Source organism: Salvelinus namaycush, chromosome 35 (genome assembly GCF_016432855.1).
Source record: "Salvelinus namaycush isolate Seneca chromosome 35, SaNama_1.0, whole genome shotgun sequence".
Lineage (NCBI taxonomy): Eukaryota > Metazoa > Chordata > Actinopteri > Salmoniformes > Salmonidae > Salvelinus > Salvelinus namaycush.
The window spans coordinates 10,625,276-10,769,454 of record NC_052341.1 but is presented as its reverse complement, the minus strand read 5'-3'; the positions used below and the strand labels follow the sequence as shown (position 1 = coordinate 10,769,454).

At 42.9% G+C, this 144,179-nt stretch overlaps 2 protein-coding genes across 6 annotated transcripts; one reads left to right on the top strand and one right to left on the bottom strand.

The window, feature by feature from the left end:
* The first annotated feature begins 28,216 nt into the window (after positions 1-28,216).
* agpat4 (1-acylglycerol-3-phosphate O-acyltransferase 4 (lysophosphatidic acid acyltransferase, delta)) lies at positions 28,217-49,153 on the top strand. The gene is made up of 9 exons (XM_038974867.1): positions 28,217-29,993; positions 35,753-35,930; positions 42,727-42,896; positions 43,112-43,273; positions 43,621-43,774; positions 45,639-45,741; positions 45,965-46,040; positions 47,364-47,562; positions 48,069-49,153. Exons 2-9 carry the CDS (start codon positions 35,753-35,755, stop codon positions 48,149-48,151), a joined length of 1,125 nt encoding a protein of 374 aa, XP_038830795.1. The 5' UTR covers positions 28,217-29,993; the 3' UTR covers positions 48,152-49,153.
* Positions 48,509-143,312, bottom strand: map3k4 (mitogen-activated protein kinase kinase kinase 4). Of its 5 annotated transcripts, none has more exons than XM_038974864.1 (28): positions 143,075-143,310; positions 101,044-101,252; positions 91,098-91,696; positions 90,310-90,969; positions 86,478-86,999; positions 82,933-83,196; positions 82,489-82,641; positions 78,878-79,035; positions 78,609-78,725; positions 76,928-77,027; positions 76,538-76,621; positions 76,019-76,303; positions 75,563-75,712; positions 74,728-74,889; positions 73,735-73,947; positions 73,561-73,639; positions 73,199-73,292; positions 68,215-68,358; positions 66,276-66,376; positions 65,881-65,964; positions 65,410-65,601; positions 65,097-65,167; positions 64,737-64,853; positions 60,066-60,225; positions 58,273-58,392; positions 56,757-56,863; positions 50,211-50,390; positions 48,509-49,989 (listed from the first exon to the last, which is right to left on the bottom strand). In XM_038974864.1, the coding sequence occupies exons 1-28, from the start codon at positions 143,104-143,106 to the stop codon at positions 49,969-49,971; spliced, it is 5,178 nt and encodes a 1,725-aa protein (XP_038830792.1). In that variant the 5' UTR covers positions 143,107-143,310; the 3' UTR covers positions 48,509-49,968. The 5 variants fall into 5 exon arrangements, 4 of the variants coding, with proteins under 4 accessions (XP_038830792.1, XP_038830791.1, XP_038830793.1 ...); XM_038974863.1 differs by having other exon boundaries at positions 48,510-49,989; positions 91,098-91,699; XM_038974866.1 differs by lacking the exon at positions 143,075-143,310 and adding an exon at positions 126,769-126,983 and having other exon boundaries at positions 48,511-49,989; positions 91,098-91,699.
* Between the last annotated feature and the right edge of the window lie 867 nt (positions 143,313-144,179).

The window sequence follows — 144,179 nt, the reverse complement described above, 5'->3', positions numbered from 1 at the left end:
CCTATCATGATCCAAACACACCAACACAGTTGTGAAGAGGGCAAAACAACACCTCTTCCCTCTCAGGAGGCTGAAAAGATTTGGCATGTACTCTCAGATACTCAAATAGTTATACAGCTGCACAGTTGAGAGTATCTTGGCTGCATCACTGGCTGCATCACCACTTGGTATGGCAACTGCTTGGCATCCAACCGCAAGGCGCTACAGAGGGTAGTGCATACAGCCCAGTACATCACTGGTGCCAAGCTCCCTGCCATCCAGGACCTCTCTACCAGGTGGCCCTAAAAATTGTCAAAGACCCTAGCCACCCAGGTCATAGACTGTTCTATCTGCTACCGCACGGCAAGCAGTACCAGAGCACTTAGTCTGGGACCAGAAGGCTCCTGAACAGCTTCTACCCCCAAGCCAAAAGACTGCTGAACAGTTAATAAAATGGCTACCCGGAATATTTACATTGACACCCTTTTTTATGCACTTACTCTCATTAATCAAATGGCCAACCTGACTATTTGTATTGACCCCCTTTTTAATTTGCAATGATTCTCTTGCATCAGCTCTATGCACAATCACTGGACTCTAAACACACACTCACACATACTACACTGACACTCCAACACAGACATACACACACACTCACTCACACACACTCACACACACACACACACACACACACACACACACACACACACACACACACACACACACACACACACACACACACACACACACACACACACACACACACACACACACACACACACACACACACACACACACACACACACACACTACATATGCTCACACACACACACAAAACACACACACATTTGCATATTGATGCCACACTCACACTTTCACACTCTTCACATACACTGCTGCTATTCTTTTTTATTAACTATCCTGATTGCCTAGTCACTTTTACCCATACCTACAGTACATGTGCACTACCGGTCAAAAGTTTTAGAACACCTACTCATTCAAGGGTTTTTCTTTACTTTTACTATTTTCTACATCGTAGAATAATAGCCAAGACATCAAAACTATGAAATAACACATATGGAATCATGTAGTAACCAAAAATGTGTTAAACAAATCAAAATATATTTCATATTTGAGATTCTTCAAATAGCCACCCTTTGCCTTGATGACAGCTTTGCACACTCTTAGCATTCTCTCAACCAGCTTCATGAGGTAGTCAACTGGAATGCATTTCAATGAACAAGTGTGCCTTCTTAAAAGTTAATTTGTGGAATTTATTTCCTTCTTAATGCGTTTGACCCAATCAGTTGTGTTGTGACAAGGAAGGGGGGGTATACAGAAGATAGCCCTATTTGGTAAAAGACCAAGTCCATATTATGGCAAAAACAGCTCAAATAAGCAAAGACAAACAACATTAAGACATGAAGGTCAGTCAATCCAGAAAATGTCAAGATCTTTGAAAGTTTCTTCAGGTGCAGTCGCAGAAACATTCAAGCGCTATGATGAAACTGGCTCTCTCGAGGACTACCACAGGAATGGAAGACTCAGAGTTACCTCTGCTGCAGAGGATACGTTCATTCGAGTTACCAGCCTAAGAAATTGCAGCCCAAATAAATGCTTCACAGAGTTCAAGTAACAGACACATCTCAACACCCACTGTTCAGAGGAGACAGTGTTAATCAAGCCTTCATGGTCTAATTGCTGCAAAGAAACCACTACTAAAGGACACCAATAAGAAGAAGAGACTTGCTAGGGCCAAGAAACACGAGTAAGGGAATACCCCCCTGAAATGGACAAAAATGAATGGGAACTTATTGGCACCGTACGAAACATATACACGATGAACAACACCACTCAAATGGACGCCATTTAATTCAAAACTTATTGCAAATGTCATATGGCAAATGCCAAGTGTCACACACCAAAAATCCAATAGATGGCAAGCGTGCTCCACAGTAAATTTTCATATTGCAAATGCACATCAAGTCAAGACCCAAGAGTCAAATTTTGAAAATTTGAAAAATAAATGAAAAACTTATCACCCCCTTAAAAAAGTGCTTTCTGGACCGTTTTTCGAAATTCTTTTGATTTATTTGTCAATTATACATGTATAAGAACTGTATGAACATACTTTTGTCATATTTTATTATCATATTTCTTTTACTTGTCCATAAGGCATATGTTTTGTCCATTTGCAATATGATTTCATAGGAAGTCAAAAGTCAGTGAACCATTGCCAAATGCCATAAGAAATGTCCAAATGCAATATGAAAGTATTGAAAGTGCCAAATCAGGATGTTTTGTCCATTTGCAATATGATTTCATAGGAAGTCAAAAGTCAAAGTCAAAAGTCAGTGAACCATTGCCAAATGCCATAAGAAATGTCAAAATGCAATATGAAAGTATTGAAAGTGCCAAATCAGGATGTTATGTCCATTTGCCATGTACGATCATAGGTCGTCGGTTTCCAAACCTAAAAGTCAGTGAACCATGTCCAAATGGCATTTATACTGCCCAAAGGGTATTTGGCACTATGTTAAGCCATGAATCAACCTAGATGGTCTATTTGTCATGTATGATGAGGGAGAAGTGGGTCTCTGTTGTTTTTTAATGATTTTTTGAAAAACATCCAAAATGACCCCCTATTGGATGGGCACGGGTGGGGGGGTGCTCCCTACCCAACCGTAGACCCCTTGCAACCCCCTAAAAGCATTAAAAAACATTTTAAAAATGTGCTCCTGGTAACCTATTCCAATCACCAGGCGCACGGCTGTCCATTTGCAATATGTTTCAATGGGCATTTACCATCACGAATTTGACATGCTCAAAAATACTGCAGAAATGCATAATTTACTGGCCCGATGAACTCGGGATGGCCGGGTAGTGATAGTGGTTCCTCTCCATTGCTCGATGGTGACATGAGAGAAGTGGGAGAAGTTTTTTTTTTTTTTTTTGAAAAACGTCCAAAATGACCAGGGGCACCCCCTATTGGATGGGTACGGGTGGGGGGTGCTCCCTACCCAACCGTGGACCCCTTGCACCCCCCTAAAGGCATTCAAAAACATTTTAAAAATGTGCTCCTGGTAACCCGTTCCAATCACCAGTCGCCCGGCTGTCCATTTGCAATATGTTTCAATGGGCATTTACCATCATGAATTTGACATGCTCAAAATTGACTGGCCCTATGAACTTGGGATGGCCGGGCAGTGATTCTAGTTCCTCTCCGTCGCTCGTTGGTGTTGATTTCAGAATGTCAATTTGGTGATGGTCTATCACTGTTTAAACATATCGCAAATGGACAAAAGTCAGCCAGCAAGTCACCGTCCATCAGTCAATTAGATATCATTCTGACACCAAACTGATACCATCTGACACCACACCCACTTTTTCCAACTCGTTTAGAAGCCAACTATCACATATTTCAGAGCAGGCCCAAAATTCACAGCGCCTTCTGTTTAAACCTTAATAAAAACATAAAACACGTAGTTACGTTCTAGCTGCGGGTACATTACATTTACATTTTAGTCATTTAGCAGACGCTCTTATCCAGAGCGACTTACAGTAGAGTGCATACATTTTATTACATTTTACATACTGAGACAAGGATATCCCTACCGGCCAAACCCTCCCTAACCCGGACGACGCTATGCCAATTGTGCGTCGCCCCACGGACCTCCCGGTTGCGGCCGGCTGCGACAGAGCCTGGGCGCGAACCCAGAGACTCTGGTGGCGCAGCTAGCACTGCGATGCAGTGCCCTAGACCACTGCGCCACCCGGGAGGTCGCCACCTGGGAGGGTACAGTTCTGACATTATGTGTAGGCTTAGCTGAGGCGACCCCGAATCCTGAGTTTCGGCTCGATAGGTGCCCGAGCAATAACCTTAATTGGTGCTGAAAATCAACTTTTTCTGGGTGTTGCTACGGGGTCCTTGAATGAGCGTATCGGACATAAATGTTGGGGTCCGTCTCTATGGGCCGAGGCGGTTTCAATGCACCTAATCTTGCGACTCTGGCACTTTTTTAAATGTCGTCCTTTTCGTGATGGTCAAAATTAATTGAAGTTATTGCAAATGTACGAGGCTGTTTCTCGGTCTGAGAACCTTCTAGAGCCACATAACTCACCACGCACTATCGGCATGAGCTCTAGAACATGTTTCTAACATTTCAGAGCTCTAGGTCTGACGGTTCTTTGATAGTTTGAACGAAGGTAACTATTGCAGGCTCTGTGTGTCTGTATGCCCCACACTGTGTCACTTCGTCCTTGCTGTGTGTGTGTGTGTGTGTTTTTCTTGGAAATCTGATGGGAGACATGACTGATTTACAGTTCATGAGGGTTGCCTAATCACACATATGAAGTTTTGGAAAGATGTGACTTTTTTAACCCTTCAAAACAGCCCCTATGACCCCAATTTAAGGCACTTCCGGGTTGGCACAGGAAGCTAAAAGTAAACACATATCCTCATTTGGGTAGGCTTTTACAGAATCCTGAGTTTAACCTGTCTAGCACCCGGGTTCCGGAACCCCCCCCCCACATTCCACTGAAAAGGCAGCGCGCGAAATTCAAAAAATCTTTTTTAGAAATATTTAACTTTCACACATTAACAAGTCCAATACAGCAAATGAAAGATAAACATCTTGTGAATCCAGCCAACATGTCCGATTTTTTAAATGTTTTACAGCGAAAACACCACGTATATTTATGTTAGCTCACCACCAAATACAAAAAAGCACAGACATTTCTTTCACAGCACAGGTAGCTTGCACAAAACCCCCAAATAGAGATAGAATTAGTCACTAACCAAGAAACAACTTCATCAGATGACAGTCTTATAACATGTTATACAATAAATCTATGTTTTGTTCGAAAAATTTGCATATTTCAGGTATAAATCATAGTTTTACATTGCAGCTACAATCACAAATATCACCAAAGCAGCTAGAACAATTACAGAGACCAACGTGAAATACCTAAATACTCATCATAAAACATTTATGAAAAATACATGGTGTACAGCAAATGAAAGACAAACATCTTGTGAATCCAGCCAATATTTCAGATTTTTTAAGTGTTTTACAGCGAAAACACAATATAGAATTATATTAGCTTACCACAATAGCCAAACACACAAAGGCATTTATTCACCGCAAAGGTAGCTTTCGCAAAAACCAGCAATAGATATAAAATTAATCACTAACCTTCATAAACTTCATCAGATGACAGTCTTATAACATCATGTTATACAATACATTTATGTTTTGTTCGAAAATGTGCATATTTAGAGCTGCAAATCGTGGTTATACATTGTGAATACGTAGCAACATTTCCCCAGAATGTCCGGAGATATTTTGGACACTCACCTAATCTGACCAAAGAACTCATCATAAACTTTACATAAAAATACTTGTTGTATGGCAAATGAAAGATACACTGGTTCTTAATGCAACCGCTGTGTTAGATTTTTTTAAATAACTTTACCACAACATACAGCTTGGGTTATTGTGAGACAGCGCTCACCAACACGGCGGAGAATAGGTATCAACATATTACACAGAAATACGAAATAACATCATAAATGTTTTCTTACTTTTGCTGAGCTTCCATCAGAATGTTGTACAAGGAGTCCTATTTCCAGAATAAATCGTTGTTTGGTTTTAGAATGTCCATTTCTTCTGTCGAATTAGCAACCTTGGCTAGCATTGTGGTGCGAACATTCCCATCCTCTCTTGGCGCAAAGAACGGAAGATTCCAAAAGTCCCATTAAAACCGGTTGAGGATAGAGGGCGCTATTTTCACTTTGGGGAAAAATCGTGCCCAATTTAAACGGCCTCGTACTCTATTCTTGCTCGTACAATATGCATATTATTATTACAATTGGATAGAAAACACTCAAGTTTCTAAAACCGTTTGAATTATATCTGTGAGTAAAACAGAACTCATTTTGCAGCAAACTTCCTGTCAGAAAGTGAAAAATCTGAAATCGAGGCTCTGTTCCAGGGCCTCCCTATCAATTTGCTTGAAATTTATGACTATACATGCACTTCATACGCCTTCCACTAGATGTCAATAGGCAGTGAGAGGTGAAATGGGGAGTCTAGCTATATCTATGGTCAAAAGAGAGGTCTTGGAATGACATGACCCCAATTTCCTTTGTTCAGGAAGACGCGGGAAGGACATCAGCTTTGGCTTCTGAAAAGCTTTCCTTATAGACTGCTAATATCTCCGGCTTTGATTTTATTTGATAAATGTGATAATATCATTGTAAAGTATGTTTTTTCAATATAGTTTTATCAGATTATTGAATTTTTTTTGGGAGTTTTGGCGTGTTCCGTTCTCTGCGTTTGGTGACGATGGACAGCTTCGCGCCACTTGGCAAGTTTTGGTTGCTAAATCAACAGACGAAGAGGACATTCTAAATCCAAACAACGATTATTCTGGACAAAGGACCCCTTGTACAAGATTCTGATGGAAGCTCACCAAAAGTAGGACCCATTTATGATGTTATTTCGTATTTCTGTCGAAAATGTTTACTATTAGTTTCCGCCCAGATTTTGGGCGCTCTCTCGCTATAACGTAAGCTGTATGTCGTACTAAAGTTATTTTTAGAATTCTAACATGGCGATTGCATTAAGAACTAGTGTATCTATCATTTCCTGTACAACATGTATTTTTTAGTAAAGTTTATGATTAGTTATTTGGTCAGAATAGGTGAGTGTCAGAAATATATCCGGAGATTCTGGAAAATAGTTGCTACGTTTTCACAATGTATAACCACGGATTTCAGCTCTAAATATGCACATTTTCGAACAAACCATATATGTATTGTGTAATATGATGTTATAGGACTGTCATCTAAAGAAGTTTATGAAGGTTAGTGAAATAATTAATATCTTTTGCTGGTTTTGTCGCTATCGCACTGTTGCCTTGAATCAATGCTGTTGTGTGGTTGGCTATTGTAGTAAGCTAATATAATGCTATATTGTGTTTTCGCTGTAAAACACTTAAAAAATCTGAAATATTGGCTGGATTCACAAGATGTTTGTCTTTCATTTGCTGTACACCATGTATTTTTCATAAATGTTTTATGATGAGTATTTAGGTATTTCACGTTGGTCTCTATAATTACTCTGGCTGCTTCGGTGCTATTTGTGATGGTAGCTGTGATGGTAGCTGCAATGTAAAAATATGATTTATACCTCAAATATGCAAATTTTTCGAACAAAACATAGATTTATTGTATAACATGTTATAAGACTGTCATCTGATGAAGTTGTTTCTTGGTTAGTTTGGTTGGTTCTTGGTTAGTTTGGTTGGTTTTGTGCAAGCTACCTGTGCTGTGAAAGAAAGGTCTGTGCTTTTTTGTATTTGGTGGTGAGCTAACATAAATATACGTGGTGTTTTTGCTGTAAAACATTTTAAAAATCGGACATGTTGACTGGATTCACAAGATGTTTATCTTTCATTTGCTGTATTGGACTTGTTAATGTGTGAAAGTTAAATATTTCTCAAAAATATGTTTTGAATTTCGCGCTCTGCCTTTTCAGTGGAATGTGGGAGGAGTTCCGCTAGCGGAACCCCGGGGCTAGACAGGTTAAACGTTGAATAAACTGATAAAACTTGGTTGAAAAAACCTACTTTATGATGTTTTTCTCATATGTATCAAATAAAATCAGAGCCGGAGATATTCGCCGTGTATACCGAACGCTTTTCAGAAGACAATGTCGAGCTCCCCCGCGCGCCGTCGAAGACAAAGAAAATACCGGACCTGTCACTCCAAAAGCTCTTATTCGGCCTCAGATCAAGCTAGACACCCCATTCAACCTTCCACTGCCTGTTGACATCTAGTGTAAGGCGTATGAAGTGCATACTTATCGATAAATAAAAGCCAGTTGAATAGGCAGGCCCTGAAACAGAGCCTCGTTTTCAGATTTTTCACTTCCTGTATGGAAGTTTGCTGCCAAATGAGTTCTGTTTTACTCACAGATATAATTCAAACAGTTTTAGAAACTTCAGAGTGTTTTCTATCCAATAGTAATAATAATGTGCATATTGTATGATCTAGAACAGAGGACGAGGCCGTTTAATTTGGGCACGATTTTTTCCAAAGTGAAAACAGCGCCCCCCTATTGACAAGAAGTTAATCCACCTATCGTGTCAGATTTTGAAAATATACTTTACAGAGAAAGAAATCCAAGCTTTTGTGAGTGTAGCTTTCAATGCTACAACAGTTAGCCTTATATTAGCTTGGTTAGCTTGGTCACGAAAGTCAGAAAAGTAATTAATCGCTTACCTTTGATAATCTTCGGATGTTTCCACTCACGAGACTCCCAATTACACAACAAATGTTATTTTTGTTCGATAAATATTACTTTTATCACAAACAAACGCCATTTGGGTTGCGCATTATGTTCAGAAAATCAAAGCCGTGTTCCGTTCGACAAATTCCAAAAAGTATCCGTAATGGTCGTAGAAACATGGCAAATGTTTTTTATAATCAATCCTCAGGTTGTTTTTAACAAACATAATCGATAATATTTCACCCGGACCATAACCTATTCATTAAGAGACAAAAGGAAAATGGGGTGCCCCTCTCTCGTGCGCAGGAAATATTCAGAGGACACCTGACTACTTTTGAAAAAACTCGCTCATTTTTCAAAATAAAAGCCTGAAACTATGTCTAAAGCCTGGTCACAGCCTGGGGAAGCCATTGGAAAAGGAATCTGGTTGATACCCCTTTAAATGGAGGTTAGACGGGCCAGGGAACACAGATTTTCTTTTTTTTTTAAATATCACTTCCGGGTTACATTTTCTCAGGTTTTCGCTTGCAGAATAAGTATTGTTATACTCACAGACAATATTTTGACAGTTTTGGAAACTTTGGAGTGTTTTCTATCCTAATCTGTAAATTATATGCATATTCTACGATCTGGGCCAGAGAAAATGTCCGTTTACGTTGGGCACACTATTTTTTTTTTTTATAAAAAGTTAATGCAACCGCTGTGTCAGATTTCAAAAAAACTTTACGTAAAAAGCACACCATGCAATAATCTGAGACGGCGCTCAAACATAACAACATTTCTCCGCCATGTTGGAGTCAACAGAAATACGAAATTTCATCATAAATATTCCCTTACCTTTGATCATCTTCATCCGAATGCACTCCCAGGAATCCTAGTTCCGCAATAAATCGTTGTTTTGTTCGATAATGTCCATTACTTATGTCTAAGTAGCTACTTTTGCTAGCATGTTTAGTGCACATGTCCAAACGCTCGCGCAAATGCAGGCGAACTCGGACGAAAACTTCAAAAGGTTATATAACAGGTCGAATAAACTGGTCAAACTAAGTAGAGAATCAATCTTCAGGATGTTGTTATCATATATATCCAATAACGTTCCAACCGGAGCATTCCTTCATGTCTGTAGAAGTTATGGAACGTAAGGCGATATCATGAGGAAAGCGCATGACCAGGAACTGGCAATCTGCCAGACCACTGACTCATTCCCCTCCCATCCGGCCCCACAACACAGCATAAGCTTCATTCCATGTTCTACAGACTGTTGGCATCTAGTGGAAGGCGTAGGAAGTGCAAACAGATCCATATCTTACAGGGAATTGAATCGGCGATGAGTTGAACATTGACCAGTCTCAGAATTCTCACTTCCTGTTTGGATTTTTTCTCAGGTTTTTGCATACCATATGAGTTCTGTTATACTGAAGTTTTAGAAACTTCAGAGTGTTTTATATACAATAGTAATAATATGCATATATTAGCATCTGGGACAGAGTAGGAGGCAGTTCACTATGGGCACGCAATTCATCCAAAAGTGAAAATGCTGCCCCCTATCATAAAGAAGTTAAGAATTGACTGATTTACACAGGGTTGAATGCAGTGATTTTCACAAACTGCAGGTTTGGTACATTAAAACACATTTAAGGGGATTTTAACCACTTCCGGTTGCTCCAGGAAGCTTAGAATCAACACAGGTAGACCTCATAGTGGCCTGATGAATTGTCATCGAAGACAAGTTCATAAGGCATTCATAACCCACATAGGCTTCAGGTTGAATTTAGGGGAGCAGGCAATGTATTCCTATGGGGAGAGAAGTCATTGCAAACTGTTTGATGTAAACACCTTCTTTTCACTGTTAAGGGTTAATGCCACATGGTCAAGGTTAGGCTTGCACAGATCGGGAGGACCTCAGTTAGGGTTAGAATTGTGATTCTAACCCTAACGGTTCTCCCGCTGTTACCCAAAATCACCTGAAAGTTAGGGCCAGGCTTCATTATAGGCCTACTTTTTTCACGTTTGCAGGTGAATCCAGGTGAAAGCTATGATCCCTTAATGATGTCCATTCTTAAATCCACTTCAATCCGTGTATATGAAGGGGGGAGAAAGGTTAAATAAGGATTTCCAAGCCTTGAGAAAATTAAGACGTGGATTGTGTATATGATCCATTCATAGGGTGACTGGTGCCAGGCACACTGGTTTGTGTTAAGAATTGCAACTCTGCTGGGTTTTTCACGCTCAACAGTTTCCCATTTGTATCAAGACTGGTCCACCACCTAAAGGACATCCAGCCAACTTGACACAACTGTGGGAAGCATTTGAGTCAACATGGGCCAATACTTATTTTCCACCATAATTTGCAAATAAATTCATTAAAAATCCTACAATGTGATTTTCTGGATTTTTTTTTCTCATTTTGTCTGTCATAGTTGAAGTGTACCTATGATGAAAATTACAGGCCTCTCTCATCTTTTTAAGTGGGAGAACTTGCACAATTGGTGGCTGACTAAATACTTTTTTGCCCCACTGTAATTATAAATTCATTATGTTCTAAAATGCTGAACTGATCCTAGATCAGCATTCCTACTTTGAGACTCTTTGCCTGCGTTTACACAGTGGCCCTGTTCTAATATCATGTGCATCATTGCTTTCTCCCTTCATTGAAGTAATCATGATTGGACAGGTGAAGGAAAGAATAAACATCACTGGGGCCAAATTCCCTGCCATCCAGGACCTCTGTACCAGGCGGTGTCAGAGGAAGGCCTTAAAAATTGACAAAGATTCCAGCCACCAAAGTCATAGGCTGTTATCTCTGCTACCTCACGAGAAGCGGTACCGGAGTTCCAAGTCTGGGACCAAAAGGCTCCTGAACAGCTTCTACCCCCAAGCCATAAGACTGCTGAACAGTTAATCAAATGGCTACCCGGACTATTTACATTGACACCCTTTTTTTATGCACGGACTCTCTTGCACCGGCTCTATGCACACTCACTGGACTCTACCCACACACTCACACATACTACACTGACACTCCAAAACACACACACATACACATGCTCACACACACATGCTCACACACACACACATGCATATTGACGCCACCTACACACACAATCACACATAGAGACACTTTCACACTCTTCACACGCTGCTGCTACTCTGTTTATTATCTATCCAGATTGCATAGTCACTTTCACCCCTACCTACTGTACATGTACATATGACCTCAATTACCTCAACACCTCGTACCCCAGCACATTGACTTGGTACCGGGCTGAGGATACCTACAGGAACCTCTGTGTAATGCATCTCTGGTTCCATCTACTGTCTCTCGCAAAATGTTGCAGCCGGCCGTGACCGGGAGGCCCATGAGGCGTCTCACAATTGGCCCAGCGTCGTTAGGGGAGGGTTTGGCCGACTGGGATGTCCTTGTCGCATCGCTCCCTAGCGACTCCTTGTGGCAGCCGGCGCATGCACGCTGGCTTTGGTTGCCAACTGTACAGTGTTTCCTCTGACACATTGGTGCGGCTGGCTTCCGGGTTAAGCAAGCAGTGTGTCAAGAAGCAGTGTGGCTTGGCGGGGTCATGTTTTGGAGGACATATGGCTCTCAACCTTCGTCTCTCCCGAGTCCTCACAGGAGTTGCAGCAATGAGACAAGACTGTAACTACCAATTGGATATAACAAAATTGGGGAGAAAAAGGGTAAAAAGTACCAACAAAATTAAGTGAACAGTAAATATTACACTCACAAAAGTTCCAAAAGACTAAAGACATATCAAATGTCATATTATGTCTACAGTTGAAGTAGGAAGTTTACATACATTTAGGTTGGAGTCATTAAAACTCATTTTCAACCACTCCACAAATTTCTTGTTAACAAACTATAGTTTTGGCAAGGCGGTTAGGACATCTACTTTGTGCATGACACAAGTAATTTCTCCAACAATTTTTTACAGAGATTATTTCACTTATAATTCACTGTATCACAATTCCAGTTGGTCAGAAGTTTACATACACTAAGTTGAATGTGCCTTTAAACAGCTTGGAAAATTCCAGAAAATGACGTCATGGCTTTAGAAGCTTCTGATAGGCTAATTGACATCATTTGAGTCAATTGGAGGTGTACCTGTGGATGTATTTCAAGGTCTACATTTAAACTCAGTGCCTCTTTGCTTGATATCATGGGAAAAATCAAAAGAAATCAGCCAAGACCTCAGAAAATAAATTGTAGACCTCCAGAAGTCTGGTTCATCCTTGGGAGCAATTCCCAAGCGCCTGAAGGTACCACGTTCATCTGTACAACCAATAGTACGCAAGTATAAACACCATGGGATGCGTTCTGTCTCCTAGAGATTAATGCACTTTGGTGCGAAAAGTGCATATCAATCCCAGAACAACAGCAAAGGACCTTGTGAAGATGCTGGAGGAAACAGGTACAAAAGTATCTATATCCACAGTAAAACGAGTCCTATATTGACATAACCTGAAAGGCTGCTCAGCAAGGAAGACGCCACTGCTCCTAAACCGCCATAAAAAAGCCAGACTACGGTTTGCAACTGCACATGGGGACAAAGATTGTACTTTTTGGAGAAATGTCCTCTGGTCTGATGAAACAAAAACAGAACTGTTTGGCCATAATGTCCAACCATCGTTATGTTTGGAGGAAAAAGGGGGAGGCTTGCAAGCCGAAGAACACCATCCCAACCGTGAAGCACAGCGGTGGCAGCATCATGTTGTGGGGGTGCTTTGCTGCAGGAGGGAGTGGTGCAATTCACAAAATAGACGGCATCATGAGGATGGAAAATTATGTGGATATATTGAAGCAACATCTCAAGACATCAGTCAGGAAGTTAAAGCTTGGTCGCAAATGGGTCTTCCAAATGAACAATGACATACTTCCAAGCATACTTCCAAAGTTGTGGGAAAATGGCTTAAGGACAACAAAGTCAAGGTATTCGAGTGGCCATCACAAGCCCTGACCTCAATCCTACAGAAAATGTGTGGGCAGAACTGAAAAAGCGTGTGCGAGCAAGGAAGCCTACAAACCTGACTCAGTTACACCAGCTCTGTCAGGAGGAATGGGCCACAATTCACCCAACTTATTGTCGGAAGCTTGTGGAAGGCTACCCGAAACGTTTGACCCAAGTTAAACAATTTAAAGGCAATGGTACCAAATACTAATTGAGTGTATGTAAACTTCTGACCCACTGGGAATGTGATGAAAGAAATGAAAACTGAAATAAATCATTCTCTGAACTATTATTCTGACATTTCACATTCTTAAAATAAAGTGGTGATCCTAACTGACCTAAGACAGGGAACTTTTACTAGGATTAAATGTCATGAATTGTGAAGCACTGAGTTTAAATGTATTTGGCTAAGGTGTATGTAAACTTCCGACTTGAACTGTATATACAGTGCTGTAACGATGTGCAAATAGTTAAAGTAAAAAAAAAGGATTATAAATTAACATAAATATGGGTTGTATTTACAATGGTGTTTGTTCTTCACTGGTTGCCCTTTTCTTGTGGCAACGGGTCACAAATATTGCTGCTGTGATGGCACACTGTGGTATTTCACCCAATAGATATAGCCTGTCTTCTCTTGAGAGCCAGGTCTGCCTATGGTGACCTTTCTGAATAGCAAGGCTATGCTCACTGAGTCTGTACATAGTCAAAGCGTTCCTTAATTTTGGGTCAGTCACAGTGGTAAGTTATTCTGCCACTGTGTACTCTCTGTTTAGGGCCAAATAGCATTCTAGTTTGTTCCGTTTTTTTGTTAATTCTTTCCAATATGTCAAGTAATTATTTTTGTTTTCTCGTGATTTGGTTGGGTCTAATTGTGTTGCTGTCTTGAGGTTCTGTGGGGTCTGTTTGTGTTTGTGAACAGAGCCCCAGGACCAGCTTGCTTAGGGGACTCTTCTCCAGGTTCATCTCTCTGTAGGTGATGGCTTTGTTATGGAAGGTTTGGGAATCGCTTTCTTTTAGGTTTTGATCATTAGCGGGTATCGGCCTAATTCTGCTCACATGCATTATTTGGTATTTTACATAGTACGCTGAGGATATTTTTGCAGAATTCTGCATGCAAAGTTTCAATTTGGTGTTTGTCCCATTTTGTGAATTCTGGTTGTTGAGCGGACCCCAGACCTCACAACCACAAAGGGCAATGGGTTCTATAACCGATTCAAATATTTTTAGCCAGATCCTAATTGGTATGTCAAATTTTATGTTCCTTTTGATGGCATAGAAAGCCCTTTTTGCCTTGTCTGTCAGATCGTTCACAGCTTTGTGAAAGTTACATGTGGCGCTGATGTTTAGGGCAAGGTATGTATAGTTTTTTGTGTGCTCTAGGGCAACGGTGTCTAGATGGAATTTGTATTTGTGGCCTGGCAACTGGTCCTTTTTTGGAACACCATTATTTTTTGTCTTACTGAGATTTACTGTCAGGGCCCAGGTCTGACAGAATCTGTGCAGATGATCTAGGTGCTGCTGTAGGCTCTCCTTGGTTGGGGACAGAAGCACCAGATCATCAGCAAACAGTAGACATTTGACTTCAGATTCTAGTAGGGTGAGGCCAGGTGCTGCAGAGTGTTCTAGTGCCCTCGCCAATTCGTTGATATATATGTTGAAGAGGGTGGGGCTTAAGCTGCATCCATGTCTCACCCCATGGCCCTGTGGAAAGAAATGTGTGTTTTTTTGCCAATTTTATGCACACACTTGTTGTTTATGTACATGGATTTTAGAATGTCTTTGTTTTTCCTCCAACACCGCTTTCCATCAATTTGTATCAATCATGCCAAATCGAGTCAAAAGCTTTTTTGAAGTCAACAAAGCATGAGAAGAGTTTGCCTTTGTTTTGGTTTGTTTGTTTGTCAATTAGGGTGTGCAAGGTAAATATGTGATCTGTCATACGGTAACTTGGTAAAAAGTAAATTTGACATTTGCTCAGTACATTGTTTTCACTGAGGAAATATACAAGTATGCTGTTAATGATAATGCAGAGGATTTTCCCAAGGTTGCTGTTGACGCATATCCCACGGTAGTTATTGGGGTCAAATTTGTCTCCACTTTTGTGGATTGGGGTTATCAGTACTTGGTTCCAAATACTGTGGAAGATGCCAGAGCTGAGGTTGATTTTAAAGAGTTTAAGTATAGCCAATTGGAATTTGTGGTCTATATGTTTTATCATTTCATGTAGGATTCCATCAACACCACAGAGCTTTTTGGGTAGGAGGGTTTGTATTTTGTCCTGTAAGTTCATTCAATGTAATTGGAGAATCCAGTGCATTCTGGTAGTCTTTAAAAACTTCTTATGGCTGCAATCCCATTAACGGGATCGATATGACAACAGCCAGTGAAAGGGCGCCAAATTAAAACAACAGAAATCTCATAATTAAAATTCCTCAAGCATACAAGTATTTAACACCATTTTAAAGATACACTTCTTGTTAATCCCACCACAGTGTCCGATTTCAAAAAGGCTTTACAGCGAAAGCACCACATACGATTTTGTTAGGTCATCGCAAAATCACAGAAAAACACAGCCATTTTTCCAGCCAAAGACAGGAGTCACAAAAAGCAGAAATAGAGATAAAATGAATCACTAACCTTTGATGATCTTCATCAGATGACACTCATAGGACTTCATGTTACACAATCCATATATGTTTTGTTCGATAAAGTTCATATTTATATCCAAAAACCTCAGTTTACATTGGTGCCATGTTCAGAAATGCCTCCAAAATATCCGGAGAAATTGCAGAGAGCCACGTCAAATAACATAAATACTCATCATAAACTTTGATGAAAGATACATGTTTTACATAGAATTAAAGATACACTTGTTCTTAATGCAACCGCTGTGTCAGATTTCAAAAAGCTTTACGGCAAAAGCACAATATTCAATAATCTGAGAACAGCGTTCAGCCACAAAAGGAAGCCATACAGTTACCCACCAAATTGTGCAGTCAACAAAACTCATAAATAGCATTATAAATCTTCACTTACCTTTGCTGATCTTCGTCGGAATGCACTCCCAGGACTCCCACTTCCACAAGAAATGTTTGTTTTGTTCGGTAATGTCCATCATTTATGTCCAAATAGCTATTTTTGTTAGCGTGTTTGGTAAACAAATCCGAAGTCAGGAAGCGCGTTCACTAAAACCAGACGAAATGTCCAAAAGTTCCGTAACAGTCAGTAGAAACATGTTAAATGATGTATTGAATCAATCTTTAGGATGTTTTTAACATAAATCTTCAATAACGTTCCAACCGGAGAATTCCATTGACTTCAGATGTGCGATGGAACAGAGCTCCCTCTCATGTGAACGCGCATGGTCAGAGCATGGTCAGCTCATGGCAGACCTGACTCATTCCTGTCTCATTCGGCCCCACTTCACAGTAGAGGCATCAGACAAGGTTGTACAGACTGTTGACATCTAGTGGAAGCCGTAGGAAGTGCAAACTGATCCATATCCCACTGTGTATTCGATAAGCGATGAGTTGAAAATCGACCAACCTCAGATTTCCCACTTCCTGTTTGGATTTCTTCTCAGGTTCTTGCCTGCCATATGAGTTATGTTATACTCACAGACATCATTCAAACAGTTTTAGAAACTTCAGAGTGTTTTCTATCCAATACTAATAATAATATGCATATATTAGCAACTGGGACTGAGGAGCAGGCAGTTTACTCTGGGCACCTCTGGGCACCTTTCATCCAAGCTACTCAATACTGCCCCTGCAGCCATAAGAAGTTAATTGCTGATTCTAAGATTTGTAATTGATCATGTATATGTTTTTGCTGTTTGTTCTTTGTTATAGAGACAAAAAAGATTGGAGAAGTGGTTTTGGATAGATAACTCCTCATGTTGTTGTTGTTTATTTAGTGTGTTCCAATTTTCCCAGAAGTGATTAGACTCCATGGATTCTTCAATTACATTGAGATGATTTCTGATGTGCTATTCCTTCTTTTTCCGTAGTGTACTTTTGTATTGTTTTACTGATTCACCATAGTGTAGGCGTAGATTCAGGTTTTCTGGGTCTCTCTGTTTTTTTTGGATAGGTTTCTCAATTTCTTTCTTAGGTTTTTGCATTCTTCATCAAACCATTTGTCATTGTTGTTAATTTTCTTTGGTTGTCTGCTTGAATTTTTTTGATTTGATAGGGAAGCTGAAAGGTCAAATATACTGTTTAGGCTTTCTACTGCCAAGTTTACACCTTCACTATTACAGTGAAATGTTTTGTCCAGGAAGTTGTCTAAAAGGGATTGAATTTGTTGTTGCCTAATTGTTTTTTGGTAGGTTTCTACACTACTTTCCTTCCACCTATAGCATTTCTTAATATTGTGCAATTCCTTTGGCTTTGATGCCTCAGGATTGAGTATCGCTCTGTTCAGGTAGACAGTGATTTTGCTGTGATCTGATATGGGTGTTAGTGGGCTGACTGTGAACGCTCTGAGAGACTCTGGGTTGAGGTCAGTGATGAAGTAATCTACAGTAATACTGCCAAGGGATGAGCTGTAGGTGTACCTACCATAGGAGTCTACTCGAAGCCTACCATTGACTATGTACAGACACAGCGTGCGACAGAGCTGCAGGAGTTAACTTGTGACCCATTTTTGTTGGTTGTTTTGTCATAGTTGTGTCTAGGGGGGCATATTTGGGAGGGAATACTGTCACCTCCAGGTAGGTGTTTGTCCCCCTGTGTGCTGACAGTGTCAGGTTCTTGTCCAGTTCTGGGATTTAGGTTGCCACAGACTAGTACATGTCCCTGGGCCTGGAAATGGTTGATCTCCCCCTCTAGGATGGAGAAGATGTCATCAATAAAGTATGGGGATTCTATTGTGGAGATATAGGTAGACACATGAGGACATTTTCTCTGTTGAGATCATTTCCTTATTAATTTCCAGCCAGATGTAAAATGTTTGTGGTTTGACTTATTTAGTAGAGTAGTTTGGGGGGGTGCATTAGTAGGGGTTGGGCCTGTTGCTCTGCTCACTGCCTGGTCATATGTGCGGCTGTCATGTTGAGGTCCTTGCTGCAGGGGCATGGGGGCATGGGGGGGGGGGGCAGAAGAGGCATAGGTCTTATCTAGGGGGGCCTATATAGGGTGTGGCCAAGGTTTGTTTTGAGTGGTCTCAGCTGGTTGGGGTGTGTCTGGTGAAGCTGTGGTCTGGGTGTAGGTCCTCTTGGTGTGGGTTCTCTCGGTGCAGGTCCTTCAGGAGGGGTCTTGCAGGTCTGGGAGGGTGTCTCGTGGGTCTGGGCGGGGTGTCTGTTGCTCTGTTGGTCCTGTGTGAGGTGCTGGAGCTTCAGGGAGAGTGACGTCCTTCAGGGTCCTGCAAATGTTGGGATTGCTGCCTTGCAGAGGTGGACCTGGTCATAAAGGCTGTTCAAGTCCAGGGTAGAGTGGTGGGCCAGGTAGACATTAGGTTTTGAGGCACAGTCCCGGGAAATGCTTGCATTCACCTGCTGTATGGTGACAGGTGTTGATGTTTCATTTATATGAGAATGAGACCAAGTCAAGACGCTGGACCAGGGTGGACTTAGATATAGTAAAGGCAGTTTATTCAGAGTTAAAGATATCTTGCAAAGCGTGCACGGGCTCGTTCATTTGGGTCAGAGGGAACCAGCAGAAGAGAGCCCATAAACATAGTGTGCATTATATTTTATACATTAAATGACGTAGGTTGATTCTGGTAGTTCTGTTCTCCTGACTGGTCCTGAAGAGTTGGAGGCGGGTCTGCTCTGGCCTTAGCAGTAGCCCCATTGGTGCACAGCATGAGTCCTCTGCTCTTGGCACCCGACCAGTAGAGAGGGGAGATAATGTGTGTGTGTTTGAGTTCATGCGATGTAACTCTTTGTGTGTCCATGAGTCATGAGATGGGCTAGGGGGTTTCCTGAGTTATATGGATGTGAGCAATTACTTAAGTCAGGCGGTTTAGTTTGGCGCTTCATAACTGTTTTGTGCGGTCAGCAGTTTTGTGACAATGGGGTATCCTGTTCGGTGCCTCAGCAATCTTGTGTTTTAGTCATGGGGTGTGTGGTACAAGCTTTTAATCCTATGGTCACACACAGTCTCTAACGCAGCCAGATGACACTAAAACAGGAGTTATCTAAAGGTTAACTAGTCTGACCATTGAGTTAGCTAACCCAATGGTACTGTATGCACAAGCTATATGTATGTTCATATATATGTAGATATGGTTATGTATGTATGCATAAGCTAGATGTATATTTATTATATATAACACAGGTGAATATATTTTTGTGGTAGCAGGGTGGAGATAACCACTTGTGCGTTGGGGAAAGTGGAAGAAGCTTTTTCAATCACTCCCTTTCCTGCTGGGCCCTCAGGTAGTTTGTGCCCGTGTGAATTATAATGTGGCTGGGGGACCCTAGTCTGTCTTCTGACAACAGCTCCAGAGCATGCCTAGTGTTTGGGCACCAGAGTTAAGCCACTTTGTGTTTTGGAAAAAGTTTATTCTCTTCAATGTATTTGCCATTTGAGTCAATGAGGAGCACAATTTCTGGCTTTGTGTGTCCTCAGTGGATGGATGGGGTTGTCAGGAGGGCTACTGGGGGAGCTGACAAGGGGGCTGTTAGGGGGGGGGGGGGGTCTGTTGTGTTGGTGGGTCCTGTGTTGTCTGTCCCATTGTGGTGCTGAGGTTGTGGTCCAGGTTTGAGGTGGGCTGTTCTGCTGGCTTCTCTCAGGGAGTGTCCTGCTTTCTGTAACACCTCATCTTTCTCACCTCCTTCTTCAGTGCTGTTAGCTGTGCCATGTGTTTCTCTCCCTCCTCCTTCAACGTATTTAGCTGTGCCATGTGTTCCTCTCTCTTCTCCTTAAGTTCTCTCACCTCAGTCCAAAGTGCAGCCAGCTCTCTTAGACAGCTGTCCATCTCCACCCTCAGCCCTCTGGGTCTTGTTGGGGGGGGGGGGGGGGGGGTGAATTTATCACTCTCAATGCTAGAGGAGCAGTGCAGTTTGGGACCTGGGTGTGTTCAGTGCTGGGGGGGGGGGGGGTGACTATCCTCATCTGCAGGACAGTTTGAAGAGTTGTGATCAGACTCACTCAGGATGGGGGAGTCGTCACAGAGAGAGAGCTTTTCCTGCTATGCTCTCTCTTTGATCCTGTAAAAGTCCTGCTGGAACTGCTTGATGTCTAGTAGTCTGAGTTTCCACCATGGGCCAATACCCTCTCTCTTGACATAGGGGTAGTGTGCTCTTATAGCACTGTGCCATGCCAGGGGATGGTATGTGTGGAAAATTAAGTTGCTTACGTTCCCCTCTTTGTAGCAGTCAGCAAATAGTGTCTCTAGATTGTCCTTGAGGAGCTTATTTTTGTACTTATTCCATGCAGTGTTATTTTTAATATCCAAGGGGTACTGTACTGTGATGACATCTGCACAGGGGGCTTCAAAAGCTTGCATGGTGCCGCAGAATTCTATGGCACTTTATTTAAGTGTTAACCACTGCTCCCATTAATGCTAGTTAGTGCTAGTTTGACCACCAGAGGGCATCTTTGAGAAGCATTTGATAGCCTTCAATAGTGGCTGTACTAGAGAATTTAAAACCTTTTTTTGTAAGAACATATTATATGGGACTGATTTTAAGATATTTTCCTTAATTAATTTGCTTAACATTATCATTATCTATTACACAGTATGTCTACACATTGATAGGCTATATCATTTTTTAAAAAGAAAATGCACTGAAACCAAAATACCTTTAGTTTTAGTGATCCTCTCAGCTACCCTGGAATGGGTAGCACCATAGAAAGAAGCTGGCTTGATGAAAACATATAAATTTCGTCTGTTCTCATTGGTCGCAATGTCATTTCATTTAGATAAACAGCTCGTTTTTGAATGGTATCTGAAGGGTGGAGTTTGGGGCGGGGTGGGGAGTACTGGAAAGGTGAGACTTTCACACCTACAGTAGCTGGGCTATAAAGAGTCTATTGTTCTGCTAATCAGGCTACAAGTGTTTGAAAACCTGTTTTCAAAATGCCACCAGCTGTCCATCACTACTGGAAATAAAAGCACAGCATCTTGTTTACATTTTTTATTGTAACCACAATGTCACAAATAATTTGTATCTACCTTTCCAATTACTTTTAGAGTTTGGGATTTACAAATGTGTGCATTTCATGTTATTTTTCATTAAATCCAATTTGGATTTAAGTATAACTTTTGACTGACGTCTTTAGTGAGAGGTCTAATGCTTTAATATTTAATAATATCTGCCCTCAGAATTCATATCTAAAGGGGCATTTTTCACGCCATTATTAGTTACATTGTTTTAGTTTGAACGTGCAGACTGGCACTAAGAACAGCGGGAACGTTTCCCTAGTCAGCTCCATTATTAGTGCAATGCCCCTTAAAGTGTTGCTCTGTGCTACCCAGTGGGGCGGGGAGGGGGTCCACCCCCCTCCTCCTCCCTTCCCCATGAGCTAGGTCTGTCTTCTGTGCGCGGCTCTGTGGACCATTCCGTGCCACCTGCCCTCGTGCCTTGAACCTCGCGCGCCCACCGCTATTTCAGTGGATACAGCTGGAGAACTGCAAGGCAATCCCATTGTGCGCCACTCGGGAGCCAAATCAAATCAAATCTAATTTTATTTGTCACATACACATGGTTAGCAGATGTTAATGCGAGTCTAGCGAAATGCTTGTGCTTCTAGTTCCGAGTAATCTAACCTAACAATTCCACAACTACTACCTTATACACACAAGTGTAAAGGGATAAAGAATATGTACATAAAGATATATGAATGAGTGATGGTACAGAACGGCATAGGCAAGATGCAGTAGATGGTATAGAGTACAGTATATACATATGAGATGAGTCATGTAGGGTATATAAACATAAAGTGGCATAGTTTAAAGTGGCTAGTGATACATGTATTACATAAAGATGGCAAGATGCAGTAGATGATATAGAGTACAGTATATACATATACATATGAGATGAGTAATGTAGGGTATGTAAACATTATATTAAGTGGCATTGTTTAAAGTGGCTAGTGATACATGTTTACATAAATTCCCATTATTAAAGTGGCTGGAGTTGAGTCAGTATGTTGGCAGCAGCCACTCAATGTTAGTGGTGGCTGTTTAACAGTCTGATGGCCTTGAGATAGAAGCTGTTTTTCAGTCTCTCGTTCCCTGCTTTGATGCACCTGTACTGACCTCGCCTTCTGGATGATAGCGGGGTGAACAGGCAGTGGCTCGGGTGGTTGTTGTCCTTGATGATCTTTATGGCCTTCCTGTGACATCGGGTGGTGTAGGTGTCCTGGAGGGCAGGTAGTTTGCCCCCGGTGATGCGTTGTGCAGACCTCACTACCCTCTGGAGAGCCTTACGGTTGTGGGCGGAGCAGTTGCCGTACCAGGCGGTGATACAGCCCGACAGGATGCTCTCGATTCTGCATCTGTAGAAGTTTGTGAGTGCTTTTGGTGACAAGCCGAATTTCTTCAGCCTCCTGAGGTTGAAGAGGCGCTGCTGCGCCTTCTTCAAAACGCTGTCTGTGTGGGTGGACCAATTCAGTTTGTCCGTGATGTGTACGCCGAGGAACTTAAAACTTACTACCCTCTCCACTACTGTCCCGTCGATGTGGATACGGGGGTGCTCCCTCTGCTGTTTCCTGAAGTCCACAATCATCTCCTTTGTTTTGTTGACGTTGAGTGTGAGGTTATTTTCCTGACACCACACTCCAAGGGCCCTCACCTCCTCCCTGTAGGCCGTCTCGTCGTTGTTGGTAATCAAGCCTAGTGTCGTCCGCAAACTTCGATGATTGAGTTGGAGGCGTGCATGGCCACGCAGTCGTGGGTGAACAGGGAGTACAGGAGAGGGCTCAGAACGCACCCTTGTGGGGCCCCAGTGTTGAGGATCAGCGGGGTGGAGATGGTGTTACCTACCCTCACCACCTGGGGGCGGCCCGTCAGGAAGTCCAGTACCCAGTTGCACAGGGCGGGGTCGAGACCCAGGGTCTCGAGCTTGATGACGAGTTTGGAGGGTACTATGGTGTTAAATGCGGAGCTGTAGTCGATGAACAGCATTCTCACATAGGTATTCCTCTTGTCCAGATGGGTTAGGGCAGTGTGCAGTGTGGTTGCGATTGCGTCGTCTGTGGACCTATTGGGTCGGTAAGCAAATTGGAGTGGGTCTAGGGTGTCAGGTAGGGTGGAGGTGATATGGTCCTTGACTAGTCTCTCAAAGCACTTCATGATGACGGAAGTGAGTGCTACGGGGTGGTAGTCGTTTAGCTCAGTTACCTTAGCTTTCTTGGGAACAGGAACAATGGTGGCCCTCTTGAAGCATGTGGGAACAGCATACTGGGATAAGGATTGATTGAATATGTCCGTAAACACACCAGCCAGCTGGTCTGCGCATGCTCTGAGGACGCGGCTGGGAATGCCGTCTGGGCCTGCAGCCTTGCGAGGGTTAACACGTTTAAATGTTTTACTCACCTCGGCTGCAGTGAAGGAGAGCCCGCAGGTTTTGGTAGCGGGCCGTGTCAGTGGCACTGTATTGTCCTCAAAGCGAGCAAAGAAGTTATTTAGTCTGTCTGGGAGCAAGACATCCTGGTCCGCAACGGGGCTTGTTTTCTTTTAATAATCCGTGATTGACTGTAGACCCTGCCACATACCTTTTGTGTCTGAGCTGTTGAATTGCGACTCTACTTTGTCTCTATACTGGCACTTAGCTTGTTTGATTGCCTTGCGGAGGGAATAGCTACACTGTTTGTATTCGGTCATGTTTCCGGTCACCTTGCCCTGGTTAAAAGCAGTGGTTTGCGCTTTCAGTTTCGCGCGAATGCTGCCATCAATCCACGGTTTCTGGTTTGGGAATGTTTTAATCGTTGCTGTGGGTATAACGTTGTCGATGCACTTTCTAATGAACTCGCTCACCGAATCAGCGTATTCGTCAATGTTGTTGTTGGACGCAATGCAGAACATATCCCAATCCACGTGATCGAAGCAGTCTTGAAGCGTGGAATCAGATTGGTCGGACCAGCGTTGAACAGACCTGAGCGCCTGAGCTTCTTGTTTTAGTTTCTGTTTGTAGGCTGGAAGCAATAAAATGTAGTCGTGGTCAGCTTTTCCGAAAGGAGGGCGGGGGAGGGCCTTATATGCGTCGCGGAAGTTAGAATAACAATGATCCAGGGTTTTACCAGCCCTGGTAGCACAATCGATATGCTGATAGAATTTAGGGAGTTTTGTTTTCAGATTAGCCTTGTTAAAATCCCCTGCTACAATGAATGCAGCCTCAGGATGTGTGGTTTCCAGTTTACATAGAGTCAGACAAAGTTCGTTCATGGCCATCGATGTGTCTGCTTGGGGGGGAATATATACGGCTGTGATAATAATTGAAGAGAATTCCCTTGGTAGATAATGCTGTCGACATTTGATTGTGAGGAATTATAAGTCAGGTGAACAGAATGACTTGAGTTCCTGTATGTTGTTATGATCACACCACGTCTCGTTAATCATAAGGCATACCCCCCCCCCCCCCCCCCCCCGCACCTCTTCTTACCAGAAAGATGCTTGTTTCTGTCGGCGCGATGCGTGAAGAAACCAGCTGGCTGCACCAACTCCGTTAGCGTCTCTCGAGTGAGCCATGTTTCCGTGAAGCAAAGAACGTTACAGTCTCTGATGTCTCTCTGGAATGTTACCCTTGCTCAGATTTCATCAACCTTGTTGTCAAGAGACTGGACATTGGCGAGTAGTATGCTAGGGAGTGGAGCGCGATGTGCCCGTCTCCGGAGCCTGACCAGAAGACAGCTTCGTTTGCCCCTTTTACGGCGTTGTTGTTTAGGGTCGCCGGCTGGGATCCGATCCATTGTACTGGGTGGAAGGCAAAACACAGGATCCGCTTCGGGAGAGTCATATTCCTGGTCGTAATGATGGTGAGTTGACGTTGCTCTTATATTCAGTAGTTCCTCCCGACTGTATGTAATGAAACCTAAGATTACCTGGGGTACCAATGTAAGAAATAACACGTAAAAAAACAAAATACTGCATAGTTTCCTAGGAACGCGAAGCGAGGCGGCCATCTCTGTCAGAGCCATGACCAATGTGACCAATATATATTGTCCTGCTAATAACAGGGTTAATAATTTATCTGTGAGAATATCCAAGGGGGTTTCATATAATTCTAAGTTAATAATAATAATAATCGCTTTTAAAAAATTAAACAAATATTTTGTTGGTGAATTAGTTTTCAAATAATGTCAAATGAACAAGAAAATGGCCATTATTGAACATGGGGTAAGACGTTGTTAGTAATTTGTAAATAAAGCCAGTTTGTTATTTAGAATGATTTATTTCTGGTTTTAGAGGGAGAGAAACCAAAAACCTACAGTCTTCTCATGGATCTCCTAGTCGAGGCCGGCGCTGTACAGTGTAACCAGTCGGGAGTAGTGTACACTACTACAGAGACACAGTAGCGCCTTGGGACCCAAAAGCATAATCAGTGCTCTAACTCCCCCTTCCGCTGGTCTGGAGCAATGAAGTAGTGACGCAGGGTACCGTACTAAAACACAAAAAAATAACTTTTAGTGGAGCAACCACTGTAGCTTAGTATCCTTATTTACTAAGCTTTATATAACTAAATTACCTAGAGATGATTGTCTTTTACTTTTTGGCTTCAGAAGTAGGTTCAGACTGAACATTGCTCACCCTGTTTTATGTTGGATGGTATTTTCAGGTTTCTGCTGTTTCTTCTGCAGGTTTTGGTTTGTTAGAAGTTTTTTCTTGATAGTAAGTATCCATTTAGGTAATTTTGTCCAACATCAAGGTTTAAGTTATAGAATTCTGATTTGGTTTGAAGATTTTGATGTAGTATCCGGTATAAGTCCTTGCAAAAAAATATCCAAGTTTATCTACTTTCAATTTTTTGCAGAAAAACTCATTAGCCCATGAGCTCATGAGCTCTCCTTGTCTCTCTCTCTCTATCTCTATATATCTCTCTCATCACTCGGTGTCTCTCTCTCTCTTGGTCTCTCTCTTCCTCTCTGCTCATGCAGATGCAACTTTTAGCTGACATGTAAGAGACTGTGGTTTCTTGGTACATGGATGATCTAAACCAGAAGAAGGAAAAAAATATGAACCGGCAATAAATGTACTTTTGGAACAATGAGATATAAATAACCTAACTAATTTAGTTCTAAGAAATATCTAAGGAGGTGAGGCTATATTATCGCTCTGCTGTCAGCCCATGTTCTAGAAGGTTTTCTAAATGAGTTCAAAAGTAATATAACATGTGAATGTTACATAGAGAAGCACTGGGTAACATCCTATTACTAAATATCATAGGCAGATATACTGTCTATTAGAAGCCCGAGTGCACAAACAGCTCTGTAGGAAACTCTTCGTTAGTGCGATGCAGTTAAGCCACCAGCAGAAGGGGGTACAGGCCAAATAATGAAATAGAAAGTTGAGCGGTGGCGAGACATTGTTTTCCCACGTGGGAGTTTCTACACGTGACTTCCCACACAACCGCAACAAGAACATGCATATTTGTGCAAGATGGGGAAATGTTATCACATCAGCAGTGTGAAAGCCTTACCACCAGTAGGCGACCCACACGACTGACTTCATATCTGGGTCAAAGTGGCATTTTAATGAGTTCGTTTAGGCAGGGAAATCAGGCAATTTCTCAAACGCGTTTGTTCCGTTCCTCAATCTGAACAAACCTACACACCGTTTGGAGATTGATTTTCTGCTGTGGTGAGATAACTCGATTCGTTAGAATACGCTTATTTCAAAGAGCCCTCCATAAACCACGCCCCAGTGGGCAGATCTAGGCATGTTGCACGTTTTAATACGCATTTACAATGAGCCCGCCGTGGTTCTGTGTAACCTAGTTATTCTAATATATTTGAGACCAGTGTATTGCATTTCATTTCGTCATTGACTTAATGAGTAAGATATATGTGAGTAGTAAACAGGGAAACAACAACGAAGGGAAAGACGATACCTAGTCAGTTGCATAACTGAATGCATTCAACAGAAATGTGTCCTCCACATTTAACCCAACCCCCCTGGATCCTGGATCGCAGACAGTTCGCAATAGAACATTCCAGAGCGTGGAATCGTTTACAAGGCTACCTACATAAATGGGATCATTTGGTTACCATGCGTATTTGGAATACATTGAGTTTGTTGACAAAACGGGACGCATTTTCACACGGAGATGTATTTGTCAAAGGTCCGCGGCGGGTCTGTGTAAATTGTGCGATTATAGTGGATACAGCTTTATAGCAGTGAATGTCATCTATTAATTTACTGTCAAAGTATTTCTAAGTAGAAGCCATATCAGCCAGGGAAACGAATTGCTCTCACTTTATAATAGAACACTCAGATTGTTTCTGCCTGACTGTGGCTCTTTACCTGTAGTGTTCTTGTAATCACAACAAAACTACTTATTTTGCTCAAATAGAGATATAATTCAATTGTGTTTTCTTTGAAAAGATGGGCCTGGCTGACATGAAAAATAGATTAAGATGAAAGGATCCACAGACACAGAGGCTGATTATGTTTCTGCACATCTCTTTATTTACAAGGCTGGTTACCATGGTAACAAAAATGCAGGACATTGAATGCTACCTGAATTGACTCAGAAAAGTAACATAAGTAGGTCTACAATATCACAGTGAGGTTAAACAGGTGTTGTTCCAACACCTAGTGGAAAGCCATCCCAGAAGAGTGGAGGCTGTTATAGCAGCAAATGGGGGACCAACTCCCTATTAACGCCCATGATTTTGTAATGAGATGTTCGACGAGCAGGTGTCCATGTAACGGATGTGAAATGGCTAGCTAGTTAGCAGGTACGCGCTAATAGCGTTTCAATCGGTTACGTCACTTGCTCTGAGACTTGAAGTAGGGTTTCCCCTTGCTCTGCAAGGGCCGCGGCTTTTGTGGAGCGATGGGTAACGATGCTTCGTGGGTGACTGTTGTTGATGTGTGCAGAGGGTCCCTGGTTCGCGCCGGGGCGAGGCGAGGGGACGCCATAAAGTTATACTGTTACATCCACATACATTTGTCCATGTAGTGTAAGTAGTCCCACAGCATCACAGCGGGTCAAACAGGTGTGTGTGTGTGTGTGTTAGTCAGATTATCCAGTGTCCAAAGTGCATGTGGTGTACTATGGTCTTAGTCATGCTCTCACAAACCTTTCCTTCCCGGAGGGCCTGAGGCTCTTGGAACGTGACTGAGGACACCCTGGCATGACACCTGGACTTGCCCTGCCCAATCTCACCTGGCTCCCATCTACCTGCCCATTACTTTAAAGTCCATAATTAACCTATGCGGCTCTGTATCCATTGTCTTACTTACTACCGCAACAACTTGTGTCAATTATTTGCCCATAAGGCTCTGGTCAAATGTAGTGCATTAGTTGTGGGGAATAAGGTGCCCTTTGAAAGGTATTCTGCCTGTTGAGCCACACCCTGCCTTTTGGAAATCATTTCTCCATCTCATTCCAGTTAATCAAATGAAGATGAGATGCTGTGACTATAATTGATGTAGTAAATTACTTTTCTTGTCAATGACTTTATAAATGTCCTTTATTGTGTACGTGTGTCCCTTTTGAAGGTTTAATAAAACCTTCATTCAGCCAAGAAATCAATATTTTCATTGATGTAATATTCAACAGACTGAAGAGTCATGTACCAATGAGATGAATTTGTTGTATTGCAGTTGTGTGTGGTGTTGTTGCCATTCAGCATCATCTGGCCTTGGTATCATCTAGCCTTGATAACGTATAACTGACAAAATACTTCAGCCATAGCAAATCATTGACGAGAGAAGTCACAGTTCCTGTTTGCGCTAATCTTTATTTGACTTGCTGTAATACGGAGACACAGCCTGTATAAAAGCATACATTCAAGAAGCTATGGTCAGATGGAGAAGTAGAGAAAGAGCCAGTGGGGGCAGCAACAGGCAGGTAGAGGGGAGCCAGGTGGGCCAGGCCCATCCAGGTGTCAGACCAGAGTGTCCTCAGTTGCAGTCTAAGTGCTTCAGACCCTCCAGAAGGGTTAGTTAGAGCATGGCTAAGATCATAGGGGTAGAGGATAATCAATAGTGTTGCTGTGGACACTGGATAATCTAACACACACCTGTTTAACCTCGCTGTGATACTGTAGACCTACTTATGTTACTTTTCTGAGTCAATTCAGGTAGAATTCAATGTCCTGTGTTTGTGTTAACCATGGCAGCCAGCATTTCAAAGAAACAATTTATTTCAGTCTCTAGTTGAGAAAATTAAGGAGTCTATTGATTCAGTCCTTGTTTCGTTTTCACTTATTGTTACCTGGTAAATAACCAAGAACCATGGAAACCAGCTGAACCCAATAATTGAGGTAGCCTAGTAAATGATACGCCCCTCTGGTATGTTCTATTGGGAACTGTCTGGGAGTCGTTTCCCTGTTTACTACTCAAATATATTTGACTTAATATGTCTAAAACGAAATGAACTGCAATACACTGGTATGAAATATATTTAGCATAACTAGGCTACACAGAACAAAAGCGGACCCATTGTAAATTGAGAGTCTTTTTTAGTATTAAAACGTATCCCAGTGCAACATGCCCAGCTCTAACCACTGGGGCGTGGCTTACGGAGCACTCTTTGAAATGAGCGCTCGTAACGCCGTGTTCCAACTGATCGAGTTATCTCACCACACCGGCAGTGTCTGGGCGGCGTTATCGCCACAAAAGAACCAAAGCCTGGGGCAAGGTAGGTAACACACTTTTATTCATGTAATCTAAACGTATGTTTTTTTCACACTGTCTTATTATTAGGTTACTCCTGTATTTTCTTATTTTTTGTATACTACAACTAGTATACATATAGTTCCTTGGTAAGAATATTGATTATAAATTAAAACCTAGTTTGTTAGATTTCAATCAATGAAAAAAGCTTTGATTTTGAACTATATTAACTTGGTGTTATCATAACCAAAAATAACTTGTTGGGGAGACTCAAATTATGTTGGCTATAGTTTGAAATCATATTTTTTCTAAATCATTTTGCTCTTATGTAATGCCTTTCATTGAGCACTTCAGATAGAAACCAAGTGCTATTTGGAATAAGAAGATGTCATGTGATGCATTTGCTTAGAATGAGAATGAAAAACGATTTTCCTCTCCCGTCCTGATACTTCCTCAAAAGCATAGGTGAGGTTTGACACCAGCATTCCCCTGAGGTAAATTCCTCCATACTAGATTGTATTGTATTGTGGTGCAGTCAGGTAGGGCCAGCCAGGCCAGTCAGCTCTTGGTACACTGTAGTAGTTCCCATGGTGTAACCTAGCAGGGTGTGTCATCAGCATGGTATAATTATCAGATAGCCAGTCAGACAATGTGTACCTGCCAGCACAGTTGTCTGCCTAGAGTTGTGCCCAGTCCTGTTGGGAAGTTGGCTGATGGAAGACAGTTAGATAAGATTAGAGTTGTTCCACCTCAAACAGCACAAGAAATAGGATTTCAACACCCACTATCTCAGATAGTAACTACAGAAACGACGTCAGAACTAACAGATACGATTAGCATTTCTGAAACATTGTTTTGTTGAAATATAATTTGATCTCTGAGAGATGAATCTATTTGATTGCACCCAAATTGGTTATTTTAATTTATAGGATTCAGATAATATTCAATAAATATAGTACTCAACATCCCATTTGAACCAAACTTCTTCCTACCAATGAGTAAGACATGAGGAATAAATAAAGAATGGTCAAAACCCACCCACGGACCACCCACATCCCATGCCAATCCCACCCCAACAACCAGTATACAGTATCAGTTCTCTATGTTTAACAAGTAGTATGAAGCTATAGCTTTGAGTGTTGCTTCTCCATACTATGTAATGTATTCGATGTGTATCGGCTGGTGTTTCTTTCTCTCCCCTCTTCAGAGGAATTACTAATTGAAGTCGCTTGCATTATTTACCATAGAGTTGTGTGAAAATACCAGGTTTTGACCACTAGAACAAATCAAATCAAATTCTATTTGATACATATAGGCCTGTGACCTCACAATGGCCGATGCGCATTTTGCGCACGCAAAGCTCCATATCTCCAAGCTCCATATCTCCAAGCTCCATATCTCCAAGCTCCATATCTCCAAGCTCCATATCTCCAAGCATATCTCCAAGCTCCATATCAAATATCTTGGTTGTAAAATAGTTGCTATTGAGCTGAATATTGAGAGTTGAGAAATACAAATTCTATCTAATAGAAAGCTGAGACCCTCCTGTCTAAGACCTGTTTTTAAAAAACTAACAAACCATACAGGATATATACAAAAACAATAAACAACTTAACATAGCATGCTAGCAGATACCCATAGACTTCCAGTCATTGTGCTAATGCTAGTTATAATTGGCTCAAGAAACTACCTCTAACTTGCTTCTTTTTTTTATTTTTTTTACAACAAACAAAAAAGATACATGGACAAAAAACATGAACAACTTAACATGACATACATTTCCACAAACATTAATGACATCACACTTGCTCAGACCCACATGTTCCCACTGTATCCACACCCAATGTTTCTAATACTTGTAAGACTCTTCCCCATATGATTTCAAAATGTGTTATGTTGTTTTTGTCTGAAGAAAGATTATTATTAGATTCAATATTTAAATAATAGAGAATATGATTATTCTATTCTCTTAAGTTTGGAGTATCATTTGGCTTCCACTATTTAAGTAATAGCTTCTTCAATATAAGTGTTGAAAAGAATATTGTCCAACCCTTTGTGTATCTCACTGCACCCCCATTAGCCATGTCTTGAAATATGCAGATAGACGGATTAAAAGTACATTTACATTGTAAAAAGACAGTTTTCTAACTCTGCCCATAACTTTTGGACTTTATAGCACTCCCAGAAGGCATGAATTATTGAGTCATTGTTAGTTTTACACTTAAGATATGACTCTGCCGTTTTGCTGTAGACTTTGGGATTGTTGTCTCTTGTATATTACATTCTATACATTCGTTTATACTGCATTAAGAGTACATTTTTGTTAACTCTAATTTTGTGCCAATATCAGTTCCAAAGCTGTGTTTTTCGCGCATTTGCATTTTGAAATGTTATAGCCTACAACCAGAACACATTTTTCTCTTGAGTGCATGGAGGGAGAGGAGAGTGGCTCACTTATTCCAGCAGCAGGCTCCAGTAAGGGCACAGGGGCAGGACAGACACTTTGATTACAGGAATCAGGAGGACAACGCACTTTACTGTTTGACCAAATCATGGTTTTAGGATCAATAGGAAGATTTAAGTGAGGTAACAATTTTAAAATATGCTCTTTCTACATTTATAGGCACCATTTCCATTTTTTAATATACATGATCTTAGCTGTCTAACTGATGACAGACATGGAGAAGGTCTCTTTGCTGATGTCGCGTTTGACTTTGAATGTGAGTTTGCATGATCTCAGCTCATCAGAAAACCAGGCCGGCCCATCTTGATAGGGGGCGGGTCGTTGCCCACTGATCAGCCAAAGGCTGTAACAGAGAAATTTGTATAACAGAGAAATTGCACAATCATTTTTTTTTAATGGGCTTCCGGCCATGTCACCTTTTTTCATTCTTTTACTTTTAGATAAAATCATATTTTTGTGTGTCAATTTCAAGCAGCCCACCCAACAAAAAAATGGTCCAGCCCATCAGGCATTTGCCAGAATTGCCAGATGGCAAATCTGCCACTGGACCTTTATGGATTGTGGTGACAGGCCTACATGTCTCCTTTTAGATCAGTACAGTCTTTCTTTAGTAGACCTCAATGACTTCTATTCAGCCAAGATGGAGGAAGGGAGAGAGATCAAGAAGTGGAATAAAAGGAGCTTTATTTTTTAACAGCCAGCTCTTTGGAGGGCAGTGAGCGCTTCACTGTGTCAGTCAGGGTCAGGATAACACAACTCTGCCAACTATTGTGGAGCGAGGATGGGGTGACCTTTGCCCCATTAACCATCCAGTGACTAGCTTTTGTAATTCACTTTCTGAAATATTGAACTTCAACTATTTGAAGTGGCCAGTGAGACTAAATACTGTGAATAAAATAACATTTGAACTTACTCAACCGGTTGTCTGGGTGGTTGGTTCTCCTACCTCTGGGAATTTGAGACAACATATCCACAGGTAGGCCTAAGTATTATTAAACAGACTTTTCAAAACTCTGGTAGTGCATTCAGATTTCTGTCACCTGAAGCATGCGCACAGGATGTAAATACATGCAAGCTATGCATGCATAGTAGTTGAGCAAGGGTGATCTATACTGATGACTGGAAGTTACACTATCTCATTGATGTGTATCCTTGAGACTTGTTTGTCCAACCTGGTCTCAGAGCATTTAGTATTATTCTGTACGTAAATCCGAAACACTCCATTTAGTATGATATGTTACATTTTGTGGGGTATGTATTTAGTTGTGGATGTCCATCACCAATTTTGTTTGCTAGGCTAGGGGTTAGGGTTAAGTTTAGGAGTTAGGTTAAATGGTAACGTCAGCTTGACAAAGGAGCTGATCGTGGACTACAGGAAACAGAGGGCTGAGCATGCCCCCATTCACATTGAGGTAGTAGAGACGGTTGAGAGATTGAAGTTCCAGGGTGTCTACATCACCTATTTTATTTATTTTTATTTAACCTTTATTTAACTAGGCAAGTCAGTTAAGAACAAATTCTTATTTACAATGACGGCCTACCCAGGCCAAGCCCTAATCCGGACAACGCTGGGCCAATTGTACGCCGCCCAATCACGGCTGGTTGTGATACAGCCTGGAATCGAACCAGGTCTGTAGTGACGCCTCTAGCACTGAGATGCAGTGCCTTAGACCGTTGCACCACTCGGGAGGCCACTAAATATCCCAATGCCCCAGGGCAGTGATTGGGGACACTACCTTGTGTAGGGTGCCGTCTTTTGGATGGGACGTTAAACGGGTGTCCTGACTCTCTGAGGTCATTAAAGATCCCGTGGCACTTATCGTAAGAGTAGGGGTGTTAACCCCGGTGTCCTGGCTAAATTCCCAATCTGGCCCTCAAACCATCATGGTCACCTAATATTCCCCAGTTTACGATTGGCTCATTCATCCCCCTCCTCTCCCCTGTAACTATTCCCCAGGTCGTTGCTGTAAATGAGAACGTGTTCTCAGTCAACTTACCTGGTAAAATAACACATAAATTAAATTAAAATAAAAGACCTATCATGGTCCAAACACACCAACAGTCGTGAAGAGGGCATAACAATGCCTCTTCTCCCTCAGGAGGCTGAAACAAAAATATTTGGCATGGGCCCTCAGATCCTCAAAATGTTCTACAGCTGCACCATTGAGAGCATCTTGACTGTCTGCACCATCGCTTGGTATGGCAACTGCTCGGCATCCGGCCGCAAGGTACTACAGAGGGGAGTAGTGCGTATGGCCCACTACATCACTGGGGCTGAGCTCCCAGTGATGGGAGCACGCATCAGCAACCACAGCTAATGAAGTCACTGAAACCCTTTACAAAGAGTTGCAGTCTGTTTTGGAATGGGTGGCCAGTAATAAACTGGTCCTGAACATCTCTAAAACTAAGAGCATTGTATTTGGTACAAATCATTCCCAAAGTTCAAGACCTCATTTGAATCTGGTAATGAATGGTGTGGCTATTGAACAAGTTGAGGAGACTAAATTACTTGGCGTTACCTTAGATTGTAAACTGTCATGGTCAAAACGTATAGATTCAATGGTTGTAAAGATGAGGAGAGGTCTATCTGTAATAAAGAGATGCTCTGCTTTTTTGAAAAAGCAAGTCCTGCAGGTTCTAGTTTAGTCTTATCTTGATTATTGTCCAATCGTGTGGTCGAGTGCTGCAAGGAAAGACCTAGTTAAGCTGCAGCTGGCCCAGAACAGAGAGACTGACTGCATCACTTCTTCTTTTTATAAGAAACATTAATGTGTGGAAAATGTCAAATTGTTTTCATAGTCAAAATTACACACAGCTCTGACACACACACTTACCCCACCAGACATGCCACCAGGTGTCTGTTCACAGTCCCCAAATCCAGAACAAATTCAAGAAAGCGTACAGTATTATATAGAGCCATTATTGCATGGAACTCAGTTCCATCTCATATTGCTCAAGTGAACTGCAAACCTGGTTTCAAAAAACAGATAAAGCAACACCTCGCGGCACCATGCCTCTCCCCTATTTGATCTAGGTAGTTTGTGTGTATGTATTGATATGTAGGCTACGTGTGCCTTGTAAAATAATGCTGTAGTTCTTTCCTTTAGCTGTTCTTGTCTATTAATGTTCTATATTATGTCATGTTTTGTGTGGAACCCAGGAAGAGTAGCTGCTGCTTTTGCAACAGTTAATGGGGATCCTAATAAAATACCAAATACCTCCCCTCTCCTCTTCCCTCCGCTCCCCTCCCCTGAATGCATTCAGGTGTACAACTGACTAGGTATCCCCCTTTCCTCTTCCTTTCCCTTCCTCTCCTCTAGATGGGTCTGATACAGTGGTTGAAGGGCCAGTTCTTGTGTCATCTGGTCATCTGCTATGGGTTCTTTGTCAGCGGTCTCCTGATCAACCTATTACAGATCTGCACTCTGCCCCTCTGGCCAATCAACAAGCAGCTGGCCAGGAGGATCAACTGTAAACTGGGATACTCCCTCACCAGCCGTGAGTAGGATCTATTCTACTGTTCTTTACTTCTACTGCAGGCCTTCTCTTGGCCTGAAATACAAACCGAATATCGCTCTCTTTCCCTATTGTTTCACTTCACTGATTTAAAGGGGCAATCTCAGGCTCAGACACGAGGTATGTGGCAGGAACCCCAGACAATCACAGATTATAAAGGGAAAGCCAGCCACGTTACAGACACTGACGTCTAACTCCCGGACAAACTAAACACCTTTGCCCTCTTCGAGGAAAAAACTGAGCTGCAGAGTGGGCCACCACCGCTAACGAGGACAGTGAGCTCTCGTTCTCCGTGGCCGACGTGAGTAAGACATTTAAGCGTGTTAAACATTGCAAGGCTGCCGGCCCAGACGGCATCCCAAGCCGCGTCCTCAGAGCATGTGCAGACCAGCTGTCTGGATTGTTTACGGACATATTCAATATCTTCCTATCCCAGTCTGTCGTCCCCACTTGCTTCAATATGTCCACCATTGTTCCTATACTCAAGAGAGCGAAAGTAACTGAACTAAATGACTATCGCTCAGTAGCACTCACTTCTGTCATCATGAAGTGTTTTGACAGGCTAGTCACCTCCACCTTATCCGGCACCCTAGACCACACTACAATTTACAATTTGCATACCGCCCCAACAGATCCACGGATGTACACTGCCCTATCCCATCTGGACAAGAGGAATACCTACGTCAGAATGCTGTTCATCGACTTCAGCTCAGCCTTCAACACCATAGTGCCCTCCAAGCTCATCATTAAGCTCGAGGCCCTGGATCTGAACCCCACCTTGTGCAACTGGGTCCTGGACTTCCTGACCGACCTACCCCAGGTGATGAATTTAGGCAAAAACACACTGTTCCTCAACACGTGGGCCCCACAAGAGTACGTGCTCAGCCCCCTTCTGTACACCCTGTTAATCCATGACTGCATGGCCATGCACATCTCCAACTCCATCAAGTTTGCTGACGAAACAACAGTGGTAGGTCTGATTACCAACAACAACAAGACCGCCTACATGGAGGAGGTGAGGGCCCTGGCGGAGTGGTGCCAGGAAAATAACCTCTCCCTCAACGCCAACAAAATGAAGGAGCTGATCGTTGACTTCAGGAGGCAGCAGAGGGAGCACGCCCCCATCCACATTGACGGGGAGAGGGTGAAATGCTTCAAGTTCCTCTGTGTGCACATCACTGACAACCTGAAATGGTCCATCCACACAGACAGTGTGGTGAGAAGGCGCAATAGCGCCTCTTCAACCTCAGCAGGGTGAAGAAATTTGGAGTCTGAAAAGTCAGCTTCTATCTCCAGGCCATCAGACTGTAAAATAGTCACCTCTAGCCGACCTCCGCCCAGTACCTTGCCCTCAACTTAGTCACTGTTCCTAGCTGGCTACCACCCAATACAATACCCTGCACCTTAGAGACTGCTGCCCTATGTAGTCATTGAACACTGATCACTTTAATAACTGGGTGGTATGAGCCATGAATTCTGATACCACAGGTTTGACAAAACGTTTAGTTTTGCTGCTCTAATTACGTTGGTAACCAGTTTCTGTTTTGATGTCTTCACTATTATTGCAGACTGATGAGAGAAAAATAAATTACCTGGACTGATGCATTACACACAGACTTATACACAAAGCCCACAGACCGCAATACCTTGCTATGTGCGGATAGTATGCATCCTCTTCCCCTCAAGAATGGTCTACCATACAGCCAGTTATGCAGGGTTAAATTAATCTGTGGCCACCAGACAGATTTTGACAGCAATGCTAAAGAAATGACAGATAAATTCAAAATGAGAGACTATAAGGACAAAACTCTTGATGCTGCAATGATGAAAATATCTCAAAAACCAAGAGAGGAATTACTAAAAACTCAACCAAAGAAGAAAAACAACGCAACCGTCTTTTGCACTAAGAACACCAAGGGGTTCGGAGAAAATGAACGCAATCCTGAAAAAGCACTCGCATATTCTGCAATCAGACAAAAAAATGGCACTCCTCTTCAAGGATCCCCACTGGTGGTCTATAGGTGTGGTTGCTATATTGGAGATAGCTTGGTGAGATCTGACCTGCCCCCTGAGCTCACTCAGACACTCAAATCAAATCAAACTTTATTTGTTACATGCGCCGAATACAACAAGTGTAGACCTTACTGTGAAATGCTTACTTACAAGTCCTTAACAAACAGTGCAGTTCAAGAAGAGTTAAGAAAATATTTACCAAATAAACTAAAGTAAAAAATAATAAAAAGTAACACAATAACATAACAATAACGAGGCTATATACCGAGTTAGTGTGCGGGGATACAGGTTAGAGATAATTTGTACATGTAGGTAGGGGTGAAGTGACTATGCATAGATAATAAACAGCAAGTAGCAGGGGTCAATGTAATAGTCCGGTGGCCATTTTATTATTTGCAGAATTATGGCTTGGGGGTAGAAGCTGTTATGGAGCCTTTTAGTCTTAGACTTGGCGCTCCGGTACCGCTTGCCGTGCGGTAGCAGAGAAAACAGTCTATGACTTGGGTGACTGGAGTCGCTGACAATTTTATGGGCTTTCCTCTGACACCACCTATTATATAGGTCCTGGATTGCAGGAAGCTTGGCCCCAGTGATATACTGGGCCATATGCACTACCCTCTATAGCACCTTACGGTCAGATGCTGAGCAGTTGCCATACCAGGTGGTGATGCAACCGGTCAGGATGCTCTGGATGCTATAGAACATAGAATAGCTCTGGAAGCTATATAACTTTTGGAGGATCTGGGGACCCATGCCAAATCTTTTCAGTCTCCTGAGGGGGGAAAAGGTTTTGTTGTGCCCTCTTCGCGACTGTCTTGGTGTGTTTGGACCATGATAGATCGTTGGTGACATGGACACCACGGAACTTTAAACTTTCCACCTGCTCCACTACAGCCTCGTTGATGTTTCCTGTAGTCCCCAGTCAGCTCCTTTGTCTTACTCACGTTGAGGGAGAGGTTGTTATCCTGGCACCAAACTGTCAGTTCTCTGACCTCCTCCTTATAGGCTGTCTCATCGTTGTCGGTGATTAGGCCTACCACTGTTAAGCAAACATCATTAAGCAAACTTAATGATGGTGTTGGAGTCGTGTTTGGCCACGCAGTCGTGGGTGAACAGGGAGTACAGGAGGGGATTACGTACACACCCCTGTGGGGCCCCAGTGTTAAGGATCAGCGTGGTAGACGTGTTGTTGCCTACCCTCACCACCTGGGGGCGGCCCATCAGGAAGTTCAGGATCCAGTTGCAGAGGGAAGTGTTCAGTCCCATGGTCCTTAGCTTAGTGATGAGCTTTGTGGGCACTATGGTATTGAACGCTGAGCTGTAGTCAATGAACAGCATTCTCACATAGGTGTTCCTTTTGTCCAGGTGGGAAAGGGTAGTGTGGAGTGCGATTGCATCATCTGTGGATCTGTTGGGGCGGTATGCGAAGTGGGTCTAGGGTATCCGGGAGGATGCTGTTGATGTGAGCCATGACCTGCCTTTCAAAGTACTTCATGGCTACCGATGTCAGTGCCAGGGGGCGGTAATCATTGAGGCAGGTTACCTTCGCTTCCTTGGGCACAGGGATTATAGTGGTCTGCTTGAAACATGTAGGTATTACAGACTCAGTCAGGGAGAGGTTGAAAATGTCAATGAAGACACTTGCCAGTTGGTCTACGCATAATTTGAGTACACATCCTGTAATCCATTTGGCCCCACGGCTTTGTGAATGTTGACCTGTTTAAAGTCTTGCTCACATTGGCTACCAAGAGCATTATCACACAGTCATCCAGAACAGCTGGTGCTCTCGTGCATGCTTCAGTGTTGCTTGGCTCAAGCGAGCATAAAAGGCATTTAGCTAGTCTGGTAGGCTCGCGTCACTGGGCAGCTCGCAACTGGCTTTCCCTTTGTAGTCCGTAATAGTTTTCAAGCCCTGCCACATCCGACGAGCGTCTGAGCCGGTGTAGTAGGATTCAATCTTAATCCTGTATTGATGCTTTGCTTGTTTGATGGTTCATCTGAGGGCATAGCAGGATTTCTTATAGGCGTCCGGATTAATGTCCCGCTCCTTGAAAGCGGCAGCTCTAGCCTTTAGCTCGATGCGGATGTTGCCTATAATCCATGGCTTCTGGTTGGGATATCTACAGTACGTACGGTCACAGTGGGGATGATGTCGTCGATGCACTTATTGATGAGGCCGATGACTGAGGTGATATACTCCTCAATGCCATCGAATGAATCCCGGAACATATTCCAGTCTGTGCTAGCAAAACAGTCCTGTAGCGTAGCATTCGCGTCATCTGACCACTTCAGTATTGAGCGAGTCACTGGTACTTCCTGCTTTAGTTTTTGCTTGTAAGCAGGAATCAGGAGGATAGAATTATGGTCAGATTTGCCAAATGGAGGGCAGGGGAGAGCTTTGTATGCATCTCTGTGTGTGGAGTAAAGGTGTTTTTTCTCTGGTTGCATGTGACATGCTGGTAACATTTTTGTAAAACTTATTTAAGTTTGCCTGCATTAAAGTACCCGGCCACTAGGAGCGCCGCTTCTGGGTGAGCATTTTCTTGTTTGCTTATGGCCTTACAGAGTTGGTTGAGTGCGGTCTTATTGCAAGCATCGGTCTGTGGTGGTAAATAGACGGCTACAAATAATATAGATGAGAACTCTCTTGGTAGATAGTGTGGTCTACAGCTACAGTACTCTACCTCAGGCGAGCAATACATTGAGACTTCTTTAATATTAGACATTGCGCACCAGCTGTTATTGACAAAAAGACACACACCCCCACCCCTCGTCTTACCAGATGTAGCTTCTCTGTTCTGCAGGTGCATTGAAAATCCCTCCAGCTCTATATTATCCGTGTCGTCGTTTAGCCACGACTCGGTGAAACATAAGATATTATAGTTCTTAATGTCCCGTTGGTAGGATAATCGTAATCGTGGTCATCCATTTTATTTTCCAACGATTGCATGTTAGCAAGTAGAATTTATGGCAGTGGGAGTTTACTCGCTCGCCTACGGATTCTCAAAAGGCAGCCTGATCTGTGTCCTCTTTTCCTTCATCTTTTCTTCACGCAAATGACGGGGATCAGGGCCTGTTCCCGGGATAGCAGTATATCTTTCTCGTCGGACTCGTTAAAGGAAAAAGCTTCTTCCAGTTCGTGGTGAGTAATCCCAGTTCTGATGTCCAGAAGTTATTTTTGGTCATAAGAGACGGTAGCAGCAACATTATGTACAAAATAAGTAAAAAAATACGTTACAAACAACGCAAAATTTTTTATAAAATAGCACTTGGTTATGGGCATGTAAAACGTCAGCCATCCTCTTCGGCACCATCTTACTCTTGACACCCATTCCAAATGGGAACTACAAATGTGGCTCATGCGCACAGTGCAATAGCACTATAAAAACATCCTTCTTCAGACACTCACATACAGGTCGAAAAATCCCTGTAAGGGGTATCATCACATGCAAGACTAAGGGAAAATCTATCTCATCACCTGTTCATGTGAGAAAGCCTATGTAGGACAAACAAAAATACAATTAAAACAGAGCATAGTTGAACACCGCAGCTCAATCAGGTGTGAGAACATTGACTATCCAGTAGCAGCTCACTTTGTTGAAGCTAACCATCCTATCTCCTCCCTCAAATACACAGGCATTGAGCATGTTGCTCTACCAAGGAGAGGAGGTAACATTGAGATCCCACTATGACAAAGGGAGGCTTACTGGATATCCTGTCTAAAAACATTGACCCCTATTTGTAGAATATTCACTGATCTCAGGCCACAATTATCTCTTTGAATAAGTCTTATAAATGGTTATATTCTTTCTACAGCTTATCAGCATACTCCCAAAATGTTCCCCCAGTTGATGATGCTTATTATGCATTATGGTTGAATCAAAAGATTACATCTAACATTTTTTTTTTATGAAATAGGAAACTTAAATATAAAATGTGAAACTGAATTAAACAATAATGTATGTTGATGCTAATATTATCTACAGAAATTCAATTATGTGTCATATGGTAACACTAGCCTAATATATTCAATATGACAAACTATTATTTTTTTTTTTTAACAGTTTCACTCAATTCATTCTAATTCCCTTAATTATGACACCCCTCACTATTGTCACTAGTTGTCTACACAATCTGGTTCAAGCATTCATGACATTACCCTGAAGAAGGCACAGTGATGTGGAAACATTGGTGATTTACCTAATAAATTACTGGGAGTTTATATATTGAGTGTGCAACTCTCTTTGTTTATTTTTATAGCTTGGAGCTATACATTTTGTTACACCTGCAAAATATGTGTATGCCACCAATAAAATCTGCAGTTCAAACAAAAACAAAGTGGCCACCCCGCCATTGTTTTGGTAAAAAGCTGAGGGATGGCAGTTCATGACCATCCATGAAATCAAAATTTTAGTTTCAACCATCTTTTGAGGATATACAGTGTTTGTTTCCAATTGCATTGTTTACAAACAACAGAGTAAAAAAAGCGTATATTTTGGATTTTGGTGGGGATCGACAGTTGAACTAAGCTCGAGGAATTTCTAAGTTATATTCTTCAAGAATCAATGGGTATATATCACCCATTTAAAAGTAAAAAAAAAGTATGTACCAATTGCAGATTGCCCCTTTAAGTGCACTGATGCTGCAGGAGGGCTATGCTCTCTCTAACATTGTGCAATAACTGCAATGCAAAGTTTCTGTACCTGCTGACAGTGGTATATTATATTATTACACTTTTCTCTGTTATGCTATGCGTATTCCCCAGAGTCTGTGGCTCTCTTAGAGTGGTGGTCTGGCACTGAAGTCACGCTCTACACAGACCCAGAGAACTACCGACTCTACGGTAAAGAGAATGCCATCGTCGTCCTCAACCACAACTTTGAAATAGACTTTCTGTGTGGCTGGACCTTCTGTGACCGATTCGGGGTCCTTGGGGTAAGAGAACAGGGCGCTTTCTCTATTAATCGATCTCAGATTCCTTGCATTCTCTCTCCTTGCCTCCTTCTCTCCTTGGACCTTCTCCTCCAATACCGTTGAGAAGGAGGTGAGGAAGGTGGGAAGCAAGGAATTGCTTGAGAAAAGACCCAGATTTTCTGAAGTTCTTTGATGCCCTCTGTACTCAAACACATTAACAATCTTTCCCTTTCCAGGCCTCCAAATGTTTAGCCAAGAAAGAGTTGTCGTACCTGCCTGTGATTGGCTGGATGTGGTACTTCCTGGAGATGGTGTTTATTAAGAGGAAGTGGGAGGAAGATAAGAGGAACTTTGTCCAGAGTCTTCAGAACCTACGGGATTACCCTGAGAACTTCTGGGTGAGCCATCAATCAACCAATCAACTAGTAAAGTAATTAATCAATCAGTCAATCAGTAATGACACTTAATAGTCCAACGTTGATTAAGACATGTATAGTTCATGAGAGGATGTGACGTCTTTTTAAATTTTTTATTCCAGCTTTCTTCACAACTAACATGAGTATGCAGTTTGGTTGTTCATCTAAAAGATTGCATTGATTGACACAACCAATAATATGTCACGAGTCTAGGAAGGATAACAATGTGAGAATATAATGATACTCACCTTGTAAACATGAGCATGCAGGTTCGTTGGTAAATCTAAACACAGTTTTGATGCTACAGCGAATCTCTAATTGTGTGCCAGTTCTTGCTCCACTGTGAGGGAACACGCTTCACAGAGGAGAAGCATCGGGTCAGTATGGAGGTGGCAGAGAAGAAAAGCCTGCCCAAACTCAAACACCACCTCCTGCCCAGGACCAAGGGTTTCTGGGTAGCCGTCCAGAACCTCAGGGGGACAGGTGCGGAACCCTGTAGAGCTCCAGAATGACCAAACGCTACACGTCAGACTCATGAGCAGGGTTGAGGAGTGACTAATTACATGTAATCTGATTACATAAAAACTGTAATCTGTTAGGGTTCCAACAAAAATATTGTAATCAGATACTTTAAAAAAAACTATATTACTTTTAAATTCCGAAAGGATGTTTGTGAAAAAATGAATTGACAACTTTCTGTTTTCTCAATAATATTCAATTCAGCATTTAAAAAAGGTGCAAGTTTAAGTTTGTTCCACCTGAGCGAGTCTGACCACAAGTCAGAGACCACTATGATGACACACCAAAACATTTGATGGATCCTTTTTGTCTTCTTTGAATGCCTCTTAAGGGGAAAGTAGTCCAAAAGTAACTGAAAGTAATCAGATTGTTACTGATTGTAATTTTGAACAGGTAACTAGTATCTGTAACGGATTAAATTTAGAAAGTAACCTACCCAACACTACAGAGGAGTATTAGGGCCAAGTGAAGAGGAAAAATAAATAAGTGATGGGTGGTGGTACTGGTTTGCACAGATAGTATTTTAAAAACTTTAAATACTTTCGTTTAAATTTAAATACGTATAAATACATTTAAATACATTTTCGGGAATATTCAAAATACAATTTTGTAAATAAAGTGGCAATATTTTAATTAGAAAGAAGCAATATTTTGAGAATAAAGGGGCAATATTTCGAGAATAAAGTCGTAGTTGTATTTGGTTATTAACTGCATGCCTTCCTGGCTCCCTGTTGCTGTGCGCACCACCGTTGAAATGCCTGAGATGACTGGTGAAACTATACTTTAGAATTGCCTTTAGTAACAAGGAAATCCTTGCTCTTTTAGAACATAATAACCACATTATTATAAATATTAGGACCTGGAAGAGGTTGTGCCACGGTGGCGTGCACAGCAACAGGGAGCAAGGCAGACATGCAGTTAACCAAATCCCCTACCATAATCTACTACTATAATCTCCCACTATAATCCCCTACTATAATCCCCTACTATAATCCCCTACTATAATCCCCTACTATAATCCCCTACTATAATCTACTACTGTAATCCCCCACTATAATCCCCCACTATAATCCCCTACTATAATCCCCTACTATAATCCCCTACTATAATCTACTACTATAATCCCCTACTATAATCTACTACTATAATCCCCTACTGTAATCCCCCACTATAATCCCCTACTATAATCTACTACTGTAATCCCCCACTATAATCCCCTACTATAATCTACTACTGTAATCCCCCACTATAATCTACTACTATAATCTTGAAATATAACTGCAATATTATTCTCAAAATGTCAACTTTATAAAAAAAAAATATTGGCTTTATTCTTTAAATATTGCCACTTTATTCTCTAATTATCGCCACTTTATTCTCGAAATATTGCTACTTGTTTGAAGAACTATCCGTGCAATTACCACCACAAGCTATTTTTTTCTCTCTTCACTTGGCCCTAATATGGGAGCGGCAGGTAGTCCTCCGGTTAAGAGAATTGGGCCAATAACCGAAAGGTCGCTGGTTGAGTCCCAGAGCCAGCAAGGTGTGAACATCTGATGTTCTGCCCTCGAACAAGGCAGTTAACCCTCAGCAACAGCTGCTCCCTGGGTGCCGATGATGTGGACATTGATTAAGGTAGCCCCCCGCACCTCTCTGATTCAGAGGGGTTAGGTTAAATGCGGGAAACGCATTCAGTTGTGCAACAGACTAGGTTAATACTCTTCCGTACAACCCTGCTCATGAGTGAATATCTAAGTATTATTTTTTAAATATTTTGGATGAAGACCGGTGCCATTCAACTTTTTGTTTTTCTCTGTTACCCCTTTAGTTGCTGCGGTGTACTGTTGTACATTAAATTTCAGAAACAACGAAACTCCAACCTTGTTGGGGGTTCTCAATGGGGAAAAGTATCATCCAGATTTATATGTAAGGTATGGATAATATGAATTCATTTTAAACCTGCATTTTCTATCGCAAGTTGGGCAAGTGCTATGAGTGGGACCTGGAAGAGCCAATGGTTAGAGGCATAACTCACTGATCTCAAGGCCCATATATTGTCTTATTGGACTGTTTTGTTTGTACTGGACCATAAAGTTATTTTGAATTGAATTGGACAGCTAAAAGAAATGTTTCCTTCTACATTTCTGTCTCTAGGAGAATCCCACTGGAGTCCATACCAGAGGATGAGGCCGAGTGTTCTGCCTGGCTTCATAAACTCTACCAGGAAAAGGTGTTCTTATTGGGGAGAGGGATTACAATTCACTATGGGACAAATTTACTAACTAAGTATTTGTACAAGGTGCAGTTTGCATCTATTTGTTCATTAAGGGATACAACACAAAGGACAAGTTAAACTCTCTTAATTTATACTTTATCTTCATGTCAGTACCTACTCTTCACCCTTAAATTATAACTTTGTTTTGTCGCCAATGTTTAATTCAAACATTACACCAAACACTTTCTTCGATCACTTGCACAATCCGACCCATATGTACAGTACATTAACTGATGTAAAATGGCCCTTTGGCCCCTGTTAGATTCATTTTGATTTGATTATTATAGTGTCATGCGTCTTTAACGATGCCCAGCCCAAATGGATAAGATTAGATGGTGCTTTGTCTGTTATTCACAGACGTGTACTACGTACAGACATTCTCAGTCCTGTTGAGGAGTTAGCAGTTGGAACTGAGTGAGTTTCCAATAGTACAGTACATTGCACAGGGAATTGTTACCTGTTTGCACAGGCAGCTCAATTATGATCTTTTGCCCAATTATGGGCAAATGATCTGATCTGATTTGTCAAAAGACCAATAATTGGACAAAAGATCAGAATTGGGCTGACTTTGTAAACGCAGCTATAGTCCTATTCACAGTACTCATGCATTGAACAGGTTGCCACTGAAGTTGTCTGCATTGAATGCTTGTGATCATTCTACAAGAACAAGAAGTTCCTATTAAACAAGACTATTGGAACTTAGACAGTTTATGTCCTGGTTCTAGTGTGAGTAGGTAGTCAACCTTTATGGATAGTGGTGACAGGCCTACATGTCTCCTTTTAGATCAGTACAGTCTTTCCTTTGTAGACCTCAAAGACTTCTATTCATCCAGGAAGGAGGGAGAGAGATGAAGTGGAATGAAAGGGGAGCTTTATTTTTGAGCAGCCAGATCTTTGGAGGACAGTAAGCGCCAAGGACAAAGCTAAAACTCTCTTCATTTACAATATCTTAATGTCCATACCTACTCTTAACGTTGTTCTGTCCCCAATGTTTAATTCACAAACATTGCACCAAACACTTTCATCAATCTGACCCATTTGTACAGTAACTGATGTAAAATTGCCCTGGTTAGATGAAATTAGATAGTACCTCATAATACTTAATTGCACTGTGTTAAGAGATCCACTACAAAAATACATGATATAGACAAGATCAGAGACATACAGTTCATAAAAAACACCCCTCCCTTCCCACTTTTTTATGGTCATGGCTGTGAAGCCAGTTGTCTATGCTCCTGTTTGTAAGATAATCGATGTGGTCATGTATTGTTGTTCCAGGACAAGTTCCAGGAGGACTACAGCCAGACAGGGTGTTTCCCAGGCCCCAAAGTTACCCCACCATGCAGACCCTGGGCCCTGATCAACTGGCTGGGCTGGACCTGCCTTCTTCTATACCCCCTCTGCCTCCTCCTGGTCCAGCTGGTCAACTCTGGGTCTATTCTCAGCATCCTGGCCACAGTTGCTTTCTGCACTGCAGGTGTGTGTCATTGGTATATTTGATCAACTAGTGGCCCCCGAGCCAAATGTGTTGCAAAAGTCACCAACCAGGATAACTTTGACGATAAGGGTCTCGATTCAATCTGTGCCGCGGAAGATCTGCGTTGTAGTGCGATTGACATTTAAAGGTAATTTACGGTTGAACCATCATATGTAGTGTTTACCTTGAATGCAGTCACATTGCCTTTAACTTGCACTACGGATTGAATTGATCCCAAGGTGTACTTATTTGTACCTTCTCCCTAAACTTAGCCATTATTAACCATCTAATCTTTGTCCAAATATTTAAAAGGCAGCAACCAAGTCTGATACTGATCAAGAGCTTGGAAAGTAGTAAATTATATTTTATGCCTTGTCATGAGCATGTCTGTAAATGCATTGGTACTAGCCCTTATCTCACTAATTCCATTGACAAACATCTACTGGATGCTGTAACATGACCCTCAGCATACAGTATGTTCAAGTCGCTTTCCTTTCTATTCTCAGTGTCAGTCGGTGGGCGCTGGATGATTGGACAGACTGAGGTTAAGAGAAGCTCCAGCTATGGGGTCCCACTGAACAACAAATGAGGGGATGACCTTTTTTAAAACTTCAACCAAGTTCAATTTACAATTGCAAGATTGATTTCTTGCTGGCACCAGAGCGTCACTCACATTACTAATCTGATAACTACAGCACAGTTCACCTCAAACAGTTAAAAATTCATTCCAAGAAATACTTGGTAACTGGTCAGGGATAGCATTGAAGTCAATTCAAACAGGATAAGACAGGGTTGACTGGTGCTTAAGTCTTTTGAGGGCACACCTGTCTGCTAATGGCAGTCTAATGTGACCGTCTTCATCTTGTCGATACATGGGAATGTACTGAACCTATACAAAGCACAGATACGTTCAGGGCATGCATCCAGGTTGTTCAAGATGCGTGACTAAAATTGGCACTGTTGTGACTTTGTTAAATGCACTTTTATTAGTTGTGATTTGATATGTGAATGGACAATGTTTATTTGCATGCATCACATTTTTTCTGTAATAAAGACCAAAGAATGAAAGCTGTAAAAAACACCAGAGACCACTTTAGATTGATGTGTATGTGCAATCCCTTCTATTTTAAAGATCCTGTTTCAACATTACTATGCCATGTTTGAATCTAACTTTAGGTCATGACACACATTTCTTAAAAAAAGATTTATTAATATTGTTTGTACATAGCAAACACAAAGAGCAGCAGAGGACCAGAATGTATGTGTTCAGCAGCAGGGAGTGAGCGTGCAACTTTGTCTTCTCTTATTGGTTGGATATGCGCCAGCTGTCCAATCAGGGCACACCATCAATCCATGCCTGAAACCTATAGAACCCCACCCACATCCCCTGCACCCAAATGGCACACTCTTCCTTATATAGTGCACTACTATATTGACCAGGACCATAAAAGTAGTGCACTATATAGAGAATAGGGTGCCATTTGGGATGCACAATAGGCTTAAGCCCCACATGTTACCAATGGAATCCTCTCCTTAGCAAGGCAAAAATATATATATTTTAAAATAAAATGTTTCCTTCCTGGACTCCCCACACCCTTTGAGTGTTAAGTTAATTTGCATGTTTGCGTGGAAATAGTTTCTTACAGATGCAGCATCCCCTGCTTCTGTGCAATGAGGAAAGGCAAGACAATATCTACCTCGACCAAACCTGGGGCAAGTTCAGAAGGCCACAACATTGTAGAACAAACATGCCTCGACATTTCTAGCTGCAATGTTCCACAACGTTTGTCTACTGAACGAGACCCAGATATCTGAATTGATCTAAGATCGCTTAACTGTCCCTTACTTGACTCACTGAAAGGGGGAACAGTTAAAAGAAAAGTGACATAGCTTTGTTATTTCCCCCCCATTTCTTTAAAATGTCTTCCCTGATCTTCACCAGTGAGAGAACAAGATGTGGCTATTTTTATTACTCAAGCTTTACAATATTGTTTATACAAGGAAGGATCCAATGAACCAATCCTATTATTATAGTATGTACAATGCAATACATTCCCCTCTATCCCCTTCCAGAAAATGCAAGACCTGTCACTCGACTACAGGGTCATGTTCATTAGGACACAACGTAGCCAAAAAAAATTCAAAGACAAAACTAAAACAAGCTGTTCTAATTGAACAGGTGCCTAATGAACACGACCCAGGTGATCCATCTTAAATGATGTCATAAGAGTTCCTCAGTTTAGCTCCATGTGCCTGCAGTTATCACTTCCTGTTTCCTATGTTCACAAGTCCCTCTTCTTGTGTCCAAAGCCCCTCTATCTGGCTGTGTCCAGTCTCTGGCCAACATCATGTACAGTAGTGCTATAGTTTGTAAACGTGACAGCCACAGGGTTCGTTCCCCCTCACTCACTCTTCATCTGTGCAAACCTAGGAATGAAAGACAACATAAATGAGCTGTAGGTTAGTCTTCACATGTGATCTCCAAATTCCCCTTTTCACATTTAATCTAGACTACCATGTGACTGTTTCTGCATACATGCACTCTTCCCTTGCACTGAACTGTATGTGCGTGTGTTTATGCATGTTTTGCCAATCTAGTACACATTATAGTACCTCTACGTCCAATGTTTTTATGTAATGTTTCTGACCTTGACGAATGGGTGGTCTAGCAGTGTACTGGCAGTCCAGCGTTGTTTGGGCTCGCTCTCCAGACAGTGACCCAGGAAATCCTTCCCCTCTGTGGACAGCTTCTCTGGGATGGGGGGCTTGTGGCCCATACCCACCTTGTACATGATCTGAAAGTTGTGCTCGTACTCGTGCCACGGCCTCTGCATGGTGGGAGAGGGGAGAAGGCTTGAGATGTTTCTTTTCAATCTGCTTAACTGCAGGCAAATGCACAGGGTTTAGATTAGATATTTTGATGAGAAATCATAATCATCAGCCTACATACAAAACAGAGTTTGGGAGGGACAGAGGATTGAAGAGGGAGACAGAAAAAGCGAGACAGTGTGAGAGAAAAGAGGACATGCAGTCTCAAGACATATGTAAACAACCTTGAATACCTGTAAAACAATGGATGTATACTTCCCCGACGCATTCACGCAGTAGTAGTAGTGATACTAATAGTGGTGGTGGTGATAGTAGTAGTAGTGACCATAGTAATAGTAACAAGTGTAGTGGTTGTAGTAATGATGCTAGTAGTAGTAGTAATAATAGTAGTGGTAGTAGTAGTGGTGCTATTAGTAGTGATGCTAGCAGTAGTGTAATAGTAGTAATGGTGCTAGTGGTAGTAGTGCTAGTATTAGTAATTGTGATAGTGGTAGTGCTACTAGTAGTGATAGTAATAGAAACAATAGTGGTTGTAGTAGTAGTAGTGGTGATAGTAATAGTAATAATAGAAGTAGTGGTGACAGTATAATAGTAATAGTGATGATAGTATAATATTAGTGGTGGCGATAGTAATATTTCTAGTAATAGTAGTAGCACCAGAAGCGGTGATAGTAGTAGTACCAGAAGTAGTGAGTGCTACTAGTAGTAATAATATAAACAATAGTAGTTGTAATGGTAGTGCTGATAGTAGTAGTGATGATACTAGTAGAAGAAACAATAGTGGTAGTAGTGGTGATAGTGGTGATAATAATAGTGGTGATAGTAGTAGTACTAGTGATCGTGATAGTAGTAGTACCACTAGTGGTGATAATAGTAGTACTAGTAGTGGTGCTACTAGTAGTAGTGATAGCAGTGGTGATAATTGTAATAGTGATAGCAATAGAACCAATAGTGGTTATAGTAGTGATAATAGTAGTACTAGTAGTGGTGATAGTAGTAGTAGTAGTGCTACTAGTAGTGGTGATAATTGTAGTAAACTCAGCAAAAAAGAAACTCCCTTTCACTGTCAACAGCGTTTATTTTCAGCAAACGTAACATATAAATATTTGTATGAACATAAGATTCAACAACAGACATAAACGGAACAAGTTCCACAGACATGTGACTAACAGAAACTGAATAATGTGTCCCTGAACAAAGGGGGGGTCAAAATCAAAAGTAACAGTCAGTATCTGGTGTACAACAGCTGCATTATGGACTGCACCAGATTTGCCAGTTCTTGCTGTGAGATGTTACCCCACTCTTCCACCAAAGCACCTGCAAGATCCTGGACATTTCTAGGGGGAATGGCCCTAGCCCTCACCCGCCGATCCAACAGGTCCCAAAAGTGCTCAATGGGATTGAGATCCGGGCTCTTCGCTGGCCATGGCAGAACACTGACATTCCTGTCTTGCAGGAAATCACACAGAACGAACAGTATGGCTGGTGGCATTGTCATGCTGGAGGGTCATCCTGACATGAGGGAGGATGTCGTCTTCCCTGCAACGCAGAGCGTTGAGATTGCCTGCAATGACAACAAGCTCAGTCTGATGATGCTGTGACAACGCCCCCAGACCACGACTGACCCTCCACCTCCAAATCAATCCCGCTCCAGAGTACAGGCCTCGATGTAACGCTCATTCCTTCGATGATAAACGCGAATCCGACCATCCCCCATGTTAAGACAAAACTGCGACTCGTCAGTGAAGAGCACTTTTTGCCAGTCCTGTCTGGTCCAGCGACGGTGGGTGTGTGCCCATAGGTGACGTTGTTGCCGGTGATGTAAGGCAGGTCCTCACCAGACAACAGGCCTACAAGCCTTCAGTCCAGCCTCTTGCGGACAGTCTGAACACTGATGGAGGGATTGTGCGTTCCTGGTGTAACTCGGGCAGTTGTCATCCTGTACCTGTCCCGCAGGTGTGATGTTCGGATGTACCGATCCTGTGCAGGTGTTGTTGCCTCCTTGCAGCATGCCTATGGCACGTTCACGCAGATGAGCATCCTGGGCATCTTTCTATTGGTGTTTTTCAGAGTCAGTAGAAAGTCCTCTTTAGTGTCCTAAGTTTTCAAAACTGACCTTAAATGCCTACCGTCTTAACGACCGTTCCACAGGTGTATGTTCATTAAATGCTTATGGTTCCTTGAACAAGCATGGGAAACAGTGTTTAAACCCTTTACAATGAAGGTCTGTGAAGTTATTTGGATTTTTACGAATTATCTTTGAAAGATATGGTCCTGAAAAGTGGACATTTATTTTTTGCTGAGATTAGTAGTAGTGGTGATAGTAGTAGTGGTGGTAGCAGTAGTGGTGGTAGCAGTAGTAGTGGTAGTAGTAGTACCGGTAGTGGTGATAGTGATATTAGTAGTGGTGATAGTAGTAGTGATAGTAGTTGTAGTAGTGGTGATAGTAGTAGTAGTAATAATGGTAGTGATAGTAGTAGTAGTAGTAATAGTGGTAGTGATAGTAGTAGTGGTAATAGTAGTAGTAGTGGTGATAGTGTTGGTAGTGGTGATAGTGGTAGTGATAGTCGTAGTAGTGATAGTAGGGATAGTTGTAGTGGTAGTGGTGATAGTAGTGACAGTGGTAATAGTAGTAGTGATAGTGGTAGTGATAGTAGTAGTAGTAATAGTGGTGGTGATAGTAGTAGTGGTGGTAGTAGTAGTGGTAGTAGTAGTACCGGTAGTGGTGATAGTGATATTAGTAGTAGTGATAGTAGTAGTAGTAGTAGTGATAGTAGTAATAGTAGTAGTGATAATGGTAGTGATAGTAGTAGTAATAGTGGTGGTGATAGTAGTAGTAGTGGTGATAGAAGTAGTGATAGTGGTGATAGTGGTAGTAGTGATAGTAGGGATAGTTGTAGTGGTAGTGGTGATAGTAGTAGTAATAGTGGTAGTGATAGTAGTAGTAGTAATAGTGGTGGTGATAGTAGTAGTGGTGGTAGCAGTAGTAGTAGTGGTGGCAGTAGTAGTGGTAGCAGTAGTACCGGTAGTGGTGATATTAGTAGTGATAGTAGTAGTAGTAGTAGTAGTAGTAGTGGTGATAGTGGTTGTGATAGTAGTAGTAATAGTGGTAGTGGTAGTAGCAGTAGTAGTGGTGATAGTTGTAGGGATAGTTGTAGTGGTGATAGTTGTAGTAGTAGTAGTCGTCGTGGTGATAGTTGTAGTTGTAGTAGTCGTCGTGGTGATAGTTGTAGTAGTAGTAGTCGTCGTAGTAGTCGTGATAGTAGTAGTAGTGATAGTAGTAGTCGTAGTGGTGATAGTTGTAGTAGTAGTAGTAATAGTTGTAGTAGTAGTAGTAGTAATAGTAGGTGATAGTAGTAATAGTAGTCGTAGTAGTAGTAGTGATAGTAGTCGTAGTAGTAGTGATAGTAGTCGTAGTAGTGGTGGTGATAGTAGTCGTAGTAGTAGTGGTGATAGTAGTTGTAGTAGTAGTGGTGATAGTAGTCGTGGTGATAGTTGTAGTCGTAGTAGTAGTGGTGATAGTTGTAGTCGTAGTAGTAGTGGTGATAGTTGTAGTCGTAGTGGTGATAGTTGTAGTAGTAATAGTTGTAGTAGTAGTGGTGATAGTAGTCGTAGTAGTAGTAGCAGTAGTAGTAGTGGTGATAGTAGTAGTAGTAGTGATAGTAGTAGTAGTAGTGGTGATAGTAGTCGTAGTAGTAGTAGCAGTAGTAGTAGTGGTAATAGTAGTGGTAGTGATAGTGGTGATAGTTGTAGTAGTAGTGGTGATAGTAGTAGTAGTAGTCGTGGTGATAGTTGTAGTTGTAGTAGTAGTGGTGATAGTTGTAGTAGTAGTAGTCGTGATAGTCGTGATAGTAGTAGTCGTGATAGTAGTAGTCGTAGTGGTGATAGTTGTAGTCGTAGTAGTAGTGGTGATAGTTGTAGTCGTAGTAGTAGTAGTAGTAGTAGTAGTCGTAGTAGTAGTAGTCGTGATAGTAGTAGTAGTGGTAGTAGTAGTCGTGATAGTAGTAGTGATAGTAGTAGTCGTGATAGTAGTAGTGATAGTAGTAGTCGTAGTGCTGATAGTTGTAGTAGTAATAGTTGTAGTAGTAGTAGTAGTAGTGGTGATAGTTGTAGGGATAGTTGTAGTGGTGATAGTTGTAGTAGTCGTCGTGGTGATAGTTGTAGTTGTAGTAGTCGTCGTCGTAGTAGTCGTGATAGTAGTAGTAGTGATAGTTGTAGTAGTAGTGGTGATAGTTGTAGTAGTAGTAGTAATAGTAGTGGTGATAGTAGTAATAGTAGTGGTGATAGTAGTAATAGTAGTAATAGTTGTAGTAGTAGTAGTAGTGGTGATAGTCGTAGTAGTAGTAGTCGTAGTAGTAGTGATAGTAGTCGTAGTAGTAGTAGTAGTGATAGTAGTCGTAGTAGTAGTAATAGTTGTAGTAGTGGTGATAGTAGTCGTAGTAGTAGTGGTGATAGTAGTAGTCGTAGTGGTGATAGTTGTAGTCGTAGTGGTGATAGTTGTAGTCGTAGTGGTGATAGTTGTAGTAGTAATAGTTGTAGTAGTAGTGGTGATAGTAGTCGTAGTAGTGGTGATAGTAGTAGTAGTAGTGGTGATAGTAGTAGTAGTAGTAGTAGTGGTAATATTAGTGATAGTGGTAGTGATAGTGGTGATAGTTGTAGTAGTAGTGGTGATAGTTGTAGTAGTAGTAGTAGTGGTGATAGTTGTAGTGGTGATAGTTGTAGTAGTAGTCGTAGTCGTGATAGTAGTAGTCGTGATAGTCGTAGTGGTGATAGTTGTAGTCGTAGTAGTAGTGGTGATAGTTGTAGTAGTAGTAGTCGTCGTGATAGTAGTAGTAGTAGTGATAGTAGTAGTCGTAGTCGTGATAGTAGTAGTGATAGTAGTAGTAGTGATAGTAGTAGTCGTAGTGCTGATAGTTGTAGTCGTAGTGCTGATAGTTGTAGTAGTAATAGTTGTAGTAGTAGTAGTAGTGGTGATAGTAGTGGTGATAGTAGTCGTAGTAGTGATAGTTGTAGTAGTGGTGATAGTTGTAGTAGTAGTAGTAGTAGTAATTGTAGTAGTAGTAGTGATAGTAGTCGTAGTAGTAGTAGTAGTGGTGATAGTAGTAGTAGTAGTAGTAGTGGTGATAGTAGTAGTAGTAGTGGTAATAGTAGTAGTAGTAGTGGTAATAGTAGTGGTAATAGTAGTGATAGTGGTAGTGATAGTGGTGATAGTTGTAGTAGTAGTGGTGATAGTAGTAGTCGTAGTAGTGGTGATAGTTGTAGTTGTAGTAGTAGTGGTGATAGTTGTAGTAGTAGTCGTAGTCGTGATAGTAGTAGTCGTGATAGTAGTAGTGGTGATAGTAGTAGTTGTGATAGTTGTAGTCGTAGTGGTGATAGTAGTAGTAGTCGTAGTAGTCGTGATAGTAGTAGTCGTGATAGTAGTAGTCGTAGTCGTGATAGTAGTAGTGATAGTAGTAGTGATAGTAGTAGTAGTGATAGTAGTAGTCGTAGTGCTGATAGTTGTAGTAGTAGTAGTAATAGTTGTAGTAGTCGTAGTAGTGGTGATAGTAGTCGTAGTAGTGGTGATAGTAGTCGTAGTAGTGGTGATAGTAGTCGTAGTAGTGGTGATAGTAGTCGTAGTAGTGGTGATAGTAGTCGTAGTAGTGGTGATAGTAGTCGTAGTAGTGGTGATAGTAGTCGTAGTAGTGGTGATAGTAGTCGTAGTAGTAGTGATAGTAGTCGTAGTAGTAGTGATAGTAGTCGTAGTAGTAGTGATAGTTGTAGTAGTAGTAGTAGTGGTGATAGTTGTAGTAGTAGTAGTGGTGATAGTTGTAGTAGTAGTAGTAGTGGTGATAGTTGTAGTAGTAATAGCTGTAGTAGTAATAGTTGTAGTAGTAATAGTTGTAGTTGTTAATTCGAAATGACACAACGACAAGGTTCCAGTTTAACAAAGTTTACTCTACTATATGAACACACTACAAGGTAGCCATTACACTCCAGGCTAGGTCCAACAACGACTAGACTTCCTGCGCATGCTCACTCTTGACTGAGTGATAGCCCCGTAATAACAGAAATATAGGGATACTTAAAACATGAACTTAACAGTAGTAGTAGTAGTAGTAGCAGTGGTGATAGTAGTAGTAGTAGTAGTGGTGATAGTAGTAGTAGTAGTGATAGTAGTAGTAGTGATAGTAGTAGTAGTAGTAGTGGTGATAGTAGTAGTGGTAGTAGTAGTGATAGTAGTAGAGATAGTAGTAGAGATAGTAGCAGATATGCTAGAACCAAGGGGGGAAACAAGATGGATGGTATGAGGACCATTGTGGTTAAATGTCAGCTCAAAGTTCCTCTTGAGTGTAGACAGAGAGAGTGTGTGTATGCATTCTTACTTTCCCAGTCACCATCTCTATGAGGACACATCCCAGACTCCAGATGTCGGCTGCTCGTCCGTGACCTTCGCCCTTTGCCCTGGTAATGACCTCAGGTGCCATATATGCTAATGAAGAGAGAGTAGGAAAACAGCAGGTTAACGCAACTAGGCAAGCAATGATCTTTTGAACTTACAAATGCACAGAATACATGACATTCTCCATTCTTGTGTAGACATTGACAACTGTACAGCAGGGAGATTAAACAGAGATACAACACAACAATGACAAAGGAGCACAGGTATGGCTAGACTCACATTGCCTCTTGTGAGTCCTTTCATCAGAAGAGAAATAGTGACCCTGCTGGTGCCAACGGGTGGTGACATTACATTTGAGTAATTTAGCACAGGGAAACTTTTTCATAGCAAACTCCTCAGGGACCCCCTTATAATCAGAACACAACTCGAGTAAAATAAAAATAGCATACAAGGAGTTTTACTTCGGCAGTGCATGGCTGGACGAATCAAGTCTCAGGCATAGGTCTCGAGCCCTGAGAAGAAACATTTTAAAGGCCCGCCTCTTGGCATTGGAGAGAACATTTCCAGCTAATTTCCTGTAATTCTACATATTTTGTCATGGACAGACATTTTTTTGTTGTTGCAGATAAAGCTAGTATCCTGCAATTCTAAAACAAATTAGGCAGAGAACAAACTTAGAAGTTTTAAAGCTTAAAGTACAGTGCATTTATGTCATTTTCGGGGAACAAGAAGTATTGAGTTGAAACATGTAACTGGTGGATTGCTGTGGATACCAATATCCCTGTGAGACTTCCAGGCTCATGTTCAAGGTAATAATTAAAACAAATATATATTTGGAGATCTGGCCTTGAACATGATTTAGCAGACGCTCTTACCCAGAGCGACTTACAGTTAGTTCATTCATCTTTAAGGTAGCTAGGTGAGAACAAGCACATTATCACGGTCAATGCTATCCAGGATCCTCGGGACGTCTCTACCCTAAACACCAACTCCCATCTTTACCCTAACACTAAACATTTTAAATGCCAACTTCAAAAATGGGTTAGTGAGGTCCCAAGGACCCTGGATAGCATGGACCGACCATATTATTTATCAGTCATAGTAAGTCAAAACTTTTCCTCAAAGCTGCTGTCAGCAAAGTGCAGGTGTTTGTGCAAGGAAGGCAAGGGTGTTGTGTATTATTCATTATAAACTGGGTGCTTTGAGCACTGAATGCTTATTGGCTGACATCTGTGGTATATCAGACCATATACCACGGGTATGACAACACTTTTATTTTTACTGCTCTAATTATGTTGGTAACCAGTTTAAAATAGCAATAAGGCATGTTGCGTTGTGTCTAAGAACAGCCCTTAGCCGTGGTATATTGGCCTTATACCACACCCTCTCTGGCCCCAAAAAATATACTTTTTGTTTTTTGAAGAGGTAGGTTGTCAGACATTTTCAGGAAGATGGACATTTAAAACTGAAGTACTATTGGATTTATGTGGCTCCCTCACCTGCCGTGCCCATGGTGCTGTTAACCTCTCCGGGCATGGTCTGTGCATTGTTCAGCTTCACCGAACAGCCAAAGTCCCCCAGCTTGATCAGGCCGGACGACGTCAGGAAGATGTTGGCTCCTATGGTAGAGAGGGGGAACGGTGACAAAGAGGCCAAGAGAGTGATTTTGATTGATTTAACCAGAGAAGTCACATTGAGACAAGGATAACAAGGGCAGGAGTAGTGAGAGAAGCATGGAGAGGGAGAGTGGATTCATAGAGTCAGTGAGATCAATTACTCCTGCTGCGTCAATGATACTGGAGGCACAGGAAGGTTTGATGACTAAATCTCAGAATTATGATAGCTTTAAACCCCCAGCCAATTTCACTAATGCTAAAATGCATGAACTGATTAATAAGGTGCCTGCATAGCCCTGACATTGACTTGAGACCATAGCACTCACATCTGTAGCTTTGAAAGGCTGGTCATGGCACACAACACCGTCATCCCAGACACCCTGGACTCCAATTTGCATACCGCCCCAACAGATCATGCAATCTCTATTGCACTCCACACTTCCTTTTCCCACATGGACAAAAGAAACACCTACGTGCAAATGCTGTTCATTGACTACAGCTCAGCGTTCAACACCATAGTGCCCTCAAGCTAAGGACCCTGGGACTGAACACCTCCCTCTGCAACTGAATCGTGGACTTCCTGACGGGCCGCCCCCAGGTTGTGAAAGTAAACAACACATCCGCCACGCTGACCCTGAACACGGGGGCCTCTCAGGGGTGCATGCTCAGTCCCCTCCTGTACTCTCTGTTCACCCAAGACTGCGTGGCCACGCATGACTCCAACACCATCATTAAATTTGCCGACTATATGACAAATCCTCTCCCTCAAGGTCAGCAAGACAAAGGAGCAGATTGTGGACTACAGGAAACGCCACAATCCACAGACTGTAGTGGAGCGGGTCGAGAACTTCAAGTTGATTGGTGTGCACATCATTAAGGATCTCAGGAGGCTGAAAAGATTTGTCATGGGCCCTCAGATCATCAAAAAGGTTTTTAGCTGCACCACTGAAAGCATCTTGACCGGCTGCGTCACCGCTTGGCATGGCAACTGCTTGGCATCTGACTGCAGAGAGGACTGGCCACCCCTCTCTAGGTTTCTTCCTAGATTTTGGCCTTTCTAGGGAGTTTTTCCTAGCCACCGTGCTTCTACACCTGCATTGCTTGCTGTTTGGGGTTTTAGGCTGGGTTTCTGTACAGCACTTTGAGATATCAGCTGATGTAAGAAGGCTATATAAATACATTTGATTTGCATGGCATTAACGAGGGTAGTGCGTATGGCCCAGTACATCACTCGGGCCGAGCTCCCTGCCAACTAGGACCTCTATACTATGCGGTGTCAGAGGAAGGCCCTAAAAATCTCTAACCACCGAAGTTAGACTGTTCTCTCTGCTACCGCACAGCAAGTGGTACTGATGCACCAAGTCTGAAACCATCAGGACCATGAACAGCTTCTGCTACCAAGCCATGAGAATGCTAAATAGTTAACCAAATAGCTTCTCAGATTTTCTGCATTGGCCCTTTCTGCACCAACTTTGACTCATCACATATGCTGCTGCTGCTACTGTTCATTACTGCTACTATTATTTCTCTATTTTCTTTCTCTCTGCATTGTTGGGAAGGGACCGTAAGCATTTCACTGTTAATCTACACCTGTTGTTTACAAAGCATGTGACAAACAAAATTTGATTTGACTAGACCAACAGTAAGCTAGAGAGAAGTGCTGACTGCTAACTGACCCTTGATGTCTCGGTGCACGATGCCGTGTTCGTGGAGCACGTTGATGGCCGTGGTGGTCTGTTTGCTGTACAGCCTGATGACGTGTTCCTGTAGGCCAAGCCTGGACACCTCCTCCAGGGTCCCCTCATCACAGTACTCCATGAAGATGTACATCTCCTCCTGGTGGGGGGACACACAATCAGACAAATACTATTTATGTAGCATGTAGACAGGTAATGCATACATCCAAACCGATAAAGCCCATTCATACGTGGTTTCATCTCATTCTTACACAGACTAACTGAAATTGAACCGAACTTTGAAACTTTCCCAAAGTTCGCTGGCTTTTCAGAAATTCTGGTTGGAGGATTCCCTCTTAATTCTGGGAACCTCCAACTAGAATTTCTGAAAAGCCAGGGAAAGTTTCTAGAATTTTGTAACCCATACACGCATGCTCTTACCCAGTCTCAAGAAAATAACTTTTTGGCTCACCTGCCAAGCATATGTTTTTACCAGGCAAAATAATGAATTGCCTTTTTGTGTCACATATACATTAATTTCAGTACATTTCACTGAGATAAGTTTGTATTCAACATAATAACTTAAGACTCCAGAGCAAAATTTGAAACAAAATTATTTTAATATATTGATCAGTTTATTTGTAGAGCACGTTTAAAAACAACTGTAGTTGACCAAAAGTGCAGTACAGAGTGAAAAAACACCAAACAGTGGGCACCCAATGAAATAAACCAAACATATCAGATACAATGAATAAGAGTATGTTGAAGTCAAAACAGGGCAACAACAATGGTAAGATACAATTATGAGAAGTGCAGTAGAACTGATACAAAGGGGAAACAGGTCTACAAATCCTTTACTTTGAGTAGAAATACCCTGATAAAATACAGGTAAAATAGAGACTTATCAGACGCTGGTTAATTTTGACTGTGGCTAGATTTAATTTCCCAGCCTGAATACAACAAGTCTTGAATTCAAAATTCTACTTTAGTATTTGCTATTAAAAGTACTTAAGGATCAAACATAACAGTACATTTGAAGGTTTTGTAAACCTATCAGATGCTTAATCATTTTAATAAACTTAAACCTCCTCAGACTCCTCACTCTCTACTGCAATCACCCTCTTTGCACGGTCTATGAAGTCCTCCTACTCCTGACAGAGTCCTGGTGCCACAGCATCACAGCTTTTATCGGATCATACTCCCTGATCTCTGGAGAGGACAGCTGGAACATAAAGAGATCTGACAGTGTATCAGACTTTAGGTTAGACCGCCAATCGGTTTTCATCTGTTTCATGGTATTAAAAACTCTTTCACATTCAGCTGTGGAGGCAGGGAAGGACAGGACCAGGTCAACCAATGCCAGCACATCAGGGCAGGACTGCTGATGGCTGCTGTTGACACAGAACCAGGACATCTTCTGCAGGGGACTGGGGCTCTTGGTACATCAGCACCTTCAGGACAGTCCACTGGTCAGGGATCCTTTCAACATGGATGCCAGAGGTCTCCAGGACAGGCTTGAAGTGGTCCACCAGGGTTTCCAGTTCAGTGTCACCAAAATCTAGAATCATTGTATACATTACAACAAGATCATGCAGTTTTAATTCTCAAACTATAAAAATATGATCATGAACCTGAACCTAACCACCCTGTAATACAAAACATAAATTAACCTGCTGCTGCATCTCCTGACTCTGGCCAGTTGGTGAAGCTGACCAGCTTGGTGGCACACAGGACCCCTACACTGGTGTCCTGGAACCTGTCAGTCATACTCTCCACTAGCTTGTCAAGTATTTTGTCATGTGATGTGACGAGGGTCTTGCTGTCACCTCTGGCCAGCCAAATTCCCTCATATCTGTTGGTCATTGTGGCCATCATGGGTCCTTCTCTGATGATAACAGGCTCATTTTACCATCCTTTCAGAATTTTCCTCTCTTAAGGTAAGTAGTTCTTATTGCAGCTTAAATAAACATACCTGGTTTTGTACTTCTTAAGTAATGCCTGTGTTGAGCACAAGGAGCTGTGGGCTTCTGCTATGGTGATGGTGGACCTCTGCAGACAGGCTGCTCAGATGTGTTAGTGTGTCATGCAGGAAGCCACAGAAGCGGATAACAGCCTCCCTCGCAGTACTGTAGTATTTCCTGGCCTTGGCCTGCTGGACACCTCAGACATTTTGGGCATCAGCAGATTGAATCTGAAATACATAAAGAACAAAGACACACAAATAGACAATTAATTGCTGTCCAAAAAAAACGTAATTAGATATGACATTTTATCAGTGCATAAAGCATTGTAACCGTGTTTGTTGTTGTTTACTGGACATTACATATGATGACTTCTGGAGTACTTAGCATAGCAATCTAGAGCCACTACCTGTTTCAGGTGCTGGACACGCCCCTGGTAACCTCGCAGGACATGGTCCAGTGCACGCAATAGGTGTCCTACCCATCGGGTCCCGCCAATTCTGGTGGGCACCAGTGGTGTGTGCCCAAGAGCCTGGAAGCTGTTTACCAGGTTTTCACTGTTCAGTGGACTGGTGTAGAGCCCACTGAGGTCTTCTACTTTCTGAAACATCACGTTGGACCGGATGGCATCAGAAAAGGTCAGTTGAAGGCGGTGTGCCATACAGTGGATTCCGATGATGTAGGCCCTGTCCCCCTTCAGTCGGCTGACCACACCATTCTTGGCTCCGGTCATCACAGCAGCTCCATCTGTTCCCAGAGCGAATAACTTGCTCCCCCACTCATCACACACTCCCTCCATGATGGCACTGACGGCGTTGCTTACTGCCTTCTTCACCGACTTGATGCCAACAAACTTTGACTCGATCTTGCCCTTATGACAGAATCTGACATAAACTAACTCCTCTTTCACAGAACTGTCTGTGGAGCCATCTGACATGACGGAGAGAAATGTAGTGTTTTTCATATTCTCTCTGATGCTGTTTCTCTCCACCTCTGCAATATGGTGCATAAACTCTTTGGCCTGCTTCTCATTTCTATATGTTGAGTCCACAGCGATTCCTTGTTTTTTCATCCAAACTGCAAAAATCAAACATCAAATTAATTATACAACCATATTATCCAATATAGCTGGCAGTTGATTGTGCTAAATTAGCCTTCTACCCTTTGTTAACTTAAGGATCAACACTAAGGCTGGTAAAGTCAATTGTGTCAATGCTTTAAAATGTAAACAGCATCTGGAGACAAACATTGAAATAGAGACAAACATTGAAATAGAATGTTAGAGCCATAGGAAAGCATGGAGATCCATGTCAGCATCAGTAGGCCTATAATGTTATGGTATTTATACACTATTTGGAGGTGAACTAAAGCTTATCAAGAGCTGAGAAATAACCTGGACCATGTCTGCTAAATAGACTTCAAAAAACTAGCTACAGAAGTACTAGTCAAGCTACAAGAGTAACAACATTTTCACTTACTCACACATCCACTTGAAGTCAGAAAGTGGTCTCGTCTTCTTGCCAATGGCATGTACAGTCCTAAACAGTATCTTCAACTTCGTGCTGGTCTGCTCTGACATTGCCATGAGCGCCGTCACAGAGGGTGTCAGGAGGAGAGGCTCCGGGACACGATTGAGTCCGGGACACAGACACATAGGCAATGTGACACTTGCTGCGTTCATGGACATGACACTTGCTGCGTTCATGGACATGACACTTGCTGCGTTCATGGACATGACACTTGCTGCGTTCATGGACATGACACTTGCTGCGTTCATGGACATGACACTTGCTGCGTTCATGGACATGACACTTGCTGCGTTCATGGACATGACACTTGCTGCGTTCATGGACATGACACTTGCTGCGTTCATGGACATGACACTTGCTGCGTTCATGGACATGACACTTGCTGCGTTCATGGACATGACACTTGCTGCGTTCATGGACATGACACTTGCTGCGTTCATGGACATGACACTTGCTGCGTTCATGGACATGACACTTGCTGCGTTCATGGACATGACACTTGCTGCGTTCATGGACATGACACTTGCTGCGTTCATGGACATGACACTTGCTGCGTTCATGGACATGACACTTGCTGCGTTCATGGACATGACACTTGCTGCGTTCATGGACATGACACTTGCTGCGTTCATGGACATGAATGTTCTCCAGCTTCATTGTTTTATTTCTGATGACAAATGAGTTGTTTCTGCTTTTATCTTTAGCATACTGGTGACACACAGAACAACTCATCACCACAGCCTCAGCATCATACTGTAGCCAGCCTCTTGAAACTCCTTTATCTCCAAACCTCCATTACTCATCAAACTTTATTTTTTTATGTGATTTGTCCTCCTTTTAGTCTGTGTGTTTTCGTTTCAAAGGTTGGCTTACTCCAGGTAAATGTCGCCACAACAGCTATTTAATGAACGGTAGCAAGCAGCAGACCCATGGCAAGTGAGCGATGTCGAGTAGCTGATGTCCTGTACGGTGAACAGCGCCGCGAAACTAGGAGCACTAGAGATGGTCTGTGACTGGCAAACATGAGTCATTTCCTGAGACATCATGCCAGATATTTTATTACATGACTATTTTGGTACAAACATTTACCCGCCAGTGTGGCGGATAGCCTTCTGAGATTTACTCGCCAAACAGAAAATCTACCCGCATTTGGAGCGTGTTAATTTCAACCCTGCTCTTACCCGATGCAGCTCAACACCAAAGTAGCGGACCAGGTTGGGGTGTTTGATGCCCTCAAAGATCTTCAACTCATCTGCTGTCTCCTTTATCGTCTTATGGTCATTCGGCTGGAACCGGATCTGATCAGGAAAATAAACATTTAAAAAAGTATAGTAAAATGTATGAAGAATGTTGATAGGCTTTACTACAGTATGAATGGATGTTAATTGGCGGCAAAGTAAAATAAACATTACCTTTTCAATTCAGGGCCTTCTCCTTTAATAATAAATTAATGGAAGCCCGCACACATGTTATATGCCGCTAGACTCTTGCACCAACATTCATAACACTACAAAAGCCTTTGTGAGGTCATGGCCACCTACCTCCTTCATAGCCATGAGTTCTCCAGTGTCCACATTGATGCAGGTGTACACCTTGCCATACTGGCCCTCACCTGTAGAGGGAGACAAGTCACAGATGATCAAACACCATGGGCATGACAAACGAGGGCCTACTCCAGGGAAAATCGGAAATGGCAACATATTCCCTTTATTGTGCACAACTGTTGGCTAGGGCCTCATGGGGAATACAGAGGATAGGGTTTCATTTGGGGGAGACACAGGTTCAGTTGAGGCTCTGGCCAAAAATAGTGCACTATAAAGGGAATAGGGAGCCAATGGGGTGTACAGTACATACCTATCTTGTTGCCCCTCTGCCACTTGAAGGTGACCTTGCGGAGGCCGACGTGCATGACGTTGTCGTAGGACTTGGGGGTGTGGCACACCTGGCCAATGATGTTCCTCTGCTTCATGACTGCGTAGCGTTTGTCCTCGAAGGAGCGTATGGAGCGACGTACAGCTTCCATGGGGCTCTGTCTGGCTGCCGTGTCTGAGGGATATAGAAGACTGTGTTAGGAATGGAGAGACATAAAAACAGACCAGGACACTTTTTCAATTGTCTTAGGGTAAAGGTGGGGAATGGGAATGCATAGAACAGACCCACTCTATACTCTATTCTGGAGCAGTTTAGAGGTAAAGTGCCTTGATCAATGGCAAGAGATGGCACCTAGGACTTGGTACCAGCAACTCTCCCATCGCCAGCAGTCATCCCGACACGACCTTTGGTTTGAACTTGCAACCCCTCTCTTACCCCCCTCATCATTCTCACCTTTTGATTGGCTGATGAAAGTGCGGAGCTCCCAGCTTCTCCTGGCCGTGCTGCTGGGGTCTCCTCCCTTAGGATAGGAGGGTTCTGATGTGTGGGAGTGAGTGAGAGCGAGGAGATTACACAGACAAGCAGTAAGATGGGAGCCATGTCAAGTCAGAAAAACCATACACAGGTGAAGTGACAACTCCTACTTTCCAATCCAGATGCATTTTATTTCATCCTTGTTCACAGTCGTAAAGACTGGATTATGCTATTTGGTATTTTATTAGGATCCCCATTAGCTGTTACTCTTCCTAGGGTCCACATGAAACATGACATAATACAGAACATTAATAGACAAGAACAGCTCAAGGACGGAACTACATCAATTATGCAGAATGCAGTTAACTCAATACCTTCCCTGTCATCAGTGGGACTGGAGTGTCGGCTCAGAGACTTGAACTGCAGCTCGGCTGCTACAGACGACAGCCTGTCGTTCTCGTGGAGGTTGGCCCCTCTGCACAGGGAGAGGCAAGCGCAGTGCAATTTAACTAGGATCAACTACAAAGAACTCAATATACCTGAGTTGTCAGGCATCAGAGGGGTATACTACAAAGCAGAATCAATTAAGTTAGCTAACTTTGATAAGCAACCAGAAATAACTACTGGTTTTCTGGTTCATAAAAAAAGCAAAGCTTAGATGTGTTTGTTGAATCAATTAAACCTCAAACCATGCCCATTTCAAGCTTATCTTACTAAAACAGTAAAAGTTGTATGAGAATATTTAGGCAAGTTAGCCCCCTAACTCCTTGATCCTGGTTTGAAGTACAGCCCTCAGGTCCCAGACTAGGCTGGTTCCAGATCTGTTAGTGCCTCCTATGGTTATTGTGGTGCCATGATAGTGGCGAGACAGTTCAACCAGATCTGGGATCAGTGGTCAACCAATATCAGTCCCCCCAAAAATGTAAAGTCTTCTTAATGAAGATAGTCCTCTCGCTTTCAAAGGGAGGTTTGTGATTATTGAGCTGGCGGAACATGACATACATACAGCTCATAATAATGTCTGGAATAGAGTGAATGGAATGGCATGAAACACATGGAAACCATGGAAACCATGTATTTGATACCATTCCAGAGATTCCGCTCCAACCATTACCACAAGCCCATCCTCCCCAATTAATGTGCCACCAACCTCCTGTGTTCTACATCCAAACCTCTCAACCCCACCACCATAGAAATAGAACCCTAGATGATATGTCTATGTGCCCATCAAAGCTGACCTTCATACTAAAGGTTTAAAAGGTCAAACAGACAGGTCAGATGTCAGAACACATGCTTTCATTCCAATAGGACTGACACCAAACAAGACAAATATTATGAAAAGCGAGGCATCAGATGATTAGAATCAAAGAAAGGCCACACTATTAATATGGATTAATAGCAGAGTAACTCACACTGCAGGTTGATGTTTATTGTCATGAGTGTCATCCTAGAGGCAGAACTGAGCAATTTCCCCTTAAGCCAGCTGCAGTCAAAATTGTCTACATTGTAAAAATCCATGAACAAAAAAAAAGTGCTTTGTCTTAATTTAAGGTTAGCAGTTGTTAAGAGTAGGGTTAAAAACTGATTTTATGACTTTTTGGCTGTGACAGCTAGTGACCACTGCAGAGATGCCTCCAGAACAAGATTCATGATAAAAAACACTAACCTGAACCCGCCCTCTTTTCTCCTCTCCATGAGGAGGTAGCTAGCATGCTGTTGTGTTTCCATCTCTCACACTATGAGAGAGTTGGAGAAAATGTGTATTGTGTTGTGTGACACTGGCTAGGTGGACAAAACAAAAGTGTGGATTAAGGTCTCTCTATATCCGTAGACTGCATTCAGAGTTAGGTAACACATTTGAGTGAAGTATCCCTTTAAAGGATTGCCCTTATAAAAGTGTAGTTTTCATATTGTGTTTTATAGCAGTCTTTTCAAATCAATGCAGATCTCTGTCATAGGCAAAACAAAACGGTCAAAGCCAATACATCTGGATGAGCATGCAGAACATGCTACTCAAGGTTCGCTCCAAACAGAGACGGCATGACAGGGGTGCAGGGTAAACCACAGGGAGCATGACAACCTGAACCTCCGGTGGAATATTTTGGAAGTGGGATATGGGATATCAGCCTGTTGCTGGGGTGCCCTGGGTTGACAGTGGGTGGTCCTTACAGAGAACCCGGTTGGAGGATTCCCTGCCTGCTTATTCCCTCATGATTCCGGGATCCTACAAACAGGATTTCTGGAAAAACCTGGGCACTTTCACAACCCAAGTAGTACTTGGTAGGTACTGAAACTTAGGGGGGGTGGGGCTACCTGACGTCATTGGGGGTGGACCCAGGTGCTTTGGATGGGCTGTGTTCCCCGGGGGCGGGGCCTGGGGTCTGAGGGGCGGGGACTGGGCGGGGGCCGGTAGGTAGACACAGCTGGGTCCGTAGGTCGCAGGGGAGACTCCTAGAGCTGTGGTGGTGACAAAAACACACTGAGGATCTCTGGGGAGCGCCATTGAGATGAGGGTGTGTGTGTCAGATACAGGGGCACTCATTCTCAACACAAATGCACACACACACACACACACACACACACACACACACACACACACACACACACACACAGAGTCACGCACACAGGCAATCACACACTCACTCGGTGTAATACCCTCTCTAGCAAATAGGAATGAGCATTTTACATTTTTTTACTGTTTGAATAGTCGCAGGATTTTTTTTTTTAAGTTCTCAAATAATTGTAAAAAATAAATATTTAGAACACAAGGCCCGCACTGGAAAGAAATGTGTTGCCTATGCCAACAGTGCCCGACAATGCCTAATTTAGCATAACCATTACAGATAACAAATCCTAATTGCTAAATTGCACCATATACAGTGCCCTCAGAAAATATTCACACCCCTTAACTTTTTCCACATTTTGTTGTGTTACAAATTGGGATTAAAATTGATTTAATTCTTTACAACCCACACAACATTTTATTTAACGAGGCAAGTCAGTTAGGAACAAATCCTTATTTACGATGACAGCCGATTGTGCACCGCCCTATGGGACTACCGATCCGGCCTGTTGTGACACAGCCTGGGAACGAACCAGAGTCTGTAGTGATGCTTCTAGAGACCGCTGCGCCACTCGGGATACTCCAATGTCAAAGTTGAAAATAAAATAAAAAATGCTAATTTTTCTTGATTAGATAAGTATTCAACCCCCTGAGTGAATACATGTTAGCAGCGATCATAGCTATGAGTCTTTTTGGGGTCTCTAAGAGCTTTGCACTCTTGGATTGTACAATATTTGCCCATTATTATTTTTTAAACTCTTCAAGCTCTGTCAAGTTGATAGTCTATTACTGCTAGACAGCCATTTCGAAATCTTGCCATAGATGTTCAAGCTGATTTAAGTCAAAACTAACTCGGCCACTTGGGAACATTCAATGTTGTCTTGGTAAGCAACTCCAGTGTATATTTGGACTTGAGTTTTAGGTTATTATCCAGCTGAAAGGTGAATGTGTCTCCCAGTGTCTGCTGGAAAGCAGACAAACAGGTTTTCATCTAGGACTTTGTTTGTGCTTAGCTCTATTACATTGCTTTTTGTCAACCCAAAAAACTCCCTAAACCTTGCCGATGACGAGCATATCCATAACATGATGCAGCCACCACCATGCTTGAAAATATGAAGAGTGGTACTCAGTGATGTTGGATTTTCCCCAAACATAACACTATTCAGGACTAAAAGTGAATTTCTTTGCCACATTTTTTTGCAGTATTACTTTAGCGTACTCTGTGCAGAGTTCCTTCTCACTCTAGGTTAGTATTGTGGAGTAACTACAACAGTCATCCATCTTCAGTTTTCTCCTATCACAGTGATTAAACTGAGTTTGGAAGGATGCCTGTATAGTGAATGGGTGTATTGATACAGCAACCAAAGTGTAATTAATAACTTTACCATGCTCAAAGGGATATTCAGTGACTGCTTTTATTTTTACCCATCTACCAATAGGTGCCCTTCTTTGTGAGGCAATGGAAAACCTCTATGGTCTTTGTGGTTGAATCTGTGCTTGAAATTCACTACTCGACTGTGGAACTATACATATAATTGTATGTGTGGGGTACAGAGACAGGGTAATCATTCAAAAATCTGGTTAACCACTATAATTGCATACAGAGTTCATGCAACTTGTGATTTTTACTCCTGAACGTATTTAGGCTTGTAATAACAAAGGGTTTGAATATTTACTGACTCAAAACATTTCAGCATTAAAACAAAATTTCACTGTGTGGTATTGTGTGTAGAATAGAGGCACAAAATGTGGAAAAAGTCAAGGGGTGACTAATTCAGTCAAGCAAGTGCCATTTAAGATGAAATTATTGAAACTAATATCAACTGGTTGTATCATGGAACACAATCTGCATAAACGTATTAACCTTTTTATTAATTTAGCAGACGAGACGCTCTTATTTCCCAAGCCCTTATCAGGCAAGACACCCAATTTATAGTAAAAAAGCATGTAATAAAATAAGGTGTGAAGAAAGTTTGCCGCTTTGAAGTGATGTGCAGGAAGTTATTCTCAAAGGAGTGATAATTTGAAACAGTTCTCAAATGGCGAGTATAATTTTTTATGATGAATTACGGCCACGAATTACGGCAACGACATCTGTGAATCACGAGTAGGCCTGGGCTTAACGATTCTGATGAAAATATGCTCTGTATTTATCAAACTAATGTTTTTGCGTCTTTTCACTGTGGAACCTGTGTAGGTTTAGGGGGTTATAGTCTAGGCTAGCCAACTCTAAATGGCACTAGCAATTCAAAGTAGCCTTAAGCGGTAAATAGAAGGGACAATTATTCCAAAACTGCAGCTCGTTGATGGAACATATTTTCCTACTTCAATCAACCAGTCCATTTTGCATTTGTTGATAAAACTGTTGTCATTTGGCAAGGAAAGTAGCTTGTGTGTCCCATCAGTTAGATATGTTTTTATAGGCATTTATTTCTGTAGGCCTAACGGGAGCTTGTGTATCCCATCATTTAGATACGTTTTTAATAGACATTTATTTCTGTAGGCCTAACGGGAGCTTGTGTATCCCATCATTTAGATACGTTTTTAATAGACATTTATTTTTGTAGGCCTAACGGGAGCTTGTGTGCGCACTCAGCATGCATGTGTGTAGAGAGTGGACAGAACGCAATTGAGTGAAAGAGATGGAAAAGGGACTATAGGGAGAAGAACGGTATGATGCTTGGCTTGGTTTCTTTTTTGTTGTGCCCCTTCAAATGCACATTTACAAATGGAACACTCAAAGCAAATTAACGTGGTCTTCAAAACAAAATCTATTTTTTGGGGGAGTGGTTTCACTTGCCCTTTCAAGCAGCCACAAAGCACATTCCATCAAATAGTTTTACAGTATTTGAAAAAAATGACATCTCTGGTTAAAGATCAAGCTTTGACGTCTGTTCAAGCACTTGAGTCAGTCCTCAATTACTCATGTCCATCCCTACTAGCCAAATGTGTTACAAGTTACACATGAGAAACACACACACATTTAAAAGCCATCAATTACTGTACAAGAGCAGAGAACATGAGGAATATTAGAACATGCAGGAAAACACACTGTACATACAGTGGGGCAAAAAAGTATTTAGTCAGCCACCAATTGTGCAAGTTCTCCCACTTAAAAAGATGAGAGAGGCCTGTAATTTTCATCATAGGTACACTTAAACTATGACAGACAAAATGAGAAAGGATTTTTGTAGGATTTTGTATGAATTTATTTGCAAATTATGGTGGAAAATAAGTATTTGGTCAATAACAAAAGTTTCTCAATACTTTGTTATATACCCTTTGTTGGCAATGACAGAGGTCAAACGTTTTCTGTAAGTCGTCACAAGGTTTTCACACACTGTTGCTGGTATTTTGGCCCATTCCTCCATGCAGATCTCCTCTAGAGCAGTGATGTTTTGGGGCTGTTGCTGGGCAACACGGACTTTCAACTCCCTCCAAAGATTTTCTATGGGGTTGAGATCTGGAGACTGGCTAGGCCACTCCAGGACCTTGAAATGCTTCTTACGAAGCCACTCCTTCGTTGCCCGGGCGGTGTGTTTTGGATCATTGTCATGCTGAAAGACCCAGCCACGTTTCATCTTCAATGCCCTTGCTGATGGAAGGAGGTTTTCACTCAAAATCTCACGATACATGGCCCCATTCATTCTTTCCTTTACACGGATCAGTCGTCCTGGTCCCTTTGCAGAAAAACAGCCCCAAAGCATGATGTTTCCACCCCCATGCTTCACAGTAGGTATGGTGTTCTTTGGATGCAACTCAGCATTCTTTGTCCTCCAAACACGACGAGTTGAGTTTTTACCAAAAAGTTATATTTTGGTTTCATCTGACCATATGACATTCTCCCAATCTTCTTCTGGATCATCCAAATGCTCTCTAACAAACTTCAGACGGGCCTGGACATGTACTGGCTTAAGCAGGGGGACACGTCTGGCACTGCAGGATTTGAGTCCCTGGCGGCGTAGTGTGTTACTGATGGTAGGCTTTGTTACTTTGGTCCCAGCTCTCTGCAGGTCATTCACTAGGTCCCCCCGTGTGGTTCTGGGATTTTTGCTCACCGTTCTTGTGATCATTTTGACCCCACGGGGTGAGATCTTGCGTGGAGCCCCAGATCGAGGGAGATTATCAGTGGTCTTGTATGTCTTCCATTTCCTAATAATTGCTCCCACAGTTGATTTCTTCAAACCAAGCTGCTTACCTATTGCAGATTCAGTCTTCCCAGCCTGGTGCAGGTCTACAATTTTGTTTCTGGTGTCCTTTGACAGCGCTTTGGTCTTGGCCATAGTGGAGTTTGGAGTGTGACTGTTTGAGGTTGTGGACAGGTGTCTTTTATACTGATAACAAGTTCAAACAGGTGCCATTAATACAGGCAACGAGTGGAGGACAGAGGAGCCTCTTAAAGAAGAAGTTACAGGTCTGTGAGAGCCAGAAATCTTGCTTGTTTGTAGGTGACCAAATACTTATTTTCCACCATAATTTGCAAATAAATTCATACAAAATCCTACAATGTGATTTTCTGGATTTTTTCCCCCTCATTCTGTCTGTCATAGTTGAAGTGTACCTATGATGAAAATTACAGGCCTTTCTCATCTTTTTAAGTGGGAGAACTTGCACAATTGGTGGCTGACTAAATACTTTTTTGCCCCACTGTACATTACACACAATATAAAATAATATTATAATAGGTGGTAAATGGTTCTTAGTGCTTCACTGTAACCATGAACTTCCACCGACCTGAAGCCCTCTGCATTGGGGATGAACAGGTGGGGGTTGGGGGGGTCGCTATGGCAACGAGGGACCTTCACTGGCCGAGGACTGTTCCTGGGGGCTGAGTGGAGAACAGAGAACGGGTCAACAAGGCCAAGCTATCCGACTAAAGCCATACTTCAGTTCTATTTCTACACAGACATGTTTACCACCTAGACCTAACAGAAGCTTACATCTAAAGCCACTTACAGAACAGTGAGTACAAATTTTGTTATGTGCATGTGATCCCTGCTTAGATTGAACCCACAACCTTGGCATTGCTAGTTTCACACTCTTACAAACTGAGCCACACAGGACCACATATTTGCTCAGATGAGGCAGGGTCTTACCTAGGTACAAGCCACTGACTGGGCTGTGAGGCTTCCCGATCACATGACCAATGCACTCATTCATCAGAGCTTGCAAATTCTGCAGAGGGAATGATTTCCATAATCACAATACCATTCCACAAAATACAAACTCAATCAATAACGTAATCAATCAAAGAAGTAGTATGGTTTTACCAGGAAGTCGTCCTCTGGTAAAGCAGAGATGAAGGCAGGTTCGATGGCTTGGAGGAAATCAAAGCCTTGAGTGGCCCAGCGGGGTCTGGTACCCCGGCCACTTTCACACTTGGTGAGGACATAGTTCATCCACTTCCTGGCGAAGGCGATATAGCATTCCCCAATCCGCTGACGGAACTCACCCGACATCAGACGCACCACCTCCTTGTGGTACTACGGAGAACAAAAGTATATTTAAAAGGTGCTCTTCACTTGACCAGTATAACATCTACAGCAGAAAAGGAGAACCACGACACTCTTCCTTGTGGTGCTACTGTGAGGAACAATATGACAGTCTGGTTTACGGGTTAAACTGCTTTAGGGGTTAGACTGGTCAGCCAAAAACACAAGGAGGACCAAGCCACTCTTGCTATTACCAATTTTGGTGGCATGTTCAATAGAACGGATTGTGTTTCGTTGTCTGCCTTCCTCAGTAAAGTTGACAATAGTCTAACCAGATATCTGCTGACAGTTAACCCCAGTTTACAGCTTCCCACTGTACTAACACAACCCTCCAAGACAGAACATTTTCATCAGTTGCAACACTGTGTAGAAAGACAGACAGCTTTACAATCATTCCCATAAACAGTTTAATTATTTCTCCATACTTTTTACAACACTAGGGGTACTGAGGAAATATTTATATTGTAGGCCTAAAGCAAGACTCCAAAGACTGACCTAAAGTAACCCCCCCACCCCCATGTGGCCACCAGTCACCTATAGTTGCATCATGGCCGCCTAATATAACCAATATCGCTGGTTAGCTCACTGCTCCCCTCCACCCCCCTACAGCCACCATTGACACCAAACCTCTGCAGACCTCGAAGGCGAAGTTATATCCCTTGATCCTGGCTTTTCTCTAGTACTGCTGCAACCTGGCCGACATTGATATCGCTAGGTAACATCCTCATCATACTGCCCACTCCCAACGACCCAGAACCCTTGAGCTCTAACCTCGAAGGCGAAGTTGTATCCCTGGATCATGGCCTCTCTGTAGTACTGCTGCAGCGTGGCTGACTCAGACTCCTCCACTTCGGCCTCAAACTCTGACGTGAACATGTACTCCACCCGGTCAATGGCCGTGTTGATCTTTCTACAGAGCTGTAAGGCTTCATTCTGTGGGGGGAGAGAGAGACGAGCGAGTGAAGAAGAGGGAATGAGAGAGCAAGAGGAAGAGATAAAGACGGAGATAGTGAATGTCTGTGTGTGGGGGGGTCTCGACACCCTCTCCAAGTAAAGAAGAAAGAAACCCTTTTATGAGGGATGCTTCAACCACAGCCTTGCCACACAGGAAGAGCCTTATTGAGAAGAGAGGAAGCTAACAGCTTTTGAAACCAGGCCTCCAATGTGAGGAAGTATATGAGACAACATCAGTCATGGGCATGACTTTTGGTTTCACAGCTCTCACTGCAGTATAAACATGACATTTGTGCAAAGTAAATATGGTATTGGAACTGACCCTGTATATATCTTCTTACTTCCTTGTGCTCTTATTTCTATTTCTCGTGTGTTTTAATTCTACCTTGAATTATTTGTAATGCTACACTGTTATTGATCACTGCATTGTTGGGTTCGTAGCACGCATGAAAGGCATTTCACTGTACTTGTGACATTAAAAACGTGACATTTGAAGTCATCTTGTGCACTGCACCCTCTGCACCTGGGCCCAATAGCAGCTCAATAAACGTGGGCTTAATAGTGGCTCTTTCACAGTAAATTAATTGTAATTCAGGGAAACTTAAAGCATTTACAGTAAATGATCAGAGTGAATCAATATAGTGGATGGTACCTTGAGTTGCTCCAGGGAGCGGGCGATGAGGGGCTGGCTGGAGGTTTGCTCCCTGCTTAGGGTGAGCAGCTCATCCATACTTTGCTGGAAGGCCTTACGCTGGGCCACAAGGTGGGCTGACTGCATCACTATCAGGAGCAGGTTCTCCACCTGAGGAGAGAGAGAGAGAGAGAGAGAGAGAGAGAGAGTCAGAGGACGGAAAGGAGCCACAGACATGCTAATTATGTCATTAGCATCATGTGTGCTCCTCGTAAAAACATAGTACAGCATCTAGCAACCTTATCAAGAGGCTGAGGCTCTTGGTGGTAAGCGTCTCGGCTAAGGTGTTGAGATGACAGTTGGCGGGACCAGGGTTTGAGTCCTGGTCCGGCCACCCTCCACATTCACTGCAATATCTAGCTCTTCAAAATACACAAAGGAAGAGTATCACTTCGATTAACTACATTTCCCACCCACCTTCATGGCCCGTAGCGTGTCCACAGTCTCCATCTGAGGCACCAGTTTGACCAGCTTCCCATCCCAGTGCCACTGAACCCCGGCCTGGCCTGCCCCCCCAGGCGGGTCCCCTGCTCCATGCTTGCTCATCAGCAGGTAGGCCTCGTCCTCTGCCATCATCTCGTCGGGCTCCTTACTGCAATCCTTACCGGCTGCTGCGTTTAGAAGCTGCAGGATGAGGTCACGCTGGTGCATCAGGGCACATGGGACAAACACCTCCAGCTCCTCCAGCCCTGGGATCTGGACCTGCAGACAGACAGTCACAGACCGGTTAGCTTGTTCATCCATCAAAGAGGAAGGGAAATTCAGGAAGCAAACTGAAATTCCAATTTCATTGAAAACGCAATGAAGAACATTGGAGTTGGAACTTCCCTTTAGTTCCTGAATGGATATTGACCATGGGTTGAATACATGGGGAGGAAAGAGAGAATAAAAATAGCACGGAGAGTGATAAGGAACAAAATGTATAATTTGAGGCACCTTGACATAATTTCTCTCCTTGAGGGCCTCCAGGAGGCATGGCACCCCACTGGTAATGCTGAAATCAGCAGCAATCTCCAGGTCCTGCAGAGAGAGAAAGGAGGGGCACGGAGAGAGGGGGGGGGGGCAAAGAGAGAGAGGGGCACAGAGAGGAGAGAGAAAGAGGGAGAGGGCAGAGAGAGAAGATCAGAGCACTCTGAACACCCAATTATTTTATTTTGATACTTCCTATATTTAACCTGGGAAGTCACATTGAGATGGACATCTATTTTTCAAGTGATCCCTGACCAAGAAGCTACATACATTTAGTAACTTACAAAATACAATATTTCCCAAATAAAAATGAACAGGAGGCAAACTGGGGCAGACAAAAACTGCAGTGTCTCTCACCTTACGGAGCATTTTGGCAAATCCCAGAGCTTTGGATGCCCTCTCTCTAGCCTCGTGGAACAGCTCCTTAAGTGACCGGCTCGTCTCGATTACCGACCGGCTAGAACGACAAAAAAAACTGCTTAGCATGAGACTAACAGCAAGATTACTTTATTTCCCCAACAGCGGGAATTTCATTTGGAAAACACATTTAAAACCACATACTGATGCAGTCGGAAAGCATTCAAACCCCTTGACTTTTTCCACGTTACGACTTTATTCTGAAATTAATTAAATAAAAACGTTATATCCTCAACCTGCACACAATACCCCATTATGATATTTTTGCAAATGTATTAAAAATAAAAACAGAAATATCACATTTAAGTATTCAGACCCTTTGGTAGTGATTACAGCCCTGAGTCTTCTTGAGTATGATACTACAAGCTTGGCACACCTGTATTTGGGCAGTTTCTCCCATTTTTCTCTGCAGATCCGCTCAAGCTCTGTCAGGTTGGATGGGGAGCATCGCTGCACAGCTTTTTTCAGGTCTCTCCAGAGATGTTCGATCAGGTTCAAGTCCAGGCTCTGGCTGGGCCACTCAAGGACATTCAGAGACTTGTCCCGAAGCCACTCCTGCATTGTCTTGGCTGTGTGCTTAGGGTCATTGTCCTGTTGGAAGGTGAACCTTCTACCCAGTCTGAGGTCTTGAGTGCTCTGGAGCAGATTTTCATCAAAGATCTCTCTCTACTTTTCTCCGTTCATCTTTCCCTCGATCCTGACTAGTCTCCCAGTCCCTGCCGCTGAAAAACATCCCCACAGAAGGATGCTGCCACCACCATGCTTCACCGTATGGACCGTGCCAGGTTTCCTCCAGACGTGACGCTTGGCATTCAAGCCAAAGAGTTCAACCTTGGTTTCGTCAGACCAGATAATCTTGTTTCTCATGGTCTGAGAGTCTTTTGGTGCCTTTTGGCAAACTCCAAGTGGGCTGTCAAGTGCCTTTTACTGAGGAGTGGCTTCTGTCTGGCCACTCTACCATAAAGGCCTGATTGGTGGAGAGCTGCAGAGATGGTTGTCCTTCTGGAATGTTCTCCCATCTCTATCAGTGACCATTGGGTTCTTGGTCACGTCTCCCCCAATTGCTCAATTTGGCCCCGGCGGCCAGCTCTAGGAAGAGTCTTGGTGGTTCCAAACTTCTTCCATTTAAGAATGATGGAGGCCACTGTGTTCTTGGAGATCCTCAATGCTGCAGACATTTTTCGTTACCCTTTCCCAGATCTGTGCCTTCGACACAATCCTGTCTCGGAGCTCCACGCACAATTCCTTTGACCCTCATGGCTTGGTTATTGCTCTGGCACTGTCAACTGTGGGATGTTATATAGACAGGTGTGTGCCTTTCCAAATCATGTCCAATCAATTGAATTTAACAAGGGGACTCCAATCAAGTTGTAGAAATGTCAAGGATGATCAATGGAAACATGATGCACCTGAGCTCAATTTCAAGAATCATAGCAAAGGGCCTGAATACTTAAGTAAATAAGGTATGTTATTTATTTTCAATAAATTCACAGAAAAATCTAAAAACCTGTTTTTCTTCGTCATTATAGGGTATTGTGTAACGTAACTAAATGTGGAAAAAGTCCAGGGATCTGAAAACTTTCCGAATGCACTGTATGTTAAACATAAAACAAAGACATACCGGATCTCATCTGAGACTGTACTGTCGTCGGCACTTTCCCAGAATTCATCACCACTCTTCTGCAGGCCCGTGTCCAGGAAGTCCCCTGTGGACTTGAGCAGCATCCCAGCAATGTCACTGAGAGAGAAGAGGAAGGGAATATTTAGCTAAGTGGAATTAACTAAATACAATGTGGAAGAGGGAGTGAGTTGGATGCTCTCAAGGAGAATAGACGCTTAAAATTAGATGGAGAAACAATGAATCAATGAACAAAAAAATCAAACACTTACCAGAAGAGTTTCCCAGACTGAGCCTCCCCTCCTCTAATGTAGGGAGTGATGACTTTGGTGAAGTTCCACTCCTCCTCTAGAAGGTTCTTCAGGCTGTGTGAGGCCTGGGGAAGCTGCTGCAGCATCTGGATCCAGCTGTGCATGTAGTCAAAGTACACCTGCAGACAGAGAGAGGAGAGATATCTCTACTGATTAAACAGGTAGGTGTGCAACAGGGTTTTCATTAGCCGGTAACAGCAGGATTTTGGCTGATAAAAAAAATGAAAAGCCGATAAATAAAATTGACGCCAGCCAGTCGATGTAAATGCATTTGTCCGGTCACGCTTATTGGTCTATGGGTTCATTTACAACATTTTGTGGAATTAAATTGGCCAGTGTATTTCATTAGTCATGGGTCTTATTAATCAAACGAGCACAGCATACAAATATGGAGCCTAGAATGAGCGGAACATCTGTCAGACAGCAAGAGAGCTGTTGCTACAGTTACGTGAAACATGCTTTTATGAGCCCAATCATTACGCAACCATTTTAAATGCAAGCACCTGTTCATTTTTTGGGGATGTCCACGATTAAAGATCTACTATTTTTATTTCTCAACTGGTAATTGAAGCACACTTCCCATTAACCATTCAAGTGCTTAGGCAACAGAAGGCAAGCTTCAGTTTGTATGCAATCCGAACGTTTAACTTCCTATTATGAGGCGTTTCACTTTTCGTCAAAGTAGCCTAGCCAAAATAAGACTAAAAACTTACATATGCCATTGAAACCAGTAGCCTATTTCTCTCATACTCCATTTGTTTTCAAATCAACTTTCTTTCACTGTCCAGTAGCCAAAAGTCCACAATCCTAGCCATATCAGTAATACATGCCAGTTGTTGCATCTTTAGATCTCCCCTCTTTCTAAATTTCAAAAATATATTTTCATCTCCGTCACATGAAATCGCTTGCGTGTGCGTTGCGCTTTTGACAGCGGTGTTTTGCCGCTAATTGCATTATGGAACGAACATTTGTGTGTAGCCTAGTGCCGTGTGCGCATTGCTGCGCTTATAGCGTTAAGATAAAATAGTTGATCAACATTTTAAGCTTAACGTTCTGATCTGTTGCATCAGCCTTAATGATTTTTAAAGTTTTTTGGGATGCACTGGTTGAATGAATTTGGGATCTATCACCCCACAACTGTCCCCGAGTCTGTTCGGAATAGGCAATGTATTTTTCGCACAAAATGACAAGCTGACCAATAGAATAGGTAAACTTTCCTACTATGGGGATAGTAGATTGAAATAGACTAGTGTTTTTGCTGTCTGTTATTAGTCTTGTTTGCTGAAGAAAAGTAACTGCGGACGGTTATTCCAACATCGTTCAAGTGTGCATCAGAATTCGGTAAGAAGGATGCACGCCGTTGCATCCTTGAGTTGTATGTTCTGTTAAGTTGAATTACCATAAAAGTGATTTCTATCATTCTGAGCACCGTGGCTGGACACCCTAATCAGGTTATGCATATGGGTCGGTAAAGTTCTCAAATGTCCGGTAAATTAAAATGCTGCTGGTCAAATGTCCGGCCTCACATTTTCCTAACGTAAACCTGGTGCGCATGTAGTCAAAGTACACCTGCAGAGAAAGGGATGAATGTACAGTGATCAACCGGCAGGTAAGTGGATATGTTGCCTACTTACAGGTGTTTCTCCAATGTTATTCATTTAAATAACGGTGCATGGCTGCATGCAGCAGGTAGTTTCCTCTCCAGTTTGAGACCGTGCCAAGTCATTTGATAAGCAAATCAAGTTCCTAAATGTATGTTCTGACAATTGCTTTGCATGGTTTATCCACATTTGATAAGCAAATCAAGTTCCTAAATGTATGTTATGACAATTGGTTTGCATGGTTTTTCCACATTTGATAAGCAAATCAAGTTCCTTGTTGTAACTTTAATGTGTTACAGAGTTAATGTTTAAGTTAATTCATTGAGCTGTATCTAAAGATATTTCTTTACAGTTATTTACATATGTAATTGTATTGGTTAGTATTGAATTACGCTTTTGACTGCAAGTTCCAGAATGCCTTGCGACAGGAAGTAGAGTGAACGCGCTAGTTAAGTGCAATTATCAGGTGATTGATGGTTCCTTTGCGCTAGCATCTTACTGGCATTGCTCTGTAGAATCTAAAGTTGTTAAATGTAACGTGATCAAGAATTATTACTAAAAGAAGCTTTCATATCAAACCCGACGTCCCGAGTCATTACTTTATGTTCTGACAATTGCTTTGCATGGTTTATCCACATTTGATAAGCAAATCAAGTTCCTAAATGTATGTTATGACAATTGATTTGCATGGTTTTTCCACATTTGATAAGCAAATCAAGTTCCTAAATGTATGTTATGACAATTGATTTGCATGGTTTTTCCAAACTCAAATGTTAGTTCCATAATGCAATTAGAGGCAAAACACCGCTGTCAAAAGCACAACGCACATGCAAGCGATTTCATGTGACGGAGATGAAAATATATTTTTGAAATTTAGAAAGAGGGGTGATTGTCACCTGTCTGTGATATCACCACCATTATCCTAACACAAATTCCTCCTGTAATATATACCATCCTTCCTATGGCATTGTGTGGTATTGCTTCCTATTTGTCAGCAGATGGCAGCGATACTGGGGAATACATTCATCCTCATTGCTGTCATTCTTATTGTATTAGTCTCACTGCAGGGCAGGGTTGTGATATTCCTAAAGTAAAGCCTGTTTTTCTGCAGCAGCTGAGTGGTGGCAGAAGATAGTAGACTAGACTTTGACCCTGACAGTGCTGTGGTGGTGACCCTTTTTAGAATTCAGGAACATTGTGTTTTCTTAGGCTTTTATCACCCACTACCGGCCGTCTGTCCAAGGAGAGACAGCGGGGAAAGGAAACGCTGCAGCCTAAACTCCTGAGAAGTAATCAGTGATTGACTGATGCCAATTCCTACCACACCCCTGGCTACCATGTGCTGATTCAGCTTGGTGGTTGCTGGTTAAAGCGCTCTCACCCCAGAGATAAGCACACACTCTCAAGCAGATTTACCGGGTGCTAGTATAACCCTAAGCCTGGTTGGGTCCTGGCCAGGCACCCAGAGACACAAGCCACTTTCCTACAGTACACACTCACTCAGGTTGAGTAGGACGCAGCCTCTAACTTCACCCTGGTTAAAGGATAATTATGTAAAAGTTGTACTCTGCAACTTTAGTAACCTCTGGGGTAATCTACACCCGACAAACAATAGTGACCTCGGTAACCTCTGGGGTAATCTACACCCGACAAAGAAGTTGCAGAAAAGAGTCTCTGCGCGATGGACACACTTAAATCAAAACATTTCAGTGGTTTAGGGCCGTTTCCCAATGCATCTACTACAGATTAGTACTCCCTAGTTTGTCTTACCACCAGCATCTGGGGAGGTCCTCTTCAAACTTGTCTATGTTAGGTAGCAGTTATAATGCATTTAAGACCCGTCATAAGCATATATAATGTATACGCTTATACATTATACATAATTATACATAAGCATGTATACGCTTATAATTTTTGTGTAAAGAGGAATTTTGCAACCCTAATCATGACTCAGTAGGTGGTCTGTCTTACCACCAGCATTTTGTGGAGGTCCTCCTCAAATTCGTCTATGTTGGCATTGGTCTGGAGTCCCTGGGGGTCTGTGACCACCCCCCTCAGCATGTACTGGTAATACTGTTTCATCAGGAGACCACCTTTCAACACCTCCTTACATTCACGCACCAACTACAGGGCAGATGGAGACAGAGGTTAGCATGGTTATCAACTGACATATAGCCTACCTGACTGAGCCAAACCGAGCCGAGCTGTACTAGGCTGGACTGGTTATGCAGCCACCATAGATGCTGGAACTGTGCTTTAAAGGACAATGTGAAAATAACATCTGGGCCAGCGCAGTGCGGTTCAGGTCAGCCCTACAGTGTGAATCAGGCAATAGAGATGATCATCACTATTCACCTCTCCTATTCAGAATGAGCAGGGCTGAGAGGGAGAAACAGAGAAAGTGTGCCTGCTGACCTGTTTGATGCTGAGCAGTGAAGGCTCCCCTGCAGGCCTCTGTTCCAGTCTCAGCTTAAGGCACTCGTGTATCACGTTCAGCAGGACGCGGCATAGGACCAGGAAGGCAGGTCGGAACGAGGGCAGGTCCATGTCCAACAGCTCCTCCCAGGAAACGTGCTCTGCCCCCAGCTCCGGGCCCCCGGGAGCGCCACAGGAGGACAGGTGGCGGGACAACTCCGGTAGGTAGTCACTGTACAGCATGGGGTCTGGGAAGTCCGTGAACTAGAGAAACAGACACAGACATGTTAGCATGTCTAAACTAAAGCGTGAGAGGGACAACTCCGGTAGGTAGTCACTGTACAGCATGGGGTCTGGGAAGTCCGTGAACTAGAGAAACAGACACAGACATGTTAGCATGTCTAAACTAAAGCGTGAGAGGGACAACTCCGGTAGGTAGTCACTGAACAGCATGGGGTCTGGGAAGTCCGTGAACTAGAGAAACAGACACAGACATGTTAGCATGTCTAAACTAAAGCGTGAGAGGGACAACTCCGGTAGGTAGTCACTGTACAGCATGGGGTCTGGGAAGTCCGTGAACTAGAGAAACAGACACAGACATGTTAGCATGTCTAAACTAAAGCGTGAGAGGGACAACTCCGGTAGGTAGTCACTGAACAGCATGGGGTCTGGGAAGTCCGTGAACTAGAGAAACAGACACAGACATGTTAGCATGTCTAAACTAAAGCGTGAGAGGGACAACTCCGGTAGGTAGTCACTGAACAGCATGGGGTCTGGGAAGTCCGTGAACTAGAGAAACAGACACAGACATGTTAGCATGTCTAAACTAAAGCGTGAGAGGGACAACTCCGGTAGGTAGTCACTGTACAGCATGGGGTCTGGGAAGTCCGTGAACTAGAGAAACAGACACAGACATGTTAGCATGTCTAAACTAAAGCGTGAGAGGGACAGCTCCGGTAGGTAGTCACTGAACAGCATGGGGTCTGGGAAGTCCGTGAACTAGAGAAACAGACAGACATGTTAGCATGTCTAAACTAAAGCGTGAGAGGGACAGCTCCGGTAGGTAGTCACTGTACAGCATGGGGTCTGGGAAGTCCGTGAACTAGAGAAAGACACAGACATGTTAGCATGTCTAAACTAAAGCGTGAGAGGGACAGCTCCGGTAGGTAGTCACTGAACAGCATGGGGTCTGGGAAGTCCGTGAACTAGAGAAAGACAGACATGTTAGCATGTCTAAACTAAAGCGTGAGAGGGACAGCTCCGGTAGGTAGTCACTGAACAGCATGTGGTCAGGGAAGTCCGTGAACTAGCGGGGCGACGCACAATTGGCATAGCGTCGTCCGGGTTAGGGAGGGTTTGGCCGGTAGGGATATCCTTGTCTCAGTATGTAAAATGTAATAAAAATGTATGCACTCTACTGTAAGTCGCTCTGGATAAGAGCGTCTGCTAAATGACTAAAATGTAAATGTAAAATGTAGCTGGGGAGACGAACATACAACACAAAAAAACTAACACACAGAATACACAGACAGGTTAGCATGTCGGCAAACTACAGAGGGCTGAGCAAGGTGAGGATAGTGTAATGCAGAGTTTTCAAAACCTCTGCTTCAGTATTAAACTGGTTAACTGGTCAAAAAGGTAAAATGTCAAAATATCCCTAAAAAGAGCAGTGTAGATTCCTAGCTAAATATCTTTCTGTTTACAAGTTGAGTATGCATGCAGTGAACGTTTTTTTTCAACCAGCACACTGATGTTGGTTTCATAGATGAATGACAACCTCAGCGAGGGGAACCAAGCCTTCCCTCCTAGGGCCCCAGGGATGGTGACTCAGCCATCCTGTATGTATATGAGTGGTTTTGTGTGCACACTGGGTCTCTACACATGACCACAGCTGAGAGAGCATTGAGACAGTATAACACATGGACTAGTCAGTTGGGCTCTGAAATGGCTCATTATCGACAAAGCACCCTGCAGTACAGTGGCAGCTTAGTTGGAAATCAATTTAACTAATTATATATGAATGAGGTTCATTTGTGAAGAAAAAATAATGATTTGCATTCATATTTGCTTTGCCAAAATGTGACTAGCTTTCAATTTGACAGAAAGCAAACATGAACAAGCTCCATTAAGCCCAATTAAAAATCCACCAGGGATTCATGATTAAAATGCATATAGGCCTGCACAATCCAATTCATGATGGTTATTTTCAAGGTGCATAACATGTATCAAGTACAAGCAGTTCCCTCTCATTTTGCAACGTCACAATAGCCACAGTGCAGCTCTGCGAACACAATATCCAAAAACAGAGCCAAAGCAAGCTAAGCTGAACTGGGCTGGACTAGTTACCATCCACCTTAGTTGCTGGAACCGTGATGGAAAAGACATTGTGAAAACAAAATATCTGAGCCTGCACTGTATGGTTTGGAATGGCATGAGTGTGAAAGGGGTTTTCAAACCTCTGCAAGGAGACCCCCAGACATTTCACAATATTGTTGTAGCCTTTAACTAGCTAACATGATTCACCTTATCAAGGGCTTGATGATGTGTTAAGTTGATTCAAGTGTGCTAGCTCTGGAATAGATCAAATACATGGAACGGCTGTGGACTCAGCGGAGTGGTTTGAAAACCCCTGCCATATTGGACAAATGAGAGACACACTGCAAGCTAAGCTCTCCTGTGGATTTATGACAACCTTTCGACCACTCAGGTCTTCATCGGATCTCAAAACATAGTGGAAGTTGTCATGTCAACAATTAACCACATAGGACTGCGTTTTTATCATGACAAAGTAATTCTGCATTTTTAACAACAAAAAAATATAAAAACACATCGAAAATATCTTGCTGCGTTTTGTAAACGCAGATTTAAAATGCTTCTCATTGTAATTTCTGCTCGGCATCAGACTAATTCTGTGCTTCAGTCGCACTTCTCCACTCAGATGAGAATTCATGAACAGGCATTCTATCAGCAGACAGAGCTCTGTGATGTGGAGCTACTGTTCTCCATCATTCTATCAGCAGACAGAGCTCTGTGATGTGGAGCTACTGTTCTCCATCATTCTATCAGCAGACAGAGCTCTGTGATGTGGAGCTACTGTTCTCCATCATTCTATCAGCAGACAGAGCTCTGACTGATGTGGAGCTACTTTCTCCTGTACTTTTCAGTGTGGCCAGCCTAGTTCTCTGGTAAAATACCAGATTAACTTCAAGAAAAACATCAGGAAATGTAGCTGGCTACATTCTTTCTATGATAAACATTAGACATAGGATGGCCATGCATCGTCTCTGCAAAAAAATACCTTGCTTTTCATTCTAAGCTCATTTACTTGTGGCTGCTAGCCAAATAGCATTGCATTTCTGCACCCTTTGGTGCACCCTTTGGGGTCTACAGGACAGTTTGAGAAACACGGACATAGGAACATCAATTACAATGTGCAGAGTCTCTCCCTCTAATTTCCTTTTTATCATTTGAAATACATCACCTGCTCAAAGACATTGGATATGTAACCTTCTCCTATATAAAATCACATGACAGCACTCTCTTACCTCCTGTGCAGGCGTGTGGCTGAGCAGGGCTGCCCGGGACCTCTGGAGGGAGGGGTCCATCAGCTTGTGTAGTCTCAGGATCAGTTTCCTCAGCCCCATCTGTTTCAAGGCCTTATCTACGAAGGGTCTGAAGATGGCTGTAGGGCAGTTCATCCCTCCTGTCCCTGTGCCCCCCGATACCACCTCCATAGTCCCCGTCTCATCCTCAGATAGTAGTAACCGAGCGAATTTAGGAGTCAAACAAGGGGAGAGTTCACCTTCTCCCGGCTCAGCTGTCGTTTCACCCCCTCTGGGCTCACCAGTTTCCCCCTCCTCACCCGCTAGGTCCCTGTCCTCTCCGTCGCTGTCACCGGCAGTGAAGGTTGCCGTGGAGTCATTCTCCTCGTCTTCTTCATCCTCGTCTTCCTCGTCGTTACCACGGGAACAGCGTGGCGAGGGGATCTCGAAGACGGGCCAGCCGATACGGGAAAGGTCCCTGAGGCCGAGGACAGTCGCCATAACACGAAGTTTCTGGTTCAGATCCTAAGTGAAAATATAATAACAAATATATGCCATTTTGTAGATGCTTTCATACAAAGCGACTTACAGTACACTTGTAATGGTTACATTTTCGTATTGGTTGACCCAGCAGGATCCTTGTGTTGCAATCGCAGTGTACTACCAACTAAGCCAGCCAGGAACACAGAAAATATGTTCATTGTTTTGCTAGTGAGAAGACATCATTTCTCCATGCATTGGCTCTCTACTAGGGTTGCAAAGGGTCGGAAACTTTCCGGGAAATTTACGGGCATTTTCCATGGGAAGTTAGGCACGGGAATTTTGCTAAAATTCACCAAAAAAAGTTAGCTTATAAGAGTGAACCTTTGCGAGATACACAAGGCAATTCTAGGTTTGTGGCATATTTTGGTTAAACGATCTCCAATTCAATGGAATTGCAACCCTCTGCATGCACAGTGCACTCTTACATCACATATACAGCTGATTCTCAAGATCTTGCACACTAATGAGACACTATTGAGCCACACCACTACACTGTCTGAGCCAAGGACTACATGCTTTCTGCTAAGTTTTGATTACAATACTGGGTGGGGTGAATATATTTTATATGACATACATTATTTTGTGTTAACTAGTAAATAGCAGCATACAGCAAAGTGTGTTTAAATCATTTCTAACATTCTGCTAGTTAGTTTTTGCTACAATGTGGGTTTTAGCTTGCTTGAGCCTGCTAACTGAGGAGTGTTAATTCACCTGTTTCATTTTAAAACATGTATCTTACGAATTAGTTGTTTAATCTAACTGCTTAACTATTTATCTGTACATGGAATTGTATTTGTAAAAAAAAAAAAAAAAAAAACTATTCTAGTCTTTACAGGAAAATGCCACGGGCACTATCTGATGTGTGGAGACATTTCACTGCAGCTAATGTAGAAGGAAAAGCTGTATGCATTTGCAAGTACTGTGCCAAATCATATGTGAAGAATGCAACAAAGATGCAGAATCTGGCCACGTGCATAAAGTTCCCTCAGCGCTCACAACAAGCAACCTGACAAAAGTCCCTCTACTTCTATTCGAGGTGAAAATGATGACTCAGACACCTTATCGATAGTAACAGCTCATGGTCCTCCTGGAATCACTTGTTTTTTTTGACTCAATGGAACGTAGTCAGAGATATGGTGATGAATGTCTTGCTCGAGCTGTGTATGCAACTGGTTCACCTCTGATGCTGACAGGCAATGTGTATTGGAAGAGATTTCTGAATGTTCTTCGCCCAGCATACACCCCTCCAACCAGACATGCTTAATCTAATAATTTGCTGGATGCAGAGTTCAACAGAGTTCAAGTGAAGGTCAAGCAAATCATAGAGAAAACAGACTGTATTGCAATCATCTCTGATGGGTGGTCGAATGTTCGTGGGCAAGGAAAAATTAACTACATCATCTCCACCTCTCAACCAGTATTCTACAAGAGCACAGACACAAGGGACAACAGACACACCGGTCTCTACATTGCAGATGAGCTGAAGGCAGTCATCAATGACCTTTGGACAACAGAAGGTATTTGCACTGGTAACAAACAATGCTGCGAACATGAAGGCTGCTTGGTCTAAAGTGGAGGAGTCCTACCCTCACATCACACCCAGTGGCTGTGCTGTTCATGCATTGAATCTGCTCCTCAAGGACATCATGGCACTGAAAACAATGGATACACTCTACAAGAGAGCCAAGGAAATGGTTAGGTATGTGAAGGGTCATCAAGTTATAGCAGCAATCTACCTCACCAAGCAAAGTGAGAAGAATAAGAGCACCACATTGAAGCTGCCCAGCAACAACCCTTGGGGTGGTTTTGTCATCATCTTTGACAGTCTCCTGGAGGGGAAGGAGTCTCTCCAAGAAATGGTCATATCACAGTCTGCCGATATGGACAGCCCCATCAAGTGGATCCTCCTGGATGATGCATTTTGGGAGAGAGTGGTAAGCAGCCTGAAACTCCTGAAACCTATAGCAGGAGCCATTGCACGGATTGAGGGAGACAATGCCATACTGTATGATGTTTAGACTCTGCTTGCAGATGTAAGAGAATAAATCCATACTGCCCTGCCCACTTCACTGTTGCTCCAAGCAGAGGAAACTGCAGTTCTGAAATGCATCGAAAAGCGTGAATCCTTCTGCCAGAAGCCTATACACACCGCAGCGTACATGTTGGACCCCAAGTATGCTGGCAAGAACATCCTGTCTGGTGCAGAGATCAACAAGGCCTATGGTGTCATCACTGTGTCTCGCCACCTTGGCCTGGATGAGGGCAAGGTTCTTGGCAATCTGGCGAAGTACACTTCCAAGCAGGGGCTTTGGGATGGAGATGCAATATGGCAGTCGTGCCAACATGTCTCATCAGCCACCTGGTGGAAGGGACTTTGTGGATCTGAGGCTCTTTCCCCTCCATCATCCTCCAAATCCCACCAACATCAGCCACCTCAGAGCGCAATGGCCCTTGTTTGGGAACACACACCAAAGCACGTAACAGGCTGACCAATACAAGGGTTGAAAAATAGGTGGCCACCCGGACAAATTTGAGGCTTTTTGAGCGTGACAACGGCCCATCCTCAACAAGATTGCGAAGTGACAGTGAAGATGAAGCCTCAGAGTCTGACGTTCAAGAGGGGGACATTAAAGAGGTCCAGGGAGAAGACATGGAAGCCTGAGAGGAAGACAACCAAAGCTTTAGTTTCTAGACTATCATTTTACAGATATATATTGAGAACGGTTTTAGGAGATGCGATGGATCATTCAATATTCCCTTTTGTTGTTCAGTGAAATCATCCCATCAAGTCAACTCATTTAATTAAGAGTTCAATTCGTAACTAAATTTTTATTTTTTTTCTTCTATTGGAAGGATTTAATCATTTGCAATTATGTCTACGTGTGATAAGGTAAAAGGTTTATGTTTGTCTCCATATATGGTAAATATATCCAATGCAAAAAAAACATCTACATTTAAATGGCATTAATATTAATTTGCATGTATTTCCGTTAATTCCCATATATTCCCACGGAAAGTTTCCACCTCGCAATATTCCCCAAAATGTCCAACCCTAATCTCTACTACTGTCTAGCTCCTGTTATTTCTTTGAATGTACTTTTTAAGCTCTTTTTACATCAGCAGTTGTCACAAAAAAGTGAATATCAGCTTTTTTGCTGACCCCAAAGGTGATATATTTATAAAGCTTACTGTGAGTGCTTACTGTGCTTTTCTATGCATTCTGTCACTCTACCGCCCCTCTCCTGTTATTTTGAACGCGTGTAAAACCTCAGTCAATCAATCCAGTCCTTACCTGTGTGATGTTGAGCCAGAGACAGAGTGCCTGCACCCTGCCCTGGAAGTCCCTGGCTGCGTACTTTTCATAGTCCTTCTGGAGGGTCTGCAGGGAAGGGTACAAAGCCTCCACCGACTCCAGCAGCTCCATCACCCGTTTAACCTGCTCGAAGGCCAGCCGCTGGCGCTGGAGGTGCTCCCTGCACCCCGCCCCGGAGCCCAGGGGCGCCGCTGCGTCTACTGCCGAGGAGGGGCAGGCGCTGAAGCCCCATGGGTCGACTGAAGCAAAGTGATTTTGGTTCGTCTCTGAAGCTCCAACAGCAGCAGGCTGGTTAGAGTCCCTCTCCTCCCCAGAAACAGTCTCTGAGGCCTGGGTTGGAGTCCTCTGTTTGGGACCCTGGCCTGGGCCTCCACAGCCTGGCTCTGTTAACACTAGTGTCCTCTGGGCTCCCTGGCCGGGAGATGCCCCTGATCCAACCATACCTGGTCGTCCTACACACACCCCCAGGGTCAGTTGTCCCAGGCCCATGGTGCTGGGGCTCAGGCTGTGGTAGTTGACCTTAAAGTGGAGCACCTTGTTGATGATGTCTGGGATTGCTTGTCGAGCAGTGAACAGGAACAGATCCTGGTCGTTGACGGAGCGTCTCGCGTGCCACGCCTGGAGCTCCAGCCACACCACCTGGAGAGATGGAGGAAAGGATGAGAGAGAGAGAGTCAGGACACATAAAAGTGCAATACACGATATACCATTATTCATCACCAGAAGATAGCATGAATCAATCAATTCACAAGTCAATCCATAGCTACCTCGTTGTTCTGGCCCATGAAGGCTGAGTTCTCCAGACCGCGCTGCTCCTTCTCCTTCTTCTTGGACGACATGGAAGTCAGCTTCAATAACAACCTCAGCGTCTCAAAGAACTTGAGTCTATCTGCAGGGCAGTCTGTCCTTGAGGTCTGGCGGTGGGTGCGGTGGGCCATGGGGTGGGGGATAGTGACAGGGAGCTTGCCGCTGCCGCACCCCAGCGATAGGTAGGGTTTCCTGGGGTCCATGTTGAGGGCTGAGCCTCCACCGAAGGGGCTGGAGGTCTTGGAGAGCGGGTCCAGCATGAAGGAACCTTCAAAGGTCTTCTTGTGGTCTCTCTCACTGGAACGCAGGGTGGCGCGTTGTTTTTGACCCTGCTTATAGTTGTGTTGGTGCTCCTCGGTTGCTTTGTTGACTTGCTTGTTTACGTTTATTTGGATCCCCTCAGAAGGGTCGGTCTGTTTCTTACCCAACTTGTAGTTATGTTGCTCAGCCTCTGGGGGGTCCTTCTCTCGGTCTCGCTCAGCCCCCTCTCTAGGCCTATAGGGGTTAGGCTCACTCTCTCTCTGGGGCTGGGATGGACTGGAGGGGGCTGGCTGATTGTCTACTGAGATACAAAAAGAGAGGAAAAAATCTATACTTATTCTAACCAATACAATAACAGAACCTTTACCCCTCAAGAAAATATACATGCTGTGGTTACTTTACTCACTGCTACTTGCTCATTCCAAACACCAGCCACTATGTTTGTTTGTATTTGTATGTATTAAGGATCCCCATTAGCTGCTGCCAAGGAATGGAGCTAGTTCCATGTAGCCATGGTTCTACATATTACTGTGTGCTTCCCAACGTCCGTTCTTGACTTGGGGATTGTGAAGAGACCTCTGGTGGCATGTCTTGTGGGGTATGCATGAGTGTGCGAGCTGTGAAAACAGACACCTCTGCGCATTCAGCATGTCAACACTTCTCACAAAAACAAGTAGTGATGAAGTCAATCTCTCCTCCACTTTGAGCCATGAGATTTACATACATATTAATGTTAGCTCTCTGCGTACATGTAAGGGCCAGCCGTGCTGCCCTGTTCTGAGCCAATTGTAATTTTCAGGAGGTACCATTTTGTGGCACCTGACCACACGATTGAACAGTAGTTCAGGTGCGACAAAACTAGGGCCTGTAGGACCTGCCTTGTTCAGGGACGCAAACTGGTGAGGGTCCAAAACAGTGAGAAAAGAAAATGATCTACATGATCAGTCTCTGTGTAAAATAAGGGGTTCATATGAACCCAACGGACCACAAAAAAAATAAAGAAAACAATCCAAATGTTTTGTTTCCTAGACTTTACTGCAAATGACATTCAAGTCGAGAAAAGAAAAAAACAATACACTAATATTACAGTTAGCCATAACAGTATTTATAATAGAATGCTTGTGACCACACGTACACACACAAATATTGCATTTGGGAGAAAAAACATTTAAAAGTAGGAATAGAATGAAACGGGCATTCTATTTTTGCTCTATTATAGTGGCCACCCTGCACCTCTCTGATTCAGAGGGGTTGGGTTAAATGTGATGGACACATTTCAGTTGAAGGCTTTCAGTTGTACAACTGACTAGGTATCCCCCTTTCCTTTTCACACTATAGTAGACATCGATCAAGTGCACAAGGCTATATGTGTGCAAAAAATAACATTCACTGAGTAAAACATTTAATAATCCCCTTCACACACACGTGTTACTGTCAAGTTCAACACAACAAAATCAATATATTATTTGGGCTACACTGCACATTATTACATTGTACACTTCCTGCATGTGGACATCTTTTCTACAATGTGCCAGCAGAGCATGATACCCTTTGTTGGCATAATCTCTTTCAGGCAGAGAGTACACCTGGCATACACCTTTTTATCCACTGTATTGAAAAAAAGTGAGAAAGAGGCAAAGTGTGTGGTGTTCCTTTCACCTCTATAGTGGCATCCAGCTTAAGCCCAGCTCCAGCTATACTTGATCCACTTGTTTAACTTCTTAGTGCTAGGGGTCAGATTTTTTAAAATTAATTTAAAAAAAAATAACGTGCCCAACGTAAACGGACATTTTCTCTGGCCCAGATCGTAGAATATGCATATAATTTACAGATTAGGATAGAAAACACTCCAAAGTTTCCCAAACTGTCAAAATATTGTCTGTGAGTATAACAATACTTACTCTGCAAGCGAAAACCTGAGAAAATGTAACCCGGAAGTGATATATATTTTTAACTGTGTTTCATGGCCCGTCTAACCTCCATTTAAAGGGGTATCAACCAGATTCCTTCTCCAATGGCTTCCTCAGGCTGTGACCAGGCTTTAGACATAGTTTCAGGCTTTTATTTTGAAAAATGAGCGAGTTTTTTCAAAAGTAGTCAGGTGTCCTCTGAATATTTCCTGCGCGCGAGAGAGGGGCACCCCATTTTCCTTTTGTCTCTTAACCTGTCTAGGACTGGGGTGCCGCTAGCGGCACCCCCCCCCCCCCCCCCACTGAAAAGCCAGGGCGCGAAATTCAAAAAAAAAAATTATTTGAAATATTTAACTTTCACACATTAACAAGTCCAATACAGCTAATGAAAGATACAGATCGTGTGAATCCAGCCAACATGTCCAATTTTTAAAATGTTTTACAGGGAAGACACAATATGTAAATCTATTAGGTAAACACCTTAGCAAAAGAGACCATTTTTTCTTTGTCCACCAACACCACTAGCTATCACCAATTCGGCTAAACTAAGATATTGATAGCCACTAACCAAGAAAAAACCTCCTCAGATGACAGTCTGATAACATATTTATGGTATAGGATAGGTTTTGTTAGAAAAATGTGAATATTTCAGGTAGATATCATAGTTTACAATTGCACCCACCGTCACAAATCGACTAGAATAAATAGATAGAGCAACGTGTCTTACCTAATTACTAATCATAAAACATTTCGTAAAAATACACAGCATACACTAATCGAAAGACACAGATCCTGTGAATACAGACAATATTTCAGATTTTCTAAGTGTCTTACAGCGAAAACACAATAAATCGTTATATTAGCATACCACATATGCAAACGTTACCCCAGCATTGATTCTAGCCAAAGAGCGCGATAACGTCAACATCGCCAAAAGATATTAATTTTTTCACTAACCTTCTCAGAATTCTTCAGATGACACTCCTGTAACATCATATTACAACATACATATACAGTTTGTTCGAAAATGTGGATATTTAGCCACCAAAATCGTGGTTATACAATGAGAAAAGTAGCCGAGCTGGTCAGAAAATGCCGTGCGCCATATTAGACAGTGATCTAGTCGTATACATAAATACTCATAAACGTGACTAAAAAATATAGGGTGGACAGCGATTGATAGACAATTTAATTCTTAATACAATCGCGGAATTACATTTTTTAAATTATCCTTACTTTTCAATACAGTTTGCGCCAAGCGAAGCTACGTCAAAAAAGATGGCGTCCTAAGCCACTAACATTTTTCGACAGAAACACGATTTATCATAATAAATTGTTCCTACTTTGAGCTGTTCTTCCATCAGAATCTTGGGCAAAGAATCCTTTCTTGGGTCTAATCGTCTTTTGGTCGAAAGCTGTCCTCTTGCCATGCAGAAATGCACATTGCGTTCGGCATGAACTGGAACGGTGCCCAGAGATTCACAGTGGCTCAGAAATAAATGTCCCAAAATCGCACTAAACGGATATAAATTGCTATAAAACGCTTTAAATTAACTACCTTATGATGTTTTTAACTCCTATAACGAGTAAAAATATGACCGGAGAAATATAACAGGCTACACTAATGCTTGGAAAAACAGTAGGTCGGTATCCTCCGCGCGCATGACGCACCTAGAAAAGAGGTCCTACCTACAGGATTTTTTCATTTATAGTGGCTGTGATTGGGCAATCGATACCATTCAAAGCGTCATCACGTAAAGGCATCCAGGGGAAGACGTAAGCAGTGTCCGTATACTCATAGGAATAACAGTGGCCTTAAAACTGACTCCAGAACAGGGGCCAAAATGTGTGAAATCTGACTCCATGTCAGGGAAATTGCTGTAGAATGAGTTCTGTTCCACTTAGAGACAAAATTTCAACGGCTATAGAAACTATAGACTGTTTTCTATCCAATAATAATAATAATATGCATATTGTACGATCAAGAAGTTTGTAGGAAGCCGTTTCAAAAATTACACGATTTCCATAAATAGTGACAACAGCACCCCCTAGCCTTAACAGGTTAATTAATAGGTTATGTTCCGGGTGAAATATTATCGATTATGTTTGTTAAAAACAACCTGAGGATTGATTATAAAAAACATTTGACATGTTTCTACGACCATTACGGATACTTTTTGGAATTTGTCGAACGGAACACGGCTTTGATTTTCTGAACATAATGCGCAACCCAAATGGCGTTTTTTTGTGATAAAAGTAATATTTATCGAACAAAAGGAACATTTGTTGTGTAACTGGGAGTCTCGTGAGTGGAAACATCCGAAGATTATCAAAGGTAATCGATTAATTTGATTGCTTTTCTGACTTTCGTGACCAAGCTAACCAAGCTAATATAAGGCTAGCTGTTGTAACATTGAAAGCTACACTCACAAAAGCTTGGATTTCTTTCGCTGTAAAATATATTTTCAAAATCTGACACGATAGGTGGATTAACAACAAGCTAAACTGTGTTTAGGTATATTTCACTTGTGATTGCATTATTATAAGTATTTTTAGTAATATTTTTGCATTTGGTGCCCTGCAATTCTAGCGGTGGTTTAGGAAAGTGATCCCGTAAAAGGGATCCGTAGCGCAGAGAAGTTAACAAGCAATGCATCATTTTCACCTAATTCTCTCATTCTGAAAATTAACCACATACTGTAGAGGGAAAACATTTGTTGACAGATCGTAGTTCTTTAGCTAGTTAACTAACGCGTTATAACTTGAGGAAAGGCAAGGAGTTGTATACCAGTTAATACTAGAGCGAATTGGTTAGGTTACTAACGTTAGCTCATCTGAGGTTGTAGTTAGCTGTCTGATTTAATTAGCCAGCTAATTTTCACACCATAAACTCAATTATTTGATCAATTAAGTTGGCTAATGTTGCTCAACATTTCTCTGGCTTGCTAACTGAGAATTTGATCCAGCTAGCAAGATACTTAACAATGATAACAATACTTGTTCCACTACACTTTGTTTTTCAGTTACAACTCATGAAGTACGCTTCATAACCTTCTCACCCTGTCTCCATGGTCAGACTTCTCACCTACCTCTTCGTTATCGTTCAGGGGATGCGCTGCTGTAACTGGCAAACTGCCTTTCCACTCTCCCGCTGTCTTTCCAGAGCGCGCCCTGATGCAGTAACTAGCAAAATGGTTGTCTCTTCTCTCTTCTTTTGCACACATATAGCCTTGTGCACTTGATCGATGTCTACTGCATTCTGTTATGTGAACGATTGGCCGAGCCTTGGATACAGCCAGTATTGCTCAAACACGCATCACTCGTTTGCTTACAGCCAGTAGTGATCAAAGCGCACCCGCCCCCTCAAACTTCTCATCGGATCTACACGAATCACGTAGGTCACCTATTTTGGATTAAAAACGGCGAAAGGTGACTAGTTTGCATCCCTGCTTGTTGGTAGTTGTTAAAAAGGCAGCACAGACTTTATTATTGACAGACTTCTCCCCATCTTAGCTACTGTTATATCAACATGTTTTGACCATGACAGTTTACAATCCAGGGTTGCTCCAAGCAGTTTAGTCAACTCGCTCAATTTCCACATTATTTATTACAAGATTTAGTGAATGATTTGTCCCAAATACAATGGGGAAAGGGGGATACCTAGTCAGTTGTCCAACAATGTATTCAACTGAAATGTCTTCCGCATTTAACCCAACCCCTCAGATGTGCGGGGAGCTGCCATAAATCGACATTCACGTCCTCAACCCACTGTTCCCCGAGGGCCAACTGCCTTGCTGAGGGGGAGAACAACAGATTGTCAGCTCGGGGATTCAATCCAGCAACCTTCCGGTTAATGGCCCAACGCTCTAACCACTAAGCTACCTGCCGCCCAATGCTTTTAGTTAGAAATATTTAGGGCTAACATATCTTGCCACCCATTCTGAAACAGCAGCTTTTTGTTAAGTGTCCCAGTGATTTCACTCGCTGTACTAGCTGACATGTATAGTGTTGAGTCCTAAGCATACACACAGGCTTTATTCAAGGCCATTGGCATGTCATTAGTAAAGATTTGTATTTATTTTATAATTAAAGGGCCTAGACAGCTGCCCTGGGGAATTCCTGATTCGACTTGGATTATGTTGGAGACTTCCATTATTTGTCCACATTTATTTTTCCAGCAGCAGACTATGATTGATGTCAAAAGCAACACTGAAGTCTAACAAAACAGCTCCTACAATCTTTTTATCATCAATTTCTCACAGCCAATCAGTCATTTGTGTAAGTGCTGTGCTTGTTGAAAGTTCTTCCTTAGAAGCATGCTGAAAGTCTTGTCAATTTGTATACAGTAAAATAGCAAATGTATCTGGTCAACCCACACATTTTCCCCAAAAGTTTACTAAAAAGGGTTGGTAACAGGCGGATTGGTTGGCTATTTGAGCCAGTAAAGGGGGCTTTACTATTCTTAGGTAGGGGAATTACTTTTGCTTCCCCTCCAGGCCTGAGGGCACACACTTTCTAGTAGGCTTAGACTGAAGATAAGGCAAATAGGAGTGGCAATATTGTCCGCTATTATCCTCTGTAATTTTCCATCCAAGTTGTCAGACCCCGGTGACTTGTCATTGTAGATAAAAAAATATAAATAAAATTCACCTCTACATAATTACAGTGAATGTCTTTCATAATTTGGTCAGATACACTTCGATGTGTATTGACAGTGTTTGTTGCTGGCATGTCATGCCTAAAGCTTGACAATAAAAAAATAAATTTAAAAAAGTAGTTGGCAATATCAGTGGGTTTGTGATGAATGAGCCATCTGATTCAATGAATGATGGAACTGAGTTTGCCTTTTTGCCCAGATTTTCATTTAAGCTTTTTACTAGCATTCTTTATATAATGTTTATATAACCGTTTTTACAGTCATTTTCTTATTAGTAAGTGGAATAAGCTATTTCATAAATGTGTCAAGTGCAGCGTCTGGTTGCTCCTCATTACACACCACATACCAACAAATATTCTTTACAGTTACATTAACGTATTTAGATCTATGTGCATGCTTTTGGGTTGCGTGAGATTTTTTTGAGCAACGCGCACCTTTTGTAACATGATACCCTCACCGGTCCATGTGTTCCTAGACCCTCAAATAGCAACATACACAAGGGGCTGATAGCAGTGATTTCCTTCTTGTTGTCTTCCATGTGTTAAAGCAAAGAAGAATCACGTTTAAAACATCACTACTGTTAGCTAATTTCAATGAAAACCAACTGCATTTTTGAATAATAGCTACATGTAATGAAAGCTAAGGTTTGTTTTACATTACCTCGTTCTGTGCCTGCCAGTTGGCTGTAGGCTACTCCGCTAGCAGCTTGCTAGCTAGCTATCGGACTAAAAACAGCAAGCAGGCTTGCCTTTTAGCTTCCCACATCTCCCCATGTGAAATAAGCAGATATATAAATTACAGTTGAAGTCGGAAGTTCACATATACTTAGGTTGGAGTCATTAAAACTCGTTTTTCAACCACTCCACAAATTTCTTGTTAACAAACTATAGTTTTGTTTTGGCAAGTCGGTTAGGACATTACTTAGTGGATGACAATACAATTTTCCAACAATTGTTTACAGATTATTTCACTGTATCACAATTCCAGTGGGTCAGAAGTTTACATACACTAAGTTGACTGTGCCTTTAAACAGCTTGGAAAATTCCGAATAATGATGTCATGGCTTTAGAAGCTTCTGATAGGCTCATTGACATAATTTGAGTCAATTGGAGGTGTACCTGTGGGTGTATTTCAAGGCCTACCTTCAAACTCAGTGCCTCTTTGCTTGACAACATGGGAAAATCAAAAGAAATCAGCCAAGACCTCAGAAAAAAAATTGTAGACCTCCAGAAGTCTGGTTCATCCTTGGGAGCAATTTCCAAACGCCTGAAGGTAACACGTTCATCTGTACAAACAATAGTACGCAAGGATAAACACCATGGGACCGCGCAGCTGTCATACCGCTCAGGAAGGAGACGAATCTGTCTCCTAGAGATGAACGTACTTTGGTGCGAAAAGTGCATATCAATCCCAGAACAGCAGCAAAGGACCATGTAAAGATGCTGGAGGAAACGTGTACAAAATGATCTATAACCACAGTAAAACGAGTCCTATATCGACATAACCTGAAAAGCCGCGAAGCAAGGAAGAAGCCACTGCTCCAAAACCGCCATTAAAAAAATCCAGACTACGGGTTGCAACTGCACATGGGGACAAAGATGGTACTTTTTGGAGAAATGTCCTCTGGTCTGATGAAACAAAAATCGAACTGTTTGGCCATAATGACCATCGTTATCGTTTGGAGAATAAAGGGGAATATTTGCAAGCCGAAGAACACCCTCCCAACCGTGAAGCATGGGGGTGGCAGCATCATGTTGTGGGGGTGCTTTGCTGCAGGAGGGACTGGTGCACTTCAAAGTAGACGGCATCATGAGGCAGGAAAATTATGTGGATATATTGAAGCAACATCTCAAGACATCAGTCAGGAAGTTAAAGCTTGGTCGCAAATGGGTCTTCCAAATGGACAATGACCCCAAGCATACTTCCAAAGTTGTGGCAAAATGGCTGAAGAACAACAAAGTCAAGGTATTGGAGTAGCCATCACAAAGCCCTGACCTCAATCCTATAGAAAATGTGTAAGCAGAACTGAAAAAGCATGTGAGAGCAAGGAGGCCTACAAACCTGACTCAGTTACACAAGCTCTGTCAGGAGGAATGGGCCAAAATTCACCCAACTTATTGTGGGAAGCTTGTGGAAAGTTACCCGAAACATTTGACGCAAGTTAAACAATTTAAAGGCAACGCTACCAAATACAAATTGAGTGTATGTAAACTTCTGACCCACTGGGAATGTGATGAAAGAAATAATTGTTGAAATCAATTCTTCTCTACTATTATTCTGACATTTCACATTTTTTTAAATAAAGTGGTGATCTTAACTGACCTAAGACAGGGCATTTTTACTAGGATTAAATGTCAGGAATTGTGAAAAACTGAGGTAAATGTATTTGGTTAAGGTGTATGTAAACTTCCGACTTCAACTGTAAATATGCCTTGGCAAATAGTCTTTACTTGCCAGTGTAACCTACAACATTATCCCAGTTTAATATGCTGCTTGAATGTATTAGTTACCATATCAGCTAAAAGTAGAATGTAATGGTTTTTTTGTCGCGGAGAAGAAGCACATCTCGCAGCGGTTTCTACAAATAGCCTGGAATCACTAGATATTCTAATGAAGTCACATTGTTATTTGAATAGTAGCTGAGATTATATTTGCTTATCAATGCAAGAGGCTACTTTGATGCATAGCCTATAGATCAAGGAACCAAGCAAGCTTCATTGCCTACACAACCATACCCCCACAGCTACTCAATGAATAATACGGCGCTTTACAATTTTCATGTGGCACAGGAGTATGTCAAATGTCGGAGCGCAATACAAGGACCCGCTTCTTTTGTGACAAAACACAACACTGCACTCTGCAGGGTCCGTCTACGTAGGGTATAAATTGTCCTTAACAGGTAGATTGGGTTAATGTTTATCTGTCACCCTTGTTAGGAGACCTTCCAGTGGGGGAGCGTTCAGACGACCTGTCCTGACTGTTTCTATGGTGTTTGCCTAATATCTTTATCACACGATACCCCTGTCCCCTCTACCTCGGACTCTGTGACCACTGTCTCCATCTTATCCCCCAACTTACTCTTGTTAGGAGAGTGTCCGACGGGGGAGCGTCCAGCTGACCTCGCCTGGCTGTTCTTCTGGTGTTTCCCCGACATACGTTTCATCTGCCGGGGGGTGTAGGGGGGTGATGTGCCGTACAGAGCTTCCTCTTCCTCGCTGGGCTCGTACCAAAAGTCTTCCACCTCGCAGCTCTGATGCACCGAATCATCTTTTGAGGAATTGACCTGCCTGTGGGAAAAGAGTAGGGTTATGTTTAGTGTGGATTCTATGGAAAGGGATCTAGTATCTGCAATGAAAAACATCCTGTTGAGATGAGGGGTGTGGTGAGTGAAAAGAAAATCTGAAAAAAACTGCGGGAGATAAAAGGTAATCACACCAACGAGCGGTAGGCCTATCCTTGGTCTTCTAATAGGCTATTCATCTGGCACCATTAGCATTCAGATGCTTGTAAAATGGCTTTTGCAATGTCAAATAATAGGCTTTATTAGTTGAGTGACAAATTTATTTTCCTGGGTCATTGTTACCAAATGTGCTCTATAAGTTATGTAGCCTACCGGAGTGGACACAAGTCAGATCCAACTAGTGATTAGGCTTCAGGGTCACCGTAAGAAATAGTTTTGTTAGTTCTGCTTTAATTTTTACATGAACAGGGTAATTTCATAAAGGACAGCATTAATTTCACATTCATTGGTAGGAGTGGGAGAATCTCTCCATAACATTCCAAACAGTCTAAACCATTCGCTTTCGAGACAGGGGTAAAATCCAAAGCTGCAATATATTAACTGGCTCAGCTTAGAGAAGTAATGTCAGACAGCTCCAACTCAGATGTCCAGCTCCTGAGCTCCCATCAGCAGCAGATATTTAAAATGTTGTGTTCATGCAAAAAAAACATTGTATTGTATCAATTTTTTCTCCTAGTTACACCAAATCGCAGCAAAACATTTGAAACTAAAATGTATCATATGCCATGCATCTAGACTAGGGTTGCACGATATATCGGTGAACATATCGGAATCGGCTGAAATTATCTAAAAATGCCAACATCGGCATTGGCCCAATGTCTAGTTTAACGCCGATGTGCAAAACTGATGTCAAAGCTGACGTGCATACATATATAAACGTAGGTAGGTACATGATGTAATGTCACCCAAAAAATATAGCGCTACAACCTGCAACACAGCATTCCAAACCTAGCCCACAATGTCTGTTGTGTGGGTCGAGCAGTCAACAAGTCGAGCAGTCATTTTAAAGAGTAAGAACATTTCAGCGAGACAACTCAAAAAGGTGAAATCCATTAAACGCCAAGATAACGGCATTCATTGCCCTTGAAAATCAACCGTTATCTGTCGTGGGTGATGTTGGCTTTCGCTGACTGGGTGAGCACCGGTACACACTACCAAGTAGGCGCTATTTTTCAGATGTTGCCCTTCCGGAGTTAGTCGTTTTGAAACTCACATCCATGAGCTACTTGCTATGGGTGTCACGGCTATTAGCTTCACGACTGACATTTGGACCAGCGATGTCAGCCCCATGAGCATTGAGTGACAGCACAGTGAGTCGACGAGGATTTCGTACTGAGGAAAGCCGTATTGCATGCTCAAGAATGTGCTGGTTCTCATACCGCTGCTGCCATTTCAATAGCATTTGAGAACATGTTTGAAACATGAACACTCCTCGCTCCATTCAAACAACTGTCTCGAGAAATAAGCTCAACTGCGTCTGTAGCAGACGTGATACACTTTCATGGCATTGAAACGCCTGCTCAACAACACAGACCGCCAGGTTCGCTTGGTAAAGTACTCTACTAGAGGCTGTGAACAAGCGATTTGGTGGCATTCTCTGAGCCTCTATGTCGCCACCATGCTCGATGCTAGTTACAAGGACCGCTACTTCGATGCAGACAAGAAACAGGGCTTATGTGAAATGTTACAGATACAGCTGGACACTGACACACGGACAGACCGAGCTGAAACTTCTCTGCTTGACATGTATGATGAAATCCTGGTTGAGACTGAACAAATGAACAATGAAACAGAACAGCAAGTAAGTGAAATAAATAGGTTTTGATTATGTTTTACTGGTAATGGGGACATACGTAAATGTCAACAAAATAACTTTTTGGTTAATTTGTGTGCGTGCGCTATTTAACTACTAGAATGCTTAAAAGGCAGCTACATTTTTTAAATAATATCGGTATCGTTTTTTATGGCAAGCAAAATATCAGATATCGGTATCAGCCAAAAATGTCATTTCGGTGCCTCCCTAATCTAGATGTATCGAATCGTTCATGAAAGGAGAGAAGCACATCCCCTAAAGGCATCCGCATGCTTCCATGCCAAAACAGTTGGGTAGAGTGTGTGCATATATTGTGACAGATTTCTTGAGTTATCTTGGATAAATTCTGACTATTTTGAGGAAGTGTATTCTGGCTACGGCATCTCAAAAATGGACAAACAATACATTTGCAGCTTTTCCCCTCATTTCACAAGCAAAGGTCATTCAAGGGAGTATGCGAGCACAATTGTTTGGTTCGGCTAGGCGCCGGCCGAACTGAAACATACCAACGCTTTAAGAGTTAGCAATGGTTCACTTAACTACCATCAACTTCCTTCCTTGTCAATTCGGAGGGCCTGTTGTCCAGACCTCTGGCAGTCTATGGAGGTGCCACAGGGTTCAATTCTCGGGCCGACTCTTCTCTGTATACATCAATGATGTCGCTCTTGCTGCTGGTGATTCTCTGATCCACCTCTACGCAGATGACACCATTCTGTATACATCTAGCCCTTCTTCGAACACTGTGTTAACAAACCTCCAAACGAGCTTCAATGCCATACAACACTCCTTCCATGGCCTCCAACTGCTCTTAAAACGCTAGTAAAACCAAATGCATGCTTTTCAAACGTTCGCTGCCCGCACCCGCCCGCCCGACAAGCATCACTACTCTGGACGGTTCTGACCTAAAAGACGTGGACAACTACAAATACCTAGGTGTCTGGCTAGACTGTAAACTCTCCTTCCAGACTCACATCAAACATCTCCAATCCATTCGGCGATGTCATCTACAAAATAGCTTCCAATACTCTACTCAGCAAATTGGATGTAGTCTATCACAGTGCCATACGTTTTGTTCCCAAAGCGCCTTATACCACCCACCAATGCGACCTGTATGCTCTAGTCGGCTGGTCCTCGCCAGACCCACTGGCTCCAGGTCATCTATAAGTCTATGCTAGGTAAACCTCCGCCTTATCTCAGCTCACTGGTCACGATAACACCCACTCGTAGCACACGCACCAGCAGGTATATCTCACTGGTCATCCCCAAAGCCAACACCTCCTTTGGCCGCCTTTCCTTCCAGTTCTCTGCTGCCAGTGACTGGAACGAATTGCAAAAATCGCTGGAGCATTAAATTTAAACTAACTTTAAACATCAGCTATCTGAGCAACTAACCGATCGCTGCAGCTGTACATAGTCCATCTGTAAATAGCCCACTCAATCTACCTACCTCATATTGTTTTTATTTACTTTGCTGCTCTTTCCACTAGAGGTCGACCGATTATGATTTTTCAACGCCGATACCGATTATTGGAGGACCAAAAAAAGCCGATACCGATTAATCGAATATTTTTATTTTATTTATTTGTAATAATGACAATTACAACAATACTGAATGAACACTTAATTTAACTTAATATAATACATCAATAAAATCAATTTAGCCTCAAATAAATAATGAAACATGTTCAATTTGGTTTAAATAAGGCAAAAACAAAGTGTTGGAGAAGAAAGTAAAAGTGCAATATGTGCCATGTAAGAAAGCTAACGTTTAAGTTCCTTGCTCAGAACATGAGAACATATGAAAGCTGGTGGTTCCTTTTAACTTCTTTGGGGTAGGTGGCAGTATTTTCATGTCCGGATGAAAAGCGTGCCCAGAGTAAACGGCCTGATACTTAGCCATAAAAGCTAGAATATGCATATAATTAGTAGTTTTGGATAGAAAACACTGAAGTTTCTAAAACTGTTTGATTGATGTCTGTGAGTATAACAGAACTCATATGGCAGGCAAAAACCTGAGAAATCCAACCAGGAAGTGGGAAATCTGAGGTTGGTCGATTTTCAACTCAGCTCCTATTGAAGATACAGTGGGGTATTGGTAATGTTGCACTTCCTAAGGCTTCCACTAGATGTAATAGTCTTTAGAACCTTGTCTGATGCTTCTACTGTGAAGTGGGCCGAATGAGAGGGGATTGAGTAAGGTCTATCATGACCTGAACATGCGCTGACCATGCGCGTTCACGTGAGCACGAGCTCTGTTCCATCGCACTTCTGACGACAAAGGAATTCTCCAGTTGGAATATTATTGAAGAATTATGTTAAAAGCATCCTAAAGATTGATTCAATACTTCATTTGTCATGTTTTTACGGACTGTAATATAACTAACTTTGTCCGTACTTTCCGCTGGACTTGCCCGCACGTCGTGAGTTTGGAAAGTGTACTGAACGCCCAAAACAACGAGGAATTTGGACATAAATGGACAGTATCGAACAAAACAAACATTTATTGTGGAACTGTGATTCCTGGGAGTGCATTCTGATGAAGATCATCAAAGGTAAGTGAATGTTTATAATGTTATTTCTGACTTCTGTTGACTGCACAATATGGCGGATATCTTTTTGTCTGTCTTGATTGGGCTCTGAGCGCCGACCTCAGATTATTGCATGGTTTGCTTTTTCCGTAAAGCTTTTTTGAAATCTGACACAGCGGTTGCATTAAGGAGAAGTGCATCTAAAATATCATGCATAACACTTGTATTTTCATCAACATTTATAATGAGTATTTCTGTAAATTGATGTGGCTCTCTGCAAAATCACCGGATGTTTTGGAACTACTGAACGTAACGCGCCAGTGTAAACTGAGATTTTTGGATATAAATATGAACTTTACCAAACAAAACATACATGTATTGTGAAACATGAAGTCCTATGAGTGTCATCTGATGAAGATCAAAGGTTAGTGATTAATTGTATCTATATTTCTGCTTTTTGTGAATCCTCTCTTTGGCTGGAAAAATGGCTGTGTTATTCTGTGAATAGGCACTCACCTAACATAATCGTTTGGTTTGCTTTCGTCGTAAAGCCTTTTTGAAAATCGGACACGGTGGCTGGATTTACAACAAGTGTATCTTTAAAATGGTGTAAAATACATGTATGTTCGAGGAATTTTAATTATGGGATTCTGTTGTTTTGAATTTGGCGCCCTGCAGTTTCACTGGCTGTTGACGAGGTGAGACACTACCGTCCCACAGACCCTAGAGAGGTTAACTGACTTGCCTAGTTAAATAAAGGTGAAAAAAAAAAAACTGCACAGAGACATACAAATGGTATCCATGAGTTCATTTTACTCTGGGTAAGTAGATTTTTTATTGCCATAATGTCTAACTATCCCTTTAACTGCAAAGGCGACTGACTGTCTGCTCAAAGCACATCTTACTGATGAGTGGTTTGACTAGGACGCCTATCTGGTCTGGAGCCTTCCGGGTGGCAGCCGCCACTGGCTCCAACAGTAGAAGTTCTGCTGTATCAATAGCAGTGCTGTGTATGACCAGAGGGCCAGACAGACAGACACAGGATAATGGGCTGTGGTGGGCTTTCAGTGTTCACATCCCCACTCTCCAGCCAGTCTTTCACTAATATAATGTAAACATGATTATTGCACTACATAGGTAATGGAATGGCACCATATTTGCTACATTAGGTAATAGGGCACAATACCAGATTTCTGGGGGATTCCTTCAGCTCCCCCAACAGTAGCAGTGCTGTGTAGGCTTTGTACCCCCCCCGCCCCCCCCCCCAGAGGGTCGCCAGGCAGACCCAGGACAATGGGTTATGGGGGTTCACATTTCACTACTAGGAACATCACTGCTCGTGCTCAGCCAGAACAGAGGAAATAGTACCCCTCTATACACCAGTAGGGATGTATACCAATTCTCCACCCTTTTGCTTTGATACTTTCCTAAATGGATTTAACAATGGTGAAATGTAACAACGCTGGGTAAATAAACTCCCTCCAGCCAATACTTAAAACATAGCAAAGTCCCTACCACTGTTTCAGTAAAAGGCTGTGGGACGGCGCTGGAGAAATGTAACCAGTCAACTTCATAAAGCTATGGATGCAAGGACTGACCATCCATGATATGAAAGTTTTCACAATGTTTTGAGGCTATAAAGTGTTCGTTTACATTTACTGTAGGGCATTCCCCCGGAAAGGTATTACGCTGAGACTCCGATTTTTCACTAACACTAGCACCGCTGAACCGAGGGACCCCCTTCAAGCTAATGAGCAGTCATTCTGCCTTCAAAATTATAAACAGTGTAATTAATACATTTAATTTACAGTGCATTCGGAAATTATTCAGACCCTTCACTTTTTCCACAGTTACGTTAGAGCCTTATTCTAAAATGTATTAAATTGCTTTTTCCCCAGATCAATTTACACACCATACCCCATAATGACAAAGCAAAAACAGGTTTAGAAATGTTTGCAAATGTATTTAAAATAAAAAAAACTCTAATATCACATTTACATAAGTATTCAGACCCTTTACACAGTACTGTTGTAGTATCACCTTTGGCAGCAATTACAGCCTCAAGTCTTCTTGGGTATAACGCTACAAGCTTGGCACATGTATTTGGGGAGTTTGTCCCATTCTTCTCTGCAGATCTTCCCAAGCTCTGTCAGAGCAACCATCGGGTTCTTGGCCACCTCCCTGACCAAGGACCTTCTCCCCAATTGTTCAGTTTGGTCGGGTGGCCAGCTCAAGGAAGTCTTGGTGGTTCCAAACATACAAATATTGTATCCATTGTAGAAAGGCAGTAACGTAATTTTTTTTGGGGAAAAGGGTGTCTGAATTGTTTCCGAAAGCACTGTATGCCACTGCAAAAATTATAATTTGGTTGTGTTTATGAAGGTCTTAGGTAACAGTAGAACACACACACACACCAAAAAAAAAAACACAATAGCATTTTTCATTAATTTATGTTACTGTAGGTGTTAAAACGGACAGCCTCAGTCATCTGTTCTCTACTGCTGTTTTTTGCCAGGCAGTTCTGCCCCTATTCAGAAGGTCCTAACTAATTTAGTTTCTTATAGGTAAAGGTCACACCAGTCAATATATATGTTAGGCAATCAGCAACCTCTATTACGGGACGTTCAGAAGGACCCCTAGCATGGCAGGGCAAAAGTCAGATAAAAGGTAGCATGAGGGAAAAGGGGGTTTATCTCGTGGACATTTCCTTTGCCGTCAATTTTATTGTGCGTGCATCTACAAGTGCCTTAGCTCTGTAAACAGGCAGACTACACACACATCCACTCCTACGAGGGAGAGCTGCTAGAGGGTTCTACTGAGAAATCGAGATGTGACATACTGCAGTCAAAGTGGCCGCCTACCCCTTCAATGAATCATCACCGGTCCAACTCACCACCAGGCTGCCCAGCAGAATAGAGACAGAGCCTCAGCCTTTTCATTGGTTGCTTATTCAGAGTTCCCACCACAGGCTAACCTCAACCAGAGAACGCCAAGATTAGCATCAAACTTAGATCGGATATTATCAGGATCAGCGTCGAACCTTCTCCAGAGATCACCGGGAACATGGAACATTGGTGACAACCAGAGGGGACACACTGCGTCTATACAGCCAGTGTGACGAGATTGATGAGCTAATTGAAGTAGTCAGAAAGATTGAAGGCTCCTACAGTCCACTTTAGCTAGTACTTACCTGATGGACACTGCCAGTTAGCACCTGACCATCTCCGCCAGTCCTTCCACAGTTCTTTCTTCTTACAACTGCAAGCGGTATTAGAGGGGGAGAACGGAGGTTCCGCGGCGCCAGCGCGACCAGCTCAGCAATGCCAGATATCAGAAGATGCTCGAGACACTTTGCCCTTCCACCTTAGCTTCACCATTAGCACCAATCTCAGATCCGACCCCTGCTGTGGAGTCCCTCACAGCGGTGCTACAGCTTTCTCCAGGGCCAGAGGAGCTACCAGAGCTCACACTGAGGGAGAACCCCATCGTCTTCCAGCTGAGTTAGTAGTGGGGCCTAATACACCCGCTCCTACCATGGAGCCTCAGCTATACACTCCCACCACTGTGCTTAAACCAGCTCCTGCTGCAGAGTCTTAACTGGTCTCCACAGCCGTCCTACGGTCTACTCCAGATACCAATGAGCTACTTGAGCTCACCCTGGGGGAGCACCCCACTGTGTTCCAACCAGCTCCTGCCTCACATTCTCAACTGGTTCCCATAGTGATGCCATCACTGTCTCCAATGACAGAGGTTCTGCTGACCCATTCTGGACCCAAGACCAATACTCACCTCCCTGCCTGGTTGCGATCAGTAAGACCTACAGCCTTCCTCAGCGACAAAGGAGCTCCCTGAGGGCCATACAACTGTGCTCCCGCTGAGCCTTCTCCAGGGACGATGGAGCTGCCACCCTGAGAGAGCACCCTGCTCCTACTCCAGCCGACACCTCCGAATGTCAGTTGGTCCAGAATGTGGGAGCCCTGCCTGCAGCTGCGCACGCCAAGTCCACTCAGACCTCTTCGGTCCCGGTCTGGTGGCCTAACCCTACCTTCGACGTCCAGCCTGCTGCTGTCCAAAGACATCTCCAAGCGCCTCCCTGGGAGCCACCGCCCTGGGAGCCCCCTTTGCTGCAGTCCATGTCCGCTGTCCAGGCCCTGTCAGGCCACCTGCCTGGTGGGACCTACCTGTCACAGGCTCAGGGTTTATGCTTGCCTCTCTGAACGGTGTCCCGCTAGCTCCAGCCTTGGGAGACCCTCCTGACGTCCCCATGGGGGATCCTCCAGACATCACAGTGAGGGACCCGCCTGTCCAAGGCGTTCAGTGTCCTGTCCAACCAAGAGACAAGACTTCTGTTGGACCAGTCGCTTGTCTGGTCTACGTCTCTGCTGGATGACCAAAAGTCTTCACATCATCCCTCTCAGATGACTGTCTGCCATTTGTTGTTTCAAATCTGTACAAGGTGGGTGCCATATCGCCAGAACAAAAAAAAGTTTACAAAATAATTTAGTCAAAAGTAAAAACTAAAATGTCACAAACTACACAAAAAAAATAAACGCAACATAAGATTTTACTGAGTCAATTGAAATGCATTCATTAGGCCATAAACTATGGATTTGGGAATACAGATATGCATCGGTAGGTCACAGAACTTTTTTTTTTAAGTAGGGGTGTGGATCAGAACAGTCAGTATCTGGTGACCACCATTAGCCTCACATCTCATTCTCAAAGAGTTGATCAGGCTGTTAATTGTGGAGAGTAGTGGGACAAAATTCCACTTCAATGGCTGTGCGAAATTGCTGGATATTGGCAGAAGCTGGAAGATGCTGCCGTACACGTCAATCCAGAGCATCCCAAACTTGCTCAATGCGTGGCATGTCTGGTGAGTATGCAGGCCATGGAAAAACTGGGACATTTTCAGCTTCCAGGAATTGTGTACAGATCCTTGCAACATGGGGCCGCGTATTATGCCGAAACATGAGGTGATGGCGGCAGATGAAAGGCACGACAATGGGCTACAGGATCGCATCACGGTGTCGGTGCATTCAAATTGCCATCAATAAAATGCAATTGTGTTCGTTGTCCGTAGTTTATCCCTGACAATTCTATAACCCCATCGCCACCATGGGGCACTCTGTTCACAACATTGACATCAGCAAAGTGCTCGCCCACACAAAGCCATTCACGCGGTCTGCCATCTGCCCAGTACAGTTGGAAACCAGATACGTCCGTGAAGTGCACACTTCAGCATGCCAGTGGCCATCGAAGGTGACCATTTGCCCACTGAGGTTGGTTACGACGCAGAACTGCAATAAGGTCAAGACCCTTGTGAGGAAAACGAGCACGCAGATGAGCTTCCCTGAGAGGGTTTCTGACAGTTGGTGCAGAAATTCTTTGGTTGTGCAAACCCACAGTTTCATCAGCAAATCCCGCAGGTGAAGAAGCCCGGATATGGAGGTCCTGGGATGGCGTGGCTACACGTGGTCTGCGGTTGTGAGGCCGGTTGGACGTCCTACCAAATTCTCTAAAATGACGGAGGAGGCTTATGGTAGAGAAATTAACATTAAATTCTAGCAACAGCTCTGGTGGACATTCCTGCAGTCAGCATGCCAATTGCATACGCCTTAAAAACCTGAAACATATGTGGCATTGTGTTGTGCGACCAACCTTCACATTTTAGAGTGGCCTTTTTATGGCCCCAGCACAAGGTTCCCCTGTGTATGCTGTTTAATGAGCTTCTTGATATGCCACACCTGTCAGGTGGATGGATTATCTTGGCAATGGAGAAATGCTCACTAACAGATGTAAACAAATTTATGCACAATATTTTTGAGAAATAAGCTTATTGTGCGTATGGAAAACTTCTGGGGTCTTAGTTCATGAAACCAACACTGTACATATTGCGTTTATGTTTTTGTTCAGTATTCACTACCAGTCAAAAGTTATTAAAAAAAAGTGAAATGAAGGTGAAATTCACAGTTTAATGTCTTAATGTACTCTGAAATTAAAGCATAGAATAAACAATTATGTAAGTTTTTTTAAACAAAATGTAATCTACATTTCTGACTCAAAGTAGCCACCTTTTGCAGACATAACAGCTAAACACACTCGTGGCATTCTTTCTACAATGAAAATCAAATATTGTTCAGAAAGTTCTGCAACACTGTTGCAGAAGTTCCCACAAATCTGTTGCACTTCTAGGTTGCTTTGATACACAGTTTGGGATGAACTGGGCAGAAGTGGTAGCCGTTTTGGTTTAGGGTGCCACTCACTTTGTGCAAGTCGCTGACTCTGGATCCAGCAAAAGAGCCCCAGACCATCACACTTCCTACTCCATATGTTTGACAGTTGGTGTCACACACACACAGAGGAACCATCCTTTCGCCTACTCGACGATGTACAAAAACCCTGTGTGATGAGCCGAAGACTTCAAATATTCATCGGTCCATAAGACCTTCTTCCAGTCTTCAGTAGTCCACTGGTGGTCCTTCATGGCCAAGGCAAGCCTGTTTCTTATTTTACCATTTTAGCAATGGTTCTTACTGCCACTCGACCTGTCAAACCTGCAGCATGAAGTCTTCTCTTCACAGTTGAACCTGAGACTTGCTTACTTCGACCAGTGTTAAACTGTGCTGAACAAACATTTACTGAAGAAGTTGGTAACAGAATTAACGTAAAACTTTTTACTCCGTTACCAAACTTTGTATCTGCACAGTACTTCCTGTGAATGTGTTTTTGTAACATTTTCAATGAAAATTAAAAGTAGTCCTTGTGCATAGAGTTCTATGGTTTGTTAAACTTTGAGATCAATGTTGTTTGAGATACATGTTAAAGTGAAAGCATCTCAGCGGAATTCGGTTACCGTGAAATTGGCCTCAACTAACTGCAGATTGCTTTTTTAAATCAATGACGAGGTGTGAACAAGTGCACATTTCAGAAGAACGGCTAGTAAAGTCCATCTGCTGGGTGGGGGTGGGTGGGTCTGCCATACAGCACCAGGTCAAAGTAAAAAAAGGTTAACCTAAAGATCACGTTAAGCCATCGGCTGGCTCACTTGCCCTCTGGTGTGTACAAAGCAATGATGCTGAAAATGTTATGGGGTGACAGCAGAAACGGTCTCCAGACTAAATTTCTGCACCTCAAAAATATTACCAAATTCTGCCATTAGGTAAACTCAAATGTAGTGATGTCAAAAGGTTGAAACGCTGGACACATCAAGCAACTGAACATTAGACTACTAAGCCATATATAATCTAACACTCAGTAGCCTGTTTTGTCTGTGCCAGAGATAGGCTGATTGAGGTCATACTGACTGACTGCAGTAGGTGTGTGTGTGTTTGTGTGCGTAACCAACCAAGCTCTCTAAACACTTCCACCCTTTTTTGGTTAAAGAAACAAAAACCCGAAAGGAAGAACGCAGGAGGGGGCACATGTCTTCAAAGATGACCTTGCCAGCACAGCTTTGTCCCTCTAAACCTTTTAGGAGAGGATTTTAATAGGACGGGAGAGAGGAGGTAAAAACAATAGAGGGGAAATGGGTCCTAAACATCCGCACTGCAGTCCATCTGTCTGGTCGACCGCAACGCTGTGCGTCTCTCCATCGATCAACTGATTAAGACATTCCCCCACATGTACGTGTGTCTCTGTGTGCGCCAGTTGATTGGGTGCAGTGGGGCATTGGTGGATCGCTTTCACTAATCCAACAATTAGTGGCCAAAGCCTTTCAGTGCGAGTTAAAGAGACGCATGGAGAGGGGGAGCATGCACACACACACACAAAGAGCCACATGGAGAGCACAGGGACCCACTTCCCATCTGCCTCTCTTTTGCGCCACCAAGAGACACCCCTCCCCCACACCCCCCACCACTGATCCTTCTCTACATCTACACACACACACTTCGTTCTGTTCCCAGGGAGAAACCAAGGACTTCCAGACCGACACCTGCTGCAAGCCATTGGGCTTCCTACGTGCCAGAACAGTGTGTGTGTGTGTGTGTGTGTCAGATGTGTCCAGATGAACCCAGTGTATGCATGCTCTTAGCATATGGGTTTAATAATAGAAGTGGTGGGAGAGTAGATCAGTCTTAATCTAATTCTGATCAAAATTGTGATAATGACGTGCAATATGCATATCGCAAGACTGCCATTTACTTTTTTTGACAAAGTTAATACAACAACAAAAAAAGAGCATGGTACCTACTCCAATGAGATGCACTAGACTCCGCTAGTTCACACTAAATACACAAAGGACGCTGACAAATCACAAAGGATCCTGACAAATCAAAAGCGAGCTCTCACTCTCTGCATGGCATGTACAGTGGGGCAAAAAAGTATTTAGTCAGCCACCAATTGTGCAAGTTCTCCCACCTAAAAAGATGAGAGAGGCCTGTAATTCTCATCATAGGTACACTTCAACTATGACAGATAAAATGAGAAAAAAAAATCCAGAAAATCACATTGTAGGATTTTTAATGAATTTATTTGCAAATTATGGTGGAAAATAAGTATTTGGTCACCTACAAACAAGCAAGATTTCTGGCCCTCACAGACCTGTAACAACTTCTTTAAGAGGCTCCTCTGTCCTCCACTCGTTACCTGTATTAATGGCACCTGTTTGAACTTGTTATCAGTATAAAAGACACCTGTCCACAACCTCAAACAGTCACACTCCAAACTCCACTATGGCCAAGACCAAAGAGCTGTCAAAGGACACCAGAAACAAAATTGTAGACCTGCACCAGGCTGGGAAGACTGAATCTGCAATAGGTAAGCAGCTTGGTTTGAAGAAATCAACTGTGGGAGCAATTATTAGGAAATGGAAGACATACAAGACCACTGATAATCTCCCTCGATCTGGGGCTCCACGCAAGATCTCACCCCGTGGGGTCAAAATGATCACAAGAACGGTGAGCAAAAATCCCAGAACCACACGGGGGGACCTAGTGAATGACCTGCAGAGAGCTGGGACCAAAGTAACAAAGCCTACCATCAGTAACACACTACGCCGCCAGGGACTCAAATCCTGCAGTGCCAGACGTGTCCCCCTGCTTAAGCCAGTACATGTCCAGGCCCGTCTGAAGTTTGTTAGAGAGCATTTGGATGATCCAGAAGAAGATTGGGAGAATGTCATATGGTCAGATGAAACCAAAATATAACTTTTTAGTAAAAACTCAACTCGTCGTGTTTGGAGGACAAAGAATGCTGAGTTGCATCCAAAGAACACCATACCTACTGTGAAGCATGGGGGTGGAAACATCATGCTTTGGGGCTGTTTTTCTGCAAAGGGACCAGGACGACTGATCCGTGTAAAGGAAAGAATGGAGCCATGTATCATGAGATTTTGAGTGAAAACCTCCTTCCATCAGCAAGGGCATTGAAGATGAAACGTGGCTGGGTCTTTCAGCATGACAATGATCCAAAACACACCGCCCGGGCAACGAAGGAGTGGCTTCGTAAGAAGCATTTCAAGGTCCTGGAGTGGCCTAGCCAGTCTCCAGATCTCAACCCCATAGAAAATCTTTGGAGGGAGTTGAAAGTCCGTGTTGCCCAGCAACAGCCCCAAAACATCACTGCTCTAGAGGAGATCTGCATGGAGGAATGGGCCAAAATACCAGCAACAGTGTGTGAAAACCTTGTGAAGACTTACAGAAAACGTTTGACCTCTGTCATTGCCAACAAAGGGTATATAACAAAGTATTGAGAAACTTTTGTTATTGACCAAATACTTATTTTCCACCATAATTTGCAAATAAATTCATACAAAATCCTACAATGTGATTTTCTGAATTTCTTTCCCCTCATTTTGTTTGTCATAGTTGAAGTGTACCTATGATGAAAATTACAGGCCTCTCATCTTTTTAAGCGGGAGAACTTGCACAATTGGTGGCTGACTAAATACTTTTTTGCCCCACTGTATGTGTCTGGGAGTTAATGCTAGTGGTTGTAGCCAAATTAAGCTTGCAAGGGTGTGTACACTTTTCTCAGTGTATGTCATACATGTGTGGCGTGTGTGTGTTTAAATAAGGTGCAGCAGTGCTAGGCAGTCCAGACTGATGACTCAAACCCTCAGGAATGACAGACCGAGGAACAGGTGACGTCACCACTTGTTTATTTGGTTGCTATGAGACGCCCCAACTGTCAAGAGCGCATAAATTCCGCTCCCGAGCAGTCACCCCTCTCTTCCATCTCTTCTCTCTGCAGCATGCTCTCGCTGCTCCAACCTACTAATTGGAAGAAGAAAAAACCCCTGCTGTGCCTCATGTTGACAGATTGTAGGTGGTGTAAACCTCCCAAAGGGGCTACATTTAGTAGAGTTGGTGGGATTTTGTCTCAGGTTCTTCTAGAACAGGTATTCCCAAACTGGGGTACGTGCAATGCCGTCAGGGGTACTCCAAATAAAAATGTGATTCACTTTTTTTAATGAAAAAAAAGATAATCACATTTTCAAACAGTACATTTATATTTTTCCAATGGGGCTATACATTTGGGTGAGTTCCCCCCCCTCGCCTGAGTAGCATAGTTTCACTGCAAAAATCTAATTAAACCATCTAGTGTTCAGCGAAATAACGAAGTCAAAATACAGGTCAAATAATTAACAAATCAAAGTTTGTCACGTGCGCCGAATACAACAGGTGTAGACCTTACAGTGAAATGCTTACTTACAGGCTCTAACCAATAGTGCGAAAAAAAGGTGTGTGTGTGTAGGTAAGTAAAGAAATAAAACAGTAAAAATACATTTGAAAATAAGAGTAGCAAGGCTATAGACAGACACCGGTTAGTCATGCTTATTGAGGTAGTATGTACATGTAGGTATGGTTAAAGTGACTATGCATATATGATGAACAGAGAGTAGCAGCAGCGTAAAAGAGGGTTTGGGGGGGCAAAAACGGTTGAGAAGCCTTTTGTGCTAGACTTGACACTCCGGTACCGCTTGCCATGCGGTAGTAGACAGAACAGTCTATGACTGGGGTGGCTGGGGTCTTTGACAATTTTTAGGGCCTTCCTCTGAAACCGCCTGGTGTAGAGGTCCTGGATGGCAGGCAGCTTTTCCCCAGTGATGTATTGGGCCGTACGCACTACCCTCTGAAGTGCCTTGAGGTCAGAGGCCGAGCAATTGCCATACCAGGCAGTGATGCAACCGGTCAGGATGCTCTCGATGTTGCAGCTGTAGAACCTTTTGAGGATCTCAGGACCCATGCCAAATCTTTTTAGTTTCCTGAGGGGGAATAGGCTTTGTCGTGCCCTCTTCACGACTGTCTTGGTGTGTTTGGACCATCTAGTTTGTTGTTGATGTGGACACCAAGGAACTTGAAGCTATCAACCTGCTCCACTACAGCCCCGTCGATGAGAATGGGGGCGTGCTCGGTCCTCCTTTTCCTGTAGTCCACAATCATCTCCTTAGTCTTGGTTACGTTGAGGGAGAGGTTGTTATTCTGGCACCACCCGGCCAGGTCTCTTACCTCCTCCCTATAGGCTGTCTCGCCGTTGTCGGTGATCAGGCCTACCACTGTTTTGTCATCTGCAAACGTGATGGTGTTGGACTCGTGCCTGGCCATGCAGTCGTGGGTGAACAGGGAGTACAGGAGGGGACTGAGTACGCACCACTGGGGAGCTCCAGTGTTGAGGATCAGTTTGGCAGGTGTGTTGCTACCTACCCTCACCACCTGGGGGCGACCCGTCAGAAAGTCCAGGATCCAGTTGCAGAGGGAGGTGTTTAGTCCCAGGGTCCTTAGCTTAGTGATGAGCTTTGAGGGTACTATGGTGTTGAACGCTGAGCTTTAGTCAATGAATAGCATTCTCACATAAGTGTTCCTTTTGTCCAGGTGGGAAAGGGCAGTGTGGAGTGCAATAGAGATTGCATCATGTGTGGATCTGTTTGGGCGGTATGCATATTGGAGTGGGTCTAGGGTTTCTGGGAAAATGGTGTTGATGTGAGCCATTGCCAGCCTTTCAAAGCACTTCATGGCTACAGACGTGAGTGCTACGGGTCTGTAGTAATTTAGGCAGGTTGTCTTTGTGTTCTTGGGCACAGGGACTATGGTGGTCTGCTTGAAACATGTAGGTATTACAGACACAGCCAGGGACATGTTGAAAATGTCAGTGAAGACACCTGCCAGTTGGTCAGCACATGCCCGGAGCACACGTCCTGGTAATCTGTCTGGCCCCGCAGCCTTGCGTATATTGACCTGTTTAATGGTCTTACTCACGTCAGCTACGGAAAGCGTGATCACACAGTCGTCCGGAACAGCTGATGCTCTCATGCATGCCTCAGTGTTGCTTGCCTCGAAGCGAGCATAGAAGTGATTTAGCTCGTCTGGTAGGCTTGTGTCACTGGGCAGCTCGCGGCTGTGCTTCCCTTTGTAGTCTGTAATAGTTTGCAAGCCCTGCCACATCCGACGAGCGTCGGAGCCGGTGTAGTATGATTCAATCTTAGCCCTGTATTGACGCTTTGCCTGTTTGATGGTTCGTCGCAGGGCATAGCGGGATTTCTTGTAAGCTTCCGGGTTAGAGTCCCGCACCTTGAAAGCGGCAGCTCTACCCTTTAGCTCAGTACGAATGTTGCCTGTAATCCATGGCTTCTGGTTGGGGTATGTATGTACATACAGTCACTGCTTAGTACGCGTCTCTGTGTGTGGAGTACAGGTGATCTATATTTTTTCCCCCTCTGGTTGCACATTTAACATGTTGATAGAGATTTGGTGATTTAAGTTTCCCTGCATTAAAGTCTCCGGCCACTAGGAGCACCACCTCTGGGTGAGTGGTTTCCTGTTTGCTTATTTCCTTATACAGCTGGCTGAGTGCTGTCTTAGTGGCCGCATCTGATTGTGGTGGTAAATAAACAGCCACAAAAAGTATAGCTGAGAACTCTCAAGGCAAGTAGTGTGGCCTGTAATTTATCACAATATACTCTACTTCAGGCGAGCAAAATCTAGAGACTTCTTTAGATTTCGTGCACCAGCTGTCTACAAATATGAACAGACCGCCCCCCCTCGTCTTACCGGAGTGTGCTGTTCCATCTTGCCGGTGCAGTGTATATCACGCTAGTTGAATATCCATGTCGTCATTCAGCCACGATTCCGTGAAACATAGGATATTCGTGATTGCACGTTGGCGAGTAATATTGATGGTAACAGCAGCTTTCCTACTCGCCTTCTGCGGATACGGACGAGGCATCCGGCTCTACTTCCTCTGCGTCGCTTCCTTATGCGAATAATTGGGATGTCTGCCCTGCGGGGTGTTTGGAGAATAATTGGGATGTCTGCCCTGCGGGGTGTTTGGAGAATAATTGGGATGTCGGCCCTGCGGGGTGTTTGGAGAATATCCTGTGAGTCCTGCTTGTTGTTGTTGTTAAATCTTTGTCTAATCCGAGGTGAGTGATCGCTGTCCTGATATCCAGAAGCTCTTTGTCTAATCCGAGGTGAGTGATCGCTGTCCTGATATCCAGAAGCTCTGTCTAATCCGAGGTGAGTGATCGCTGTCCTGATATCCAGAAGCTCTGTCTAATCCGAGGTGAGTGATCGCTGTCTTGATATCCAGAAGCTCTTTTCTGCCGTAAGATATGGTTGCAGAAACATTATGTACAAAACAATTTACAAATTTCACCAAAAAAAAAAACACATAATAGCACAATTGGTTAGGAGACCGTAAAACGGCGGCCATCTCCTTCGGCGCCATCCAATCATATTAACCGTTACCCTCTCGTGGGAAATCTTCACTCCGGCGCAGATATTTAGAAACAAAACTATTTGAAAAATAAGCCACATTTTTAAACAAGAATTAAGACGACTTTTGAGTAGTAAGACATGTATAAAAGCAACAGATACCATTAATAAGAAAGGGCTAGAAGAGTTTTATATATATGGTGAGCTACCGAGTGGCTAGGACAGGAAATTCCCATACTATTGTGGGGGACTTAATTATTCCTGCTGCTGCGGATATGGCTGGGACAATGCAGGGGGAAAAGGCCAAAAGAACTATACAAACAATGCCTTCATCAAACAACACTGTTTCACGAGGCATCAGTGACATGGCAGGAGAAGTTTTGAAACAATTACTGCTTCGCATACAAGCCAGTGAATTCTATGCTTTACAGCTGGATGAGTCAGACTTGGAGGGCCTGGCACAGCTCCTGGTATATGTCCGTTACGTTTATGGGGGGCTCAATTAAGGAAGACATCCTCTTCTGCAAACCACTGGAAACCAGGACAACATGAGGATATTTTTAAAGTACTGGACAGTTTGTGACATAAAATGGACTTTGGTGGTCAAGATGTGTTGGTATCTGTACTGTTCTGTGCATGAAAATGTTTAAAATGTGTATTTTGACACGTTTGCCTAATCACTTATACTAGTCTTGATATGTATTATGGATAGTTTTAATGATCTAAAGAAAATAATTGTATTGAACATTGTCAATTGCGCGCAACACTGGTAGCTAGACATTTTCTCTCTCTCTAGTATTGAATAGTTTACAGTCCGGTTGAAATATTATCGATTATTTATGTTAAAAACAACCTGAGGATTGATTATTAAAAATGTTTGACATGTTTCTACGAACTTTACGGATACTATTGGAATTTTCGTCAAGCCTTGATGACATGCCTAAGGCTGTGGAATACTGAACATAACGCGCCAAACAAATGGAGGTTTTTTGATATAAAAATTATCTTTATCAAACAAAAGGAACATTTGTGTAACTGGGAGTCTCGTAAGTGCAAACATCCGAAGATCAAAGGTAAGCGATAAATTTGATTGCTTTTCTGACTTCGTGACCAATCTACATTGCTGCTAGGTGTTCTTAATGTTTTGTCTAGTGATCGATAAACTCAAACGCTTGGATTGCTTTCGCTGTAAAGCATATTTTCAAAATCTGACACAACAGGTGGATTGGATTAACAACAAGCTAAGCTGTGTTTTGCTATATTGCCCTTGTGATTTCATGAATATAAATTTTTTTAGCAATTTTTTGGGGAATTTGGCGCTCTGCAATTCAGCAATTGTTGATGAAAATGATCCCGCTAAAGGGAAGTTAACTTCTTGACGCTAGGGGTCAGATTTTTTAAATATATATAAAATTTTAAAAAACGTTCAAGGTAAAACGGACTATTTCTCAGGTCCAGATCGTAGAATATGCATATAATTTACAGATTAGGATAGAAAACACTCCAAAGTTTTGTCTGTGAGTATAACAAAACAGATTTTGCAGGCGAAAACCTGAGGAAACCTAACCCGGAAGTGATATATATATTTTTTAATCTGTGTTTCATTTCCCGTCTTTCTTCCATTTAAAGGGGTATCAACCAGATTCCTTTTCCAATGGCTTCCTCAGGCTGTGACCAGGCTTTTATTTTGAAAAATGACTGAGATTTTTCAAATCTAGTCAGGTGTCCTTTGATTAGTTCCTGCGCGGGAGAGGGGTAGCTCTCCATTTTTTTTCTTTTATTGAATAGGTTACGGTCGAAATATTATCGATTATGTATGTTAAAAACAATCTCAGGATTGATTATAAAAAACATTTGACATGTTTCTACGAACATTACGAATACTTTTTGTAATTTTCGTCGAACGGAACGAGGCTTTGGTTTTCTGAACATAACGCGTTTTTTTGTTATAAAAGTAATATTTATCGAACAAAAATAACATTTGTTTAACTGGGAGTCTCGTGAGTGCAAACATCCGAAGAGTATCAAAGGTAAGCGATTAATTTTATTGCTTTTCTGACTTTCGTGACCATGCTAATTTGGGGCTAGCTGTTCTAGCATTGATTGATACTCACAAAAGCTTGGATTGCTTTCACTGTAAAGCATATTTTCAAAATCTGACACGATAGGTGGATTAACAACAAGCTAAGATGTGTTTTGGTATATTTCACTTGTGATTGCATGATTATAAATATTTTTTGTAATATTTGGCGCCCTGCAATTCAGCGGTTGTTTAGGAAAATGATCCCGCTAAAGGGATCCGTAGCGCAGAGGTTAAGAACAATCAGCGTAGAGGCCTGGTTTACAGACTATATCATACGTTTCTTCTCTCTTTGCACAGGAAAAATACATTTCATGCAATTCTATACTACTACACTTTATGGCTGAGACATTAACTTCTTTGGGGTAGGGGGCAGTATTTTCACGTCCGGATGAAAAGCATGCCCAGAGTAAACGGCCTGTTACAAAGCCATAAAAGCTAGAATATGCATATTATTAGTAGATTCGGATAGAAAACACTGAAGTTTCTAAAACTGTTTGAATGATGTCTGCGAGTATAACAGAACTCATATGGCAGGCAAAAACCTGAGAAAAAATCCAACCAGGAAGTGGGAAATCTGAGGTTGGTCGATTTTCAACTCAGCTCCTATTGAAGATACAGTGGGGTATTGGTAATGTTGCACTTCCTAAAGCTTCCACTAGATGTCAACAGTCTTTAAAACCTTGTCTGATGCTTCTACTGTGAAGGGGGGCGAATGAGAGGGGATTGAGTAAGGTCTATCATGACCTGAACATGCACTGACCATGCGTGAGCTCTGTTCCATCGCACTTCTGAAGACAAAGGAATTCTCCGGTTGGAATATTATTTTAGAATTATGTTAAAAACATCCTAAAGATTGATTCAATACTTCGTTTGTCATGTTTTTACGGACTGTAATATAACTAACTTTGTCCGTACTTTCCGCTGGACTTGCCCACGCGTCGTGAGTTTGGAAAGTGTACTGAATGCTGGAACAACGAGGAATTTGGACATAAATGGACATTATCGAACAAAACAAACATTTATTGTGGAACTGTGATTCCTGGGAGTGCATTCTGATGAAGATCATCAAAGGTTAGTGATTCATTTTATCTATATTTCTGCTTTTTGTGACTCCTCTCTTTGGCTGGATAAATGGCTGTGTTATTCTGTGAACAGGCACTCACCTACCATAATCGTTTGGTTTGCTTTCGTCGTAAAGCCTTTTTGAAATCGGACACTGTGGCTGGATTTACAACAAGTGTATCTTTAAAATGGTGTAAAATACATGTATGTTTGAGGAATTTTAATTACGGGATTTCTGTTGTTTTGAATTTGGCGCCCTGCAGTTTCACTGGCTGTTGACGAGGTGAGACACTACCGTCTCACGTACTCTAGAGAGGTTAAACAGAATATTGTTTAAATGCGACAAATTACAGGTTAGCCTACTCTGCCGACACTGACAAACAGATCAATAAAAATGACGTTGTCCATATAAAGTGGCCTACGAGAAGGGGAGACAAATACAAAATTATGTTCATCTAAGCTGGAGGAGGAAATTATCTAAAAACAAACTTATTAGCACTGACTGGGGACATAGCTGATGCTCTCCACTGGTGCCAGTAACATACTGTAGGCTATAGGCCTAGTGTTGTTCGCTCAATTAAATTGAGAATTTTGATAACTAAAAGACAAAGGAATTCCTTGCTGTCCCCAGTCCGCTTGGCCTTGCTGCTATTCCAGTTTCAACTGTTCTGCCTGCGGTTACGGAACCCCTACCTGTCCCAGACCTGCTGTTTTCAACTCTTAATGATCGGCTATGAAAAGCCAACTGACATTTATTCCTGATTATTATTTGACCATGCTTGTCATTTACGAACAATATGAAAATCTTGGCTCTCTCTAATTCTCTCCTTCTCTCTTTCTTTCTCTCTCTCTCTCGGAGGACCTGAGCCCTAGGACCATACGTCAGGACTACCGGGCATGATGACTCCTTGCTGTCCCCAGTCCACCTGGCCTTGCTGCTATTCCAGTTAACTGTTCTGCCTGCGGTTATGGAACCGCCACCTGTCGCAGACCTGCTGTTTTCAACTCTTAATGATCGGCTATGAAAAGCCAACTGAAAATTATTCATGATTATTATTTGACCATGCTTGTCACTTATGAACATTTTGAACATCTTGGCATAGTTCTGTTATAATCTCCACCCGGCACAGCCAGAAGAGGACTGGCCACCCCTCATAGCCTGGTTCCTCTCTAGGTTTCTTCCTAGGTTTTGGCCTTTCTAGGGAGTTTTTCCTAGCCACCGTGCTTCTACACCTGCATTGCTTGCTGTTTGGGGTTTTAGGCTGGGTTTCTGTACAGCACTTCGAGATATTAGCTGATGTACGAAGGGCTATATAAAAAAAACTTGATTGATTGATTGATAAAAGACAGATGAGTATTTTCATTGTCTTCCCTTTACAGCAATAGCCATTTGCTTTACAAACTATGTTTTCCCATGATTGAATAATGAAATATTCTGATATGCCTGGCTAGGCCTCTACTTTTCAGACAGTCACAACCCAACAAGCATCTATTTGGTGCGCACGCTGCCTTTCCTTTCCGACTGTAGGCAATGCAAATAAAAAATGCTTGAAGCATTGCATAGAGCTGCTGGCAAAGGTAGGAAAGTGCTGTTTGAATGAATGCTTACGAGCCTGCTGCTGCCTACCACCACTCAGTCAGACTGCTCCACCAAATCATAGACTTAATTATAATAACACAGAAATACGAGCCTTAGGTCATTAATATGGTCAAATCCGGAAACTAACATTTCGAAAACAAAACGTTTATTCTTTCAGTGAAATACGGAGCCGTTCCATATTTTATCTAACAGGTGGCATCCATAAGTCTAAATATTCTTGTTACATTGCACAACCTTCAATGCTGTCATAATTACGTAAAATTCTGGCAAATTAGTTTGCAACGAGCCAGGCGGCCCAAACTGTTGCATATACCCTGACTCTGCTTGCGCTGAACGCAAGAGAAGTGACACTATTTGCCTAGTTAATATTGCCTGCTAACATGCATTTATTTTAACTAAAATATGCAGGTTTAAAAAATATATACTTCTGTGTATTGATTTTAAGAAAGGCATTGATGTTTACGGTTAGGTACATTTGTGCAACGATTGTGCTTTTTTCGCAAAAGAGCTTTTGTTAAATCATCCCCCGTTTGGCGAAGTTGGCTGTCTTTGTTAGGAAGAAATGGTCTTCACACAGTTCGCAACGAGCCAGGTGGCCCCAACTGCTGCATATACCCTGACTGTTGCACAGAACGCAAGAGAAGTAACACAATTTCCTTAGTTAAAAGAAATGCATGTAACAGATCAGAACTTTTAGCTTAAAATGTTGAACGATTATTTCTCAACGTTATTAGCGCAGCAATGCGCACAACGAGGCAGTAAGCTACACACAAATATACATTTGGCTACCGGACAGTAAAAGAAAGTTGAAAACCAATAGAACATGAGATAAATAGCCTACTGGTTTCAATGGCAAATGGACGTCTTTATAAAATTGCCTCCACGGATATTGTCGGATTTTGCATAGGTTACTGTAAAACATGCCCCATAATATGCAGTAAAACTTTTAAAACAATTAAGAAGCTATATGTTTTCAAAATGCATACTGCCTAAAGCTCATTGCAAAGTGGTGACACACACCGATGAAGCCTGCCTTCCATTGCATTTGAATGGCGAATGTGAAGCACGCTTCAATTACCAGTTCAGAAATAAAAAAAGCTATTTTTAACACAGGTTTAGAATTGTTGCGCAATGAGTGGGCTTATAAAAGCGCTGTCTGACAGATTTTCCCCTCAAAAGGCTCTATATCTGTATGCTGTGCAAGTGTGATAATAAAATACATACACACACGTGACAACTTAATTACACAAAATTATGCAAATTAACCCATTGACCGATAAGCATGACCTGTCAAATGTATTTACATCAACTGGTATTTCCGTCAATGTATAGGCTAAAAAGCATTATTTCGAAATGAGAATTCTTTATTATTATTTGTGGGGGTGACTTTAGTGACTTTTGACCCCCCATAGCACCAGGATAGGTGCTATAGGGTACCGTTTGAGAAGCAGACTTGCTCACAATGCCTATAGCCCCACCACCTGAATGGGATCAAATGATTGTTAAGTCAAGAGAGGGGGGGGAGAGGTTTTTTTTTTTTTTGCAGGAGAAACAAGCTTCTGAGGAGAGGAGGACCTTTTTTTAGGGGGGAGCATTTCTGGGTCACTTTTACATGAAAACATGTGCCTGTTGACCACTTTTCAATGTAGCAAGTATTAAGCTGTTAAAGCAATGATGATGTGAAAGCTTCATCCGTTACAGCAGTTCACACAACCACATGTGAAAGTGATGAGGCCACTCTGGAAAGATAGGTCACTAAAATGTTACTCTTTAACTGCGTGATTTCAGATAAGATCCATTACTATGCCAGAGCATAGCCTTATTCTTTTTAAAGACTGAAGGGTGCAATTGAGCTTCTTTTTTTTCCTATGCAAGTTATCTATGCAATTACTATTCCTGTGTTACATGCATCTGTAGCTCCTCAACATCCTTCTCTGTAAGACCAGCAGAATGACAGCAGAATCTGAACCAAATGGAAAATACAACAAATAGAAAACAGAACAAACCTGACCCCACCCTGCTCAGGAAACAGTGCGAATATGTGACTGATGCCACCCGGACAGACACATTGGACCCCACACACAGTGCACAGCACAGGCCCACACCTGTGCATGCATGCAGTAAACACACACCACACACTACAGCATGTTTAGATAACATGAAGAATGAGCTTGAACCCTGGGCAAAATCATTTTGCAAAAAGGAACAGTCATCATTTGTGTGCTACTTGCTGCGCAATACTTATGACAACACTGAAACAGAACCCTGCAACCCCTGAGAGACCAGCTGTTAATCTAGAACAGCACAGCCTGGATTGGAATGCTCTGCCACTGCTTTAGATCCATGGGAGAACAGAGGGTCTAAACTGTGCATCCTCTGGACTCACATAACACAAAAACGTCAGTACACTTACAACCCAAGTCCATACAGAGCTAGGCCTACTCAACATCCTGCAACCACAGCCTTGGCAGACAATACGATAATTAAAGTAAAACTATGAAAAGCTTGCCCTGCCCGCTAACACAAACCTGTGCTAGCCAGGGCACAATGTAAACAGACAATCATGTAATGATGATGGCCTGAATAACCTTCCGTCCTGAATCGCATGGTGGCATGACACGCAACCAGTCTTTTTCACACATGCACAAACAGGTGCTGCAGCTGTTTATATGAGAGAGACAGATAGGGGTAAAGAGAGAGAGAGAGAGACAAGAAAGAAATAGCGAGAGCGAGATGGTTAGAGAAAATAAGAAAAAAATACCAAGTGTCAGCCAAAGTTTAGGAGTGCTAGCCTGGGGGGTTCCAGAGTGTTCAGTGTGTTCCAGTGTGTTGCATTAATGAGTTCTAGCCACAGGTTCCTCATGCTTCGGGCCATGAGGCGCCTATCCTCTCCTCTATGCAGTACTACACCACATCCTGAAATCCCTGGAATGCATGCGAGAGTGCCTGAATGTTAGCAAGAAAGCACTGACAAAAGATCTGTCCTGTTCCTCCTTGCAATGGTTGGCATGAGAAATGAATAGTGAGTGCTGTGCATGCATTTTTAAACATGTTTGCAAATGATCTTGTCTTACAGTCAGGGACAGGGGTGACCTTAACTCGAACAGGCAGACAGTGTTGCACAATCATGTTCCTTGTTGTTTGTTGGTCTCTCTCCCTCTATGTTCTGCACATGCCGGACAGAGAGGGGTCTGTGTCCCAAATGGCACCCTACTCCCTACATAGTGCACTACTTTTGAACAGGACCTAAAGGGAATAGGGTGACATTTCCCCATTTGGGATGCAGGCAGGGACTCTAGAGGTGGGAGGAGAGGGCAGCTGTGTTGGAACTTGGAACTCTACTATTGACAATATGACATCATTGCTATAAAATTCAAGCCCAAAGCAATCCCAGTTCCAGCCTTTGAGGTTTTCCCCGCTTTTCCGGAAAAACATTGGTCAAAACCAGAGGGCCCTCCAGTAAGTGCCTTGCCTGCAGGGCATGTTTATGTCTTAGTCCCAAATGCCACCCAATATAGTGCACTGCTTTTGACCAGAGTAGTGCACTATAAGGGTAATAGGGAGCTATGTGGGATGCAGCCTACGAGTTAGGACAAAAATACAATGAGCCTGCAGTGCACAAACCGATTCCTGGAAGAGAGGAACTTCAAGTTCCCCAGTCCCCACCCATACGCTGCAGCTGCATAACCACGAGCAGGGTAGGTATACCTATTAAGCCCACCAAAATCAGAGTTGACATTTTACAAAAATGAGAGCAGTATATGTTAGAAAAGTGGATATAAAAAATGAAAGATTAATTTCATGTTTTAATGAGACAAATATTTAAATCTCTTGTGAAGTTATGACTTTACTTAGGTGTTTTAATAAGACAAATATGTGAAAAGTCCGGACTGGGCTTAATGGGTACCGACCGTACGCTTTAAGCCAATGGGTGTTCCAAATACGCCCACCTCTTAACCTGTCTAGGACAGGGGTTCCGCTAGCGGAACTCCTCCCACATTCCACTGAAAAGGCAGAGCGGGAAATTCAAAAACATTTTTTTTTAAATATTTAACTTTCACACATTAACAAGTCCAATACAGCATTTGAAAGATAAACATCTTGTGAATCCAGAAAACATGTCCGATTTTTTAAATGTATTACAGCAAAAACACCACGTATATTTATGTTAGCTCACCACCAAATACAAAAGAGGACAGACATTTTTCACAGCACCGGTAGCATGCAGGTAGCATGCACAAAGCCAACCTAACTAACCTAGAACCAACCTAACTAACCTAGAAACAACTCCCTCAGATGACAGTCCTATAACATGTTACACAATAAATCTATGTTTTGTTCAAAAAATGTGCATATTTGAGCTATAAATCAGTTTTACATTACTGCTACCATCATAGCTAAAGTCAGAAATAGCACGGGAGTAGCCAGAGTAAATACAGACACCAACGTCAACTACCTAATTACACATCATAAAACATTTCAGAAAAATATATGGTGGATAGCAAATGAAAGACAAAGATCTTGTGAATATAGCAACTATTTCTGATTTTTAAAATGTTTTACAGCGAAAACACCACGTATATTTATGTTAGCTCACCACCAAATACAAAAGATAGACAGACATTTTTCACAGCACCGGTAGCATGCAGGTAGCATGCACAAAGCCAACCTAACTAACCTAGAACCAACCTAACTAACCTAGAAACAACTCCCTCAGATGACAGTCCTATAACATGTTACACAATAAATCTATGTTTTGTTCAAAAAATGTGCATATTTGAGCTATAAATCAGTTTTACATTACTGCTACCATCATAGCTACCATCATAGTTAGTCAGAAATAGCACGGGAGCAGCCAGAGTAAATAGACACCAACGTCAACTACCTAATTACACATCATAAAACATTTCAGAAAAATATATGGTGGATAGCAAATGAAAGACAAAGATCTTGTGAATATAGCTAATATTTCCGATTTTCTAAGTGTTTTACAGCGAAAACACAATATATCGTTATATTAGCTTACTACATTAGCTAGCACACAGCATCATTGATTCTAGTCGAACGGTAGCATAGCACAGTTCGACAGATATATGAAAAAGCATCCCAAATTGGGTCCTTATCTTTGTTGATCTTCCATCAGAATGTTCTCCAAGGGGTCCTTTGTTCAGAAACGTCTTTATTTCGATCCAGAACGAACGATTTCCCTCTTGAATTAGCAAGCACACTGGCAGTGCGACGCTAACCTCTCCATCTTGACAAAATTCTTGCGTCGCATCACGTCTAAAGTCCAGAATAAATTTCAATAATATAATTAAAATATATTGAAAAAACATACTTTAGGATGCTATTGTGACATGTATCGAATAAAATCGAAGCCAGAGATCATATTCATCAATAACGAACGTTTTCCAGGAGGCGATACCAGGTCCAAATTCGCGCCTCCCAAAAAAAAAAAAAATGGCGGTCCTCTCAATCAAAGAGGTTGTATTCAACCCCTGAACGAGATAATCACCTCATTTCTTCTCTCACTTCCGCATGACACCCAGGGGAAGGCGTATGGCGTGTTTCTACAGTCATAAGTGACAAGCCCTTTTATAGACAAGCCTTTGAAGAGAGACCTCGATATTGGAAATCTCACTTCCGGATAGGAAATGTCCTGTAAAAATAGTTCTGTTTCACTTAGAGAAATAATTAGAACTGTTTTAGAAACTAGAGAGTGTTTTCTATCCAATATTAATAATAATATGCATATTGTACGAGCAAGAATTGAGTAGGAGGCAGTTTTAAATTTTGAACGATTTTCCCCAAAAGTGTAAACTCCACCCCTAATCCTTAAGTTAAACAATTAATGTTCAAAACTTACAAACAAGAGGTCGACCGATTAAATCGGAATGGCCGATTAATTAGGGCCGATTTCAAGTTTTCATAACAATCGAAAATCGGTATTTTTGGACGCCGATTTTGCAAATATTTTTTTACACCTTTATTTAACTAGGCAAGTCAGTTAACCTGTTGAGGATAGAGGGCGCTATTTACACTTTGGGGGAAAATCGTGCCCAATTTAAACGGCCTCGTACTCTATTCTTGCTCGTACAATATGCATATTATTATTACTATTGGATAGAAAACACTCAAGTTTCTAAAACCGTTTGAATTATATCTGTGAGTAAAACAGAACTCATTTTGCAGCAAACTTCCTGTCAGAAAGTGAAAAATCTGAAATCGAGGCTCTGTTCCAGGCCCTCCCTATCATTTTGCTTGAGATTTATGACTATACATGCACTTCATACGCCTTCCACTAGATGTCAATAGGCTGTGAGAGGTGAAATGGGGTCTCAATCTCTTTCTATGGTCAAAAGAGACAGCTTGGAATGACATGACCCCAGAATTTGTTTGTTCAGGAAGCGCATAAAGGTCACCAGTATTGGCTTCTGAAAAGCAATCGTTATAGACGTCTTATATCTCCGGCTTTGATTTTATTTGATAAATGTGAAGATATCATCGTAAAGTATGTTTTTTCAATATAGTTTTATTAGATTATTGAAATTTTTTCGGGAGTTTAGACGTGTTGCGTTCTTTGCGTTTGGTGACGAAGGAGAGCTTAGCGCCACTTAGCTAGTTTTGCTTGCTCATTCGAGAGGGAAAAATGCCATTCTAAAACCAAACAACGATTGTTCCCGACAAAGGACCCCTTGTACAACATTCTGATGGAAGCTCAACAAAAGTAGGACCCATTTATGATGCTATTTCATATATCTGTCGGAACATGTTTACTAATAGTTTGCGCCCAGCTTTTGGGCACTCTCTCGCCATAACGTAAACTGCATGTCGTAATGAAGTTATTTTTAGAATTCTAACACGGCGATTGCATTAAGAACTAGTGTATCTATCATTTCCTATATAACATGTATTTTTTAGTAATGTTTATGAATAGTTATTTGGTCAGAATATGTGAGTATCAGAAAAATATCCGGACGTTGTGGGAAAAAGATGCTACGTTAGCACAATGTATAACCACTGATTTCAGCTCTAAATATGCACATTTTCGAACAAAACATAAGTGTATGTATAACCTGATGTTATAGGACTGTCATCTGATGAAGCTTATCAAGGTTAGTCAAAAATTATATATCTTTTGCTGGTTTGTTACGATCGCTAACTTTTGCTGCTGGTAAATGGCTTGTGTTTCTGGCTATTGTGGTAAGCTAATATAACGCTATATTGTGTTTTCGCTGTAAAACACTTAAGAAATCGGAAATATTGGCTGGATTCACAAGATGCTTGTCTTTCATTTGCTGTACACAGGTTAGTACAGGTTAGTAGGCAATATTAACCAGGTGAAATTGTGTCACTTCTCTTGCGTTCATTGCACGTAGAGCCAGGGTATATGCAACAGTTTGGGCCGCCTGGCTCATTGCGAATTAATTTGCCAGAATTCTACGTAATTATGACATAACATTGAAGGTTGTGCAATGTAACAGGAATATTTAGATGGATGCCACCAGTTAGATAAAATACGGAACGGTTCCGTATTTCACTGAAAGAATAAACGTTTTGTTTTCGAAATGATAGTTTCCGGATTCGACCATATTAATGACCTAAGGCTCGTATTTCTGTGTGTTATGTTATAATTAAGTCTATGATTTGACAGAGCAGTCTGACTGAGCGATGGTAGGCACCAGCAGGCTCGTAAGCATTCATTCAAACAGCACTTTCATGTGTTTTGCCAGCAGCTCTTCGCAATGCTTCAAGCATTGCGCTGTTTATGACTTCAAGCCTATCAACTCCCGAGATTAGGCTTGTGTAACCGATGTGAAATGGCTAACTAGTTAGCGGGGTGCGCGCTAATAGCGTTTCAAACGTCACTCGCTCTGAGACTTGTAGTTGTTCCCCTTGCTCTGCATGGGTAACGCTGCTTCGAGGGTGGCTGTTGTCGATGTGTTCCTGGTTCGAGCCCAGGTAGGAGCGAGGAGAGGGACGGAAGCTTTACTGTTACATTGGCAATACTAAAGTGCCTATAAGAGCATCCAATAGTCAAATGTATATGAAATACAAATCGTAGAGAGAGAAATAGTCCTATAATAACGACAACCTAAAACTTCTTACCTGGGAATATTGAAGACTCATGTTAAAAAGGAACCACCAGCTTTCATATGTTCTCATGTTCTGAGCAAGGAACTTAAACGTTAGCTTTCTTACATGGCACATATTGCACTTTTACTTTCTTATCCAACACTTTGTTTTTGCATTATTTTAACCAAATTGAACGTTTCATTATTTATTTGAGGCTAAATTGATTTTATTAATGTATTATATTAAGTTAAAATAAGTGTTCATTCAGTATTGTTGTAACTGTCATTATCACAAATTTAAAAAAATAAATAAATGTTTAAATGTTTTTTTTTTTTTTTAACCTGCTGATTAAATCGGTATCAGCTTTTTTGGTCCTCCAATAACCGGTATCGAAAAATCATAAATCGGTCGACCTCTATTACAAACTGACACTTGTCATATAAAATTACATTATATTAATCACCCCTAAAGGTAAAATAAAATGATCATTGCTATTCATCATGAAAGTAGCACTTAAAACAGGGGGTGTCCAATTGTATCCACAGAGAACAATGTGGTCTTGGGCTTTTGTTCTTGCTGACCAGTACACGCCTGATTCAACTAAGACTTCAATCAAGACATTAGTCAAATCAGGTGTGTTATTGCTTAGAACACAAACCTGCACCCACACTGGCCCTCTGTGGATAAGACGCCATGCAACAAAGACCAGAACACAACTTTTTAGGAATTATCTGAAAGCTAATTCACATTTGCAGTACTGCTATTCTTGTTAATTAGTTCAACTCATCTTCCTAAAGCGTATCTGAAGACCGTTTCAAATCTCCCGCTCTACCGTGTATTAAATAAAGTACAGGTGGACCAAACAGAATCACCTAGATGAATTAAAGACAAAGACACGAGTAGTCTCCCAATAGTCATCATCTTCTCTGTCATTTGTTTGCATTTTTATCCACCACCTGTAGATTTTTGTATCTCTGATATCCCTCAACCCTAACATTCTGAGCACAATGATTCCTAATTGTTTTGAATCTTGGTAAAGGCACCATGGGTAGATGCACGACATGCATAACTGTAGTTTGTGTGTTTTAAATCAACTTAAAATCTGAACAAAAATAATTTATGCTCATGTTCATTGAATATTAGGGATAAACAAACTATCAATGTGTTTCAATGCACACTGGCCTTAATTGGAGCATACTGGCCTTAATTGGAGCATACTGGCCTTAATTGGAGCATACTGGCCTTAATTGGAGCATACTGGCCTTAATTGGAGCATACTGGCCTTAATTGGAGCATACTGGCCTTAATTGGAGCATACTGGCCTTAATTGGAGCATACTGGCCTTAATTGGAGCATACTGGCCTTAATTGGAGCATACTGGCCTTAATTGGAGCATACTGGCCTTAATTGGAGCAACAGCGAATTATGTTGAAGAAGAGAATAGCAAAGTCTACTCATAAAATATTTGAAACCAATAGTTTCATTCCCCCCTCCTTCACAGTAGAAGGATCAAACAAGGTTCTAAAGACTGTTGACATCTAGTGGAAGCCTTAGGAGGTGCAATATGACCCCATAGACACTGTATAGTCGATAGGCAATGAGTTGAAAAACTACAAACCTCAGATTTCCCACTTCCTGGTTGGATTTTTTCTCAGGTTTTTGCCTGCCATATGAGTTCTGTTATACTCACAGACATCACTCAAAGTTTTAGAAACTTCAGAGTGTTTTCTATCCAAATCTACTAATTAAATGCATATTCTAGCTTTTAGGACTGAGTAGCAGGCAGTTTACTCTGGGCACCTTTTTATCCAAGCTACTCAATACTGCCCCCCAGTCCCAAAGAAGGTCAAATAAAAGGGTTCATTGTTCATTCAGTATTGATGTAACTGTCATTATTACAAATATATATAAAAATCGGCTGATTAATCGGTATCGGCTTTTTTTGGTCCTGCAATAATCGTTATCGGCGTTGAAAAATCATAACCGGTTGACTTCTACTCTGGAGCGGGATCGATTTTGAAGTGGAGGGTCCGTCATGGTCTGTGGTGGTGTGTCACAGCGTTATCGGACTGAGCTTGTTGTCATTGCAGGCAATCTCAACGCTATGCGTTACTGGGAAGACATCCTCCTCCCTCATGTGGTACCCTTCCCGCAGGCTCATCCTGACATGACCCTCCAGCATCACAATGCCACCAGCCATACTGCTTGTTCTGTGCGTGATTTCCTGCAAGACAGGAATGTCAGTGTTCTGCCATGGCCAGTGAAGAGCCCAGATCTCAATCCCATTGAGCACGTCTGGGACCTGTTGGATCAAAGGGTGAGGGCTAGGGCCATTCCCCCCAGAAATTTCCGGGAACTTGCAGGTGCCTTGGTGGAAGAGTGGGGTAACATCTCACAGCAAGAACTGGCAAATCTGGTGCAGTCCATGAGGAGATGCACTGTAGTTCTTAATGCTGCTGGTGGCCACACCAGATACTGACTGTTGCTTTTGATTATGACCCCCCTAGTGTGAGGGTTTATGGTAGGGGGAACGGTGTTGCAGTAGTCTAGTGTGAGGGTTTATGGTAGGGGGAACGGTGTTGCAGTAGTCTAGTGTGAGGGTTTATGGTAGGGGGAACGGTGTTGCAGTAGTCTAGTGTGAGGGTTTATGGTAGGGGGAACGGTGTTGCAGTAGTCTAGTGTGAGGGTTTATGGTAGGGGGAACGGTGTTGCAGTAGTCTAGTGTGAGGGTTTATGGTAGGGGGAACGGTGTTGCAGTAGTCTAGTGTGAGGGTTTATGGTAGGGGGAACGGTGTTGCAGTAGTCTAGTGTGAGGGTTTATGGTAGGGGGAACGGTGTTGCAGTAGTCTAGTGTGAGGGTTTATGGTAGGGGGAACGGTGTTGCAGTAGTCTAGTGTGGGGGTTTATGGTAGGGGGAACGGTGTTGCAGTAGTCTAGTGTGGGGGTTTATGGTAGGGGGAACGGTGTTGCAGTAGTCTAGTGTGGGGGTTTATGGTAGGGGGAACGGTGTTGCAGTAGTCTAGTGTGAGGGTTTATGGTAGGGGGAACGGTGTTGCAGTAGTCTAGTGTGAGGGTTTATGGTAGGGGGAACGGTGTTGCAGTAGTCTAGTGTGGGGGTTTATGGTAGGGGGAACGGTGTTGCAGTAGTCTAGTGTGAGGGGTTATGGTAGGGGGAACGGTGTTGCAGTAGTCTAGTGTGAGGGTTTATGGTAGGGGGAACGGTGTTGCAGTAGTCTAGTGTGAGGGTTTATGGTAGGGGGAACGGTGTTGCAGTAGTCTAGTGTGAGGGTTTATGGTAGGGGGAACGGTGTTGCAGTAGTCTAGTGTGAGGGGTTATGGTAGGGGGAACGGTGTTGCAGTAGTCTAGTGTGAGGGTTTATGGTAGGGGGAACGGTGTTGCAGTAGTCTAGTGTGAGGGTTTATGGTAGGGGGAACGGTGTTGCAGTAGTCTAGTGTGAGGGTTTATGGTAGGGGGAACGGTGTTGCAGTAGTCTAGTGTGAGGGTTTATGGTAGGGGGAACGGTGTTGCAGTAGTCTAGTGTGAGGGGTTATGGTAGGGGGAACGGTGTTGCAGTAGTCTAGTGTGAGGGGTTATGGTAGGGGGAACGGTGTTGCAGTAGTCTAGTGTGAGGGTTTATGGTAGGGGGAACGGTGTTGCAGTAGTCTAGTGTGAGGGTTTATGGTAGGGGGAACGGTGTTGCAGTAGTCTAGTGTGAGGGTTTATGGTAGGGGGAACGGTGTTGCAGTAGTCTAGTGTGAGGGTTTATGGTAGGGGGAACGGTGTTGCAGTAGTCTAGTGTGAGGGTTTATGGTAGGGGAAACGGTGTTGCAGTAGTCTAGTGTGGGGGTTTATGGTAGGGGGAACGGTGTTGCAGTAGTCTAGTGTGGGGGTTTATGGTAGGGGGAACGGTGTTGCAGTAGTCTAGTGTGAGGGTTTATGGTAGGGGGAACGGTGTTGCAGTAGTCTAGTGTGAGGGGTTATGGTAGGGGGAACGGTGTTGCAGTAGTCTAGTGTGAGGGGTTATGGTAGGGGGAACGGTGTTGCAGTAGTCTAGTGTGAGGGTTTATGGTAGGGGGAACGGTGTTGCAGTAGTCTAGTGTGAGGGTTTATGGTAGGGGGAACGGTTTTGCAGTAGTCTAGTGTGAGGGTTTATGGTAGGGGGAACGGTGTTGCAGTAGTCTAGTGTGAGGGGTTATGGTAGGGGGAACGGTGTTGCAGTAGTCTAGTGTGAGGGTTTATGGTAGGGGAAACGGTGTTGCAGTAGTCTAGTGCGGGGGTTTATGGTAGGGGGAACGGTGTTGCAGTAGTCTAGTGTGAGGGGTTATGGTAGGGGGAACGGTGTTGCAGTAGTCTAGTGTGAGGGTTTATGGTAGGGGGAACGGTGTTGCAGTAGTCTAGTGTGAGGGGTTATGGTAGGGGGAACGGTGTTGCAGTAGTCTAGTGTGAGGGGTTATGGTAGGGGGAACGGTGTTGCAGTAGTCTAGTGTGGGGGGTTATGGTAGGGGGAACGGTGTTGCAGTAGTCTAGTGTGAGGGTTTATGGTAGGGGGAACGGTGTTGCAGTAGTCTAGTGTGAGGGGTTATGGTAGGGGGAACGGTGTTGCAGTAGTCTAGTGTGAGGGGTTATGGTAGGGGGAACGGTTTTGCAGTAGTCTAGTGTGAGGGTTTATGGTAGGGGGAACGGTGTTGCAGTAGTCTAGTGTGAGGGGTTATGGTAGGGGGAACGGTGTTGCAGTAGTCTAGTGTGAGGGTTTATGGTAGGGGGAACGGTGTTGCAGTAGTCTAGTGTGAGGGTTTATGGTAGGGGGAACGGTGTTGCAGTAGTCTAGTGTGAGGGTTTATGGTAGGGGAAACGGTGTTGCAGTAGTCTAGTGTGAGGGTTTATGGTAGGGGGAACGGTGTTGCAGTAGTCTAGTGTGAGGGTTTATGGTAGGAGGAACGGTGTTGCAGTAGTCTAGTGTGAGGGTTTATGGTAGGGGGAACGGTGTTGCAGTAGTCTAGTGTGAGGGTTTATGGTAGGGGGAACGGTGTTGCAGTAGTCTAGTGTGAGGGGTTATGGTAGGGGAAACAGTGTTGCAGTAGTCTAGTGTGAGGGTTTATGGTAGGGGGAACGGTGTTGCAGTAGTCTAGTGTGAGGGTTTATGGTAGGGGGAACGGTGTTGCAGTAGTCTAGTGTGGGGGTTTATGGTAGGGGGAACGGTGTTGCAGTAGTCTAGTGTGAGGGGTTATGGTAGGGGAAACAGTGTTGCAGTAGTCTAGTGTGGGGGGTTATGGTAGGGGGAACGGTGTTGCAGTAGTCTAGTGTGAGGGTTTATGGTAGGGGGAACGGTGTTGCAGTAGTCTAGTGTGAGGGGTTATGGTAGGGGGAATGGTGTTGCAGTAGTCTAGTGTGGGGGTTTATGGTAGGGGGAACGGTGTTGCAGTAGTCTAGTGTGGGGGTTTATGGTAGGGGGAACGGTGTTGCAGTAGTCTAGTGTGAGGGTTTATGGTAGGGGGAACGGTGTTGCAGTAGTCTAGTGTGAGGGTTTATGGTAGGGGGAACGGTGTTGCAGTAGTCTAGTGTGAGGGGTTATGGTAGGGGGAACGGTGTTGTAGTAGTCTAGTGTGAGGGGTTATGGTAGGGGGAACGGTGTTGTAGTAGTCTAGTGTGAGGGGTTATGGTAGGGGGAACGGTTTTGCAGTAGTCTAGTGTGAGGGTTTATGGTAGGGGGAACGGTGTTGCAGTAGTCTAGTGTGAGGGGTTATGGTAGGGGGAACGGTGTTGCAGTAGTCTAGTGTGAGGGTTTATGGTAGGGGGAACGGTGTTGCAGTAGTCTAGTGTGAGGGTTTATGGTAGGGGGAACGGTGTTGCAGTAGTCTAGTGTGAGGGTTTATGGTAGGGGAAACGGTGTTGCAGTAGTCTAGTGTGAGGGTTTATGGTAGGGGGAACGGTGTTGCAGTAGTCTAGTGTGAGGGTTTATGGTAGGAGGAACGGTGTTGCAGTAGTCTAGTGTGAGGGTTTATGGTAGGGGGAACGGTGTTGCAGTAGTCTAGTGTGAGGGTTTATGGTAGGGGGAACGGTGTTGCAGTAGTCTAGTGTGAGGGGTTATGGTAGGGGAAACAGTGTTGCAGTAGTCTAGTGTGAGGGTTTATGGTAGGGGGAACGGTGTTGCAGTAGTCTAGTGTGAGGGTTTATGGTAGGGGGAACGGTGTTGCAGTAGTCTAGTGTGGGGGTTTATGGTAGGGGGAACGGTGTTGCAGTAGTCTAGTGTGAGGGGTTATGGTAGGGGGAACGGTGTTGCAGTAGTCTAGTGTGAGGGGTTATGGTAGGGGGAACGGTGTTGCAGTAGTCTAGTGTGAGGGGTTTATGGTAGGGGGAACGGTGTTGCAGTAGTCTAGTGTGAGGGTTTATGGTAGGGGGAACGGTGTTGCAGTAGTCTAGTGTGAGGGTTTATGGTAGGGGGAACGGTGTTGCAGTAGTCTAGTGTGAGGGTTTATGGTAGGGGGAACGGTGTTGCAGTAGTCTAGTGTGAGGGTTTATGGTAGGGGGAACGGTGTTGCAGTAGTCTAGTGTGAGGGTTTATGGTAGGGGGAACGGTGTTGCAGTAGTCTAGTGTGGGGGTTTATGGTAGGGGGAACGGTGTTGCAGTAGTCTAGTGTGAGGGGTTATGGTAGGGGGAACGGTGTTGCAGTAGTCTAGTGTGAGGGTTTATGGTAGGGGGAACGGTGTTGCAGTAGTCTAGTGTGAGGGGTTATGGTAGGGGGAACAGTGTTGCAGTAGTCTAGTGTGAGGGTTTATGGTAGGGGGAACGGTGTTGCAGTAGTCTAGTGTGAGGGTTTATGGTAGGGGGAACGGTGTTGCAGTAGTCTAGTGTGAGGGTTTATGGTAGGGGGAACGGTGTTGCAGTAGTCTAGTGTGAGGGTTTATGGTAGGGGGAACGGTGTTGCAGTAGTCTAGTGTGAGGGTTTATGGTAGGGGGAACGGTGTTGCAGTAGTCTAGTGTGGGGGTTTATGGTAGGGGGAACGGTGTTGCAGTAGTCTAGTGTGAGGGGTTATGGTAGGGGGAACGGTGTTGCAGTAGTCTAGTGTGAGGGTTTATGGTAGGGGGAACGGTGTTGCAGTAGTCTAGTGTGAGGGGTTATGGTAGGGGGAACAGTGTTGCAGTAGTCTAGTGTGAGGGTTTATGGTAGGGGGAACGGTGTTGCAGTAGTCTAGTGTGAGGGGTTATGGTAGGGGGAACGGTGTTACAGTAGTCTAGTGTGAGGGGTTATGGTAGGGGGAACGGTGTTGCAGTAGTCTAGTGTGAGGGTTTATGGTAGGGGGAACGGTGTTGCAGTAGTCTAGTGTGAGGGGTTATGGTAGGGGGAACGGTGTTGCAGTAGTCTAGTGTGAGGGGTTATGGTAGGGGGAACGGTGTTGCAGTAGTCTAGTGTGGGGGGTTATGGTAGGGGGAACGGTGTTGCAGTAGTCTAGTGTGAGGGGTTATGGTAGGGGGAACGGTGTTGCAGTAGTCTAGTGTGAGGGGTTATGGTAGGGGGAACGGTGTTGCAGTAGTCTAGTGTGGGGGTTTATGGTAGGGGGAACGGTGTTGCAGTAGTCTAGTGTGGGGGTTTATGGTAGGGGGAACGGTGTTGCAGTAGTCTAGTGTGAGGGTTTATGGTAGGGGGAACGGTGTTGCAGTAGTCTAGTGTGAGGGTTTATGGTAGGGGGAACGGTGTTGCAGTAGTCTAGTGTGAGGGGTTATGGTAGGGGGAACGGTGTTGTAGTAGTCTAGTGTGAGGGGTTATGGTAGGGGGAACGGTGTTGTAGTAGTCTAGTGTGAGGGGTTATGGTAGGGGGAACGGTTTTGCAGTAGTCTAGTGTGAGGGTTTATGGTAGGGGGAACGGTGTTGCAGTAGTCTAGTGTGAGGGGTTATGGTAGGGGGAACGGTGTTGCAGTAGTCTAGTGTGAGGGTTTATGGTAGGGGGAACGGTGTTGCAGTAGTCTAGTGTGAGGGTTTATGGTAGGGGGAACGGTGTTGCAGTAGTCTAGTGTGAGGGTTTATGGTAGGGGAAACGGTGTTGCAGTAGTCTAGTGTGAGGGTTTATGGTAGGGGAAACGGTGTTGCAGTAGTCTAGTGTGAGGGTTTATGGTAGGGGGAACGGTGTTGCAGTAGTCTAGTGTGAGGGTTTATGGTAGGAGGAACGGTGTTGCAGTAGTCTAGTGTGAGGGTTTATGGTAGGGGGAACGGTGTTGCAGTAGTCTAGTGTGAGGGTTTATGGTAGGGGGAACGGTGTTGCAGTAGTCTAGTGTGAGGGGTTATGGTAGGGGAAACAGTGTTGCAGTAGTCTAGTGTGAGGGTTTATGGTAGGGGGAACGGTGTTGCAGTAGTCTAGTGTGAGGGTTTATGGTAGGGGGAACGGTGTTGCAGTAGTCTAGTGTGGGGGTTTATGGTAGGGGGAACGGTGTTGCAGTAGTCTAGTGTGAGGGGTTATGGTAGGGGGAACGGTGTTGCAGTAGTCTAGTGTGAGGGGTTATGGTAGGGGGAACGGTGTTGCAGTAGTCTAGTGTGAGGGGTTTATGGTAGGGGGAACGGTGTTGCAGTAGTCTAGTGTGAGGGTTTATGGTAGGGGGAACGGTGTTGCAGTAGTCTAGTGTGAGGGTTTATGGTAGGGGGAACGGTGTTGCAGTAGTCTAGTGTGAGGGTTTATGGTAGGGGGAACGGTGTTGCAGTAGTCTAGTGTGAGGGTTTATGGTAGGGGGAACGGTGTTGCAGTAGTCTAGTGTGAGGGTTTATGGTAGGGGGAACGGTGTTGCAGTAGTCTAGTGTGAGGGGTTATGGTAGGGGGAACGGTGTTGCATTAGTCTAGTGTGAGGGTTTATGGTAGGGGGAACGGTGTTGCAGTAGTCTAGTGTGAGGGGTTATGGTAGGGGGAACGGTGTTGCAGTAGTCTAGTGTGAGGGGTTATGGTAGGGGGAACGGTTTTGCAGTAGTCTAGTGTGAGGGTTTATGGTAGGGGGAACGGTGTTGCAGTAGTCTAGTGTGGGGGAACAACGACAAGCGAACCTGGGGAGTTTTGTGTTCACGTTGTCTTAAAAAAAGGAACAGGACTGCGGAATTCAAGCGAACAGAAAGACCACCTCTGGAGATAGTTCGGTTCATGTTGGGGCTCTTTTGAGTGGTCTGAATTATTTTGGAGTGTTCACACCGCACACAAAAAAAACATTTACGAAACACAGAGTTCACAAAACGTGCCTGAAATGGACCAAGTGTGAAAACAACCTAATTGTCATGCCATGTTCGGCTTGACAAGGAGTGCAATGGAGTTGGAAAGAGCACAGAGAGATGTGGGACCAGGCTAGTCTGACAGCAGCAGTACAGTGACTAGATATTCAAGTCTGTCTGTGTGCTTGCAAAGGAGACTTGGATTGAAAACACAGCCAACCAGTACGATCAAAGTGATGACACAGACAATCAAGAACCACACTAAAGCATTGAACACATTTTTGCACTCTGAACATCATTCTATCCATTTAAATTCAGTCCCCCATGCAATGTAGGCCAGGCACTCTTGCATGCCTCAAGGGAGAGAGACATAACATTGGATTCCAGAGAATCTGTCGCCACGAGTCAGGGGCAAACAAACCCGATGACGTCGTGTGGGGTCAAAAGAGATGCACATAGAACAAAAACATTCCACAACATGCATTCCACTGGCACTAAAATCAGCTGGAAGCAATAACTCAGAGCCCGATTTCTAGTGGAATACAGAGCATACACATCGACTGTACATGCAATCCCTGGCTAACAACAAATGGCATCTGAAAAGCTTAAGGTAGAAAACACGTTAACAACATTCTATCTCCCGAACAAAGAGCAGGCATCATTGTCAACTAGTCCACTGTCAACTAGCTCAAGCTTGGAAATAATATTTTTCCCCCTGGTGATTTGCAATGTTTACATGATGATCACCACACATAGAACAGCAAGCACGAAATTCATGGGTGTGTAATTTAGCATATAATATAAATGTTCAATCAATCTAAGTAATCGGTGGTCTATTGTAGCTAGTAAGCTAACCATGTTCCACAAAAGGTTTTTAAACTTCATAACCGTTGCTATAACGAGATCATGTTCATGTGCCAGTGTTGGCAGCACATAGCTATGTGCTTTTCCTACTGTGCTGAGAACAGTTTTGATTTCTAGGAAAGCTAAATAATACATTCCAAAACATGAGTAGATCCATCTTCTAAGTTAAAGTCATAGCTAACAAAACAGCATATCAGCCTTAATTACATTTTTGGCTGCAAGTACAACACTTTATCATAAAATGCATGTCCCCAACAAATATAACTAGTTATGACGTGGAACCTAGCGTAGTAAGTTAGCGAACTGCCTAGCTAACGTTAACTGATTTAAAGATAGCTACTATAACTAGCTAGCTAACGTTAGCAAACAATTCAAGAAAATTATTAAAACATATAAATTCATATTTCAAATAGAGTTCTATTGAAGTTCGTGCATGCCATACATGTAGAGATGTTTCCACAATCCTGACGAAAACTAATAGCTACCAAACTTTGCAAGAACGAAGAGCAATGTTAATTTGCAACTGACAAAACTGAATAAACTCAACGACCCGTTAAAGTAACTTTAGCCACATAGCTAGCCTAGCAAGTTGCTAGGTAGCTGCTTTTCTATGTTGCAAATCGAATGCGAAGTCAAAAATAGTTAGTTACCTCTTTAGGTAAGTATTTCCTCCATCCCTCCAATAATTCCACAACAAATAGAAACACAGTGCAAAGTGATATTTCAGAGAACAGATGTATCTCCCAAAAACTGTGCAACTTTTAACGCTGCAAAAACGTTGCAACTGCACGCAAACCACTTTGTGACAGTAGTTTGCCTTTAGACCTACAAGCGCGCCAATTGACCCGCGTGGGTTGTCACATTCAGCTCACAAAGTGGCAGCAGGCGAAGCCCCGGCTGTGTAGTTTCTTTTCACGAAGTAGCACTGATTATTCGCCTACCTGCTAGGTTCGCTATTATCCGGAGGCTCCATAGCAGGTCGAGGAATGCTCGGTTCTAGTGGTGCATGGGACCACCCATGACCATGCAAGTTTAATAGTTGTTTGCACGTTTTCTTTTTGCAAAACCTGGGCGAAAGGTGTCTTTCTGTTAAGATTTTTTTCCGCCTGCAGAATTGGGGCTCGCCCGAGTGTGCGCTGCCGCCATCTTTCCAGCAGTCAGGAGGAGTGCTACGGCATCCCGTACAGATCATCCGTTCAGTAGTCAAATCACACATTGAACAGCGAGACAGATATTTCACCGGATGTGTAAATGGAAGCATCGTTTGGCGTTTCCACTTACTACCAAATATGGTGATGAGAGGAAGCCCAGTGGCAGGCAGTGGTAAAAGATTATCAAGGGAGATGGATTTTGACCGACATTCTGTAAATGTCCTGATTGATGAAACATTTGATCTCCATACAGTTTTCTGTTTCCAAAACTAGAATCTGCAACAAACAGAGTGAACTGTGTTTTGTAGACTTTACCCTTTGCCAAAGTTTACAAAAACATTTGTTATCGCATAGACGCGCACTTCACAAAACAGGCATTCCCTAACGGAATTATGCAAATAAATGCCAGAACATGCCAATAGGATCTCAATAGCTCGTGATCTCCTTGCTTGTTCTACCCACTATGCTTAATTTGCTCCCATTGGAAACGATAGGCTCTGGTCTATCTTGGGTTATTTATAAAAAATCTTTGACAAAGTGGTGACGATGCTTCTTCTTGAGGTTTAATGGCAGACTACACCCTACTGGGGCATTGTCGCCACCTACTGTACAGTGAAGTGAAACAAAAATTCCATTGCGGGAAAGTAAAAAAAAAAGTAGTTCATAGTTCAAATCAAAATGTATTTGTCACATGCTTAGTAAACAACAGGTGTTGACTGAAATACTTACTTATGGGCCCTTCCCAACAACACAAGCTCAGGTGCCTGTGAGGGCAGAGCATTCATCGACAGAATTCCTTGTAGTGCCTCCGAGTCCCAAAAAAACTTTCAGCCGCACTCTCCGTGCAGTTGATAACCAAAGCAATAATCTCTACAAAATCCACCTTCTTAACATG

Coding starts and splice junctions, on each gene's coding strand:
- agpat4 (XM_038974867.1), top strand. CDS start 35,753: ATGGGTCTGATACAGTGGTTGAAGGGCCAGTTCTTGTGTCATCTGGTC. Junction 43,274..43,620: donor ATTACCCTGAGAACTTCTGG/GTGAGCCATCAA, acceptor ATTGTGTGCCAG/TTCTTGCTCCACTGTGAGGG. Junction 47,563..48,068: donor AGTTGCTTTCTGCACTGCAG/GTGTGTGTCATT, acceptor TTCTATTCTCAG/TGTCAGTCGGTGGGCGCTGG.
- map3k4 (XM_038974863.1), bottom strand. CDS start 143,106: ATGGAGCCTCCGGATAATAGCGAACCTAGCAG. Junction 91,700..101,043: donor CGGACACTCTCCTAACAAGA/GTAAGTTGGGGG, acceptor TTTGTATCTCAG/TAGACAATCAGCCAGCCCCC. Junction 64,854..65,096: donor AACTCATGGCTATGAAGGAG/GTAGGTGGCCAT, acceptor TTTCCTGATCAG/ATCCGGTTCCAGCCGAATGA.